The sequence below is a fragment of the Canis lupus genome, chromosome 19 (genome assembly GCF_011100685.1).
Source record: "Canis lupus familiaris isolate Mischka breed German Shepherd chromosome 19, alternate assembly UU_Cfam_GSD_1.0, whole genome shotgun sequence".
NCBI classification, from domain to species: domain Eukaryota; kingdom Metazoa; phylum Chordata; class Mammalia; order Carnivora; family Canidae; genus Canis; species Canis lupus.
Genome location: NC_049240.1, coordinates 53349793 through 53493971, shown reverse-complemented (window position 1 = coordinate 53493971; position 144179 = coordinate 53349793). Strand labels below are relative to the sequence as shown.

General features: G+C 39.9%; 1 long non-coding RNA gene across 2 annotated transcripts; it reads right to left on the bottom strand.

Annotated features, from left to right (window-relative positions):
• Positions 1-26356: 26356 nt before the first annotated feature.
• Positions 26357-142813, bottom strand: LOC111091083. Of its 2 annotated transcripts, none has more exons than XR_005373845.1 (4): positions 142705-142813; positions 112038-112171; positions 85976-86070; positions 26357-26512 (listed from the first exon to the last, which is right to left on the bottom strand). It is a non-coding gene; the product is annotated as an uncharacterized LOC111091083 (long non-coding RNA). The 2 variants fall into 2 exon arrangements; XR_005373844.1 differs by lacking the exon at positions 26357-26512 and adding an exon at positions 66475-66630.
• Positions 142814-144179: the final 1366 nt, after the last annotated feature.

Sequence of the window (144179 nt, the reverse complement as noted above, 5' to 3'; positions counted from 1 at the left end):
GGATGGTACCATGGTACCAAGAAGTGGGGCATTTGGGAAGCGGTTGGGTCATGAGGGTGGAGCCTCCAGACTGGAATTCATGCCCTTATTTAAAAGGCCCGAGAAGGTCCCTTCCCCTCTGCCTGGTGAGGTCATGGTGGGAAGATCCCCATCCGTGAGGAGGCAGGCTCCCACCGGACGTGGAACCTGCCGACACCATGAACTTGGACTTGCAGCCGCCAGAACCGAGGGACGTCTGTGTTTGTTGTTTGCGAGCCACCCGCTCTGTAGCATTTTCGTCCTGGCCATCTGACCAGGTTAAGAGCCGCCCCACCATTATGTCTTCCCTCGGCCACCACCGTTTCTTCCTTGGGGAGCTCCCCTCGCTAACGTTCCCGAAGGAACTCGGTTGAGCCAGGCTGATCCTGTCGTGGTCTCCAGTCCTCTCGACCGCTGCGTCCCTCCCTAGCTCCTACTGGGTCGCTCAGAGTCTTGCCCTGGATTCTTTAACTTGGAACTATCGACCATATGAATCCGATTCCACTGATGGCAAACTTTGCGGGATTAAGCTCTGAAGCTCTGAAGTTTCCTGCCATGTGGAGGAAGCAGACTGCGAGGAGGGAAGATAGCAGCGACGTGCAGCGAAAGGCAGAGGTACAAGACAGACTACCCTCTCTTTCTTGCCCTGCTCTAGATCAGGGTTGCCAAACTGAGCAAATGAAAATACAGGATACAGCTCGGTGACATTCGAGGATCAGAGAAACAGCTAGTCCTTTTTTAGTATAAGCGCATTTCTTGTTCTATTTATTATTTTCTTTCACCACAAACACTGTCTACCTCACTACCTTGACAGCGGGCTGTGATGGTGACAGATCTAATTATACCTCAAGGTTCAAACCCAGCTGGCATCCTGTGTTTCATCTGGCCGCCCAACCTCAGACGTACTGCCTCCCCGCTGTCGACACTGTTCCACTCTCCTACGTTAGAGACTGTGCCCGAGATCTTCCCTCTGCCCAGGTTAGTCTCCTCCTTAGATACCGCCCGGCCAACTCTTTAGTCCTCTTCAAGCACTTGCTCAAGTTTCGATGTTTTCTTCGTGGTGAGGGGCATACTGTCCTAAATTTCACAGTGAACAATGCCCCATCACCCTTACCCTGTTCTAAGTTTTCTTTTCCCAGGATCCCTGAAACATGCTCTCTCCTCAGTTATTATTTATCTCCCTCTGCTAGAATGAAAGCTCCATGGTGGCGGGGGTGTGGTATATCCCAAATTCCAAAAGTGCCTGACACTGAATACGTATTACCTAGATAACTGTTAAATGAATGGCAGAAAATTCACTCTCTTTCCGAGACCTAATTATATTATTTAAATTATTTGAGCCCATGACCTCCATTTTGCCTCAGCTTCCAGATTTTTGTCCCACCAAAAGACCACTGGCTTCTGTAGTGTTGAGGAGAGGCAGCGCCTCCCCCCTTAGTCTCCTCACTCATCCTCTCACTCATTCGTCAGTTCAGCTAAGCAGGCATCAAGGGTCCCTGCATTCTCAGCACTGTGCTAGGCATTGGGGACGGATAGAAGAATTAGACCCAGACTTGCTCGAAGACATTGACAATATACAAGAGGACCTTGGGCAAATGGCATATGATCTATGGGCTTCGGTTTTCCCATCCATAAACCAGAGGTAGGAATGGCGCTCATTTCCATGGCTTTGTTACACAGAAATAATGAGATGACAGAGGAGTGAGTAGTGACTGACCTATATTCCATAAAAAGCAGCTACTATTATTAATACTGGTGGTACAGGCAGAGCTGTCACACTGACGACTCTTGTATCTATGACTTGAGTGGTGTTTTCTGGAGTTGGAGGGGAAAACACTTGCAGGGCCATATGTGGCAAGCTGAGGTAGAAAAGGGACTTGTCAATCAATAACCTAAGATATACTGTGTTAGATACAATAACAAAAATATGCACAAAACGCAAAGGGAGCGCGAACGAGGAAGTGATTGACTCCCGGGAACACAAAAGGACAAATGGCTTTCCAATTAGAAGAACAACAGATGTCAAAGGCAGTAGAATGACAAGTAAGCTGTTCGATCCTGCCAGAGCAACAACTGACGGTAGAGAGAGATAACAGCCAAGGCTTGGGCAGGGAGGCAGCTCATAGGGGATATTTCATGTTACACAAAGCGTCTGGGACTTTGGAAACAGAGAGAGATGCCATCAGATTTGTGCTTTCAGAGAGTGCAGAGGCAGAGGCTTGGGAAGCGAGCGGTGAGGAGGCCATCAGGAAGGCACCTCATGAGGGCCTCATCCCGGTTCATGAGCTGAGAGCTCCCTGACGCTACCTGTTTGTTCTCTTCCGATTTGCTTCAGTTTCTCAACAAGACTCTCAAAGCATTTGTGTTGGGCCTCATCCATTGTCTCCTCTGATAAAGATGGATCAGGCTGGCCGCCCTGGGACACCTCCTTAGCTGCACAGCGACAGCACTTGGTAGTTCACCCCCCGCTGAATAGGGCTGTGAGTGCATCTAGGGCCACCTCTTGGCACAGACCAATTGAAAGCAGGGGATCTTCTACGGAGAGCAAACCCCCCACCCCTGCCCACTCCCACTCATATGGTTGACCAGCTCACTTTCGGGTTATGATTCCGGGGACTCAATAAAGCCCTGTGCATATAATTCTCTACTTTTCTTCTCTCCTTTTTGGGACCATTTTTGGACATTATGAATGGAAGTTTCCTTCAGGGCAAGAGCTGTCCCTACCAGAGATCAGCTACAGTATAACCGTGTCAAAGATAAGACTTAAGGGTAAAGTCAAAGAATGTTTAATTTGGCTTGACTTTTCCCAGAACAAAGGCAGGTACAAGACCATGAGTTTGTCTTGCTTTTGAACAAGAATTTTAAACTAATTCCCCCCCCCACCCCCACGCACAATGCGAGTCCCTCAAAATGGCTAGAAAACAATAGTTTACGAATGTTAACATGGAAAGAGAGGAGGATTACACGGAATAAAGAAGAGCAAGAAAATATCTACACTGTACTCAAGAGCTAGACAACTATAATTATTTTGTTAATCTTTGCTTTTGTAGATAACTGGGGAATTACTTTTCTAGCTCTCTTATGATTAACAATAAATAAGACAAAAAAATTAACAGAAGGACAAAACCAAAAAACTCCTTGTCAGATTTGCACTCCTCAGATTTAGGCTAATAACTGCTCTCTTTCTAAGCAACCAGGTCTTGCATCAGGTTTATAGCGGTCTTCAGTAACTTGAGACCGAACCTTTTATGTACACACGTAACAGAAGGAAACGTTTGAGGCCTTTGCTTACTCATCAAGACCATCTTCTATAGAAGAATTTAGAGCTAGAGCACGAATGCAATTGCTTGCAGTTCCGTCAAGAGACTTGGAGAATGATTTTGGTGAGCTGGGAAATCATCTTTAACGATGTACCAGGAAAGGTTGCCTTTCCTAATTTTCAGAATATTGGAAGAAAGAAACATTTGAAACTGGATATAAAAGTTTTCAGATAAGGAAATGAGCAGTCATTCATTTAAGAAATATTTAATGTGCCGGATACTTTCCCATGCTCTTCAGAAATAGAGATAAATTATAAAGGTGCCTGACCCCAAAGTGCTTAAACTTTAGTGAGCATTTAGCATGAATGCAAATTAGAATTTAAGAGGAAAAAAGAAAGAAAGCTAATACATCTCAGTGACTACATGATTTAAGCAATATATTACTTCCTTTTAGTTATGTCCTCTGTTCAGTTCTCACAAGTGTCCACAGTATAGAGGTGTAAGGGGGCATATTTTTAAAGATGAAGATGTTTATTCAGGTGACATAGGGTTTATTCACAAAGGAATATTATCAACTTGCATTTAGAAAGTGAAATTGGAGGGGGGGTAATATCATTTTTTAAGAACAGACCAAAGGTTGCACCTTCTAGGGAAATGCTTTCCCAACTCTTTCAAATATGCCACACATGGAAAATGATAGTATTTGTGTCGCATTTAGAATGAAATGAAGAGTCTTCTCTCATCCTGAAGGAATAAACCTCAACAACTTCTCTTTGCCTAACGGGCTGAGGGGATCGAAATCTTAGGAAGCCTATATTCTATGTGGAGGAGGTATATACTAGTTCACTTTGCCTAACGAGCACTCGAACAGTTAGCAGAGTTTAACTATGACTAAATAGATAAAGTAAATTCAAGAAGGGGGATTTGCAATGACCAGAAAGATGATCAGGACTGTGGGAAATAGGAGAATAAAACTATTGTTTCCAAATTCTAACGTATAAAAATGAATGAGAAGAAAGTACTGTGCCTTCCATTCCTTGTCTATGTTCTTTTCTTACATATATTTTAAAACAAAAATAAAAATATAGACAAATTTTAATATGCATTTTTTAAGAGCAAAATCTGCATCTAGAGTAGAACAAAGAAATGTTTTGCACTGTGCTGAGTTCTCACCAGCGTGGTGTCAGGGTTGTTCTTTATTGTGACTTTTCATGTTCTTCCTCCAGCATCCTCCTTCCTATTGACTGCACAGCATGAATTTAATATGATAAATTTTGCCTCCCGGAGCCATCATATTGCTTCTTCCATTTCAAAATAGGATTTCACCTTACATTTATACAACGCTATGTGTCAATTATATCTCAATAAACCTGGAGGGGAAAAAAAGGAAGTAAGAAACATAGTTTGTGAGTGTTTTAGTAAAATATTAAAAAATGAGATGCTTAAAATGACATTAAGGAAAATCTCAATATGAGGAATATTACATTTTCTGATGATTTTAATACAAAAATGGTGGTTAAAAAAAATGACCATCAATTTTCATTAAAATCCCTCCCCAAAAAGATTTCCTTCAAGATGAGCAAAGTTATGTGGACTCATTTATATGCTTGCCAATGTTGCCACGTGGTATGATAGAAAGGCCTGGATTCAGGCTGACTCCTGACCCTGCCTCTTGAGTTACTTAACTACCTTTGGCCTCCGATGTCTTGACTGTAAAGTGGAAAGCTACTTTAGAGAGTATATAATGTAGTAGTTAGTACACGGTAGATATTCAATAGATGGATGTTACTGCTCTCCAATCGGCGGTTTCAATTTCCTGGGCTCCTGAGCAGAGGAAACTAGCGCACGCCCGCAGGTGCTGACAGAGATGCCCAGGTCAATTTGCCTCAGGCAAATCCCTGTATCATCCCTTCTATCAGCAATTGGAAAACATGCTCCATCAACTCATTATTTCAGGCAACCAATTCTATATCACTCTGAGTCCCTAATTTGTCTTCTTAACATTCTGTAGTTTGGGTCCCAGTTGAGAGTTTTCCAACACATGCTTACAGTGCATTTTGTAATTTGGCAGGATCTGTGAAATATACTCTTCCCAATTCATGATAATTTCCTCTATCAAAGATGTGGCTTGAGGAGTTTAGACCTCCTGACCACCAGATAACTAACAAATGAGACATCTGGGAGAGGAACTTATACAGATTGGAATTTTTACTCAACTCAGTAGTAAAATAGCTCAATAAAAATGGATAAACGAAAACCATTCTGTAGACTTGGTTGACCAACAAATAACACAGAGTCACTAAATTCAGAAACATATTGGCAGTTGGATAATACAGAGCTAGTTTTGAGGCTAGAGAGAACGTTTTGGTAAAAATCTTACCTAATTAGAGTGAATTCCTGCTTAGAGAGCTATGGAGAATCTGCAACTTTGAAATTTGTCTTTGTTTCATTTCTAATTTGAGAGTATGGGTCTCTCTAAGATATTTGACTGTTACTCCTTAGTTTAGTCAGTATTAGCAAAACCATGCTGTGGTAATAAACAGCCCCATCATAGAAGCTCAAAAAACAGTTTATCACTCATGCTACATGGTTGACACTGGTCCACTGGAGCGCTGCTTCACAGTCACTCAGGGAGCCTGGTGGACAGAGGCCACACTATTTTGTTGCAGGGGCCTCCTCAGTTGTGACAGGGGAAGAAAGATAAACTAAAGAAATGACCAGTGGCTCTTTACTGCCTTAGACTGGAAGTGGTAATACATCGCTTCTGTTTACATTCTATTGGGCAAAACTGGTCAAATAGCTCAGCCTAATTGTTAGAAGACTGAGAAAAGTAGAGAATTCGAATATTAAATATTGCTACATTATTTTTCTTGCACTGGCAATTTTTAAGTTAGTTCACTAAGATTCAGCATTTGTTTCCAGGGAAGCAACCTGTTTTTTCCCTCAGTCCATCAGCATTTATAATTAAACAATTAAATTTACTCTTTCCTAAAAGATACGAGGCTTTCTCATTGGCTCTGTTCTATAATACAATCCAACATTTTCTGAACTTTCCATTTGATAAGGGCTTCTTTGAATTGTATATGTTTTAAAGATTCATTCATTTATTTGACTGAAAGAGAGAGAGAGAGAGAAAGAGCACAAGCACGGGGAGCAGCAGATGGAGAGGGAGAAGCAGGCTCCCCACTGAGCAGGGAGCCCAGGACCTCAGGATCACGACCTGAGCTGAAGGCAGATGCTGAACCGGCTGAGCCACCCAGGCGGTTCAATGTATATTGAACACCAACTTACCCACTTGGTAGGATTTGCTTCTCTGAAAAAATTCAGCTTTAATTTACATAGTGACAAGTTCTTTGGCAGCCTGATTATATGGTTCACTAGGTCTGTGAAAGGGCTGTCACAAATCCCCAGATCCCAAAGCAAGGGTCTAATAATTTTGTTTCTATCCAGTACCCTCAGCAGCAGAGGGAAACGAAGAGAAACACTTTTCCTTCTGCATCCCAAAGGAATTCACAGATAATATATATTTTATATGTGTTTCCAGTTAATGGTTCACCTGAAGGAGTGGTCCGGTACTAAGAAAGTTGCCCTTATGTAAATCATCTATGAAATAAGAGTGACCAAGTTCCGGATATATACCTATAGCGTCAACATAACAGATTTTAGTTGTGGGCTTGCAAGGATATGAATGTTAAGTGTGTGTGTGTGTCTGTGTGTGTGTGTGTGTGTGTGTTAGAGAGCAACGAGAATCGATCTCCAGGGACCTCTATGCATCCATGTCAGGTTACTTGAAGTACTGAAATTCCCAAATCTAGTCGATTGTCAAATTTAACTATTATTCCCTTCTTTGCCTTATTCTTTCTAGCCTTCTTTCTTTTTTCTTTTTTAAGATTTTATTTATTTATTCATGAGAGACCCAGAGAGAGAGGCAGAGACACGGACAGAGAGAGAAGCAGGCTCCCCACAGGACTTGACCCCAGGACCCCGAAATCATGATCTGAGCCGAAGGCAGACCCTCAACCACGGAGCCACCCAGACACCCTCTAGCCCTCTTTCTTTTGTCCTTTTCTCTCTCTTCTCTTTTCCTCGGACATTTTATTTGCTTCCTGCCAAAGTAAATTCCACTGGAGGGATGACAGTGAGTTTGTGTGACCCAGGACCGGTATCTCCAGGTTGCATATTAGACATCTAGGTAAAACAGGAAAGAGCCAGTGGCCTCTTCCTCCGCCCACTTCTAGCTTTGGCTAGAAGCAGCTTTGGCATTATTCTTGGTCAAGCCTGTATGACAGATACTGTAAATTGGCTCCTAGTGTACAAACTCCCTTTCTTCTATGACGATAGAACAGACAAATTTTGACTGGAACATGCCCAACAATCTCCCTCGCAGTTAGATTAAGGCGTGACTTTTGGCCTACGGAATATAAGAAGTGTCATGTGCGACCTTTGAGAAGTGCACTGAAGGAAATATGGATTATCTATGTTTCTTCCTCCTTTTGCTGGTTGGAATGCAGAGATGAGGGCTGGAGCTTGAGTTTTGGTCTCGGACTGGTAGGTAGATGTCACAGGTGGAAGATGGAATGATGGGACAGCATGAAAGCAGTTACTTGGCTGGTTTCCTTATGACTCCCTGATGCCATCGTGTCACCTGTGCCCTCCCACCTTCAGGCCGGGTGTATATACATCATAGAAATGTGTTTCTACCTTACTTCAGCCATTTATATTTTACTTTTCTGTCACAGTGAACTCGGTCCCATATAGCACGTAGCAGCATTGATGGTCTTAACAGACACGAATCTTCTTTTGTCTTCACCTGTGTCCATGCTTAAACCCTGAGGTTCTTAAGCACACGGGGAAGCAGGTTGACTCTGGTGTTTGATGGCTCCTGCTCTTCTACTCATCGTGTTTCGAGTGACCGATGGCTGTTTCCAGGACTCCGTGCGCTGGGTCCCTCTTTACTCTTAAAACTCTACTCAGCTCGCCTGCCAGCTGCTCATCCTGGGGAAGAGAGCCAACCTCCTCCCCGCTCAGGCAGCTCTGTGCCGACTCACTCCAAATGCAGGTGGGAGACGTCCCAGGAGAGGGGCTGCTGCCTAGAAAAGGTGGGGGAGGGCCAGGTGGCTCTACAGCTCTGACCGCTCACAGGTCTCCTCTGTGCCACTCTCAGCCGGGCCCTACCACATTACTTCTCCATAAAGCCAGCCTCCCACCCTCTGGCCCGGACTCCTGGTGGCTTGTAGATTAATCCAAGGTGAATGCAGAGTAAGCATGCGATTAGTTTCTTATTGACCGATTGGTTGGGGTTTATCTGACAGCTGCCACCCCACTGCACTGCTCAAGCCTTACTCTGGTCTGTAAACCGGCCCTTCCTCTGTTCCTAGACGGGGCTGTGCCTCAACTGCTCTTTCTGTCCTACACCTCTGGACTGTCGAGGGTTTAGAAAGCATGTTCACGTACCTCTCCTCACGTATCCACACAGCAAAGGGAATGAATTAGTTGGAGGCACAAAACTAAAACCCAGCTTTTTCAAGTCCAACAGTGCTACACAGGCTGACGTTTGACAGGAAGTACCCTAATCCTCACAACCCCCACACAGTGTTGTTGAACAGGGGCTTCGAGTGCTCGTTCTTTGGCCTGACAACGTCGCTGAGGGAAATCCTCCGGAATCCTGGAAGAGGTTAGGCCTTGGAGCGGATAGATGCTGATTGGATTCCATCAGGATTATCTCCGTGACTTTGGCTCTGTTTTTTAACCTCTCTGAACTTCGGTTTTTGTTTTTTTTTGTGAAACAGGACTATCGAGACATCTATTCTGAGGCGCGTCATGACGATTAGGACTGACGTAGGGCGCGTGGAGTTACGCGCACATGTTAGGAATTCAATGTGTATTAGATGTTTACTGTGATTCGGTTGACATCTATTGATTCCCTGCTACGTTCAAGGGCCTGTGCTGGGTGCTGCCCAGCCGCTGAGTTGGCAAGCCCCAGGCATGGTGTCCTACCTACCGTCACCAGCCTCTTCGCTCCCCCTCGTCCTCCATCACTCCACTTGACTCAACGCATCAGTGGGTGCCTGGCATGGGAGTCTTCAGAGTGGAGCGGGGTCAGGTCAGGGCACTCAAATCTTTTCCACGTGTTTCTGCAGTGGGCATAGTTTCCAGAGTGAATATCTGGACACATTCTATAAAGTGGTCTCCAGGAAAAAAAAAAAAAAAAAAAAAACACCGCAAATACTTGCAGCTTTGCTCTGGGTTTTTCATTGAAACAGATGAATCCATGGTGCATGAAAAGGCTGTCAGGCAGGCTGAGGGAGGCTGAATGCTGGTGTAAAGCTGGGCATCTGTTGCTCCGTGCCCCAATGTGAGGTCCGCGCTCCTGGGGGAAGCAAGGCTTGGCCAGACAAGCAGTACCATTGTGAAGTCCTGACAATAGACAAGCAAGAGGACTTGGCTGTGATGAAGAAATCCCGCCCCCTTTGAGTTTTAAAGGCAGGGAAGCTGGGGTCCAAAGCCTGCCTTATTAGAGAGAGACAAATCACCCAAACCAATCTTTGTTATGAATGCCGAGCTATTGAATTTCCTGGGCTCTGTAAAGCCTATTGATTTTGTGACAGTCAAAGATAAGTTATGCGCATGAAAGCTTTTTTTTCTCCTCCCTTTCCTTCACAACATATTTTTTCAGACATATTGGCATTGGGGATTGTAAGTAAAACTGTTATTGGTTTCTTTCGATTCAAGCGTAGGTCAGTGCTCAAGCGAGGCTGAGGACCGTTTTTACAGGGGTTTCCAGTGCAAAATAAATGAAGCAGGAGTCTCCAGAGCTGGGGTCACTCTGTCATGTTATTTCGGTCTCCAGCAGGAATGCTCCAGGCATCCCAGGCATTTCTGGAATTCTGACATTAGCAATGATCCGCTTATTCACTTTTGTCCTCTCTCTACCACACCACTCTCCTCTTATTGACCCCTATTCCCTTCTCACCAAGCCATACCATAAGGTCAGTGGACCAAGCACGTTAAACGCTGTGGTATGTGCATGCATGAGTGTGTTCTGCGTACACGAAAGGTCTCTTCAACTGTAGGTGCTTCTTTTGAAATGTGCAAATATCATTCCCACATTTTACAAAGATAGTAGTTCCTCTCTTGGCAATTTAGTCAGAGTTCTATCATATTACCAAAATATTTTGGTGATGTGCATACAAATGTGTAGAGGAGAGGCGTGATGACTCCTACGTCTGGTGGCGTTTAAAGAAAATTGTCACAAACATACTGGATGACAGCAGCATCCATGAGAGTTCGGAGACCATTTTAAACCACAAAATCAAGCTTGTAAGATATAAATATCCAATATTTCTGAATGTTCAAATGCTGAATACACACAAATGAAGAGTCCCTTAACATATTTAGTGAACTCTAAGGCCTGACTCACACTCATCAATACATTCACTCACTCCCTTACTCCCTCACTCATGCATTCATTCAACAAGCAGATGTTGAGCACCAACTATGTGCCAAGCACACAATAAGAATATTGTGGATCACTCTGTCTCTATTCTTAATTACAGTGAATCGTTTTTTGCAATTTGCTGGCTCAAAAACTTATATTCAGGTTAAGCAGAGAAAGATGAAGGCTGACAAGGTCATCACACTCTTTTCTACGTTTCTCCTGAAACCCTCTATTTCAGTGGAGTAGAGGGTCAGTGAAGATATTTTAGAAGGACTTACAAATGTAATCCTCTCTGTTTCTGTTCCTCATAGTCAATGTGCACAGATCAGGAAACTTTTTTTTCCAAATAAGAAGTATTTCATAGGAAAAAGGTCAAGAGGCATCCCAGCTAACAACTACGTATCTATTTCCAAGCAGACATCAGGACCACTTGACAATAGACTGTGAATGAGAAGGAAGGGGGGCTTTTGCTCCCTTCATACAAATGGAATCACTCTCCATGCATATAGATTAATTGAAGTGTCTGTGCCTGACTGAGAAGTTATCAGAAAGTTCCACAACTGAAATATACTTCGTTTAGCAGTAGGTCCCGAGGTCAGAGGGCCAAATTAGAACTATGAAACCTATCATCTAAGGGTCAGGCATTACTCTCTCAGGGATCATCTTTCATAATATATACCTTCTGATTGGAACACCGATGGCCTGGAGGTTTGAGGTGGCACAGGAAAGAGGAACATTCTCCAACTTGAACATTTGTTGGGAAGCCTGGCACAAGGGAGAGGCTGCAACAAGTTGCTAACAGTAGCCAGCTTCTGGATCAGAGAGTAGGAGCCTCTAATTAAATGAGAAATGAATGAGAAGGACAGAGGTGCATGGAGAAGAAGCTTTCTCTGTAGTTTTGTTTAAGGCTGACTCTCATCACTACCTCATTCTATCCATCCTTCCAAATCGTGTCATTATAAGACTTTATAAACCCATTATAAAGAAGGTTTCTAAGACTTTTCGATATTTACACTCATTATACTAAATTAGGTTTGTATTTTAATTCTATATAGAAATTATTCCCACAGTTTCTGCTTCATGCACACATTTCCCTTTGGTAGTCTTAGGTTCTTTTAAATCTTAGACTTGTAGTCTTACTAGACAAAAGTACAATAAAAAGAACATGGATTTGAGATTCAGATAGATTGAGTCTAAACTCTTGATCCAATACTTGCCAGTCTTGGGCAAATTACTTAACTCCTCAAAGTCTCAGATTCCTTATTTATAAAGTCAGATATACTTTCTGTCTCTTAACCTTATTTTAGCAAGAGAAATTAAAAAAAAATAACAAAAAACTTAACACAGGACTGAGGACTTGGGCAAGACTGTACTATTGCCTCCAACAATATTCTACCCCTGATAAGAATAATACTTCCCAACTCAACGCCGCCTGATTGTTCATGCGAAGTATAGCACCCTCACTCCATTGACGTATGGCTTGGCTGGGGCACAGACATGCTCTGGATGGTATGGCGGTTTCCAGTAGAAACTTTTTATGATATCGTAGGATTCTGCTCACTCCTCTTGAGAGTTTCCCCCCAATACCATAAAAGTCATATCCCAGTGAGGCTCCCCAAATAACAAGGCATATGGAGTCTCCCCAAGCCTCACTGAGCCCAGCAGAGCCTAACAGTCAGGGTGAACCTGTAGACTTGAGAGCAAGAAATAGATGGTTCATTGTTAAAAACAGCTGGGATCTCAGGATCATTTATTACTACAGCAAAAGCTGACTACCACCGTGTTCAAGAAGTGTTTGTACCCTACCTCCTTTCTCTTTATAGAGTTTTTGTCCAAGTTAGATGAGAAAATGTAATGAATCTGCATCCCAGTAGCTGGCACACAGTTGGTTGCCTTTCCTTACTCCTTATCCTTTGCTTAGTGTTCTTGGTTTCACAATTTCTCTGGTATTTATTTGGGATCCAGATATTAACTAGACAGAGCTGTTACTTAGATTTCCAGCCATTGTTATGGTTCCTCTAATTATCTGAGCTCATAATTGGATCACTTTCCCTCCCTGAGCTTCATCCTGCTAAATGCCCTGGTGCTGGGTTAGAAGTTCCAACACTAGATTAGTCGTTAAATGCTACCCAAATTCTGGTCCAGATGCAACAGATAGGAGCCTGGGCTTGCCAGCCCCCAAATATTTAGTTGTGCTCCATAGAAACTAGTAAGAAAGAGACAAAAATAAAGGCCTGGGCCCCAAAGGAGGGGCATTATTCACTGAGTACGTTGGCTGAATGCACTTCATCCTCAGCTGGTCTGTTGCCGCTGTTTTTACCTCCATCAAGCCCAATGGCTGGCTACAAAGAAAATCTGTCATTATACAGATCGCAGTATCAGGCATCTTGTTGAATCCATGATCGGGAAGCAAGCTTTGTGAGAATATCCCGGAGGAATGAGTGAAAGGGATCGACAATATGATTCTGAGACATATCTATAGGGGGTTAAAGATCTAAAGCTTAGAATTGGGGGAATGCCAAGTTGGGAACTGGAAAGATCTAACTGGGTAGAAATCAGAGTAAAGGCTCAGACTTGGGAGGCTCAGATAAATTCTCCAGGGTGACCGGCCTTTGAGCTGTTCTTATTGTTTTTAAGGAACTCCCTGTCTGTTAGGAGACTCTAACTCAAGATACCCTGAAAGGGATATTAAGCCTCCAACATGGGCACCAGGAGTGGTGATCCCATAGGATCAGAGGGTCAGTTTGTCCTTCTAGAATTCAATAGAAAAGTGGGATGTGAGAAAGGCAAAATACAAAGGTCTCACTACAAGCCTACCCTTTCATAGGTAAGGATTTCTTGTGCACTTGATGTTAATTAATCAGTACTGCCCATTTAATACAAAATCGAACTGGTTTCAAGAATTACTAGAAATGTGAAAGAATTCAGGAAGTGCATAGTTTTTACTTTTCTCTAACTTTTTTGGGGGAGAAAAAATGCTTAGGTTGAGTTGAGAGAAGAATACAGATCAGCCTTTCTCAAATAAAGGTGTCCATAACATGAATAAACTCCTTTGGGGAATGAAAGTTTAATTAGAGAGACTGGTAAAGTCTCTTGTGGGATAGAAGAAGATTCAGGAGGTGAGAACTTTAAGAGACAGCATGCTTTATGAATAATGCAATAGCCAGACTTCACCATCTCTTTCTGCAGATTTACATTTCTGAAAACAAAAGGTCAAAGTACATGGGAAAAGCATCTGAAGCCCTAGAAACCTCTAAGCAGCAGAACCAGCCTCCACGATTTTTGCAGCCTGCCTTCGCAGCTTAATTCCTCTTACCCAAGCTCTGGGCTACAAACTGGGCACGCGAGGTGTCCTGCAAACACCCGTGGAGCATTCTCCACCCCGCCCGCTGCACCTCCTCTTGATAGCGTCCCCAGGCCGAGGACCACGCAGATGCCTCCTCCAGTGAGCCTCCTCTAGCTACAAGTGGTATCTTCCCCGCTAACATTTTGTTCATCTCTTATGACCCTTGAGATTTTCTTTTTATGCTACTATGTGCTACAGTAAAGCATTTCCACTAGGCCACAAAACCCTGAAGGCAAGGATTGTACCCAATATCTCTGAGTACCCAAAACATAAAGAAGGTGCTCAAGACAATTACTTACTAAATAGAAGTTATGGAGGGCACCTGGGTGGCTCAGTCAGTTAGGCAACGGCTCTTGATTTCAGCTCAGGTCACCATCTCCGTGTTCTAAGACCAAGCCTGGAGCTGGGCTCTGTGCTGGGCACGCAGCCTACTTAGTATTCTCTTTCTCCCTTTCCCTCTGCCCACCCCCTCCCTGCATGCACGCAAATGTGCACACACTGTCTCTCTGTAAAAAAATAAAGAAAGAAAGAATGAGAAAAAAATTAAAAGCCAACATGGCATCAGCTTTTTTCTTTTCTTTCTTTTTTTTTTTTTTGCTTTTTTCTTTTCATATTCACCACCCTCTTTTGTTCAATTTTTATGAATAGTCCCATAAAAAGTGTTGATGCACGTGGCTTAAAGGTTAAACATTTCTAGGGAGCTAGTTACAAAACAATGGTATCCTGCCCAAATATCCAGAGAAATTCACTTTCAATCATTTTTGTCCTATCTCAAGACCTGGAAGGTCTGAAAAATGTGTTTGTTCTACCCTCAGGCTTGACTGGTTGTCTGGCTTTGTATAGAATGCTGATTGTAAATGATTTTCACCCAGAATTTTGAAAGTGTTTTTCCATTATCTTCAAGCTCCTAGTAGTTGTTGTGGGGCAGTTCAAAGCCATTTTGCCATTTTAATTTCTGATCTTTTGTGTATGAATATTTCTTATCTCTCTGGAAATGTGTGTGATCTTTACTTTGTCCCCAGTGGTTAGACATTTCACAGTGATATATCGCGTTGCAGGTCTATTATTATGCATCATGCTGGGTGCTCAGTACAAAGTCTAATAATCAATATTTTAAATAATAGATTTTTCAGAAGTATTGTACATATATCTCAGATTATTTTTTAAGCCACTTAGAATTTATTATTATTACAGGCTTTGAAATCGAAACAGGTAAAATTAGTATTCACGTAATTTTGTTTTTTCAACAGGAAATACCATTGATCCCTCTGTGTTTTTAGAAACTGAAAGTAAATGGTAGAGATATATGATCGTGAAGTAATTACCTATATGAACATTTGAACCCTGTTGAAATGCCAGGTGTTTAACATCAGAGCTGGATGCTATGACAGGAGCAGCTGAAGGGCTGTTGCGGGAAGGAGCTAAAACAGTCAAACAAAACCATCAAAGATCTAAAGATCTGAGGTTGTTTGTGTCCATTCTTGTAAGTTCATGGCTGGGCCTTGACAAGGAAGTGGTGGACTGCTCAGAACAAGCAAACATATAGGATACAATTAGTCTGCAAAAGAATGCTCTTAAGGTCATCCACTGGGTTGAGGGAAGGTGCTGGAGGGGGCTCTATAAATTTAACATTTATATCAAAACTTAATAAATGATTCCTCCAAAAAACTCAACATCATATGAAGGGTGGGGGAAAATGTTGCACTGCTTTGTAAGGACAAAAAAAAAAAAAAAAAAAAACCACTCTACAAATCAGAGAATATGGAATTATAATTACAGAATGTTCTGATTAACTCACCCATAAAATAAGATATATGGTAAAAGTCACCAAACTTTAACCAGTGGCATAATTCAGATGTCAAAACACCTCCAATTATTCCTCAGGGAAATAAGTTGGCTAGTTACAGAGTCAGTCTCACTAATTTTAGTGGGCCAGAGCAGGAGTTGGGAACGGCCATTTGGGGTGTAAGAAGCCCTTATGGTGTGGGTGACCACTGTTGCACCCTTTCATCAGAAAGTCCTCCCCAACGGCTGCTACCAATCACTGATTTCCTTCTTTCTGTAGGTCCTCCCTTCCTGTCCTGGACAAAGTGAAATTCTTGGCTCTGACCTTGAGATATTTCCATCACTTCTGTTTTCCCATCTAGGTTTTCCTTCTTCATGGCTGGTTTAAACTAACTTTCCTGGAGGCAAAAAGCTTTTCTCCTGCACCCTTGGAAAAAAAATTCCAAAACCAAGGTTAACATGCTTTGAAATGACGCACAATAAAACGATATAAGAGAAAGATGGGTGAGGTTGAGATAGTGGACGAAGTGACATTGTAGGTCATTGTACATGTTAATTTTTAACTGAAATTATTTTAGTGCCCTGAGGAAAAGATGCCTCCCAGCTCATTCCTTGTACAGCTTCCCTGATCAGAGTGTGCTATCTTCCCATTCCACACGCATGTCTGATTAAACACATGCGTTCTGTGTCAGGCATGGATGGTATAAAGGACAACAAATATTACTCATTGTTGCTCACCACGTTTATTTATATCTTTTTCTAAAAAGATTTTATTTATTTATTCATGAGAGACACGCACAGAGAAAGAGACACACACACACACACAGAGGCAGAGACACAGGCAGAGGGAGAAGCAGGCTCCATGCAGGGAGCCCGATGTGGGACTCGATCCTGGGACCCTGGGATTATGCCCTGAGCCAAAGGCAGATGCCACCCAAGTGCCCTATTTATATCTTCAGAAAATGACATGTTTCATGATTTTAAAAAGCTGGGAAACGGAAAAATATATTAAAAAAGAAGATTAAAAAATCATGCCAAATTTTATCACTAAAGACGTCTTTGAACATTGTAGTAGATTTACTTCTAATCATAAAAGAGACCAGATATATGTGAGTGTGTGTATGAGCTTAATGAAACACCGGTGGAACCAGACTGCACGTACATGTCTGGATCCTAAATATCAAGTCAGATGTGTTTTTCTAACATTGAATATATAAAACTGATCTTTACTGAATTTTACTGAAGTATGTCTCATCCTTTGGATACTTTCTAGATTCTTTAAACAACATACTGTTTTTTGGACATTAATGTATTTCTGAAATTCTATTTATAAGATGCTGTATTTTTGGCCTTCATTACATTACTCTTTATATTTTTCTCTGATTGTTTCCTTTGGATAAATTCCAAGGAATGGAAATGCTGAGGTCACGTTATGATTGCTTCTGGTATTCCTGTTATGTATATTACCAAATGGCACTTTAGAAAGATTATACCATTTCCCACTGTTGTAGATGAGTGTGAGAATGCTTTTTCACCAAAGATCCTATTCAACAATAATTTATATAATTCGTAATACTACTATTTGGAAATAAGTTTTTAATTTATAGGAAAATTAAACATACACGTACGATTCATTCTTGCTTTAATTTAAATTAAATTTATATTTAATTTAAATTTATTTGATTATGAATGAGTTTGAACTTCTAAAAATGTGTCTCCTAACAATGTGCATATTTCTCTTTTTTGTTTGTGAATTTCCAATTTATTTCATTTGCTGGTTTTTCTACTTGGTGTGTGTCTATATATGTATATATATAATTACATATAATAAAGGTATAATATTATATAACAATATTCCTGGATATTAAATTTAATATTATATATTAAGTTTAAATATTAAATAATATGTAACACTATCATATAATAATATATAATAAATAAATAATATATACATAATTTTGTTTGTGGTTTTTAAGAGTTCTCCAGAGATAAGGATATTAACCCTTTTTTAAAAATTTTTATTTATTTATGATAGTCACACAGAGAGAGAGAGAGAGAGGCAGAGACACAGGCAGAGGGAGAAGCAGGCTCCATGCACCGGGAGCCCGATGTGGGATTCGATCCCGGGTCTCCAGGATCACGCCCCGGGCCAAAGGCAGGCGCCAAACCACTGCGCCACCCAGGGATCCCTAACCCTTTTTTTATTTCTTAGTTATATTGAGAAATGATTGATATACAGTAAACTGCACTTATTGAAAGTATGCTTTTGACCTGTAAAAGTATCACCCTAATCAAGATAGTAAACATATCTATCAACCCCAGAAGTTTCCTTGTGTCCCTTGGTCATGGTCCCCTCCCTCACACCCCTCTTTGCCCTTGCTGTGTCCCAAGGCAGCTACTGATTTCATTTCTGTCACTACAGGTTACTTTTCATTAAAAAAAAGAGAAAGTATTACATAACATGCTTTTTTTTTTCTGTCTGACTACTTTCACTCATAACTATTTGGAGACTCACCTGTAATCTCTCATATATCAATAGTTCATTTCTTTTTAATGCTGTATTTGCATTGCACTCTATTGACATAAAAGCTTGGTAGAACCAAAAATGTGGGTTGTTTCCAGTTTCTGAGCTATTACAAAGACAGTTTTTACAAATCTTGCTGTAAACATTTTTATACAAACATATGCTTTCATTTCCCTTGGGTAAATGTCGGGATCACATGGTATATGCATGTTCAACTTTTCTAGACTCTTTCAACCTGTCTTCCAAAGAGGTTGTACTACTAGATGGTCTCAACATCAGGTTTTAAGAGTTCCAGTTGCTTTACATTCTCACTAACTCTTGGGATAGTCGGCCTCTTTAATTTAATCTTAACCATTTCAGTAGGTGTGGGTGGCATTTTATCACACGTTTAATTTGCATTTGCCTAATGACTAACAGTGTTGAACACACTTTCCTGCTTATTTACCATGTATATATTGTATTTGGTGAAATGTTTACTCAAATCTTTTGCCCATTTTGAAATTGAATTCAGTACTCAATGTAAAGAACAATAAATCACAACAAGTAAAGTTCATCCAGGAGCACAGGGTTAGGTTGATATCATAGTCAATCAATGTAATTCACCATATGAACAGACTAAAAAAGAAAAATCATATGATCATATCTATAGACGTAGGGAGAGTGGTTGACAGAATTTAACATCCTTTCATAACAAAGATATTGTGATAATACTAGGAATAGAAGAGAACATTCTCAACCTGTCAGAGTACCTACAAAAACCTTACAACTTCCATGATACCTGATAGTACAAGCTTGATTTCTTTCTCCCTAAAGTTAGAATCAAGACAAAGATATGTGGTCTCACTACTTTTATTCAAAATTTTGCTGGACATTCTAGCCATTGTAGTAAGTCAAGAAAAGTATATAAAAGCCATCCAGGTTGGAAAGAAAGAACTAAAACCTCTAATTCACATTTGATATGATTGACGATATACAGCATCAGTTGGAATCTTAAAAGTTACTATAATTAATAAAAGAGTTTACCCAGGATATAAGATAAATTACATAAGTCAATTATAATTCAAATGCTAGCAATAAGCAATAGGAAATCGAAATTAAAATAGAATACAATTTAAAAGAGCATAAACATTGTGAAATGCTTTGGGATAAATCTGAAAGAAAAAAAACAGGATAGGCATCTAAAATCTATGAATAACTGCTAAGAGAAATAAAATACATAAAGAAATTTAATGATATACCATTTTCAATGGCCAAATACTCTATTTTTAATATATCTATTCTTCTGTATGTGATTTACAGATTCATTGTAATCCCAATCAAAATCCCAGCAGGCATGTTGTAGAGATTGACAAGCTAATTCTAAAACTCGTAGGGGAATGCAAAGGCTCTAGAATAGCCAAAACAACTTTAAAAAGGAAATATAAAGTAGGAGAACTAACACTACCTGACTTATTGCATCACTAATCTAGACAGTGTAGCACTGGTGCAACATGATAGACAAGAGGTCAATGGACTGAAATAAAAAGTTCAAAAATATTTCCACATATTTACAGACAAATCATTTTTGACAAAGCAAGGTAATTTAGTGAAGGAATATCATTTCAATAAATGATTCTGGAACACTTAGATATGTTTATACCAAAAAAAATAGCTTCAACATACATATCACACTATATATAAAATCTAACTCAAAATGGATCATAAACCCACATGTAAAATTAAAAACTAAAACTTCTGGAAGGAAACGCAGTAGGAAATCTTTATAGATTTTAATTAAGCAAAGATTTCTTAGATAATGCTAGAAACATTATCCATAAAAGAACAAACTGATAAATCAGACTTTGTAAAATTAAAAACTTATGCTCTTTAAACACATTACTGAGAATGAAAAGAGAAGCCAAAGATGGGGAGCAAACATTTACAAATCATATGTCTGATAAAAGATTTATATTTAGGATATATAAAAAAAACCTCTAACACAAAAACACTAATTTAAAAGGACACATGCACCTCTATGTTTATTGTAGAATTATTTACAAAAGCCAAATTATGGAAGCAGCCCAGGTGTCCACCGACAGATGAATGCATAGAGGAAATGTGATATATATATATATTCCTCAGCCATAAAAAGAATGAAATCTCACCATTTGCAACAACATGGATGGAGCTAGAGGGTATATTGCTAAACGAAATAAGTCAGTCGGAGAAAGACAGATACCATATGATCTTGCTCATATGTGGCATTTAAGAAACAAAACAAATGAGCAAAGAAAAAAGAAAAAAAGAGTGAGAGAGAGAGAGACAAACCAAAAAACAGACTCTTAACTATAGAGAAAAGCTGATGGTGACCATTGGTGGGGGGGATGGGTGAAATAGTTGATGGGGATAAGAGTAAACTTATCTTCGTTAAAAAAAAAGAAACGATAAAAAACAATAAAATAAAAATAAAAACCTCTCAAGACTCAGTGATCATGAATTAACATCTTTCCCCCCTGTGTTTGTGAGGGATTCTTCCAAGATGATCATGTATCTCCTATTTTCTTTTTTTTTTTTCTCCTATTTCCTTAATGTCTTTCTTGAACACAGAGTATTTTGAGGTCTTTACATCTTTATATTTATCGGTTAAAATTCATTTTCATAATACGTGATAGTGATTTTTGGAACATGCAGGTGTTAATTTTGTTCAATAGTGGAAGAGGGCTAAGTCCCACTGGATACTGACTTTGTGTGTGGAAAGGGATATTTAGTGTCAGTCACATGCGGTGTCCACGTGTACAAGATGTTCAGCATTATAAATTGACTGCCAGGAAAAGCTGCCCACACCTTCGACCTTGGCTTTGTAACCCCAGCAAAGCCATGTGGTGACGTAACTGCGTTAGTGACAAGCAAAGAGGGCCAGAGAAATGCCCCAGGGACACTCGCAAGCACAAGTGGGAAATCAAAAGACCTTGTAGCCAGTGGGGCCTTCGAGATGAGCTGTAAGCCATCCTGGGGAGATGGAACACGAAGGTAGCTGAGCGAACCTGCACATTGCAAGGAAAAACTAGCTACTACAGGGGAGTAGAAATATGGAAAGAATATGCATCTAAGATGCCAAATTCCCCAGATGGCGAGCAATTCTTTTAAGGCCCAGTGATGCTGAACACAGCCATGGGCAGCAGTGGCGCCCCAACTTGCCTATAAAGAGTAGGACAACTGCCCAAATCATTCCTAAGCACTGGGGACAATCTACTGTCTCACTCCTTTCGTGGAATTGTTGGAAGTTTGGTAACTTTTGGAATGTGGTGCATTTGTCTCTTTCTCCCCCGCTCTCCGTCCCCCCCTCCCACAGGATAACTTTGAGATGTCAGAGTTGGGGCAGGAAGCCTCATGGCACAGTTCTGCGGGTTCCGAGGAGGCCTTTAGCCCTATCAAAATTTTGAAAGTAATTTGAGCAAGGTACAGGAAATTAATAAAATCAATAGCAGACGATCAATTCAGAGAAGAGAAACTAATTTCTGGCTGCAAATGCCATCCAAACCAGCTGTCTTCAGATTTTTGTTGAAGTATCTCTTAATAAGAGTTAGGAAAAAAAAAAAAAAAGACATAAAAACCATCACATATTCTAGGTAGACATGCAACTTTTAATCTAAATTTGAGTAGTGGCAAAAAAATGTAATTTCCCTCATATTGTAAACAAGGACATTTTATTTTATTTTTTTTTATTTTAATTAATTAATTAATTTATTTATGATAGTCAGAGAGAGAGAGAGAGAGGCAGAGACACAGGCAGAGGGAGAAGCAGGCTCCATGCACCGGGAGCCCGACATGGGATTCGATCCCGGGTCTCCAGGATCGCGCCCTGGGCCAAAGGCGGCGCTAAACCACTGCACCAGCCAGGGATCCCAACAAGGACATTTTAAAAGAAAAAATGTTAATTCCTCTGGATATGCATCCACAGGATCAAAAGACCTCAGTGAATTGATACCCGTTCTCATCGGTTTAAAACTAAATGAATGCCCCTGGGGCGCCTGGGTGACTCAGTCAGTAGGTGACTGACTCTTGGTTTCCTCTCTGGTCCTGATCTCAGGGCTCCTGAGAGTAAGCTGCTGCCCCCACCTCGGGCTCAAGCTCAGCAGGGAGTCTGCATGAAGAGTCTCTCCCCCTACCCCTCGCCCACCTATGCAGGTGCCCATGTGCGCACCTGCTCGTGCACTCAAACAAATAAATAAATAAATGCAAATAAATAAATAAATAAATAAATAAATAAATAAATACAACTTCAAGCCCCCACCCCCCACTGCCAAAAGCCCTATGCGAATGCTCCTGCTTTAACACTGTGAAATTATATGTGGTTTCATTTTCCCTTGACTTGATATGTTTACTTGTTCTCAACATCCTATTCTAATACATTCATGTTGGAAGGTTTTTATTCATGATTTTATGATATTTATATGTTGCAAGAACATTTCCATATGTGAAATTTTAGGGAACCACAGGTCATAGCTTTTTTCTAGATTGAGTTATTAACTTATTACTGAGCTATTATTATTATTATTAGTTCTCACACACTATTGATCAAACAAAGTGAATATATTAAAATATTGAAAAGATGATTAACAATCACAAAGAGAAAGTTTTTATTGTAAGATAGCCCTTACTAAAAAGTGTGTGTCTTATTTTTCACTGGGTTCCTGGATCCATGAATGAAAATTACATACGCTGGAGTATGATAGTTTTCTGCCTTAATACTCCTCCTTTTTTGTTAAAATAAACATATACACTAAGAAACGGTATTCATGGAAATAAGTAGATAAAGAAGGAAGGAAATTTTTATTTATTTTTTTATAGAAAGAGTGCGCATGTGCAAGAGCAGGGGTGGAGGGGGCAGGGGCAGAAGGAGAGGGAGAGAGAATCCTAACTAGGCTTGATGGGCAGAGTGCAGCCCCACGTCTCATGACCCCGAAAGCATGACCTGAGCCCAAATCAAGAGTCAGATGCTTAACCGACTGAACCACCCAGATGCCCCGGAAGGAATTTTTTAATAGTAATTTCACTCAATTCCCTGAAACTTTTTCCTTTTGGAAAGAGTTATGCATTTTTTTGTTTGTTTGTTTGTTTGTCAGTTTGCAAGGTAGGAGGAGAGCAATTGCAAAGGGAGAAGTGGGAAAGTAGAGCCACTGGTGAATTCTCAAACGGATCACTTTATTAATTAGGAAAAAATAAGACAGAAATTAAGCATCTAGAAATTTGATCCCATTAAACTACCCAGTCCCCTGGACCACCGGTAAAGTTTCTGTGTATCTTGAAATGTACACGCATAACTGTCTGAATATTGTTCGTCTCCACCAGGGGACCTCAAATGTGGTCCCGCACCAGTATCAGAAGCATCACTTGAGAACTCGTTAGAAATACGAATTCTTAGACCCCACCTTAGAGTCAGGCATTGATGTCTACTCAGCCAATATAGGGAAGCTACTGTAATCAGATAAGCACTAGGTTCCCCTGCTCCGCACAGAGAAAAGGACACGAGGAATTTAACCTTTTCAAGAATGGCCATTCTCCTCGCTCTTTCAAATGAGGAGAGCCTCTTCCCTCGCTGTAGACATGCATTCCCACCGAATGCCTTGGACTGTAGGATTATTTGGGATCACGCTGACAAAGAGACAGAGGACCCAAAGTTAAGGGTAGGCCCAGAGGCCATTTTCTGATAAAATGCTTGTCTTCTGCACACAAGTTGTAGGACTCCGAAGGCAGGGGCAAAGTCTTTATGTATACAGCCAGGGTACAGAGATGCTTGCTCAACTAAATTTAAATGGGGGTATTTAGATGTAATAGCAGAAGTGATACGTTGGGCACCTAAACAGTTGTCCATGAATTTCTGCTCCTAGGCCAATTTTGCCAAGACCACGAGAGGGGACTCAATGCAATAACAAACCCACTACGATGAGAAGATAGAAACCGAGGCGAAATAGAGTCTGAGCAAATCACTCAGAACCACAGAGGCCACCAGTTTGGGACAAGATCTCAGCATTTTATGTCTGTGTGTTTCTTAATCCATGTACTATATGCCCAGCCCATTTGGTCGAATTTGCTCTGTGTGGTTTTTATTCTGTAAGCACATGTGATTTTTGTTTTTTTTTTAATATAAAATTATGGAAGTGGTTTTGATTACACCCTGTTGGAGTACACACTGCCCCTGCTGCCGCTTCAGCATATCTGATCTCAAGCTGACGACCTCAGTCTCCACATGATGCGCAAAGGGTTTATGCCTCTTGCCCAAGATCACACGAGACATCCACTGAGCTGGACGTGGATCGAGTCTTCCCATTAAGTGCTTTGCTGACTATAGCACACTGCCGTCAGACTTTCTAGAAGAAATCCCTACCGTCGTCGTGGAAAACTCAACAGGCTGCAATATCGGGATTCTAGTAACGACATTACCACACGATATCTGACGTACTGGGTAGATCATTTTATGTCACTAAATCTTGCCCCAAACCCTATCTGACTCTCAGATTTTATGAAGTCTGTCAACTTCAGAACATTCTTTCCGATGAAATTGAAGCTTAGAAATTCATGATATTTATGATTCGTTTATTACTTCTATTATCTTCAGTGCCCTTCCCGACTCTGCTCCATCTGACTTAGCTAATAAACCTCTTATTGTTCTGTCCCTGGGGTTCATAGAGCCTTTTGAGGATGTTTTAAAGTTTAGGCCTTGAATAAACAAAGGAAAATAAATTCTAATAAGATAGCCTTTCCCTATTTTATATAAAGAGAAAAATGGAATTTGCATTTTATTATTGTACAAAAGTATTATGAAGAGCTGGAAACTGTTTAGCTATAAAAAGACTTTTCTTGGAGGTTATCTTTTCTTATGGAGAATGTACTCTGTTACCGAGGTTCACTGCCAAGCTTGAATGATCTGATCGTAGGCAGGGCAGTTCCTGCACCAAGCTCCTCTCCCCTCTTGTCTTCTTTAACGTCTTCCCAGCCACACACACACACACACACACACACACACACACACACACAGAAAGGATATTTGATCCCCGAGGAATCCACTTCCCACTCTGCCATTCATGCATTATTTTTCTGCAAGATATGCTATGGAATGACGAGGGGAGAAAACCCTCTTTCCATTGGTGGGGGTAGGGGTGAGGTTCTGGAGCTCTTTAGAAACGGTTGTATTGGAGGTCTAATAACTCCTTTGAAGGACCAAGTCTCTGCATTCTTTGTCATTGTGTTCCCATCTATGCTATTTTCAGCAGTAATTTACTTGTCAGAGAGATCACAGGAAACTAGTAATTTACTTTGTGCACAAAGCATTGTGTGGCTGTGGCTGCATTTTCTCATCGGGCTGTAATCTTTCATTTGTCTAAATGGAATGATGGATGAGCAGATTTCACCACTTGGCATGCCCAGGCTGCTATTTGTCCACGCCTCCTGTGCCTTCATGGCATGGCTCCTCTGGCTGAGACGCCCCTAACCGTGGGACCTAAGAGACAGGCTCTTGAGCAAGGATCTGCAAGGTAGGTTAATAATCACCAGAAGCCGGTTCCTCACTTTGGAGATATTTGCCTTGCTCAGTGTTTCGTACTGTCATTCCGCAAGAGCTGGATAAAATACCTTGTTTTGTTTATGCAAGAAAGTCAACGAACGCACTAAACATCCGAGAGTTGTCCACCATGAGGCAGGACAGAAAGCGCACGGCCTGCGGCCTACCCCGCTCCCGTTCCCGGCTGGAGGAAAACCAGCGACCGCGTCTGTGAAGTACTCCTGGGGTCAGTTCCTAGAGGGGTTTCGCACTGTACCCCCGTTAAGCCCAAGCGGTGTGCCGAGCGAACGGAAACAGGATTAACATCTTCATAATTTTCCCAGGCTTCATTCCCATCCACCCCTTTCCCATAAAGGACAATAACCAAAATGAAAAGTTTAAAATTTAATAAGAAGGTTTCACTTGAGATAATTATAGAGATTCTCGTAGGATTTCAGAACCCTCTTTATTATCAGAACTGGTTTGAAGATTTGATTTCCATTTTGTCTGGGCAATTTACAGCCTGAGTACGCGGTCCAGGATCCCTGCTGTCGGGGATGGGAGGAAGCCTTGGGGTCACGGCGGCCTCCCGTAGGCATAGGTCGAGCCCTCAGGGTCAGCCCTGTCAAGGAACAGGGAGCAAAAGGTGAAGTCTTTAATCTGGCAAAGAGTGTCTACAAAATCCTACAGCAAAGATCATATTTAATGTTGAAGTAGGGAAAGCTTTCCCGCGGGAGCTGTGGGAAGTGGAATTCTTGGTCAAGCAGGATCATCCACTGCCTGTGCGGGGACTGTAGTGACTGTGTGCTTCCTCTCCAGGAGGCAAATTCAACGAGGATGTGTGAAGCAGCTACTCCATGCTTAGACCTTTAAAAGCTACAAAGATAAATAAGACATGGGTCTTGCCCTGGGAGAGCTGATGTGTCATTGGGTGGGGCAGGGAGACCCAAACTGAATGTAATACCTCGTGGTCAGTGTGCATCAGCAACGTGAAAGTACTCAACGCACCATGGGACCAGATCTCTCAAAATACGCGTCACACACACTTAAATACATATACACAAATATATGCACACATACATATTTCTTCCTTAGAAAGTTTGGGAAATAATTATTGTATCTAGTACACGGGGTTATTGAGTAATATTCATTCATTTGTTCACTCATTCATTCATGTATTCACTTGTTTCAAACATTTATTGTGTTTTCCTGTATGCCAGGCATCATGCTAGGTCTTGGGGCTACGAAGATCATTTTGAATTGGCTCCTTTTGTCAAGGAGCTCAGTGCTGCATATTAGAAAGTAGGTTGAAGGGCTTGAACGCTAAGTAGAAATCCAAACATAATTCTGTCAACGAAAAGGCTCCGTGAAGATTTGGTTGCTTTTATTTTATAACAGGGGAGTGAATGCTATGGTAAGATCTTTGGAAAGAGGTTGGGTTGGACTGGGGGAAAGACTGATATAAAGGAGAAGCAAGCGTCCGTGTGGATGTTCTGGGCTTGAGCTAGGGTAGGCAAATTAGATCTGGAGGGAATTTTGGAAATAAAATAAAGAGAAAATAGGGCATAGCTGAAGACTTCTTAATAGCAGCTAAAAACAAAACAAAACAAAACAAAAAACCCTAACACTGGCTATGTAAGAAGAAAAGGTGTTATTGGGGGGATTTTATTAGACTAGTCTGGATAATCATCGTGAAGCTTGAGAATCAGATTTGGAAGGTGTGCGGCAAAGGTACCTCTGGCCAGCCAGGGTAGGGAGGGCCTCCTCCATCTTTAGAAGTAAAACGTGTCCCAAATGTAGGGGCACTACTGTTGCCACTTGGCATGACTCCCTGTGAACCTGCTACCCCGAGTCTGTGTTCTGTGCCATCGGCGTTAAACTTATTAGGGCTCAGAATTCTGGGTGTCAAGCCTGAGGGTACAGGGAGAGGGGAGGGGAGTATGTGCCAGTAGTTCTGGTAGTTTTCCCAACTCCAAGGGGAGATTTGCACATTGAATCACCTCCTGATGACAATGGTTCATTCCAAGGATAGTAAGTCTTTATCGACAGGACTTGAAGATCAAGGGATCTAGATTTATTGACAGAGTGAACGATGATGCGATCATTGTCAGTGGGACACTGAACCCAAAGGGATGCAATAGTGAGTCGGTGTCAGATTGAGTTTGTGATTCCTTCCAGAGAGCTGAATAAAAGCCTAGAGGCTGGATTTTGTGATCTGAATATCAGGGCCAGAGGTCCGGAACTAAGGCTACAGACTGTGGGTTTCCTTATCTGGCCGTACTACCCTCCCTCTGCCGTTAAGGTCTGTCCGGAGCCAGAACCCCTTCGAAGAATTCTTCTCATCCCTACTTTGTGCTTCCATTATCTCCCCCTCCTTGGTATTCCTGTATTTCATTCCTTTCTCTGGTCTTTCAAAATGGTATTTTGTCCCAGTGGGGAGGGAGTTAATCTTCAATTGCCCAATCTCAACCCTGATAATTCAGAGGAAAGAATATGTCAGGAATGTCCCCGTATACACCCTACACTCAACACCTTTTCTCCTTGCCAAATTAATCCCTTTTGGGTGTGCTAACCAGTGATTCCACACATACTTAAGAGATCAGTGGCCACAAGGCAAGTCTGTTAAAGTTCAAGATCTTCCAGCTCTTGAGTAGATGCCAGTTGGAAGACCAGGGAGCAGGGGAGAGGCTCCCACATCTACAATCTGACCTACGGCTCTCCCATTACTCGGCCCGGCAGCGCCCTCGGCCTCATCCTCCCCTCCCACAAGGCCTGGGATGCTGCACTTCCTGCCACCCCATCCATCCATCCACGGAAGCTTGTGTGCAGAGATCTCCAGACTGAGATATAGAACAACTAACGAGGGAGTGGAAGGGGAAAGGGGATAGAGGAGGGGCAAAACTGGGGTGGCTTTGGGGCCTTTTCCCCTTTTTAACCAGAACGATTCTGATTTTATCTCTTTTGTAACTTAGACTTCCATATAAAATTTCCTTTGAGGATGGAGTCTGACATTAAAAAAAGTTTACAAACCATTGCTTACAACTGGCAATTCTTAAAACTTTTGTGGTGTCAGGACACCTTTGCACTTCTAAAAATTATTGGGGACCTTGAAGGGCATTTATTCATAAAGATTTTACCTACTAATATTTACCATATTTGAAATCAACACAGAATATTTTATTTATTTGCTAATTTTTAAAAAATAACAATTAAAACCCATTACAGGATAACATAAATATCATATTTTTGTTAAAAATAACTATGTTCTCCAAAACCAAAATAATGAGTGAGAAGAGAGACAGTATTTTACAGTTTTGCAAATCTCTTTAATGTCTGGCTTAGTAGAAGACAGATGGGTTCTCATATCTGCTTCTGCACTAAATCTGTTATGTTGTTTGGTTGAAGTATATACTTTAAAAAAAGCAGATCTCATGGAGATATATAGTTGGAAGAAGGAGGAGTGGTTTAATCGTCTTTCTAGATAATTGTGGCTACTCCTTATTGACACTACACTGATACTCGACAATTAACAGTTTCTCAAATGTTTATTGTAACACGGAACCAAAACTCATGAATAAACATTTTTAACTCTACGACCTTAAAACATATTGATCTATCTTGCACTTGGCATGGATCTCTAACCCATGCATAACTTTGTAACACCGTGCATAAGTCACCTGAGAAATATTGGTTTGCTGAACTATGTTGTTTTTCAAATTGATAAACAGTTCATTTTACAATCTCAGAAAACTGTATTTGATAATCTTACCACCAATCTCATCAGAAAAAAAATCTCTAAATATTGGGAAGCTGTCAAACCGGCAGTGGTGGATACAAGTTTTCAAAATTCCAATTTTTGCTCAAAAGCATTAATTTTATTAACAAATCGGCTATTTTCTCTGAAGTGATAGGCTCACTTTCTGTTCCAAAAAATGTTTGCAAGATAGCCTATTTCTGGATAACCATAGTTCGCCTATCAGTTGTTGTTTCAAGGCAAAAGGTATTTCGTGGACAAAGTATCTAGTTCAGTTTGCAGCTCAGGCAATCACACAAGTGCTTTTCCTGAGGGCAACTGTCACACACACTTCCTCAGGCAGCTTAGAAGTGCTTTCTGTGTATTTAACATTTCATCACATAGAATACGAAAAAAGGCATGTACTGAGGGTAGAGATTTAATACCGTGAACACACATTTTATCCCTCAAGATATTCATGAGTGAAACGGGTTTATTATTATTACTACGAGTGGCAGGGCATCGAGGCATATAATGACCACGGGTTTGGTGACGTGACCTTGATCCAACTAAGGCATCACTAGTTCTACTTTTAGCATCAGTGAAAATGTCCCTAGAGTGAAAAAGGTAAGTACCGTGTTAGTGTTATTACGAAAATACACACATATACATATTTACACGTGTATTACACACTCGTACGTACACAGCACACGCACATGCACACGCACACTGCCTTACAGTGTTGGTGCCACTGGTTGTTGCTTAATTAGTGTTATTCAGATACTCGTGAAAAGTGAAGAAATGATCATTCCATTTATACTTGGTCAAAAGAAGACTTTTCCTTGGCTTCTGAGGCTACAGGGGTGAAGTCGGTTTCTCCACTGAGTTCCTGGCCGCGTATACTGTGTATACAAGCGACTTGCCGTTCTGGAGGCGGCCTTGGTTAGCTTCTCAGGTGCCCATGCCCATGCAGAAGAGGATGCTGGTTCTGCAGAGGCTCCTTGGCCAGGAAGTGGCCTCGGATAATCGCCGGCGAGAGCTCCCACGCATCTGCATGCCCTTCAGGGCTCCCTGATGTTCCACATAGACGTGGCTCCTTCCTCTTTGGAACACGGCTAATTCCATTCACTTCTGACCCCCGTGAGAAGATTTTGAAATCTCCTCCTGACAGGTGCTAAGTAAAGGAATTATTTCACTTAACTGGTTTATGGATTGGATTGAGTAATTGATTTTATGGCTTGTAGTAAATTCACTTCTTACTTTGTAAAGTAAAAGACTCTAAGCAGTTCATATAAAGCCGAATGTGGGAAAATATCCTCATAGAACTTAGTAGACATGAAATACCTTTGTGAAAAATATGAGGATTTCAACAAGCCGCACTCCTTTGCTGCCTCAAACTTTACTTATCTCTGGTTCCTAGTGGGCTTGTCCAGGCATCACCACTAATCTTTTGTCAGAAAAGCCCCCCGGTTATGTGAAATCATTTCTCATTGATGTACTGCACTGACAACACCATCCATCACGGTTAGGTGGGAGGTGGAGAACTGAGATCTTGAACTGTGAAGAAATGAACAATTAAAACCAATGGGTGTTTTTCCTTAGCCCGCAATGAAAACCTGAAAATTGTTACTTACGATCAAATAAGACCCACTCTCGTTTTTGGCAGTGCTATTGTAGACAGGAACATCGCAAAATTGCATCCATTGTGCTATGTAGGTTTTTTTTTTTTTTTAATTTTTAAGTCTTTGTTTCAATTCCAGTTAGTTAACATACATTATAGTACTAGTTCCAGGTGTACAATATAGTGATTCAACACTTCGTGCAACACGGGGGCTCATCACGTCAAGAGCATTCCTTGATTCCCATCACATATTCACCCTCCCCCTGGCCCCCCTCCCCTCTGGGAACCACCAGTTTGTTCTCCATAGTTTCTTGCTTTGCCTCCCTGTCCCTTTTCCCCCCCCTATGCTCCTTTGTTCTGTTTCTTAAATTCTAGAAATGAACTCACAACTTTATGGTCAATTAATCTTTGACAAAGCAGGAAAGAACATCCAATGAAAAAAAAGTCATTTCAACAAATGGTCCTGGGAAAACAGGACAGCGACATGCAGAAGAATGAAACTGGACGACTTCCTTACAGCATACACAAAGATAAATTCAAAATGGATTAAAGACCTCAATGTGAGACAGGAAACCATTAAAATCCTAGAGGAGGAGGCAGGCGGCAAGCTCTGTGACATGGGCTGTAGCAATTTCCTCCTAGATATGATAGTTTAACTTGGATTGATTCTCTGCACCAGCTTTGAGCTTTGCCTTGGAGGAGTGGGTGCACAGTCCAGGGAGAGCGGGCGTGCTGAGATAGCCAAAGCTCATTTCTTAATACTAATCATAAAACAATATTTAGTTTAAATTTCTGCCTTGAATGTAGTGTGTGGAGAGAAATGGCAGTAATCAGACCCCTTTCCCACGGTACTTCCTGAAGATGACCTTGTCAGAGATTTGGTCATTACCATGGCAGCTGAGGTCAAAGAGTAAATTCCACTTGTGCAACTTGAGACCCAGCTTGCTCTGGGATTTAAGCTACTTTGAGGCCCCAGGGGCCAGGTTTCCATAGGCTTTGAGGAAAGCTGCCTGTTTGCATAATGTTCAGGTGCCCCCTGCTTATTGAATATGCACAACTTCCATTTGTTCATGCAGATTTGGTAATTGTCTATTTAATCACCTATTTGCATGCACAATTACTCAGTTTGGGCACATCCACACACATTTGCATATGTATGTCTTGACTTGGGCTCCTGCAAAATGACTGCACCTGCAAACTGCAGCCGGATGGACGCATTTAAAACCCCTTAGGGTTCAGCCCTGTCCCACAAGGGGAAGAGGGGCCAAATGGGCTCCAAGTCCAATTATTGAGCTCTAATTGTATGTGTAATGAAATCGATTTGTTCTTTGACGCCGCAAAAAGAAAAAAGATAGAGAGTATATTGATTGTTCTCCAATAGGAGGGAAAGCAGTAAGTTAAAAACTTTTATAAGAAAATAAAGGAAGAAGAACTGAACAATGAATATTGTAAGATAGAAAGAACAATATCGAGTTGAATCTTCTTCCCAAACACCCTGTCAATACAACATCTGTTACATTTGATATTTAAAAGAACAGAATTTCTGAAACTCCAGGCCTGAAGGCACAACCGAAGTAGTGGACATCTTTGATGGAAAATGAAGCAAGGGACACAGGTGCAAGGCTTTATGGAGTTCTTCTTCATCCACCAATAACAAAGAAATCACCTTGAGGTCTTGTGCATGAGATTGCTTTCTCTGCTCATAGGAAAGTTCAACTCAGCTCTCTCGTGCTTATTAAATGACTTTTAACTGTCATCAGAGAACATTCCCAGGTGAATATGGGGGAAACCAATGTGGGCAGAGAATGGAGGGGAACATAACTTTCTTGCTATGATGCATAGGAACTTCTAGGCCACTATGAAAATGCAGTTTCTCCAGCTTTCGTTTGAACGTCCCATCTGGACGATTGTTTACAATTCAGATTATTAAGCCATCCTAGAGACTGATTCAATAGGTGTGGGTCTGGACCCAAGAATCTGCATTTTATCCAATATTCCGGGGGATTCTAATGCATGTGGGTTTGGAACACCTCTTGGAAACCCTGACTACTGTGGCTTTCAAGGAAACTGGTGTGTGTGTGTGTGTGTGTGTTTTGTCCAAAACCACAAAAAGCTCTGCTGATTATAAGAAGCCAGCGCTTGGACTGTTGGGTAACAAATGGACACTGCAGAGCTGGTTTACAGGGAGGTCTGTAGGAGTGACCAGATTTAGCTCAGTACTGTGATTTTTTTTTTCAGTACTGCGATTAATGCAAGTCTGTCGTCTGTCGTAGCAAGCCCTACCTCCACAGGTATTAGACCCGCCTTTCTTAGGGCCCAGGAAATAGAGAAGCTCTAGTTCAGCCCCAGCAAAGGTCAACTCTCCCCAGGGACAAGTCCCAGACACAAGGTCAGGCTAAATGCCACGTAGAGACACTCCTAGGTCTTGAGGGTTTGTTTCTGTTGTTGTTGTAAACATATTCATTAATTTTAACATATTCATTAATTTTTCCAGTGTTTCTCTAAATTTTTTTCTTAACAAGTCCAGAGTATTTTAATTCTGTCATTTGCCACCTGATATTTTTCTTCAGTATTTTCCAACATCATCCAAATCCTTTCCACATAGCTTCATTTGCATAATATTCTATCTTATGAACGTGTTGTAATTTACTTTATTACTTGCTGTTTTTGATTTTAAACATACTGCTCATCTCCACTTTTTGAAAAATACAAATAGCACTACAATGCACATTGCTGTACATTTAAAAACTTTATTCTAAAATATTTCTTTAAGACAGGTTGTTCGAAGAAGGACATTGTTGCAGAGGGTAAATTATTATTAATTGGTTTTTATCTTAGGAGCAGCTATGCAATAAAATGAATTTTGTTCCCAAAAAGAGTCTATTTTATTTTGATTCATTTTTTGAAGGTGATACATTTTAAAAGGTCCTGGGTCTGATTTGTTACAGTGGCTGTGATAACCAGGAAGCGTCATTTTTCCAGAATTTCTTTAATGCTAAGAATTGCAAAAGAGAAGGATGGCGAGGTGTTGATTCTGTTTGAGGGGTCTTCCAGATAAATTCATTGATTCAGTTTCTAGAAAGGGATGGAAGCAACTTGATCGATTATCTCATTTAATGCTCACAAAACACCTGCAAGATGGGCACTAACTTCCACGGGTATTTCCATGTTGCAGATATGGAAAATAAGGCTTAAGAGGTTAAGGCAGATGCCCAGCTTCACAGAACTAAGCTGAAAGACGCAGAATTTGAACTCCGGTCTTTCTCATCTGATTCTCAACATTGTCCTCGCTGCTTCCCAGCAGGCTGGGAAATTGACATCTTCATCCGTCCTCTCTCCTGGGGATGTTCTCCCAGAGGAAGGGCTGCCATTAGTTCCTCCTTCTACCACTGACCTTGAAAACCATCTATCTCTTCCAGTAATTACTTGGATGAAAATGGTGAACCCAGCTGCTTCCCTGGTGATTCTTTAGCTCAGCCTCATAAAAGCTGCCTTTGTAGACGCTGCTGCTTGTCTCTTTCTTTTACTTGATAATTCCCAAGGGCAAGATTACCTACGACCAGCTGCTCCTCTCTACATGCAAAGGGACTACGGAAAATCAAATGCTGATTAAATCTACACATTGTCTTTCCCATTCCCCTCCAGTGAACACCAAGAAAAATCACTGGCGTCATAAGACATTGGCTTCAAACATTCTGGGAAACCCCAACAGGATTATTAAACTGATGAAAACAAGGAACAACAGAATCGTTCCTTTTAATCTACACGGAGACTGTGTCCAATATTTCTCTACATTCTTCCTCCACCCGGGAGCTTTTTGTTTAAAATTTAGCAGTCATAGACGCGCTCACGAGAGACGAGGTATCCTTCGGAGTCAGGCTGCCCATTAGAAACACTTGCTCAGAAATTCTCCCCCTCCCAGGATATTAGGAGAGTTTTCAGGATCCCTTGTTTATTATATATAAATTGAGAATTCCCTGCCTAGATACCCCTTTTACTAATTAATTGTTGGCAATAGCCGCATATTACAAATGCCATACAAATAGACCTTGCTTTCCAGTTGTTTTTGAGACATATGTCTTCTTGCTCGTTGCAAAGAATCACAGGAGAGCATTTTATTTTATTTTTTCCACAGGAGAGCATTTTAAAGAGAATGCTTAACTTTCCCTAAGAGGTGCTTGTGCTGCGAATCAATCTCTATGTTATAATAAGATGTTAAAATGGGGCTCCTCCAGACTTAATATGTACAGACACGACCATGTGAGAACTATTAGATACCAAATACGCAGGACCCCAAATGCAGAATTTTTGAAGGATATTGTGGAGGACCAATTCTCTAGCTCTTCGGTCCTTGTAGGACCAAGAATACATAAATAAGAATTGGAGGGGGGTGGGGTGGGGAAAGGAATCAGAAAGGGGAGAGAAATGGTGCAACCACTTTGGAAAACAATTTGGCAGTTTCCTCGTGAGTTAAATATAAATTTGCCATATGTCCCAGCAATTCCACCCTTAGAAATCTACCAAGAAAAATGAAAACATATGTCCACACAAAGCCCTGTGCACAAATGTCGATAGCAGCTCACAGCCAAGCCTGGAGACAAGCAAAATGACCCAGGGAATGAATAAATAGACGGTGGCACATCTGTACAATAGAATACTATCTGACAATAAAAGAAAGAATACTGAAACATGCTGTAACTTGGATAAACCTCAAAAATACTACACTAAGTGAAAGAAGCAAAAGACCACATGTTGTATCATTCCATTGGTATGAAATGTCCAGAAAAAAATGAGACAGGAGGTAGATTAGTGGTTGCCGAGGCCTCCGTGTGGGAACAGGGAGTGATTGGAAAAGGATCTTTTTGGGGTGATGAAAATGACCCATTTTAACATCTTCTTAGAATATAGAGATTGGTTCTCAGTACAAACACCTCTTGGGAAAAGTTAAGCACTCCTTAAAAATCTGATGGCATGTAAATGAAACTTTAATAAAGCTGCTTTTAAGAATGGAGGAAGTAGAAGAGAATTTCCATAGGCCCGCACTGTCCAGGGTGATAATCACCGGCCACGGGTGGCTGGGCCAAATCGAGGTGTGCTTATATTGTAAAATACATGCTAGGTTTCAAAGAGTTAGCATGGGGGGAAAAGATTATAAATCACCTCAGTAATAAATTGTACACATTGGTTACATATTGAAATGATAATGTATGAGATATATGGAGTTAAATAAAATATATTATTACCATTATTTCAATCCTTTTTTGTTGTTGTTGTTTATTTTATTTTACGTGTGGCTGCTAGAAAATTAAAATGATCTGTGCAGTTCCCTTTGCATTGCTGTCAAACTGTGCTGCCCTAGAAAGCTGTCGTCCCCGCCCCCCGCCCCTGTCCCCTGGCAGGAGAATGGAGTCTGCTATAGTCTCATCCCAAACCTAGGGAGGATGTTCTGCAAGTGGAACTTTCAGGTCATCGGTAGGGGGTCACTGCAGTCAAAAGAATGTGGCCCGTGGCCCCAGCCTGGATGCTAAAGCAGCCTGGATAGAAGCAGCAGACTAAGGGGCTCTGCATGTCGACTAGCGAGGGCTTGTGGGGAGCAACAAGTGTTCCAGCGCGTCTGAGCCAGATGTGGGTCACACGAGAGGAGGAACCATCCTGGAGCTGGCAAGAGCACCCCAGAGCCGACTGTGAGCAAGGAGGACCAAGGAGGGCAGGTCGAGAGACGCTAGCTGAAGGGAGATGCTCATTGCCCACATCTTGAAAACTGAAAGCCAAGTAAGAATGAGCTGGGTTCTAATTCTAATTCTCAACTTCTGTTTATTCAATGACACTACAGTAACCGTCTCTTCAAAAACAAGGCTGCTTCCGTGCAGACGTCCAGGAGGAGCCGTTCACATCCGGGCCTAGTGAGGCGGCCAGCCAGCCGGAAGGCCAGAGAAGCTCACGGGTGCTCAGCAGGGTCTTCTTCTTTTTTTTTTTTTTTTTTTAGATTTTATTTATTTATTCATGACAGATACAGAGAGAGAGAGAGAGAGAGAGTCAGAGACCCAGGCAGAGGGAGAAGCAGGCTCCATGCAGGGAGCCCGACGTGGGACTCTATCCCGGGTCTCCAGGATCACGCCCCGTGCTGACGGTGGCACTAAATCGCTGGGCCACCGGGGCTGCCCATCAGCAGGGTCTTCTTTAAGGGCGAGCCATCACCCCGGGAGTTGGAGGCCAGCTCACAAAGCCACCAGATGGCACGAGAATTCTCTGGTCCCGGTGGCGCCCACAGTCTCTCCCATGGAGCACTCAGGATAGCTAGCACGAGCGGGGATGGAAGGAAAGAGAAGCTGGGAGAGAAGTAGATGCAGGGCTACTGCTGCCTCCTTTTCTCACGTCGGACTTGTAGCCTACAGCTGACCGGGGCTGGAGGTGGGAAAGGACCGGACCCTGAGTGGGCTGCTGGCCCTGGATGGATGCACTGGGCTAGAGCCTACTTTCGGATTTAAGAACTCATTTATGACCGAGAGGCCATATGATTGTGATTTAGATAAAAGGCAGGAAAAAAGTCATGGGCTTCTCTGAGTTTTCATCAATAAAATGTAAATAAATTTAAAGTGACAATGACAGAAGAGCCGAGTTCTGATTATACGTCAAGTTGGCTTGTTCAACGTAACGATTACACTGTAATAACCCGTCTCTTCAAAGGCAGGGCTGTCACAGACAGAGTTTCCGTGAATGACATCTCCTGGAATTCATAGGGAAGAACCTGTGTGCCCCGTGTGGCGGCCCAGTTCAGAACTGAGCCCCACGAGGATGGGTATGGCGGGGAGTTGCGCCAACCTGGCTTGAAATTTCTTTAAACGAGAAAATTTGTAAAGGTACCGAGTCTAAGTTTCAGTCTCAGGCTAATCCTACTTCCCAGGCATGTGCTCCTCATTCTACAAGGGGGTAGAGGGGCAAACTCAGCAAGTCTCGAAAATTATTCTCGGGATCCCTGGGTGGCGCAGCGGTTTGGCGCCTGCCTTTGGCCCAGGGCACGATCCTGGAGACCCAGGATCAAGTCCCACATCAGGCTCCCGGTGCATGGAGCCTGCTCCTCCCTCTGCCTGTGTCTCTGCCTCTCTCTCTCTCTGTGACTATCATAAATAAATAAAAATTAAAAAAAAAAAAAAAAAAAGGAAATTATTCTCTTTTGTGAAATAGGATCCCTTGTTCCAAGGCCTGCAGGGCTTACAGTGACTTCTAAAATCAACAATGCTATCACCGTGATCAATAATGCTATCAGTGCCTCATTGATTGTTGCTAAGTGAGTGTCAGAGACCAGGAAAATGAAACGTACCCTACACACATGCCCTTTGGTACTCCGGCGCTGGGTTCCCAGTGGACGCCGCTTAAGTGAAATCGGATACAAAGTGTTAGGCCTACAGCACCAAGCAAATTAGCTGTGAGCACTGTCTAATATTTATCATGAGTCCAGGTATCTGGAAAATATAGTTTTTCGGATTTTTAATACCGTGTAGTAAGTTATTACACAACAAAGTCGTACTTGCTATTTCTGAATATTCTCTTAGGCACGACGTTAATACAAAAATACGATAAACAGGTAATACCCTGTATTAAAAATGTCCCCTAGGCATGCATATTTTTAGCTCCTCCCGTAACTTTAGATTTTCATGCCTGTGTTCTCTTAATTGATTGCTCAGCTCTGTTTTTTTTTTTTTTTTTTTTATCTTGCAAATTGTATTTGATTTTCCTTTTGAGTGCTGGCCGAGCTCTACCTTGTTCACATGTAATGCCTGAGTGATCTTATCAAGATGATAAGAATCTCTAGATGACAACATAGTGGTCATGGCTCAGATGGCAAGTCTCTGTTTTAATATTCCAATCACTCAAAGAAGAAGCAAAAGAGATGTAATACAGAGAATGCAAACCGAAGCACTCCAGCTAGCCTCCCAGAGAGGCATGCTCGGCCAGCTCCCTTCTGGATCCACTTTCCCGTGCAACCAGCCAAAGGCGGGAGTCGCTTTCTGTCGACGACTCTATCCCACATCAGGGGCTTTGCATGTGTCCTTTTATCTTTCTAGAATGATTCTCCTTTCCTCGTCTACACATGGCCACAGCCTTTTCATCCTTAACTCCCAGCCCACATGCCATCTGAAGAGATGCCATCCTTACCTACCCAGGTAGGTTCTTCTATCACATTCTATCACATTCTATCTCAACCCTTTTGTTTTCTCCTTCATCGCATTAATCACATTTTGAAACTATTGTATTCGCTATTTTTTCCCCTTCCGTTTCCGACATATGCTCTATGAAGGCAGAGCCTCATCTCTCTTGTAGTCACACTGGAGCTGAACTCAGTTCCTGACTTATAATAGTTGTAGCTCGATAAACCCTTGCTGAATGAATGAATGGACAAATAACAACCATCTTGGCATCCTGATGATGAGAAAGTAGGCTTATCTGACCGGTACTTAAGAGACAATATCATACAGTGGTTGAGAACATGAGTCCTGTGGCTGTGGTTTTGCTGGTCACTCGCTGTGTGGTCTTGAGTACTTTTGAGCCTTGGTTTCCTCACCTAGAGCACAGTAAGCAACTCACTGAATTTCTGGGATAAGAGAGGAGCAATGTAGTCAGCAGGTGCTATCTACTTTTACTTAGGAGCTCTAGAGAAGGATAGTCCAAAGTCATTCCAATTAAAATAATGATATATAAATCCTCTTTGTTTGGACCACTCCACCAGCACCACCACCAATACATACCTCTTCTTAGCTCAAGGATCCGTTCCTTCAGGAAACCTTCCCTGAACCTCCCACCTTGCATTAGAGCTCCTGATGAGCACTCCATGGTACCTACAGTCTCCCGGAGCTGTCATAACACAGACTCTGATCCAGTGTCTCCAAAATGGTCTGCTCTGGGGGTGTGCCCCACACTACACACCTGGAGTGGGAAGGAAATATTAGAAAGTCTATTTTGGAGAAAAAAAAAAAAACAAGAGAAAAGAAAAGAAGTGTGATTCATACTCAGTACGTTGTTTGATCTTGGTATCCTCCCCTTGTTGCTTTGTCAGTGAGGTGTCCGGTGCTGCCCAAGGTGCTCCGGAAGGGAACCGGATGCCATGGTGTTGCAGGAATGTTAGTGCACCCTTGCCTGTTTGGTCTCCTGGTGGTTCATGTGGCTTGAGTGGGCTTTGCATTATATTTTCTGGGTTAAAGTCACCCTCATGAATGGACAAATGGCTTAAGAAACCTCTTAAATAGGGATGCCTGGGTGGTTAAGTGGTTGAGCATCTGCCTTCGGCTCAGGTTGTGACCCCGGGATCCTGGGATGGAGTCCCACATGGGGCTCCCCACAGGGAACCTGCTTCTCTCTCTGCCTGTGTCTCTGCCTGTCTTTCAGTGTCTCTCATGAATAAATAAAATCTTAAAAAAAAAAAAGAAGCCTCTTAAATAGAAAACACAGATTAAAATAAATACTAGTAAAGGAAGCATACGTGAATAATAAGAAGGTGGCAAACTGACACTTTTACTATAGCTAAGGCATGAAATCAAATCTGTCAAAATTTGGGGGGAAGCAAGAAGTGAAATTTTCAAGAAGACTATTTGAAATATAGATTTACAAGTGTTATAATTTTTTTAAAAGATTTTATTTACTTATTCATGAGAGACAGAGAAAGAGAGAGAGGCAGAGACACAGGCAGAGGGAGAAGCAGACTCCATGCGAGGAGCCTGATGCGGGACTCGATCCCGGGACCCTAGGATCATGCCTTGGGCCAAAGGCAGGCACTAAATCGCTGAGCCACCCAGGGATCCCTACAAGTGTTATAATTAACAAAGAACCTCAACCACAAGTGAACTTGGTACCTCGAGTGATATTAATATACTATTATATAGCATATAATATACACTATAATTTTAAAATATATATACATACTGATAACAGTATATATAGTTCTGATAAAAATATTTAACTGAAAAAAAAAATTTAACTGGCAGAGATATGTGATCAAATAAATGTGTGTGAAGACCACTGATCCAATTAGTGGCGCCCATGACTGATTTTATTCACCATCGTGCTATGCTGTGTGTTCCCACAGCACATCTTGTGTTCTAATGACCCTACAAGTCTGCGGAGGCCAGATTTTCTTCAGCTACTTCAACCAAACATTACTCAACCGATTGAATGTGTAGAAGCAGGTATAAGAATGCAGCTAATCTTCTATTAACTAGATACTAAGAAGTTTGCAAGAGAATAAAATAATGACATTCTTTTTTACTATTTTTTGTTTATAAAATATAGTGTTTTTCATAAAAACATGCTATTTATTTTAGTACATAACAACTTATAAGTGTTATTATTAGATTACTTAACAAATAGACATCTTAAAAAATAATCAAAGGCTCTTTGGTGTCCTCAGTAGTTCTTAAGTGTGTAAAGGACTCTCGGAATCAAGGAATTTGAGAATTGCTGTCCTGATGCAGAGATCATACTCTATTTGTCTGACTCCAGCACTTCCCACAAAGCCTGGCACATCATAGGCTTCTATTAAAATTTTTGAGTGAAAAAAAATTTTTGGAGTGAATAATTGAATGGCTGAAATTTTAGAAAATTTAACCTGTTATTTGGTGAGTTCCTTGCCTTTCCTAGTAAAGCTGGCATCTCTCTTCTTACATCCCACTTGCTTGCTGTAATCACATTTCCTGTGGGCCTGGACAGGCTCTCTACACTCTCAGTCTCTACTACAGATCAGGAGGTAAAGTAAATAGGTGCTTCCGAATGTTCATGGTCGAGATGCTAGAGGAAACTAATTACAACTTCAGTATCTGGACTCTAATTCCAGACTCTGGGTTGATCGTACACTGAAAATCACCATTTATAAAGAGATCCTATTTAACTTTTCAACTTCCCTTATGTTTTATTTTAATACTTTTAAGAGGCCAGAAACCTTGGACACTGGACACCAGTAGAAAAACAAGGTGATAAAATGAAAAATACTCCTAAAAGTGTGACCCATCACCTGCAACAAAGTCGCCTGATGTGCTTGTTTCAAGTACAGAGAGTTGGATGCACTCCTGATCTCCTGGAGTTGACTGGGGCCCAGGGATCTGCATTGGCATACGCTTCTAGGGCACATTTACCGGGTAAAATACACGGTACCCCAGTTAAGTTTGAATTTCAGATAATCTAGTTGGAACACACTTATGTTAAAAATCATACTTGGTATAACTGAGATTCAGTTCAATAGAATTTGTATTTTCATTTGTTTATCTGGCTGCTTTATCCTAGGGAGAATCCTTTTGCACAGTAGTCTAAGAATAACTGGATTTTGAACCTTCTGGGAATTTGGTGAGTGGATTAAAAGCAGTTCATTTATCAATAAATTTAGATCAGTGTTTCTGAGCCATTGGAATCACTTGGGGTGCTTTAGAAACTATTGGATCCCACCTCCAGAGATTCTGATTTAATTGATCTATGGTGGACCTTTGCACTTGGCATTTTTCAAAGCTCTTTGGGTGATTCAATATGCAAGCAAAGTTTAGACCCAGAATCGGAAACGAGAAGTGGCGAGATTGCTGGAATTAATTATGAATGGATGGCATTAAGACTGGAATATAACAGTAAGTGGTCAGAGTGCCCATACATAAATCACTAAGGTGTCTAATAAATAAAACCTTGGGTTTGTGGTCAGTGATTCCAATTTTTTGTACGTGAGGTTGGCAGATGGGGGATTGCATGTCTTGAGGAGGATGGACAAGGGGACGTGATTGAGGCTGGATATCAGAATCTTCTAGGAATACTGTCCAAGTACTCATACCAGGCTAATCTAGTCCATCCCTTATCCAAGGGATTCTAAGGCCTCTCTCTCTAACCCTCATCCCTAACTAAAAAGTCAGAGAACTATTATTCTAGCTAAGAGATGATAGAAGCTGAAGTAGAAAGGGATAGAAGCCATGAGAATGGCTTGGGACAACCAAGAAGAGGGAAAAGGAAAATAAGCACATTATAGAATAAGCAGAGCTTGCACATAGTAGTATAAATGACCACATAACTTATGAATACGTAGAAAGTTTGGTCAATATTTACTCAAATTTGGTGGAAAGAAATAAATCATACAATAAGTAATTAGTAGAAAGAAATAAGTAAAATAAATAAGCATGAAGTACTCTTTTCTAATAAAACTTTTTTATTTTGAAAAAAAAAACACGCTCAAGTCAATGGTGGGATATATAGGATATAATTAATTAATTAATTAATTAAGTTCATTGATTAACGATAACTTGAATAAGCCTAGCTGCTGTCTCTGCCATTTACTTGGGGACCCCTTCCTGAGGAGAAGATATAAAACCTCAAACAAATTAAAAATCTTCTTTAGAGCTCTCTGAGCATCTCTCAAACCTTTTTAATGCATTTTTTTTTTTTTATGATAGTCACACACACAGAGAGAGAGAGAGAGAGAGAGGCAGAGGCACAGGCAGAGGGAGAAGCAGGCTCCATGCACCGGGAGACCGACGTGGGACTCAATCCCGGGTCTCCAGGATCGCGCCCTGGGCCAAAGGCAGGCGCCAAACTGCTGCGCCACCCAGGGATCCCTAATGCATGGTTTTTAAGCAAATTTCTTTGAGTAAAAAAATCTGTTCTTTCACATGAAAGATAATTTTCTAATTAATTTTTACTTCTTTATATTTACTTTATATCATGCCAAGGGCTGGGTGGTAAAGGCTTGACTGGTATGCAGGGATTGGACCTAGAAGTATTTCAGAGTCTAGAAGCAGACTTACTATGGGCTTTAGGGTTGCCAGGGGCCAGCCAAGTGCAACGGTTCACTCAGGTAAGTGCCTATGAGGCCCCTGGATAACACCACCCCCATCAAACCAGAGCAGCCTCCCCTGAGCTCCAGCTAATGGTCGTTACCATGACAGTGAGGCATTTTAAAATACTTCCGCAGAAGCGGATTGTCAGCTCTGGTCTTTAAAATCACCCGAGAACCCTTAAAAATATATTGATGTTCAGGCCTTCCCTGAGCCATTAAATCATAAACTCCAGGGGTAGTGTTTGGGCATTGGAATTTTTTTAAAGCTCTCTAGGTGATTCTACTGTCCAGCCAGGGCAAAGAGCTGCTGGCCTAGACAACGGGACATGCTGTGTGTGGTAAGGTTCAACTGCAAACCAGGCGCAGCAGGCATTACGATCAGAAGGTAAGTCACAGTGCAGGGATAATCGGCCAACGGGGTGTCAAAAAGGCCACATTCCCGAAGCCACCAGTACAAGTGCTTCTATCAAATCAATATCAGAAAGTTAGTCAATAAACATATGGGGTGTCAGATCGTTTTTTTTAATCAGTGAACTAGTGCTTAGCAGAAAGGACTTTAGAAATGGGCTGTCCCGACAGAAGGAGAGTATGTTGTAGACCACTCCCCAACTTGGACAAACATTGAGTAGGAATCTAGTGACACTTGTCAGGATGGGGCCCAAAGTGTGATTCCTGTGTCCAGCCACTAGATCAGAGCACCGAGGGCTACGCTCTTCTGACACCGATGTACTAGAACCCTGCTTCTGGAATCACGTTGCATCTTCCTGGAGTGAGCCTTTTGTGTAAGCTTTGGTCCGAGCACCTAAAAGGACCGAGAGCTTGGTGGAGCTTCGTCAACCGCACAGAACAGACAGCCTGCTAGCAAATGTTGATTTAACAAATGCTGGAACAGTTGGCAGAAATTGGTTTGAGACTTACTGAGAACTCGGGAAGGATAGTTCATTCTCACCTTCCTAAAAACTCTTAGTGTTCCCTGTCTACCTGTCTGAAGGACCGGAGGGTTAGATGCGACTGACTCGGGTCAGTTTTGTAACTCACTGAAGGACAATATGACCCAGTATTGTCAAATTCTCCTAGGTATTTTTTAAGACAGAAAAATATTTTAATCGCAAATTTTAAATGTTGCGAATACATTTCAGTTTATAAGGGGAGAAAGAAAAACAAACAAACAAGCAAAAACCCCTTGAATAGAATCAACAACTTCTTTCTGAGCCAGCTTGGACCTGAAGGCCATGTACGTAATAGTGTGTGCTCTCCGGCCTTAGCCCCTTGAGAAGCCCATAGTCAACCTTGGCCCTCAGGAACCTCAGGATCTGAGAACTCAGAGATCCGTCCACGCAGGAGGGTAAAAGCCAGTCTTGATGGACAAGGGAAGGTGGTGGCAGGAATTCGGAAGGGAGAGAACAAGAGTGTCGCAGGGAGAAACCTTGGCAGGAGACTGTTGCTCGGTACATCTTCCACCTTCTGCAGGCCGGGGCCAGCTCCCAAAGGCAGGGCCAGAAAGAAGCTTGTAAATGTGCCGCGACACTCCGTGGAGAAAGCAGGAGGAGCAAGAGTTATAAACAGGGAGAAGCTTATTGACTTATTTACTTTATCAATATTAGAGTGAGCATCTGCTCTGTACTCAGTCTTGGACTAAGGCACTGGAATAAGGGAGCTGGTGGGGGTCCAGGAAAAACATTCCTGTGTTTTCCTTTACTCCCCCACACGACACTTCTGGCACCAGATGCTGGGTTTTTTCCCTCACCAGGCAGTTCTCTGAGACACCAGCTGGGTATCCTATAATTCAATTCAGTTCGACACCACCTGAGTCAACGTCAGATCTCACGGGGTAAGGGTCCACAGAGCTGCACCCACTCCAGATGCCAGTCGCAAAGTCCCGGTTTGTCACACGTGGGCTTCCGACCTACTGCCTGTAAGTCAGATGTTTCGTAATCCCTTCCTTGGGTTCAAAAATTTGCTAGAATGGCTTATAGAACTCAAGGAAACACTTAGTTTGACCACTTTATCATAAAGGACGTAATTAAAGATATAGATGAACAGCCAGATGAAGAGATGTGTAGGGCGATGTGGGTGAGAAGGGGGATGGAGCTGACCTGCCCTCTCAGCATGCCATTGTCCCAGCTCTTCCCAAAAACTCCTGGGAGTTTTTATGGAGGCTTCCTCACTTAGTCATGATCAATCATTAACTCAGTCTCCAGACTCCCTCCCCTTCAGGCAAGTGGGGTGGAAAGTTCCAAGGTTCTAATCCTGGCTTTTGAGTGACCTGTCCCCATCCTGAAGCTATCCAGGAGCTCACCGTGAGTTAGCTTATTAGAACAAAAGATACACTTATTACTCAGGAATTTCACAGGAGTTAAGAGCTTTATGCCAGGAACTAGAGTTAAAGACCAAATACTAGAACAAAAGATGAGCCTAGTGTTGTTATCACTTAAGAAACTACGAGGACAACCTGAAATCTGGCATTGTGATGCCCCCAGATATGGTTTTCTTTTTTAAAATTCCCCTGGCTATTCGGGGTCTTTTCTGATTCCACACAAATCTTAAAATAATTTGTTCTAACTCTCTGAAGAAAGTCCATGGTATTTTGATAGGGATTGCATTAAACGTGTATATTGCCCTGGGTAACATTGACATTTTCACAATATTAATTCTGCCAATCCATGAGCATGGAATATTTTTCCATCTCTTTGTGTCTTCCTCAATTTCTTTCAGAAGTATTCTATAGTTTTGAGGGTATAGATCCTTTACATCTTTGGTGAGGTTTATTCCTAGGTATCTTATGCTTTTGGGTGCAATTGTAAATGGGATTGACTCCTTAATTTCTCTTTCTTCAGTCTCATTGTTAGTGTATAGAAATGCCATTGATTTCTGGGCATTGATTTTGTATCCTGCCACGCTACCAAATTGCTGTATGAGTTCTAGCAATCTTGGGGTGGAGACTTTTGGGTTTTCTATGTAGAGTATCATGTCATCGGCGAAGAGGGAGAGTTTGACTTCTTCTTTGCCAATTTGAATGCCTTTAATGTCTTTTTGTTGTCTGATTGCTGAGGCTAGGACTTCCAGTACTATGTTGAACAGCAGTGGTGAGAGTGGACATCCCTGTCTTGTTCCTGGTCTTAGGGGAAAGGCTCCTAGTGCTTCCCCATTGAGAATGATATTTGCTGTGGGCTTTTCATAGATGGCTTTTAAGATGTCGAGGAATGTTCCCTCTATCCCTACACTCTGAAGAGTTTTGATCAGGAATGGATGCTGTATTTTGTCAAATGCTTTCTCTGCATCCAATGAGAGGATCATATGGTTCTTGGTTTTTCTCTTGCTGATCTGATGAATCACATTGATTGTTTTACGGGTGTTGAACCAGCCTTGTGTCCCGGGGGTAAATCCTACTTGGTCATGGTGAATAATTTTCTTAATGTACTGTTGGATCCTATTGGCCAGTATCTTGTTGAGAATTTTTGCATCCATGTTCATCAGGGATATTGGTCTGTAATTCTCCTTTTTGGCGGGGTCTTTGTCTGGCTTTGGAATTAAGGTGATGCTGGCTTCATAGAACGAATTTGGAAGTACTCCATCTCTTTCTATCTTTCCAAACAGCTTTAGGAGAATAGGTATGGTTTCTTCTTTAAATGTTTGATAAAATTCCCCAGGGAAGCCATCTGGCCCTGGACTCTTGTGTCTTGGGAGGTTTTTGATGACTGCTTCAATTTCCTCCCTGGTTATTGGCCTGTTCAGGTTTTCTATTTCTTCCTGTTCCAGTTTTGGTAGTTTGTGGCTTTCCAGGAATGCGTCCATTTCTTCTAGATTGCCTAATTTATTGGCGTATAGCTGTTCATAATATGTTTTTAAAATCGTTTGTATTTCCTTGGTGTTGGTAGTGATCTCTCCTTTCTCATTCATGATTTTATTAATTTGAGTCTTCTCTCTCTTCTTTTTAATAAGGCTGGCTAATGGTTTATCTATCTTGTTAATTCTTTCAAAGAACCAACTCCTGGTTTTGTTGATCTGTTCCACAGTTCTTCTGGTCTCGATTTCGTTGAGTTCTGCTCGAATCTTTATTAACTCCCTTCTTCTCTTGGGTGTAGGATCTATTTGCTGTTTTTTCTCTAGCTCCTTTATGTGTAAGGTGAGCTTTTGTATTTGAGTTCTTTCCTGTTTTTGAAACCATATCTGGGGGCATCACAATGCCAGATTTCAGGTTGTACTACAAAGCTGTGGTCATCAAGACAGTGTGGTACTGGCACAAAAACAGACACATAGATCAGTGGAACAGAATAGAGAACCCAGAAGTGGACCCTGAACTTTATGGGCAACTAATATTCGATAAAGGAGGAAAGACTATCCATTGGAAGAAAGACAGTCTCTTCAATAAATGGTGCTGGGAAAATTGGACATCCACATGCAGAAGAATGAAACTAGACCACTCTCTTTCACCATACACAAAGATAAACTCAAAATGGATGAAAGATCTAAATGTGAGACAAGATTCCATCAAAATCCTAGAGAAGAACACAGGCAACACCCTTTTTGAACTCGGCCATAGTAACTTCTTGCAAGATACATCCACGAAGGCAAAAGAAACAAAAGCAAAAATGAACTATTGGGACTTCATCAAGATAAGAAGCTTTTGCACAGCAAAGGATACAGTCAACAAAACTCAAAGACAACCTACAGAATGGGAGAAGATATTTGCAAATGACATATCAGATAAAGGGCTAGTTTCCAAGATCTATAAAGAACTTATTAAACTCAACACCAAAGAAACAAACAATCCAATCATGAAATGGGCAAAAGACATGAACAGAAATCTCACAGAGGAAGACATAGACATGGCCAACATGCATATGAGAAAATGCTCTGCATCACTTGCCATCAGGGAAATACAAATGAAAACTACAATGAGATACCACCTCACACCAGTGAGAATGGGGAAAATTAACAAGGCAGGAAACAACAAATGTTGGAGAGGATGCGGAGAAAAGGGAACCCTCATACACTGTTGGTGGGAATGTGAACTGGTGCAGCCACTCTGGAAAACTGTGTGGAGGTTCCTCAAACAGTTAAAAATAGACCTGCCCTACGACCCAGCAATTGCACTGTTGGGGATTTACCCCAAAGATACAAATGCAATGAAACGCCGGGACACCTGCACCCCGATGTTTCTAGCAGCAATGGCCACGATAGCCAAACTGTGGAAGGAGCCTCGGTGTCCAACGGAAGATGAATGGATAAAGAAGATGTGGTTTATGTATACAATGGAATATTACTCAGCTATTAGAAATGACAAATACCCACCATTTGCTTCAACGTGGATGGAACTGGAGGGTATTATGCTGAGTGAAGTAAGTCAGTCGGAGAAGGACAAACATTATATGTTCTCATTCATTTGGGGAATATAAATAATAGTGAAAGGGAATATAAGGGAAGGGAGAAGAAATGTGTGGGAAATATCAGAAAGGGAGACAGAACGTAAAGACTGCTAACTCTGGGAAACGAACTAGGGGTGGTGGAAGGGGAGGAGGGCGGGGGGTGGGAGTGAATGGGTGACGGGCACTGGGTGTTATTCTGTATGTTAGTAAATTGAACACCAATAAAAAAAAAAAAAAAAAAAAAAAGAAACTACGAGGAGCTCTGTGCTAGGAACCAGGGCAGGCCCTAAGCAGACCTCTAAGGAAAAGTCGAGAGACGCTCTCAGAGTCCGAGATCTGCCAGCAGAACAAGCTTGGAAAGCCTCCTGGGAGCACCAGGGATCTGTGCCCTTTGGTGCCTCTTGGCCTCCATATGCAGATGCTCTTTTCTGTTCAACTGCTCATGATTTCAGGGTCTTGAAATAGAGACCATGACCTGAGCTGAAAACAAGAGTCAGATGCTTAACTGATTGAGCCACCCAGTACCCTCCTTTTTTTTTTTTTTTAAATTGAAAAAGTAATGCATTAAGAAGGCCAACTACCCAACCAACACTAAAGGAAATGCAATATAACTTTAGTTTTCCTTCTATCCTAGACTCTCTATCTTGGGAAGGAGAACATTAAATATCATCCCAACTTCATGGTCTGGGACAGAGAGCACTGGGAGGCTTGGAGCTTCAAAGTTTATACATGAGGTAGCTCCAAAGTTTATACCAGGTAAAGCACCACCTGGTTTTACTGGGCTACACAAAAGGCACAAATCCTCTGTCTTCCTATTCCTAGACCACATCACCACTATTGTAGGTGATGCAACAGGCTCCACAGATTGTGGAAGCTAGAAGGAAGCCTAGAAGTTACCGCTATTCAGCTTCATTTTACAAATGGGAAAATCAAAGTCCAGGGAGTTAATCAGCTCACATAAGATCCCATAGCAGAGCACTGGCTAGGGTCTGTCTAGACTCCTCCTGATGCTTATTCCCAACTATCCCAAAGCAGTGCTGGAGACTGGCCTTTGGTTCTCCTAAAAGAAAGTAGTGGGGATCCTGGAATGCGATATGAATTTTGCTATCATACTAGGAAAGGCTAATTAATTCCTAATAAAAAAAAATCGAACCTATTAAAAAGCAAAATTAAACTTTTTTTTTTTTAAACAAACACATCAATGACTAAGGATATAGGGAGCATCCAATATACGAACCACCGTCCAGAACAGATTGAAAAAAATAATTCAGAATTAGGACACTACACAAAGTTAGTAGTTTATCTATTTCCAAGTGTTTAAAACTCAATTCAATTCAAAGGTATTTTTTAATACCTTCCATTCTTCAGTGTTGTACTAGGTGCTGTGGAGAGCAAAGAAAAGCCTAACCCACGTCCATGTCGTACAATACATTGAACACCACTGTGTTCACAACCACCTAGTGAAGCTACCACGTGTACAGAGGTAAGAATGGAGACTCAGAGTTTACAGGCACTTCTCAAAGTTTGTGTCTAGTAAGCAGCAAAAATTGGGGCTCTAACACGGATTTTTTAATTTAATTCCACATCAGAAATATTTTTCATTATAGCATTTTAAACAACAACTTAAAGAGTCATACAGGGGCGCCTTGGATGGCTCAGTCGGTTAAGCATCTGACTCTCGATTTTGGCTCAGGTCATGATTCAGGGTCGTGAGATGGAGTCTCTCAGCGGGCTCCGTGCTGGGTGTGGAGCCTGCCTAAGATTCTCTCTCTCCCTCTGCCTGCGTCCCATCCCCACACCCACCTCTAAATAATAATGATAATGGAAATAATAATAATAATAATAATAATAATAAAAGAAGTGAAAAGTCAAACCAAGCAGAACATAACACGAGAAGAAGTGATATGGTGCCTTTTTCAGTAAATTCTGTGAAATGTAATCGAGTGGCTTAAAAGCATTGACTTTGAAGTCTGGGTTTGAATCTCAGCTGGCTAACTTAACCACGTATATGACTTTACCCTGATTGCTTAAAGCTCTCCAAGACCCTAGTCAGGGAATACGTATGCCTATCTCATACATAAATCTCATTTTGAAGATTAAACTAAAGGACATAAAGCATGTAAGAATTTCACACTTGCTGACTGCATGAATGCTTGAGAGGGTGTAGCTAAAAATAATAAAGCAAACATGGGAAGTCATCAAAGGCCTCTTAGAGGAGGGGGCATCATGCTTTGTTTCTGGTGCAGGTTCCTATTCACTGTGAGTTTCTAGAAACATCCAAGGTACACAGGCCTCCTACCCTGAGCAATAAGAAGGCATGGGAAGCATTTCCATTTCTCTCACAGTCATCAGCCCCCACACAGCTCTTGCTACCTGTACTGTCAAGATGAAAATGGGGTGAGAAGTAGCCCAGGGCAGGGTCATAGAGGAGCTGACAAGTTTGTGCTTCTGGTTCTCTCGGAGAGCTTGGCTCTGCCTTCCCTGGCTGCGTAGCCGGGCCGTGGAGCAAGTATCAGACATGCTGCTCTGGGTGGTGGCCAGACAACACCTGGGCTTTAGGGTGACAGATGCAGCAACATTTTTGCTGCCCTAATAGGAAAATTGCTTTCTCTCTCTCCTCTCTCTGCTTCTCCTCTTCTGTCTCTCTCTCTTTTTTTTTTTTCTTTCTCTCCTCTTCCTCAAAATTAGTCTCCAAAGAAAAATCAGTCTTCAAAGTCTAGAAAAAAATGTAGCTTTCCATCTTGCAAGTTCTTCTCCTCTATATATTTAGTCTCCTGGAGAGAGTTCTTCCAGGAATGGAAGGAAGCAAAGAAAGAAAAATATATTGATGGACTGGTAGCGTGGAATAAAAGCAAATTTCCCGTGCTCAGATGCATGCGAGCTGACTTCATTATCGGGGTCACTGCGATAGTGTGGTAAGGCCCATTATAGTGTCAGTCCTGGTGTCCCAGAAGACACTCTTGTCTTCGAAGTCCACTGATAAGAATCCCAAGTGGCTGACATCTTTTTTCAATTTGTTGCTTTCCATATGAAACACCTGGGACATGTTTGTACCTTAAAGCCTGGACACTGGCCATTAGCTGTCGGGCCCTCATAACCTGCTGGGGTCGCATCCGATGCACAGCTTCCAAAGGGCCATGATGTCTGGACTCAGGTTGCGTGAGGGCTTGGGACGCCAGGCGCTGACTGAGCTTAAGTGCTCTACTCACTGACTCTGCTCCTTTGTGACTTCGAAAGAAATATGCCCGCGGGCAAAGGAAGCCACGGATATATGTGTTACGCAATGAGAAATGAAGCAATAAAATCACTGCACCACCCATTTGGGAGATTGTCACACCTCAGGATACTCCTGCTGTGTTAAGCAATGTCATAAAATTCCCAACACAGCATCTGGATTGAAAATAAAAACACATCATCTAACACTAGAGGGGGGTTGGCCAGAGAATAAAAATGTCAGAAAAGGACAAAAACCACTCAACGCTAAGGTGGCCAAGAATCACTTGTCTGCATGTGCGACCAGACCAATGTCAAGGCAACTGCTGAGTGTCTCTCCAAACTCCCTTCCCGCTCTCCGGCCGTCCGAGAGCCCAGCACCCCGCCGCAGCACTGTTTCTAACCACCTCTCTGCTCTGCCTGTCTTCACTGTCCAGCCGTTGAGGCATGGAATCTCCGTTCTGACCCCAGATTCCCTGCTTGTTTTTGGTCCTTTCCATACACCTTCACAGAGCCTATGCTTCAGCCATTCTCCCTGTGTAGACTCAAAATGCTCCAGAGGGACAGTGCGCTGTTGGGTGGGGAGCCTCTTCAGGACAGGCCGCTTGTGCCTTCACTGTGTCTGAAATCTTGGGAGAGCGACCTGGGCTTTCGGGATGCAGGGTTTCACATCCTGTACAAATAAGTGCATCCATCATACAAGATTGTATGAGGATCAGAGTCAATATATGGAAATGCTTAGAACACCTGGACCAGAGGAAGTCCTCAGACCTTATGGTCTAGTATTACCGCAGACTTTTATAGCTTTGCTGTTTCCTCTAGGCATTTCCTAGAATGCCTTCGGTTTTGTTCCCCGTCCTCTGTCTCCTTGTTCCAGTTCAAATGTAACCTCGTTTCTGGCAAAACTCCCCGCTTGTGCAAGCATGCCCATGCACTCCCATGCCACGGCCCCTGAATTATCGTTAAAACGTTGCTACTGATTGTTATTGTCTAGTTGTGAGCTTCTTAAGGATAAGGTCTGTAGGGGACCCCTGGGTGGCTGAGATGTTGAGCATCTGCCTTCCGCTCAGGTCGTGATCCTGGAGTCCTGGGATCAAGTCCTGCATCGGGCTCCCCGCAGGGAGCCTGCTTCTCCCTCTGCCTGTGTCTCTGTGTCTCTCATGAATAAATAAATAAAATTAAAAAAAATAAGACATTTTCCATATTTATTAGGAGTACACAGAAATGAGCAAAATATGCCACAAAGTTGCAGAGGAGTCTTCAGAATAGATGTCGTGTTGTCTGCCTAGAATACTGGGCTGCTTGGAAATCATGACCTGTAAGTCTAAAAAGTCACTTTGTTGGCTTGTCAGAAGGAAGTTCAAACCCTGGTATCGCTCTAATTCATGCGATTAATATCCAGGGAATGTAAACCAAGTGCGTACTTTTAAACAATGAAAAATAAATAAAAGCTTTTAAAAAAGAAAAGGATAAGGTCTTTGTGGCTCCTTCAAGTTTGTTTCCACCCCAGTATTTCCCATGGATGATTCTCAATCGATATTTGTTGAATGAATAAACTAATTAAGCAATCCACCAAGTAATCGAATATCGTCTATTATGTGTAAATGAATAGAATTCTTAGTGGTACACGGAAAAGTTAGAATAAAAGCTTATATATATGAATGGAATGATGAATTCAGTCCCTTCTATAAACTGCCACATGGCAAGATTTGTTTTGTGTTCCAAGTCAATTCACTCGCCAGGTCTACACCAGCCTAAAGCTGTCTCTACAGTGTCAACTGACGTGGATGTTTGGAATTTATTAGTCATATAGTTACGGCTGGCAAGTCCAAATAGTGTAGACTCTAATGTATATTTTTAGAGAGTACGTATTATCCCTTTAGCCTTTCTGTGACCACCTAATTTACTAGGCCCAATTCCAAATCTGTGCGTCCTTTTTCCACATCAACATGTGGCTCGCCCTATTATGAAAAGGCCCCATTCACTGGAACCTCCAAAGATGAACTTACTAGGGGTTCACATACTGTTACAGCTGAATATACACTGAGTTGGCCACAGTCTGCAGGATATTGACCCAAAACTGTCCTGGAGGGCAACATAACCAGAAGCCAACCCCTATACCCATCAGTGGAGTTAGAGATCAGGTTTTCTGGAAAGGGATGGCATTTTGCATGAAATTTTTTTTTTTTTTTTAATGAATCTGCCATAGACACCAAATGTTTTCTCCTCTCCTTGGGGATTTCTCTTTTCCCCCGTTTTTCTCAAAAGGAATTTTCTAGCATTTTAGTGATGGATCATGGGGCAGAGATTCAGGACATCTGGGTTCCAGTCAGTCCTGTTGCTGACTGAGGCGTATCTCTTCATGTATCTGGGCCTCAGTTTTACTTGGTATAGAATAGTCTCCCTCTTTGGGCCATTAATAGAGAACAGTTTGTTCTTAGAGTCGCATAACAAAGTAGATGCTCTGTTAATCCAAAACAGTTTGTCTTTGGAATATGATGACTGAAATCCCTATGGCTTATATGCAGCTGGTTTTCAGTAATTTTAAGAGGATATCTTTTCCTCTGTGCAGAAAAATAAAAGAATTGAGCCAAATGATGTCTCCAAGAGCTAGCAGTTATCTTGGACTATAGTCAGTCTCTTTGCTTACCTTGCTGTTTACTTCTAGGAGGCAAAAATTACTGTGAAAGTCACTCTTTCTACAAAACTATCATTAGTAGGATTTGTTTATTAAGAACATGCTATGGGGTTCAGGGTAATCGTAATCATTGGAGAATATGAAAGAAGCCCAGGTGAAATAAAACTGCTGTGTCTCTCTGCCCCAAATACAACTGTTATCAAAGAAGCGGATTTGATAGTAGAAATATAATTTTAATTTTATTGGCTCATTTTGGTGACTTGGAAAACTTACACTCGAAGAGTAAGAATAGGGTGCTTCAGTTGGAGTTGTTATAGTAGACCTGCACTGGAACATTTCAATTATTATAATAATGTCATTTACATATACAACCTATAAGACCATTATATGTGATTTATTAATTAATCCTAATCTGTAAAATTTACCTAAAAATTGTTCTAATTTTATTAAATGTGCTCTCATCATTCATACTAAATAATTATATAACCCCATCATTGAGATTCATTTTGTGCAAACAAATGGGTTCTTTTCAAGTTAATGAATCATGAACTCATTAAATAATATACCGGTAGAATTAACATTTCTTTCATTAATTACAATTTTAATATGGCCTCTACTAGAATTCATAATAGAAAGAGAGGATATGTAAAATAAAATGCAGCCCCTTATTCTTGATTAATAATGAGTTAGTTGTTGAATTTGTTAAATTCTCCCTTCCCTGGGCAAGAAAGTGAGGAGGAAGGATTGGTGAGAGCTTAGGGTTACAGTCCTGGCCAAAGATACAAAGTGGGGGTGGAAAAGGAGAGAGTTTCCCATCGCTGTGGACATGAGGACAAGATGTGTGGGTCTCAGAAGGGAGTGTTGGAAGCTGAACTTCCTGGAGATCCTCTAGGCAATTTCTCAATGGGATGATGTTGATGTCTGGGGAGGGATGTGCTTGATCCTGTGGAATCTTGGGAGCTGCAGAACAGTTTACGTCCCTGACCTTCACTAATGAAATGACAGCTGCCCTTCCCCCACCCATCACTGTCCCACTGATTCAATAAGATAAACTACCCCCGCTCGTTTCCAAACATCCCCTGGATGACTTTTGCCTTCATTCTCTTTTAAAATAATAATAATAATAATAAATCAGGTAATGGCTAGAGTACTTAGTGAAATGATGTTTTTTCCACCAAATTGCCAGTCCTCCCAACATTGTGCTATATTCCAGAGTAGGGATTTTATGAAAAATCGGTCTGCCAAGGGAGCAATGCTTGTGTTCTGAGTACGGTTGAAATCCTGTGGATGCCTAGAGTATGACTGAATAACCTAGTGAAGCTCATCATTTTAGAAATACGTCTTTCTTATGTCAAGTGTGGCTTTTTTTTCCCTTTTCTTCGAGTGTAAGTTTTCAAGTCACCAAAATGAGCCAATAAAATTAAAATTATATTTCTACTATCAAATCCGCTTCTTTGATAACAGTTGTATTTGGGGCAGAGAGACACAGCAGTTTTATTTCACCTGGGCTTCTTTCATATTCTCCAATGATTACGATTACCCTGAACCCCATAGCATGTTCTTAATAAACAAATCCTACTAATGATAGTTTTGTAGAAAGAGTGACTTTCACAGTAATTTTTGCCTCCTAGAAGTAAACAGCAAGGTAAGCAAAGAGACTGACTATAGTCCAAGATAACTGCTAGCTCTTGGAGACATCATTTGGCTCAATTCTTTTATTTTTCTGCACAGAGGAAAAGATATCCTCTTAAAATTACTGCAGCATCAAAACACTAGGCATCTTTGGGAAGGTAATGGTTTCTAGGGATGTCACAATAAACCACTATAAACTTGGTGGCTTAAAACAGCGGATATCTATTGTCTCACAGTTCTGGAGGCCAGAAGTCTGAAACCAAGGTATGGGGAGGGCCACGCTGCTCTGAACGCAATGCCCCTCTCCTAGCTTCTCGTGGCTGCCAGCAGTCCTCGCTATTGCTTGGGTTTCGACTGCCCTCCTAGCTCTGCCTCCATCCTTACACATGTCCTTTTCCTCTTTGAGTCTGACTGGGTCACATCTCCCTCTCTTTTCTCTTTTAAGGAATTAGTCATTGGATTTAGGGCTGACCCCAAACTCAGGATGAGCTCATCTCAAGATTCTGAACTTGATTACAACTGCAAGGACTATTTTCAAATAAGGTCACATTCTCAGCAAAGGGTTAGGACTTGGACATGACTTTTAGGGCCACTTGAAGCACAGTAAGAAGTGACTTTGAAAGTAGAGAAGAGAATTCAGATAGACAGGTGGCAAGTGCTGTCCAAATTTCCTCAGGTGACCTAAGCCGTCAGGTACACATTTACCCTTAATTTGGGTTTCCGAGTGGGTGTCCTAGATCTCCTTTGTCTTTGTCTTTTTTTTTTCTTTCTTTCTTTCTTTCTTTTTTTTAAGATTTTTAAAATTATTTATTTATTCATCAGAGAGAGAGAGAGAAAGAGAGAGGCAGAGACACAGGCAGAGGGAGAAGCAGGCTCCATGCCGGGAGCCCGACGTGGGACTCGATCCCAGGTCTCCAGGATCACGCCCTGAGCTGAAAGCGGCGCTAAACCGCTGAGCCACCAGGGCTGCCCTCCTTTGTCTTTGTATAGAAAATGTGGAAGGGAAACGTCAGGAAAAGAATGATTTTGGACACAAGGGGCAGAAGATATAAATATAGTGGCTTAAACAAAAAGGTGGTTATTTTATTTCACGTAACAGAACATTTGGAAATAAGTAGCTGTTGTTGACAGTTCAGTGACCTAAACTTGTCAGGGGATCTCTGTAATTTTCTCGGATATTTCTTCATTTATGTTCTTTCATAAGACGGCCGGCTCAGTTCCGTGTTGCAGAAATGTACTCAAGGCAGAAAAAGAGAGAAAGACCATGGGCGTGCTGGGAGTGCTAGACGTCTTTTATACAAAAAGGCAAGATCTTTTCTTGAACCCCAGCAGACATTCAGTTTGCATTTTATTGGACAGAACTGTGTCAATGAGCACCTCTAACCACAAGGTACAGGGAAGGGAGGACAGGGCCAAGGTTTTCAAAGTTCACGTTATACATCGCTTCATTTTTACCAAAGATTTACATTAGTGCCTGTTTGCACTAACCAACTGAAAGGAATCTGAAGAGGATTTTCACTTTTATGAGAAAAGGAGAAAACTGAAAATAACCATTCAGCATTTTCCAGTGAGCCCTTACGGAGGCAGTGCGCACGCAAGCAACGGGAATGGCCCGTAAGCTCCTTCCCCAGGGACTCTGCTTGGCAGCTCTACACCAAGCCACTGGATCTTTGAATTGTGTCTGTGAGCATCTGTACTGTATCTTGATTTGCTTTATGCATCCATGTGTAAGGTGTGTCTTAACCTATCAACAAAGCCTTAGAGAGGCTATTTTTGGGGTCTGGGGATGCTCAAAAAATGTTTTCCATATAAACTAATTGTAACTGCTGTTTTGCTTTGCGCCATTTCAGTTTACAAAATATTTCATGGGGACACTCTTTTGGGTAGTGAAGCTTCACTGGCTTCTACAGTGGGGGAGGCAAGGAAGAGGGAAGTTAGATTGTCTATTGGGTTTGCTAATCAATAAAATTGCTGAGGGGAGAGAAGTGTCTTCCATTACTTTAGCAACATATCTCTTTCATGTATCTATACCAGAGAAGCAAAGGATAAGAAAAACCTTGAAATAGGAGAGCAGGATTCCAGTGCTAGTTGCACCATCATTCATCTTTGAATAGGTGATCTGAACTGACTGGACCTCAGTTTACCTCATCTGGAAGCAGGCAGTGGACCAGCTTGCTTCGTATGTTATCTCTACCTTTGAAAGTTTATGATTCTATTGATCCATTATCAACAGGGTATTTCTTTTGGCTACTCTTGTAATTCCAGGGGTGGTTTTCCACCGAATTGCCACATCGAGGAGCATCATTACCACTGAGAGTATCAGAAGGAACTATGGAGATACAACTCCCTTATTCCGTGAAGTATGGTTATACTGGTGCTAGGGAGAGAAAATGAATCTTTTTATTTTATTCTTCGTATCTATTTATATATTTGTTTTTTGTGTGTTTGTTTTTTAAGAGGGTTAGAAGAAGAGGGAGAAGCAGACTCTCCACCGAGCAGGGAGCCTGATGTGGGGCTGGATCCCAAGACCCCTGGATCACGACCTGGGCTGAAGGCAGAGGCTTAACCGAGTCCACCCAGAGGCACCTATATATTTATATTTGAATTAGGGTGAGCCAACTCGTTCCGAATATAGCCAAGCTTAGGAATGACTGCAATCATTGAAAGTTTATTTCAAAGCAATTGCAAAATTAGATGAAAGCCTAACAATTTCTGAAATGTCCTTTTTTTGGTGGCTGCCAAATGAGCCTCTGGCCTCTTTTGAAGGATGTGCCCATCCTCAGAGCACACCAGAGTCAATCACATGCACGTTGCATTGTCTCCTTGCTGGGCCCTGGTGAGGAAGACATCCTTTTGCTCAGGAAAGAGAAGCCCCACTCCCATTTTCCTCAAAGGACTGACTCATGAGGCTATTCTGATGATGCTCAATAACTATCCATAGAAGTACATGAGCTCAATCAGGCAGGAAGTGAGGCCCTTGAATTAAATCAAAGGTTGTGGCAGCATTTCTATCTGTTTTTGCAAAACTCATGAAAGGGTTTCATTTCATGTGGTATGAAAAATCAATAAGCAAGGAGTGATTTCAGTCATTTAAGTGCAGTATGACTAAAATTGGCTGTGGAGAACCCACAAATGGAATTCTGATAGTCATTAAATTTTGACAATTTAAAAAGCACACAGATAAGTGAAATATATATATTCTGCTCAAACTGTGCTTAAAGTATTTTTTTTTTTTACCTGACATGAAAACATCAAATATTTGATGTCTATATAGAGAGTGGGGGAAACATCACTTTCATTAGAAAAGTCTAGTAGGCGAGGTCTACTGCAGTGTGTAAGAGTAATGGGATGAGCTGTGTATAATCCTATCTATGCCGTTCTTGGCTCAGACCCATCCCTCCACCTCCGCTCCAGTCCTGACTCAAGTATATTGTCTCAGCTTTCAGTATAGTGCCCTCAACCACGGGCATTAAAGGATTATGTGGTTGAGACACTCCTCCAGTTTCTGTGTCCTAATTAGTCCAGAGTGTGGATGAGTGGCACCAATCTTCTTAGTGAAAGACATAGGGAAGTGATATTCAAGCTCTTATGGTCCTATAAAAACCACCTAAAATAAGTTTGATTTTCATTAACAAAGAAAAATGGACCTTCATATAGTTAAAGTTTGACATCTATAAATTTTCATCATGAGCAGTTTTAAAGAATATAATTTTTAAGTTTTTCCTAAGAATATAAATTCTGGCACGTTGGTAACACTGACATCTAAAAATGAAATGGTTACTGCAATCGTTTAAATGTATCCAATAGGGACCCCTGGGTGGCTCAGCGGTTTAGCGCTGCCTTCGGCCCAGGGCGTGATCCTGGGGTCCCGGGATCGAGTCCCACATCTGGCTCCCTGCATAGAGTCTGCTTCTCCCTCTGCCTGTGTCTCTGTGTCTTTCTCTGTGTCTCTCATTAATAAATAAATAAAATCTTTAAAAATAGAAGCATCCAATAAAATTTATATAATTTAATGATTTCATATTTACGATCATCCATTATTAAACTACAGGAACATTCCCCTCTTAATTGCATAAAATTTTATATTGTTCCTTTTTTAATGTAAACTTATATTTCCATTTCACTTTTCCATATCTTTATGTTGGAAAGTCTTTTATTGGTCATTCTATGACTTAAAAAAAAGTGTATATATGTAAATATATAATTAAAAAATGTCATAATCATGGGCTTTTTTTATTTAAAATGTCATGAATTAAGATAATTATTATTAGCATACTACTGACCAAACAGCATAAATTATTACACAGTTGGATAAGTGTGTAATACTTAATGAGAATAAAAAGCAAAATCACAGCAAAGATGTATTTCTTAATAAGATGAATTGAACTTCAGGGGCTCCTGGGTGACTCGGCTGGTTAAGCATCAGACTCTTGATTTCGTCTCAGATCATATCTCAGAGTTGTGAGATGGAGCCCATAGTTGGCTCCGGGTCAAGCCTCCTTAGGAGTCTGTCTCTCCCTCTCCTTCTGCCCCTCCTTCCCACTCATGCTCTCTCTAAATAAAGAAGAAACGATGAATTGAACTTACCTGTGAACAAATATTATTTATTGTTAAACAGAGTTCATCCTTATGGTGATTCTATTTTTTTGTTTTTGTGGTTGTAAGCATTAAAAAACTTGTTTGCATAGGTAAATAGATGAGAAGGGAAGGACTTTTATTATAAAAATCCCTTTAACATTTTCTGAGTTACATAATTGCATAGGGATCTACCGTTTAAAAAGCCATTTCTAAAAAAAAAAAAAAAAAAGCCATTTCTAGTGATTTGTCTTTAATAACTTGATTAGGTCTTCCTTCAATTTTGTTGATGGCAATGACTTGGAAATCACGTAAGTCACAAAAGAATGTGTTAGCGACTAGAAGGGTTATTTACTTTCTCAAAATAAACTCGATATTTCAATTTGGTCCTTGATTTATTGCTCTGGTGCTTTTTACACCCCAGAGGAAGGGCCAGCGTAAGATTCAGGAGGCCAGCATAAGGCTCACTGGGCTTAGAGCTGCCAGGGGCTTTTCTTTCTTGTGCTATGTTTGTAGAACTCTACAGGTAAGAAATTGTATGGAGCAAGAAGGTGGTGGTGCTGCTTGCACAAGGTGGACAAATCTCAAGGTTTTTGAACTGTACATTGACAACCTGGAACATACCTGGATCATAAAGAATATGAAAGAATATAAAAAGTAGGCTTTTGGAGAATGATTAAAGAAATACTTTTGTCAGAATTAGAAAAGGCATAGGAAAACATAGGTTGTCTATAACACAGTTTAGAGAAAGATTAAGACTATTCAATATTTTGGCAGGAAGCAAAACTAGGATCAATGGTCCCATCAACAGGAGGAATTTTGGACAACTCTCACTCCCACTGATGCAGTAAGAGTCCTCACTCCCTTTACTACCGGAAATAATCAAGCAGTGACTATACTATGTTTTCAAAGGATGCTGTACAGAAACGTTCTGTATCATGCAGTGGGGTGGAGCAAGAGACCTACAGGATCCCTTCTACTTTTGAGATTCTATGTATCTTAGCCTAGAGAAAACAGAGGTGTTCTAAGAGCCACAACTCCCAGTAGGAGTAAAGCAGCATCTGTGTTGAAATAGTAATATGCTTTCCATTCATAAAATGTGTTGCCCGTTACCTAATGTAGTGGAACATTATTTGAACTCTTTGTCTGGTAGTGTGGATGGATATGCACAGGATTAACCACACTCCTCTGTCTAATCCCCTTTGTGGCCAAGGGCATGAAGTTCTGAGACTACTGGGTTTGGAAGTACAGTCTGTGGCTAAGGCATAGAACCAAGCCAGGCTGCCCACTTGGGGATCAAAGCAAGATATTTGTGCTCAACCAGTTCTCTGACCAATTTAGCTAACCATATGTGCTTTTCTTACAATTAACCTCAACTCAGGGGGGTTGAGATTCATTTAAACGCTATACTTGATACTAAGGCCCACAGTAGTCAAACATTTATCTATCTAGGAAGGTATTTGAATTTGAATGATTATCAATTCTGGAAGTCCCTTGGGTCATTTTTTTTTTTTTTTTTTTTTTTTTTTTTTTTTTAGATTTATCTATTTATCTTAGAGAGGGTGGGAGGGGCGGAAGAAGAGGAAATCCCAAGCAGACTCCAAGCTGAGTGCAAAGCCCCAGCTGGGCTCTATCTCATGACCCTGAGATCACAACCTGAGCTGAAATTAAGAGTTGGAGGTTTAACAGACTGCCACGCTGGCACACTTGGGTCAATTTTTAAAATATTTTATTTATTTATTTGAGAGAGAGAGAGTGATTGAGTGAGGGAGAGCATGATGGGGTCAGAGGGAGAAGCAGACTCCCCACTGAGCAGGGAGCCTGATGTAGAACTTGATCCCAGGACTCTGGTATCATGACCCAAGCTGAAAGCAGATGCTTAACTGACTGGGTCACCCAGGGGCCCCTGAGTCATCTTTTTTTAAGAATGTGTCTCTGGGCTGCCATTTGCCCACCCAATAGTGTGGTTTACTATTTATCTACATATTCTTCAGGTGTTATAATTAATACATTCATTTGTTCTGCACTTTAAAATGCTTTTATGTGCAATGATTTTACTTAACCTCATCAAATATGCCCTTTGATCAGACTTTGTTCCTGTGCATCATGCAGCTATATCTTCTCCAAACTAAAGTCTCCAAATAACAAATGGGTAACTTAGCCAATTTGTTTGAGTTTCAAAATTCATATATCGTGCTTGAATTGTGTACAAACAAGTCCTATATAAGTGAAATTATTGTTTAATTTTCAGGGTTTTATTTTATTTTTTAACATACACAAATCTTAATTTAGGTAGAGATGATAACTTCTACAAAGTAATATATGCTTATTCAAAAAATCAAAACTACTGAAGTGTATGAAAGTCCTCCTCCTCCTCTCTCCCTTGTTATAATTCCACTCCTCAGAAATAAGAATTATTAACTGTAATTAATCCTTAAAGACCTCTTAAATACATATATAAATGCACTTTTTGTATTACATGCTGTGCTATAACTTGCATTTTTAGATTTTAAGTAGTTATTTTTAACAAAATTAGATTTTAAACTCTGAGCTTGTTGAGGAAACAGCAGTCCCCAAACACTGCCCTCTCATCATTTCCTGCTCCCCAGAGTTAATCACTAACATTTTTAGCTTCTTATCTTAGTATTTACAGTTACATTTCTTGGTAGTATGCTTATAGTATATTGCTATTTTTTTTTCAGTGTAAGCGGTATTTATTGACCCCCATGCACATACACGCACACACCTACAAACCTTCATCTTCTTTCTATCCTACGGGTACAGTCATAGAGTAGTTTGAGTATCAATATATATTATTTACATTACTATGAGTATGTACATATTATTCACATTTGAACAATGTGGGGATTCTATGATTAGTTTTCCTTTCCTGCAACCCTTCCTGTTTTCCCTAAACTTACAAGTTTTTTTTTTTTTTTTTTTTTGGTTTATCTGTTTGCCTGCTTGTTTTACTCTAAAGACTTATCACCTAATGCATCTTTAAACTCTCCAAAACCAGTGTAAATTTAATTTCAATAGGCACAAGGATAGGCATTTCACCAACTTCATCTTCTTACAGGAATAGCTTTGATAAATATGTTAAGGAAATATATATTTAAAAAAACAATTTGAGTCAATCTATTCTGACTTCTGTCATTTATACATACAACATATCATTCATATAGTATATAAGCCTTATATGATTCATTTATTCTGGTTGAATATGTTAAACCAAATTATGATTGCATTTTATCCATCCCTACTGCATACTTTTTACTATTTTGCATACAAACAATGCTTGATAAAATTTCCATGTAAATACTGAATGAACATGTCTAAAGGGTCAACAATAATTAGCAAAATCATCCTACTATAATTTTCCTTGACTCTGTGCTCTTCATACATCTTAAGAACAGCGAAACACCTTGAGGACACAGAATCTTCCAAAACTTGAGAAACTATTTTTATTCTGAGAAGCCCTTTGGGAAAACTCTTGTTGAGTCAGGAAGGTTAGAAATACAAACTGTAGTGACCCTAACAGAAAGAAGTCTCACTCACCTCTCTCAAACAGGTACTTAGGAGAAGTTGAAATCTGGTTATCTTTCCTTGTCATCACCCCCACCCATGCCTGCTCTGATCTATATCTAGCAAACCCAGTGTGCAAATAATATATATTTTCTAGCCCGTTTTTTAAAAAAATCTTTCCAACCCCTTTCATTTCTCCTCCTGTAAATAACTAGTTCCTATTGTTGCTTTGACTTACCTCTTAAGTTGACAGCATTACTAGCCTGTAGAGCTATAGTGCCTGGGGAAAGAACGGAAATCACTTGCTCTGGCAAGAAGCTCAAGCCCAGCCACCCAATTCCCCTGAAGTGGAATATTTTTCTGGCATACAAGTTAAAACAAGATGGGGCAACTCTATGTACTTCATGAAATGATTTTTACCATGAACCACGAGGGAATTCTAACAATTGCTGGAGCAAGGATAAATGAACGTGATGTGCTACTGGCTATGCATTGGATTTTCAAATCTGGATTTCAAAACTGTCTATGAACATAATAGGTGGAATAAAAATGGGAAAAAAACGAGAAGTTTTCACATGCATCTTGATGTGATTTCATTTCATTTCAAACCACGTTTTAGATATTCCTCTGTTGCTATTATCTACACATATAGGTATGTGCTCTTTGATTCAAGCTCTCTTCTCCATTATTTCAGTTATTCACACAACATAGATGGAATAGCACAAGCTCAGTCACATCTGGTTGAGTGGGTGTAGTTGACTTTTGAGCTAATTTCATAGTTTTCTCCCCAAGACACACCCATAAGTTCTACCCGATGGCTTTTCAGCATCTGTAATGTGGTTAAAAGATTTGGATTTCCATGATGTGCAAAAAAAGTATGAATAAGTATTTGTGTAATGTAGGCTGTATAATGGCCCTTGTATTAAAAACTTCAGACAGAATTTTAACCAGCCATCTCAAAAACCCAAAGCTACAAATGTTCACATTTCCACTAATAGCCGGTGGGAAATGTCTATCAATGATGATATTCTAAGCTCTCGGGCTGTTTTGATTATCATCATACATATAGCACCCTGTACCTGCTTGGTCCTCAATAATAATTTGTTGAATGAATGAATCATCATAATTCAATATTAAGCAATGTCTTCTCAATTGTAGCACTAAAACTATATAAAGTCCTGAATATGAAATCCAATGGACACATCTAATTGGACTCCTCTGCCATATTTCAAATGTTGATTACTCCTTTGTCCTCAGTGATTTCACTTTCTTTGGCCTCTTCTATATCAGCAAGTAATTTCTGTTATCTTGTCAGTCGTCTTCTTAGGTTGCTCTTCTTTTACTCCTTAAACATTAGTGTTCTTCAGAATTTCTGCCAGCATCTGCTCTTCCCACTCTAAATTCTTTCCTGGGGCCATCTTATTCAAGATAATTATCAGTTATAGATTGCATGTGCCACATGGAAGAATGAGAAAAGAGAAGTGAGCCCAGGACAGGAGTTTATTTTTCTTTCATATGACAGATGGGCCATCCTGCGCAAGTATAGCAGCTCAAGGATGCTGGGGCTGATGTCTGCTAGCCTTTCTCTCATGGTCGTGGTCAGTCACAACATGACTGCTGCAGCTCCAACAGTAAAATCTGCAGATATTCAGGCATCAGGAGGATAAGAAAAGGACAAGAGCTAGTTGAGTCTGTCACCCTCCTTCAGAGTATTTAAAGAATCTCTCCTCAATAACATGAACTTACTTTTCACTAGCCAAAATCCTGTCACATAGCTACATCCATCTGCAAAGAGCACTGGAAAACAGTTTACTTTATTTTTAAAATAGGGTGCTGCTAGTAAGGAAGAGGAGCTCTAACAGTACTCACATCCCGATGACCTCCAAATTATTGCTTTAAACCTGACTTCTCCTTTAGATTTAAGCTCATTCATCCAAGTGTTTACTAGATGTCTACACCAGTAGAAAAAAGTCTCAATGATCTCTCAATCCCAATATGTCTAGATCCCTAAACTTTGTCTCCATCTTATACTTGATTTCCTTCCCTTACCATACCATCTGCATTCATTGAGTCAACCACATTTATTTTATATCAACTATATGCCAGACACCATACTAGGAGGTGGCTTTACAAATATGAATGGGCCTATCAAAGGAATCTAGAAACTACCTAAAAAATCCACAAATGGGTGATGTCAAGTGCTACCCAGATCCCCGTTTGGGACTGCCTTCTTTCTTCCAGCTGTGGGGATTGTTAGAATCCCAGAATTGCTCTAAACTGAAGAAGGCTTCCTTGCCTATATGATCAAGCACACTTCCCAGAAGTAGCTGGTTGAAGTAAGAGCACAAAGCTTCTTTGCCTTAAGATGGGGCAAATGTGAAGAACTGTCCCAGCCTCAGAGCTTGCTATGAGGTCATATGAGGCTTATGAAGTGATTGCATCACAATTTGACTCTTGTTTCTATTCAGTCTTACTTCATTCATTCATGCACAGACATTGTTTCTGAGTGGGATCCTCTATGTACTTCCCAAGAGTAAATTGGGATGGCATAATGGTGTATAGGAATGAACAGGTGGGGCAGGGTCCTTGGTAGTGGAGCATTTTGAGGAAGGGGTCATTAAAGAATCATTGAATTAGAGGACTGCCACTGGAGGCAACGGAAGCACTGGAGAAAAACAGGGGCAAACTAAGGCTGATAATAATAATTCAAAGCGAATTGTGAAAACCAGAGAGTCTCCTTGTCAGCCAATAAACAAAATTTCATCTGCAACCAGAGGGCAGAGAAAAGCGAAGATCAGACTCATCACTGAATTATAAGAGTTGCAGAATTCTTGAGGTTGAATTCTCAATCTCAGCGATTCAGCTAGACAAAGTCCAGGGTGTTACTTGGGAAAGAGTGGGACCCTGAAACTGGGATGGGGGCATCTGGATCAGTGCATAAAAAGTCTTGAATCCCCAGATCCCTCTGTATTTTCTGGTTCCACAGAAATGGCCAACTCTTCTCTATGAAAGTCTCTTGTACATAATGGTGAAGGTTCTAACTGGCAAGACTATATAAACTCCTTTCAGGATGTACCCCCACTTCTCTTCCTGGATACAGAAGAATAACTATAACTAAGTTATAATATAGATCAAGAAGACCTGAGTCTGCTAAAAGAGGAAAGGGACTGCATCACAAAGAAGCTGTAGAATCTAGCTGGGGATATGTGTATGGGACCAAAGTTGCTGATCAAGGAGGGCAGAGCATAAAGTTAGAAAAGGAAAACTTTGTCAAGATGGGAGCACTCTACCAATATATAGGATTTAAGACCCTGGCAGGGACCCAAAGAATCTGGGTAGATGTGCAGATGAGCTAGCTCTGGGAAGCTAAAAGACAATGATGGCACAAATTTAGTGAAGTAGAAAAGACGGAACTGCCATGATTGAAAGTGGAAGAAGGTATTGAAAGGCTCAGAAAACTGAGATGCAGTAGATAAGGTGGGAAATCCCAAAAGCCAACACTCTTCTGTGGGATGGCCTAGAGGATTCCCCATTTAGGACAGTGATAAAAAATACATTGGTGAAAAGACCACCTACTGAATGGAAGAAGATATTTGCAAAAGACATATCTGATAAAGGGTTAGTATCCAAAATATATAAAGAACTTAGGCAGCTCAACACCAAAAAAACAAATAATTCAATTAAAAATGGGCAGAAGATGAGTAGACATTTCTCCAAAGAAAACATACAGATGACCAACAGACACATGGAAAGATGCTCAACATCACTCATCATCAGGGAAATGCAAATCGAACCAAAGATGTATCACCTCATACCTGTCAGAATGGCTAAAACAAAAAACTCAAGAAACAACAAGTGTTGACGAGGATGTGGAGAAAAAGAACTTTATGTACTGTTGGTGGGAATGCAAAGTGATGCAGCTACTGTGGAAAACAGCATGGAGGTTCCTCAAAAAATTAAAAATAGAACTATCCTTTTACTCAACAATTGCACTGCTCAGTAAAAAAATTATGAAAACACTAATTCAGAGGGATATATGCACCCCTCTGTTTTATAGCACCATTATTTACAGCAGCCAAATTATGGAAGCAGCCCAAGGGTCCATCAATAGATGAATAAATAAAGAAGATTTGGGGCAGCCTGGAGGGCTCAGCGGTTTAGCGCTGCCTTTAGCCCAGGGCCTGATTCAGGAGATCCAGTATCGAGTCCCACATTGGGCTCCCCACAAGGAGCCTGCTTCTCCCTCTGCCTGTGTCTCTGCCCCTCTCTGCCTCTGTGTCTCTCATGAATGAATAAATAAAATCTTTAAAAAAAGAAGATGTGGAGTATATATACAATGGAATATTACTCAGACATAAAAAGTAATAAATCTTGCCATTTGTACTGACATGGAGAGTATAATGCTAAATGAAATAAGCCAGTCAGAGAAAGACAAATACCACATGATTTCATCCATATGTGGAGTTTAAGAAACACAACAAATGAACAAAGAAAGTAACAAACCAAAAAATAGACTCTTAACTATAGAGAACAAACAGAGGGTTCCAGGGGTGGGGTGTGTGAAATAAGTGAAGAAGATTAAGAATTACACTTCATGAGCACTGAGTATTATATATGGACTTGTTGAAACACAACCAAAAGTAACATAACACTGCATGTTAACTACACTGGACTTAAAATTAAAAATATATATACATATTTTTTTAAAAAAATGCATTGGTGAGAGTGGCACAACCATCATGATATGATGATGATCATTCTCTCTTGGTCTGGACTGATGCTAGGAGACACTCTTACAGAACTTAGCTTTCTGATAGCAATGGGGGTGATAGGGTCCCAGGAATAATAGGGCCAGGTGGGCATAATTTCATTATGAGTGTTGAGTTTGGAGGAGCAGCCAGGAAAGCTTCGCCTGTAGAGAGTTATGGAGATGGTTAATAGAACACAGCATCCCCAGGGGGCGAGATAGAAGGGCAGCCGACAAGGGTATTGCTCAATCTAGTTATTAAACCGAAATTGAGGATGGATAATCAGAAGGCTGAGAGCACCTGCTCGCCAAAATACTCATGATTCTTTTCCCAGTTTATAGGTTAGATCCCTAGCAGGAAGGATGCTGTTTTTGATCCAAATGTCTCATAACAGAGTTTGTCTATGAGTTGTTGCGCAAAAGACAAAATATCTCCTACTAGTACGTATACCTCAAGCGCAAACACACACATATTGCAAATTATGACCCAAAAGCAGTTCTCAGCATGAGATTTTACCTCATGCACTCATATTTGAAATTAAAAAAAAAAAAAGCATAAAGGAAAGAAAGAAAATATTGGACTAGGTCTATAATTTCAGAGTGAGATAAACTGTCGGCCTCTCTCTCTCTCTCTTTTTTTTTTTTCCATTATAACTTAGATTGGACTGGGGATTTTCAAAATTGATCTTCTAAGAGAAGCATAAGTTTGATTGGCTGAAGGGTATGAGGGAGGGCAATAAATGGGCTGGGGGGGTGAAGGGTGCTCGGACCAAAGCTTACACAAAAGGCTCACTCCGGGAAGATGCAACGCGATTCCAGAAGCAGGGTTCTAGTACATCGGTGTCAGAAGAGCGTAGCCCTCGGTGCTCTGATCTAGTGGCTGGACACAGGAATCACACTTTGGGCCCCATCCTGACAAGTGTCACTAGATTCCTACTCAATGTTTGTCCAAGGTTGAGGAGTCGTCTACAACACACTTTCCTTCTGTCGAGAGAGCCCATTTCTAAAGTCCTTTCTGCTACGCACTAATTCACAGATGAAAAAAAATATATATATATCTGACACCTCATATTTTTTTTTTGACACCTCATATGTTTATTAACTAACTTTCTGATGTTGATTTGATAGAAGCACTTGTACTGGTGGCTTCGGGAATGTGGCCTTTTTGACACCCCGTTGGCCGATTATCCCTGCACTGTGATATACCTTCTGATCGTAATGCCTGCTGCGCCTGGTTTGCAGTTGAACCTTACCACACACAACATAGATGATATAAAATTCGTGAGTTTCGTTTAACAGTTAAAAAACACAAGACAAAACAGAAGCAGCCCCTGCTGACATTGCCAGGTAACTGCTGAGGTGGACTCTGTGTGCTGGGAAGCCGAAGAGGTCCGCCGTGGGTGAGCCGGGCGGAGGCTGCAGGCACACGTGTGTGCCTACTGTGTGCATGTGTGGCCTTCTGAGACACTCATGGTGACCATTGGACATGCTCAAAGTCAAAATTCAAGGTCCTTCAGTTATGAGTTTTGAGTCCTGCTTCCTGAAAATAGGTAATACACCCTTGGGTTTTCATTTGATGCCCTTCCCTTCCCACCCACTTAGAAGTCCAGGGCCCAGGGTTCACCTTTAAAGCAGCCAGCAGTCCTGGTCTCACTTTCCTGGAGTGTTTTGGGGGGGTGGGAAGCAGAAGGTGGGGGACAACTGGGGGGGAAGGCCGGGGAGATGTCACATCCCCTTGGGGACAGCCCTGGGTGAAGTGCCCAGTGTCTGACCACCAGATCCGTGCAGTTAATTTAAGAGTCACTCATTCTCTGAATGATTTCTTTAAGAGAGAAGCCTTACTTGTCTGCTGTGGCTGACGCCGCTAACTACGTTAACCACATAACCACAGCTCTGCCTTTCTGCTTGTGTGTGTGTGTTGGGTGGATAATCATTTTAGAAATAAGGGAGAGCTCCAGCGTGAATTAGGGCGGGGCCTGGAAGCTTCAAAAAGGGAGCAGCTCCAGAAACGAGCCCTTAGGGGACGGGAGTAGAGAGGCTTTCATGCAATTCCACTGTCGAACTGTGCCCAGTTCTTCCAGAAAGAGTGTTGCCTTAGCTTGATTGAAATAGAGATTAGGTAGTGAGCAGATGGAGCCCGTTGGAGGCGTTGGGCCGGCCGGCTGGTTAGACTGAGTACATGGAGCCTGGGTGGGGAGCAGCCGGGCGGGAGGAGGGCAGAGTATTCCAAACAGAGCAGCTGTTTCCAAAAATCCTTCACTCTTATGAAATGGTGGAACCTGGAAGTAGATCAAAACCTGGAATTCAAAACACCAAAATCATAAAATATGTCTGGCCTGGCTCTATCACTTAAACAAAAAAAAGTAGCTCGAAGAAGGTCAAGGCCACGCAGGGGTCCTAAAGGTTAAGGTGCAGAAAAACCCCTAGAAAAATCTAGCTACTTTTGACTTCTGTGGGGGAATTCAGTTGATCACGGGCCCAAGTTTCCATTCTCACCTTCCTCGAGGTTCTAGGTAGCAAAAAGGAAAATTCATATTCAAGTATACGTGTTGTTAGATTGATCCCGCCCCAAAAGAAGTTTCTGTTCTGCTTAATGCTGTACTGCCCAGTAGAGCAGCCGTCAGCCACGTGTGACAACTGAGCACTTGAAATGAGTTTTTTTTCTTTGTTGTAGTCAAATAAAAGTTAGTGACTAGGGACGAAGAGGTTTGGGGTAGATACAAAAAAGTAGTAAATCTGCTTTCCAGTGTACTCTGTACAAGGGGAAGGAAAGCTTAGAAACTGGTGTTTCTCAATAAGGAGTTTCTATTATGACCCCACAATAAAGAAAGAGTAAAAGGCAGAAACTGGGAGAGTAATGAATATTGAGTACTGCAGAATTCAGAGTCTAGGGTCCATCTAATAGTAGTAAAGTAAAATAAATAAATAAATAAATAAATAAATAAATAAATAAATAAATAAATAAATAATCAGGGCTGTAAAGATCCAAGGTTTCCCAGACCTGTTCAAAATTTATACTGGTCAGGAATAAAGTCTGAAAAACATAACTACTCAGAGAGATTTTCATAAAGCTGCGTTTAATAATTTTTCTGGTGCTAATCTTTCCTGTTCTTTATGAAATCACGGCGAGAGCAGATGGATGGCACTTTTTAATATCCCTGTTTTTGCAAGACTGAAAGTTGGCAACGCTCATCCTATCTCATATGTATTTAAACTACTGTTGGACAATAGATTGTAAAAAAAATCCATGAACCACTAATTCGGTTTACTTTTTATTTTACAAACGAGAAGACGGAGTCCTGGGAATGTTGAATGACTTGCCCACACCCCACCCTCCTTCCCATGCAGCAGTGCGGTTCCAGTGGCTCCTTCTCATCTCTCGCACTGCATCCACGGTCATCCCAAGTGCCTCACAACCAAGACTAGAGCTTATAGACGGGCTCACGAGGTGAGCGCTCCATGAACACTTCCAATGTCCGTTTCCACTTTTCCAACCACCTTCCATGGTTACTTGGGAAAGTCTTAGGGTTAAAGATGAGTGATGCTCAGCGCACCTGGGTGGCACAGTCAGGTGAGCAAGACTCTTGGTTCCGGCTCAGGTCCTGATCTCCGTGTCTGCTGTGAGATTGCGCCCCATGTCAGGCTCCCCACTCAGCCTGGGGGTGCTTCAGATTCTCTCTCCTTCTGCCCCTCCTCCACTTTCTCTCTCAAACAAATAAATCTATCTTAAAAAAAAAAAAATGAAGGATGCTCTTCTTTTACAAATTGCAACTTCATGGACACCATGAGCCTACCCAGGCCAAAACCATCACGCCTTCAGTCTTATGTTTCGTAAAGCATCTCATTGAGATTTCAATGATACATGCCCAGGGTGGGTAAATCAACTTTCAGAATTCTATCAGAAATGCCTTTGCACTTAGATTAGATTTAGCTGGGGGGATGGACCAGTTCCATTGTATTGACATCTCAGTCCATTGTGTCACTTGGTGAGTCTCAGACATGCATTGTATTATGGCAAATTGTACTCACCAAATTTCTCTACAACACATTATTATTATTATTATTCTTACTTTCTAAATTAACAAGGTTTCCACAGCTCCTAAATTTGCTTTTTTTAATGCACAAGCTGATTTGATTACGTTTATCAAAATAACAATCGGAACATAAATTATCCAGCTTTGACTAAATTTTTAAAATTACTGACCAAAACCAACTGATACATAAAACTATTCCCTCAACTCTGTAAAAACTCAGTTTGTTACTCATCTATTTTCTGCTGGTTAGGATTACTTAGTCATCAGGTACTAGTAGAAATCTCTTCTTGAAAAATATCAGTTTCTAGAATTTCTTTCCCCTTGGGATTGGGGTCACCAGAAGGGTAATTTCATATTTTTTCTTCTATCCAGAAATATGTTCCTCCTTTTTTTTTTTTTTTTTTTTTTTTTTTTTTTAACTAGCATCTTGTTTCACGAGGGGAAAAAAAGTTCATATGCAGGGTTCATTAGCCACATAGAGCTCATGACTATTGAGCTGGGCAGTGCAGATATGGAACATTTTTATCATCACAGTTAAGTTCTCCTGGATAGAACTGGCCAAAGTATTCCATGAGTAAGAATTTGTTTTTCTACCTTGAGTCACTGATTGAGGTTGAGAAAAAACGGGAGATTCAATCTTAGAAGAGCTATAGACTGAGTTCCTAACAGAAGTAAAAATTAGCTTGATTTTGTTTACCTTTGAGAAAGAGAAATTAAAAATATTGAATTCAACTGCATTTCTATGATAGAAATTAGCTCTTCAGTAGACACTACAGCTAATTAGTGCTGAGGAGCAAAACTGAGGGAGGAGTATATACCTAGACAGCAAAGGAAGGACCCTGGGAGGGTTAAGAAGGTAAGAACTTAAAACCGAAGTGTTTAGTACTACACTAAGCCCTTTGAGGCATCCAACTGAGGTCCAGTCCTTCTGAAGGTGGCAGGAAGGAAAGAGGAGAGAAAGAAACTGTTAAGAAAGAAGCAGAACCAGGGCTCTTCGGGTAGATACTGATTGCGAGCTTTTGAGTAAATCATTAGCTGTCTTCCCTGGCCTTTGAAATTCAAAATGCATAGGCCAAGCTCTCGTGGATGCTGGTGTATCCTCCCAGGAGAATGTTAATCTCAGGGCTTCAGTGACTCAAGCCTGAGAAATGTAATCTCCCAGAGCACTTGCTGCCAGCAAAATGAAATCAGGGGGAGACCTTGATCTATTTTGCAGCTAATGTCTTCAGAGGGATTTGGAGAGACCAATGTAAATTTTGATATAGGAATATCTCATAGATTTCACACACTCCTTAGAGAATGCAGGACCATAATACAATGAATAGATTACACCACGCCATTAATAGAATCTTACCCTCTGTAAAATGTGTTATTTTGCCCCGTATTGTTTCCATTTTCATAATCTCTTCAGAATTCCAGCATGGATAGTCATCCAAATGGTTTATAGAATACACTGAGGCAAACATGTTTAATATCTGGGACACCGAGTGATTGTAGACAATTCACTCCAGACAAACACAGCCATGGAAATGTCAGCCCCCCCCCGCCCCCCAGCAACCCAGTTATGGTTGTGAGTGGTCTACGCAGCAAGCTAGATAACCTCCTTAGCCCCTGGGATTCCCGGTGGCACTACATGGTGTCCAGTGGAGTTTGGGGGATTAATAAGTAATTTACAGACAAATGAACAAAAGCACTCGAAAGGAAAACATGGAGTAGAAAAAGGAAGCAAAAGAGAAAATAGAGAAAAAAGGAAGAAGGAAAAGAAAGAACAGCAGATAAGAAGGAAGCAGAAAATGGAAGCCTCTAAAGAGAAGGGAAAGCAGGGAAAAGGGAGGGAAGGAGGAGAGGAGAAGGGTGGGAGGAAGACAGGGACAGAGAACAGGAAAGGTAGAGAGGGTGAGAAGAAGTAGATGCCCTAATAACCACCTCGAGTGCCGCTCAGTGAAGCCATGTCTGCCTTACACATCCGTACCTGGGTGCTCATCCGAGAAGCGTTTATTGAGCATCTAATATGCAAAGTCTCTCTCTGCCATACAGACTTGTGGTGAGCCACAAGGTGCCCTAGAAACATCTCTTTATGGTTTCGGGACTGAACTATATTCATCAAAAGAAAATTGCTAACAGGGTTAAGTTAAAATAAAAGTCTCAGCAGAAGAAAATAATAGTAATGTAGCCCTTTGAAAATGTTTCAAGCCTGGTATTTCTTTTCACTCATTTCTAGGTCGGGATTCTGGTTTCTCTCACAATTCCCAACATTCTTTCCACATTTTATATCAATTACTACTTGGACAGACTATAATAGGGAAGTCAATTTAGCCTTCCTTTAGCTGCTTGCTGTTTTATTATTAATCTTTTTTCTCTTATTCCATATAATATATTTCAATTTCAAGAGAACCCTCAAGATACAAAAATGCACCATTACCCGATTTGACTCGAGTCCTGAAGCTGAAAATCATCATTTGTTTTCATTTTTTGCCTTTAGTTAGGAACGATAGGGTGGCCACCCATTTCTGATTGTGAATGGAGACAAAATGTTCTTCTCAGTTTAAGAAAGAAACAAGAACAGACTCAAAAAGCGTATGCGTAAGAGGAGCAAAAGTGAACTACAACATAACACGAAACAAAACCAGATGTAAAACAACATAAATAAACAAACAAACAAACAAAAAAACCTGTGATTCCCACACAGAAGCCTATGCACAGATGTTTATGGCGGCTTTATTCATAACTGCCCAAAGCTTGGAAGCAAGGACGATGTCCTTCAGGAGGCGAACGGGTGAACGGGTCCATGAACTGTGGTCCACGCACTCAACGGAATGTTACTCATGCTAAGAGGAAATGAACTATCAAGCCATGAAACGCCGTGGAGGACACGTAAGTGCGTGTTACAAGTGCAATAAGGCCACCTGAAAATGTACCTACTGTGTGACTCCGACCGAGCGACATTCTGGAAAAGGCAAAACTGTGGAAAAAGTGAAAAGATCCAGTGGAGGTCAGGGGCTGGGGGTGGGGAGGGATGACTCGGTGGAGCACAGAGGTCTCTACGACGGCCACAACGGTGGTCTATACAATGGTCTACACGATGCCACAACGATGGCTGCACAGCAGCACGCATCTGTCCAAATCCACAGAATGCATAACCCCAAGGGTGAGCCCTGATGTTAACTGGACTTTGGGTGATAATCATGTGTCAGTGTTGGTTCATCAGCCGTGACAAATGTCCTGCTCTGGTGGGGCTGTCGGTAATGGGGGAGTCCCTGCCTGTGTTGGGGCAGGGGTGTGTGGGACATCTTGTGCTTCCCCCTGAGTAGTTCTGCCAACGTCAAATTGCTCTAAAAAATAGTCATAAAAGCAAACCAAACCTCGGGATGCCTGGGTGGTTCAGTGATTGAGCATCTTCCTTTGGCCCAGGGGGTGACTCTTGGGTCCTGGGATTGAGTCCTGCATCTGCCTGTGTCTCTGCCTCTCTGTGTGTCTCTCATGAATAAATAAGTAAAATCTTAAAAACACACACACACACACACACAAAACTCAAAACCTTTCACTAACTATTAAATTAGCCCTGGTTAAATCAATGCTTTGTACATTTAACCGAGTCTACCTAAGCCGGGCACCCCCAGAACCCCACGCCATAGGAATGGCCACTCTCCTCCAGCAATCCTCACCCAAGGGCTGTCTGGGCCCTTCCCCTCCCGCCAGGTAACCCCCTCGTGCACGTAAGAGTGACCCCACGACCATGCTTTCCTTGTAGCTTCTTGTGATGACTTGTTCTGTCTTGCCAGGGCTTGACAGCCTCCAGCCTCACCTTATCAGAAGGCAAAGCTTAGGCAGTGTATTCTCAGCCATGGGGGAGGGGGGGGTGGCTTCCTTACCATAAAATCACATCAGAACCCTGCTCCATAAGCTCAACGGGCTTCGGGGACTTCGACTCCCTTGTGTCCTCCACCACATCTCTAGGTGAAGTGACTCTTCCAGGAAGAGCGTGTGGGGGAGGCAGCAACCCGGCCTCCAGGCTCCACTGTACTTACAGACTCCTGCATCCAGCCGCCCTGGATCGGCCTTGCTGAGGGGCTTGCGGCCAATCCAGTGGCCCACCCTGGGCTGACTCACTGGTGCGAAGCAATGTGCCAAAGAGAACCGGAAGGGGCGGTGTGACCATGGCCACGGCTCGCTCTCCCCATGACAGGTGCCGTCTGCTCTTCATTCACAGGCACCGAAACCCATCGCTACATGCAGCGAGCGCACCAGGGCAGCTGACTCAACTGCGTGCAGATAGTCCTTTCTTAGCATTTATCCTCATCAACACAGACCTCGAACCTGCAGGCCGCCCCTGGATTGCAAAATCACGTGAGCCTTTACAAACAGGAATCAGAACAGTAAAGCCAAATCTTAAAATGACTTCGGGAGGAGGCTCTTGGAATTAATAAACACAGGATTGGTGAAGACAAGGAATTGAATTGCTCATTGTGCCATAAAAAAAGGAAAATCAGGAAGAAATGAATCGCTAAATATTGTTAAGTAATGAAACAAGGAAGCGTTAGACTGTGGTGGCTCTAAGGCTCTGGCAGGGGCATAAGCAAACTGAACCTTGGCCAGTCGTCCTGTAAATGCCTCAAGATTAAGAAATCGAAACTTAAGAACAACCGATAACAAACAGCGAGCTAGGCTTTCCCAAATAAGGCAACCGCTTAGGCCACATCCAATCCAGTAACTTCCCACCTTTGTACCACATCTTCTCTTTAAAAAGCCTTTTCCTTAAACTCCCTCCCGCAGGGTGCTCCCGTCACTTTCCAATTTGGTGCTGCCCAGTTGGACTCGATGTTTGTTCACATAAATTCTTGCGAATCTTAACGTGCCTCAGTTTATCTTTTACTAAATTAAGACAGAAAAACCAGTGCTGAAAGGATAATACTCTTAAAATTTATATAAAGGTTAAGTTGATTGAATTGAACTTTGAGAAATCATCCCCTCCCCCAATGGACTCTTCATTTCCAGGACTTTTCTGAATCGTTTTGAAATAATTAAAAGAACGTCAATTATTTTTGCTGATAATGACGATTATCAACACAGCTCTTTCCCTTGAATTCCTTGTAGGAATAGGTCATCTCTGGTCACTGACTCTGTATCTTTACTACCTTTTTTTCATTGTATCTCCTTTGAGGCTAAGACAACTATCACTCGAAGGTATGGATGATCTCAAATTTATTTTGTTCCCCCTTTTTACTCATCCTCGTGAATTTCTGCACATGGATTTAACACCGTTGAGCATGGTCCTTAGGGTCACACAGACCTCAACTGCACACTTCCGCCTCTTAAGGGGTGTGTGATTGCGGCAAATTATCAAAATCGCCTTAGCCCTGTTTTCCTCAAGAGGACCTCATAGGATAGTTGAGAAAACTAAATAAGTTAGTGCACATGAGAGTATGGGAATGCATAGTCGCCAGGCCCAGGTGGGCAGGATCCTTCCTCACACCTTCCCTCAGCCTTGTGCCCCTGTGTCCCCATCGAGCTACGGAAGCTAGGTTTCCCTCCTTTTTTGAACACAGCTTCCAAGACTTTCTCAAATGCTGTTACTCTTCCAAAGCAGCGTCCTCGGTGCCACCTCACCCTTGCCGACGGCTCAGGTGCTGCTGCAGGTGATGGGGTACCAAGCGCACAGCTTTGGCTTGAGCACCGCTCCCAAGCCCTCAATCATATTTCTACTTGTCTGCTCGACATCTTTCTGTGGATGCCCAAGTCTCACCTCAAACTCCATTTCACCCTTCCAAAACTCTACACTCTCCTTCCGCGGCAGCGCTCCCCTTTGGATCGCCGGGAACCATGAATTTGCTTACATCAGCTTCATCACTTAGAGAAACACTTCCACTGGCTTATGTTGCATCTAATAGTCATATCTTCACTCGTGAGGTGGTCCTATGGAGAAAACGTCTAACCGCGCGTCAACCCAGTAGAGAAGATACTCATCATGTTGTTCCAAGATCTTTATCAAAGACAGTGGAAAGAAAAAAAAAAAACCCACTGAATTTGGGGATAAGACTGGGGGTTGAGTTTTAACTCTGACATTTAATGGGTTTTGCGGGGGTTTCAAATGATTATTTTGCCTCTGAACTTCAATTTCCTCAGCTGTAAAATGGGGGATGATAATCGCAGCCGTGATTCATAGTCATAGTTAGAAATGATGTCATATATGTGAAAGCCCTATGTATGTTAGGATGTGCTATAAAAATGAATCTGGTTTTGGGATTCTTTCAAAAGCTGAAACCCAGTAGGTACTCCAAGGGTCTTTTTCTAAAGGTAATTAAGATACAAAGTGCTAGCTATTGACATTCCCATGCTTGGGAATTCCTTTGAACGTTTTTCTTCTTTACAGGTAATGACATTGAGGCTACAAAGTGTTACGTGACTATGGGTAGAGACAATGGATCTTAAGTAGCTTGTTTTTAAGTCTAGTCTTTGCCCCAGTGTTTCATGCTTTCTCTTATTATGTCGTCCATATATGTTGAGCATATATATCTTAGGATAAATTATAGAGAGCAAATAGAACAGAGTTCAAGGACTTATTCCACTCTTCTCTCTTCCCATATGCTCAGACCATGTCACCTTGATGCCCCGCTCATGAGCAACTCAAACACTAAATCTGACAAATATTTCAATGTTTGACTAACTTTATTGTGAATTAACTGTTTGGTGTTATATAGACATAGGCTCCTTTTAAAACCAACCAAATAATTTTGAGATTTTTCACAAAGAAAGCTTTCAAGAGAACATTGACATCCACAGACTCAAAGTAAATTATTTGCAATTGTCCTGTTAGAAAAATAATTCCGTGTAATGGAAAATCAACGATAAAAACATTGCTTAGGCTTCCGTGTATTTCTGACTCCCATCATAAAAATACATGCAATTATTTCATTTCATTATATATATTCCTATCCAGATGACATTATCTACAAAAGACAAAAGTTTTCATTAAAGTAAGAATTTGAAATTGTCTAATATATTGAGATGCACTCAAGGAATCCAATGAGATTTTAAATGGATGGAAACACAAAGATTATATTGAATAATGGCCTTTTTAGTCTTCAAGAGACTGGTAACACACAGCCGTTAAAAATGATGATGCCTGGGGCACCCGGGTGGCTCAGTCGGTTAAGCATCTGCCTTCGGCTCAGGTCATGAACCCCGGGTCCTGGGGCCGAGCCCCACATCAGGCTCCCTGCTCAGTGGGAAGTCGCTTCCCCCTCTTCCTCTGACTCTCCCCCCTCTTCTCTCTCAATCTCTCTCTCTCACCCTCACTCTCAAGTAAAATCTTTATTTTTTTTATTCTTTTTTTACTTTTTTTTGACGTAAAATCTTTAAAACATTGATGATGCCATCATATTTACTGGTTTAAACGTTTATCTCTACATATCGTCACATGAGGAACTCTGTGTGTCTTTTCACAGACGTTTCTTACAATTATCCACATTAAGTAAATTTCTCTTTTTACAATGAACATTTATAATTTTTAAGACTAGGGGAAAAGGGATCCCTGGGTGGCGCAGCGCTTTGGCGCCTGCCTTTGGCCCAGGGCGCGATCCTGGAGACCCGGGATCGAATCTCACATTGGGCTCCCGGTGCATGGAGCCTGCTTCTCCCTCTGCCTATATCTCTGCCTCTCTCTCTCTCTCTCTCTGTGACTATCATAAATAAATAAAAATTTAAAAAAATTAAAAAAAAAAAAGACTAGGGGAAAGATAAAGGAGCCAAACCTAATCATTCACACGTCCACGGTAAGCTCAAGTGAGAGCACACCTGACAGGTGGACGGAAGGGTAGTGTGCGGGGCCTATTCAAAAGCACCTTGACCCGATTGTTGTGAGGTCACTAAAGAAGCTGAAGAGAAAAATACATGCATTAAGGTTGCAAGACGTCAAAGAGAGCCGGGCCCAGCGGGTGTAATAAATGAACACATATGTGGCATCAGCAGGGTTTCTGTGGGATGACATTTGCCAGCGTCTTGTGTAAATACTGAACCCAGAGATGGGGCTGGTCTGCATCCCATGGATCAGTGAGGACTGTCCCCTCCTGGTAATCAGCTCGCCGCCTCCTGGGAGGTGCCAACCTGGACGCAGACTAAGGCTTCTGGGGCCCGCACACGTGGGGCCACCAGTCTCCGCGGCCACACATGGACCCACCAGTCTCCGCGGCCACACTTGGGGCCACCAGTCTCCGCGGCCACACTTGGGGCCACCAGTCTCCACGGCCACACATGGACCCACCAGTTTCTGCAGCCACACTTGGGCCCACCAGTCTCCGCGGCCACACGTGGACCCGCCAGTCTCTGCGGCCTGTAGCCCACGGGGCACTGGCCAAAGGGAAGGCACCACTCACAAGCCTGTGCATGTGCCAGCATTTACAGGGATTGCAAAAAGACGTTTGTAGAGAGCGAAATACCATTTTTTTAAACCCCATTTTGTTGGGCCTTGATTAAAGAGGCCTCGCCCCTCTTCTGCCACTGGGGCTGTGGGATCGCCGCGTCTCCTGGCTTAGGGGGCATTTCGTGGTCCCCGGGCTAATTAGGAAGGACTCACACTGTTCCCCAGCCTCCTGAAAGAGAGGAACAAAGGCTGCTGCTGGGAGATGGCAGCTCTGCCTCGAATGCAGAGGCTCAGGAGCAAAAGAAAAAGAGAAGCTTTTGAATCAAAAAGCCTTTTGATGCCGCGAAAGAAATTAAGAACTAAAACAGAGGCCCGGGCGCGGCTGCACACAGGCCCGGCCCAGAGCGGTCGTGTGGACGCGCGGGGTCGACAGAGGCCACGGGGGCCTGGGCCCCCCCCCCCCCCCCCAGCCTCCCCATCAGAGCGGCCGGGCCGGGCCGGGCCGACACACACGGTAAGTGCATAACTGCCAGCGGCCTCCCGCGCTCGGCCGAACAATTGATGCGTGATTTCCTGGTTGATTGTTTGCAGATACAGCGCGAATAATTGTGTTTTCTTTTTCTGAACCAAACGAAAATAAAGAAAGCTGTTGAGGAAAGACCTACACACGCCACGGCCACGGCCCGTCGTTGTTAGCATCTCACGATGGCCCACCAGAATGTAGCCAAATCCCTCTCCGTATTTTAAAATAATCGCAGTTGTCTAAGCAAACACGGTGAAAAGAATACACTTATTTTTCTCCCATAGAAGAATGGAAGTCTCGGGTGTCAGGGAATCTTCTAATAGCCTGGGCCTCTGCGTCCTGAGTTACGGAGGCTCAACCTGCCCACTTGTTCTCAACCTTGCAGTCTTCGGTCTTCCTAATTGTACGGACTTCAAAACTGCGCGTATCCTTTGCGGAGATGGCCCTCCAAATGACAAGAATCGCCCTTTCTTGAGCACTTTTACGCCAGTTACCACGCCAAGCACCCTACGTACATTATCTCTTTTAACTCTGAGGAATCTATGACTTAGGCACCGCTCTGAGCTGCAGTTTACGGACGAGGAGGCCAAGAGGCTACACGCAGGACGGAGGGCCCAGATATTGAGGCAGAGCGGGGGTTTGAAATCATGGGTTCCTGACTTCAGGGCCTAGTGTTTGAACACCGAGATACTGTGGTGCAATCGACATTTTAATGCATGAGTAATAATGTAGACTTACAGAACCGGGAATCATGGAACCTCCACTCCTCAACTTGCGGATAAGAAATTAGCTTCAGAGAAGGTAGAGGACCTGTCTCTGCTCCCCAGTTGATTAGGTAAACTGCGGTCTCCTAAGACAGCTTCTGAATAGGAAGGTTTTTAAAGTAAAGTGTGGATTCGAATGACATAGGGGGGTCCTGTGGCCCTAGCTTGATTGGGCGGGTCTGGGATAGAGCGCCAGCACCTGCTTCCTACCACATTCCCACGAGATGCTAACGCTGCTGGCCCGGGAGCCCTCGTTCTGAGAGCCGCCACCCTAGTAGGTCCTGCCACTTCTCATGTCACCGTGAGCGCAAGGCCGATAAAGCCTCGAGCAGCAAGATGAGCATGCTTTTATTCAGTCCGATGAGCATCAGAGACGCGTCCCTGAATTTTGCGTCCTTCTCAGCCATCTGATGATCACAATCAGGAATTTTGGGGAGTCTAAAGGCCATCACCTACAGCAATGTCACTTCCAGCGCAAGGACTTCTCGGAGACTCTTCTTAGGATCTTTGGGTTCATTTTCCTCCTTAAAGGACAGCTGTAAAAGCGAGTTTTCCTGCACGCATTGAGTTCCCTCTCAAGCCATTTCCCACACGGAGATTTGGATAATACAGCCGTACAGTTTCTCTTTCAAAGGGCCCCGTGCCACCGCTTGTTGTGCCGGTGGCCCGGCCTCGAAATGTAATTCACCAAGATGATTATGATCTGGTAAATGCATTTCTTTTCTCAGGAAAATTGAAACATCCATCAGCCAAGTGCACTTTTCTTATCCTCTTTCCCCAAATAATTTTCACCTCAGTCAAGCCACCATCTGCAATTGCTCAACCTGTACAATAATCCTTATTCAAACCCGTGAGTTATCTAGAAAGGAAATGAACGACCTTGCAGGAAAATTTGGATAAACTCTGCTCTGCCCTATGAAGCTTTCCATCTGGATCATGTCCCGGGCCCGTTATCACCATCTCTTTGCTGATCGCCTGCCTGGATGGGCAAGAGAGCTGAGACTGTCACCAGGATGGACTGGTGGCCGCCACTGCCATTAATGCCAGTTGTAATTTTTATCACCCATTATTTTGCTATCTACTTGCTTCAAAGGTGACAGATTACACAGGAGGAAGCAGAACTTCCCTAAAGTGGGTAGAACTCAGTAAGTGGCCTTCCGAGGAAGTCTGGAGAAGGCTCGAATGGAAAAAAATAACAGCGGAGCAGTGGCAACGTGAACCTGGTGCCTCCTCAAAATTAACAATCCTCGGCCTTCCAAGCAGCCTTCTTTCCCCGTGGGCAGAAGGCATTTCCGAGCAAGGACACCATTACAGTGCATGCTTGGAAACATTCCAGCAGCTTCGAGGGGAATTGCATGGCAGGTCAGCTCCCATGGTTACTGTGATACTTGCATTAATGCGGGAACCAGGCAAGAACAGGAAGTACTAAAGCTATAACAACTACAAGACAGCGAATGGACTTGGAGTGGCAGAGATAACCCGTAATTTAAGGTTTTGCCCTTCCACGTGGAGAGTTTCTGCACTTGATGTTGTCGGGCTTCTAAGGCCTCGATGGCAAGAAGCAATCCCCGGAACAGACATGGGACAGAAACAGAAAGCTGGAGAGCAGAGACGGATAGTGCAGGAGCCTGGACACCACCAAAGAGATATTACCCTAGTGGGGAACGATCGACAGCTGACTCTGACTGCAAATTAGCGATTTCCTTCTTGGGTTGGTAGTTTTTTTAAAATACGCTTCTGAAACGTGATTCTAAAAGTGCAGCCAGGGTTGGCCTAGAGCAATACAGCTAACAAAGCTGCAAGGAAATTTGTACTTTTATGGATTTTAGTCAACTCTTAGTAAACCTACATAGTTTATTTCAAGGCTCCATGCTTAATTTGCCCCAATTAATCCGTTGATGGCCTTTATATAATCGAAAAATGAATAGCTTATTCAAGTGTTATTCAGGAAAGGTGTAGAAGTCAGAGAAACTCAACCAATAGGTCTAGTTACTACGATGCTTATGGAGCATAGGTGAATATCAGACGGGTCAAGCCGTTCGTTAAGATTTGTCCAGTATTTAAATACCCACCACAGGTGCTAGCAAAGTTGTGAGAAAGGTAAACTGGCTGCTGGGCTCTCCTAGTTCCCCTGTGAGTGTCCCTTCATCCTTGTTTCTCTTTTTTGCCTTCCCTATGCAGTTACTTGGCTGCTAATTTTTTATAGAGCGCTCTGTTCTGCACGCACTGGTTCTTGTGAGTGTTAATTGGTGCTCAAGGAACAAAGAGCCTCATGGTCAGGAAAACTTGGGAAATGCTGAATACCAGATTCTCTCCTAGGAAAGTCATAATACCCATTAGCATATTAAAGGCTCTGAAAGGTCCTGCAGAAAGAAAGAGACCTCTCTAATTTTGCTTAACTATTAAACAAACCTATTTGAGCCAGGAAAGACTTTTTTCTTCTTTTTTTCTTGGCACATCTATTAACACACTCCAGAATAAAATGTCCTTAACCCCAAACTGGGAAATATGAGTGTTAGCAAAACTTCAAGTGACAACCGTGTCTAGACTACTCACGTTTTAGCAGTATACTTTGTAAAGCCTTCTCAGCGCAAAGGATGTTTCCTGGGACGATTGGCAAAGTCATCAAATGTGTGTTCGTGAAGAAGAGCCTGAAAAAAGTACAACGAATTTTATGATACCAGGAGGCGGGAGCCATGATTTCATATTGATTTCAAGACAATGTGACCCATGTATCACGTTCCCTAAACCGGGCAACAAATAAACTAGAACACACACGCAATGAATAGCACAAGTGGCGCATAATTTACTGTTTGCCCTAATTTCCGTCCATCACGATGTTTCCACAGAATGCCATGGGTTTTCCAGACAAACAGAGCTCAATTTCAAATCCTGGTTGTGCTACTTAGGGCTGACTGACCTTGGGCAAAACACTGAACCTGTGGATGAACCTCTGTTTCCTCATCTGTGAAATGAAATATTTACCGAGAAATCATTGCAGGGATTCAATGAGGTCACATGAATGAAGCATCTAGCATATAATAGCCGCTCAATAAATTATAATTTCCCCGCAGCCTTCTGATTCTCCCTCCACGTTTCAGAATTAGTTGACGTCTTGAGAATGATAGACAGCATTCTTCTCACGTGCTAATGATAAACTGCTGTTGCACTGAATAAATTGTAATAAAATTGGTGTTCCTGTCTATCACCCCATTGTGAGCTCTGAGGAGCAGCGCCTGTGTTAAAGCCACCAGGCTGGGGTCTTCGACATATTGGGAGCTTGGTATGCTTGCTCAATAAATTAATAATCTCCAAAAAACAACTGTCCTTTATCTTCCACCGTCTTGTTTTTCTAGCTACTAACCATGGCTAGTCAAAGCTACTTTGACTTGATGTTCACTCTCTCTCTTCAATAATGCATCTACTCTGAAATAACACACACATCAAAATATCAGTTTAATACATATAAATTAGTTGCTCATTGCACTGTGATATTAGTTAATTTTGAAATTGCATTATAGATTTCTAAATTAGAGAGCCTGCCTGCCTGTCACTCATGTCACATAAAATGAATGCCAACATCAGGCATCACCTTTCTCTGGCTTTGCCAGACTGAAGGTCATTATCAATTGCTGTTTAATCAGCCAAGTCATGCATATAGACAAAGGTTAACTGAGCATGGACCAATCTGACTTCCTTTGTCATGGCAAGACAATTTGCGGCTTAATAAAGCTGCTCTGATTGCACTTAACAACACCTGCTTAAAAATCCAGCCTCATTAATAGCACACTAATGAGTTAGGGATCTTCTGGCAAGGGCATGATCAAAGACAGATGATTTGCTTTCTGATTAAATGACCTAAATAACATAAAATGAAATCTCCCCATTTCCTTTAGGGAAAGTCTTTGGAAAAAGTTACAAAAGCTGTTGGCATCTTCAGATGGTTAAAAAAGAAAAGACAGGAAAGGATCATCCTTTAGCTCTTTTAAATGTAGAACCGCACTGAACAATAAACGCAATTGAGCCAAATCTAGCCCTTGACCTTTGAACTCACACCTTAACACACAATATAAAAGACTTAAAAGTCATAAAACAAAAAGCAAGTTTTTGGAATCTTTGAGGAGGCAGTATTAATAGACTTTTTTTTTTTTTTTTTTTTTTTTAAGAAACTGCTTTGTCAATGGAATGATAAAAGTGATTTGACCGTTTTGCACACAACAGAGTTTTGGAGTTTAGTGTTGACTTACTATGTGAAGTCAGGCATGTTGTTTGTTGCTCTGAATGGAGCCATGTGTTCTGATTCAATACAAGCACCGGTTGGACTTTGAAAACTGGAAATCTTGCACCTTTCTGCACGTCTGTCACTATTCATTCTGTCCTAGGAATGTCAATCATTCTCGCTCACCTGCCCACGGTTCCTGGTAAGGGAAGGCCCTGTTCCTGGTAAGGGTAAGGGTAAGGGAAGGCCCTGTTCCTGGTAAGGGAAGGCCTCTGCTACAAAGGCGAGTGAAGGAAGAGAACCGGTGTCAGAACCCTACCCTGGGCAGCCCACCCAGAGACTTGCCAGGGACCACAGGTCACGGTTATTGAGCGGCCAACCTAAAGTCTTCTCAGAAATGGGACGGAATTGGAAGTCCAGGGAAACTTGGAGGCCCGCAGAGAGAAGCCGAAGTAGGTAAACTCGTGAACAGACACAAGGTTAGTGGAGTCACATTCACTAAGGAGGAGGAAACAAAATTGTGCTAGGTTTATTTTGATCATTTGCCTTTAATCTCCTATTTTGATCTTTTAAGCTCACAGAAAATTTGCAAGAGTAGTGGAAAGATAACCATTTTTACCAAGATTCCCCTAAAGATAACATCTTACTGCATTTACTTTGCACCTCTGTAGAGAAATATATATGTGTGTCAATATATACATTTGTGTATTTGTCTTTATATTTATGTATCCATAATTATTTTTTTCTGAATATTTAAAAGTTGCTTTCTCATGCTCCTTTACCCCCTGAATACTTTAATGTCTACTTCCTATAAAAAGGGGCATTCTTTTACATAACCACAATATAATTCTAAAAATCAGGAAATGAACATTGAGGAGATGATATTATTTAATCTACAGACCATCTGCAGATTTCACCAATCGCCCTAATAATGTCGTTCATTGCAAGAGAGAATCCACAATGAGGTATTATGTTCCACGGGCACTGTGGAATCCCTTCTACATTTTTCCTTATATTCTATGAATTGACAGTTTTGAAGGGAATAGGGCAATTGTTTAGTAGAATGTCCCTCATTGGGACATGTCGGATGACCCCTCATGATTAGATTCAGGAGACACTGACTGAGGTGTGGAATGCACTTCCCCATCTGTGTATTCACAGCTCAGCCCAGTTGACACACTGCTGTCGGATTCTTCATGAGTCTTTTTTATGGCTTAGTGTGCATCCTTTGAATTTTCTTGACCAATAAGCAAGAGTACGAGTATTTTTTTCCTTGAAATCTGAGAAAAGTTTAAACAACAAGCATTCCTATCTCAGAGGAAAGGCAATGAGCATATAGTTGGCAAAATGGGGTCTGAATCCTGCCTGTGGGGGTCCAAATCCTGGCTATATTACTTACTCTCTAAGAGATAATGGGCAACAGAATCTCCCCATGACTTGATTTCTTTATCCACACAACGGGAATAATAATAATTAAAAAAAAAAAAACAACCTTCTGGGGTGTTGTGAGGATTAAATAACATTACATTAGAGTACTCGAAGGAGATTTCAATCTTGGTCGGTATGGCATGTTGGACACTCAGAAAAAAATCTCAGTAGTATATCACTCATCAAAAAGCTGAGAGAATAAATAAATAAAATAAGACAACAGATACAAATTCCCCATAGCCAGTGATGTGATAGAGCTGGCTTATGTTGGTTCACAAAAATCTTTAAAATTTTTAGAAACTGCACAGGTCAGTTTTTAAAAGGCCTGCCATTATTAAAAATAAAGCTATATAAACTTACAATTTCATAAGTTGCATTAAAAACATATTAATACTAATACTCAGGGCACCTGGGTGGCTCAGTTGGTTAAGCATCTGCCTTTAGTTCATGATCTTAGAGCCCCTGGAATCAAGCCTGGAGTGGAGTCAAGCTATATGCTCAGCAGGGAGTCTGCTCCCTCTGTGGGCGCTCTCTCTGTCTCAAATAAATAAATAAATAAATAAATAAATAAATAAATAAATAAAATATTTTTTAAAAATTTAAATATTAAAACTCATAATTTCCTAATGATTTTGTTAATTGTACTACTGCCTATGCTCTCTACATTACTCATACATGTTGTCCCCTCTCAGTGGAAACACTATAAGTTGGTGTGCTGTTCACCTCTTCAACATCGTCACATTAGTACTTTGCCATGGTGGCAAGATTTCCACTATGGAAATTGAAAACACTACAAAGCAGGGGTTTTTTGTTTTTTTTTGTTTTTTTTTTTTTTTTCCTGGAGAGCTGGTTGTTAAACATTTACCAGCACACTACTGCTCACAGATGAGATGTGATAAGAAAGCAGAATTCACGGAATTTAATGAGACTTGGAACTGAAATTTTTCCTGGAGATTACCTCCAAATCTCTGGTGGCTAAAATCTGTTGTAACGGCCACACCTTTGGGTAGAAAGGAAACAAGATCAATGGCTCAATCAGGGTGAAACACTGGATTGGACACTGGCTTGTAAAACTGGATTTTCTGAGGGATGACACACTCAATGGGTTTAATTTAGGAAAATAAAATTTCTTTCAAAGGAAGACTGTGGAGATTTTGTCTGGACTGGCTTTAACTTTGAAAGGAAAGAAAGAAAAAAAAAAGGAAAGAAAAGAAGAGAAAAGAAAAGTCTAAATTGAGAAATTTTAATTACAGACTCCTACTCCTCTCTGTCTGGGGATAAACCCTAAATGCTCTGCTTGGTCTAAAAGTCTCTAAACTTATGTCTCTTAACGATTAGTTTACGGTGATCCAGGGTAGGTAGGGGGCCCATAGTCAACGCAAATGCAATTCCTTTCTAGCAGGAGGCAGAGAATTCCTGTAGATAGTATTCTAAGGAGTATGAGATCACAATCAAAATCACTAAATCCAAAACAATAAAAAACAGAAGGGAAAGAAATATGACATATATCTCTAATAACTTTGCAAAAGCATATAAAAAATGTTGGGGTGCCATTAACAGAGAATCCACCGCCAAACCTTAGTGACACACCATCACTACATAACCACAAAAGTGCCCAAAATTAATAAGGCCAATGATACCAAGTGTTTGTGAGAATGTGAACTCACCATATGCTCGTACAGTGTTACTGAAGGTGTGATTGGAAAAATTAAATTGGCATTAGTTCTGTAGTTGAAGATACTCATTATAGCTTGGTTTTTCTGGAAAGCAGACACTGAGAAGGTTACTGGGGAGGGACACCTGTGAGAACAGGAAGGAAACACGATAGATAAATAAGTAGTGGGACTCCCACCCTGTCAGCTCGTGCATTAGAAAACTTGGACCATTTGCCCTCTTCCCATATTATATCCTACCGCTTTCATGAACATCTTTTCCCATATAATTTAAATCTCTCAATACATTATTATTAATAATATTGCCTTATACATGCAATAGTGATTTGGAGATCCACATCGTGACCCTTCCCAATGCTTTTCAGCTTCTCTCTTGCATATTAAAGTTGCCATCCAAGACCATTTTTCTTCCGCCTGAAGAATCTTTATTGTTTGCCTTCAAGATGTGTGTCTGCTGATGATGAATTCTTCTACCGGTTTTTATTTATCTGAAAATATCTTCATTTTGCCTTTGCTTTTTGAAAGACATTTTCACTGATAATAGAATTCTAAGTTGAAATTACTTGCTCTCATTACTTTGAAAATATCATTCCATTGTCTTCTGGCTTCCATTGTTTATATTGAAAAATTGGCTCCTTCTCCAGACAGTATTTCTGTGTTATTTCAGAGTTCCCTTCTACTCTCTCATTTCTCCAATGCCTGTTTAAATAAATGTTTATGTTAAAACCTTTATGATAAAATCTCTAGTATGGTTTCTGTGTTCTTGATTAAACAGTGACTGATACAGTACAGTTATTTTGAAGCATCTATCTCATATCTCCAATTTCTGGATTTACTATTGGTTGACTTTTTCTCATTTTATTGATGAATTGTGTTGCTTCTTTTATACTTGGTTATTTTGAGTGTTGAGTATTATCTATGAAAAATAGTTATTGATACATATAGTTATAGATAGAATATGTGTGTGTGTACATATATATAGTATATTTATATATAGCATACTATACTATTGTTCTTGTCACTGTGATAAGTATTTTACATGAATTATCTATCAATTCTACCATGAGGCAGAAACTACTATTATTATCCTTATTTTACATATAAGGAAACTGATCAGGGTTTAAAGAAGTTAAGTAGCTAACCCAAGATTCCATGGTTAGTACACGGTAGACTTGGGCTTCAAGCTGAAGTCTAAGTGACTCCAATTGTAGAGCTCTTAACTGTAAGTTAACTGCCTAAACATAAAAATAAAAAAAAAGTGAGTTTTATTCAGAATATGAAAATCTAGCTACCATAGCAGGCTGCCTCCCCAGGAAACACATCATGTTGCAACATGTATGCATTATGTGCTGGGGTCCATGTCCATGCCGACATGAGTAGGTGTACTGGTACGGAGTTCAGCATTTTTTTTTTAAGAGTCACATTGATATTTAAATAAACTAAATTAATGTTTCTCTGGGGAATGACTCAAAGGGATAAAATAAAAAGTCCTTAAGCCAAATATGAAGATTCAGGAGTTGGAGTTTAAGAGAGTTAGAAAAAGGAGTTGAAAGGGAGAGAAAGTGTAAAAAGCATTCGAGTATTACTCTGGTGTGATAGTTCCTTCTTTAATCTCATTAAAGCAACAGGAACATAGGATATTCATTTAGTCCACTCGTGATATCTTTTTAAAATTGAATTATTAAGTCCAACATGCTTTCATGATAAAACCTCTCAGCAAAGTAAGAATGGAGAACTTTCTCAAATTGATAAAGAAAATCTGCAAAAAACCTACAGCTAACATCTTAATAATGCAAAACTACAAGATTTTCTATTAAGATTAGGAACAAAGCAAGGATGTTCCCTCTCACCATTCCTTTTCAACATCATACTAGGAAGTCTTAGGCAGTGTGTACGATCCAGCAATCGTGTTTCTTGATATTTACCTAATGAATTGAAAACTTATGTCCATATGAAAATTTGCACATGGGTATTTATAATGGCTTCATTCATAATTGCCAAACTTGGAAGCAATCAAGTTGTCCTTCAGGAGGTGAAAGGATCAATAAATTGTGGTAGGTTCAGATGATAGAATATTATTCATTGCTAAAAAGAAATAATCCATCAAGCCATGAAAAGACATGGAGGAACTTTAAATGCATATTACTAAGTGAAAGAAGCCAATCTGAAAAGGCTACATAGTATATGATTCCAACTATATGACATTTTGGAAAATGGAAAACTGAAGACAGTAAAATAGTCCGTGATTGGCAGGGGTTAGAAGGGAAGAAGGGATGAATCGGCAGGGTTTCAGAGCAGTAAGTGTCTTCTGTAAGACACTGTAATGATGGAAACATGCCATAATATAATAAATCCTAATGTAAACTATTAGACTGCAGGTGCTAATAGTGAGTTGGTGTAGGTTCATCAATTGTAACGACTGTACTAATCGGGGAGGGGGGAGGGTTGGATAAGGAAGGAAGCTGTGTGTGTGGGGGGGGCAACGAGTTATAGCGACTCTGTGTCTTCTCCTCAATGTTGCTGTGAACCTAAAAGAGCACTGAAATAAATTCTGTTAAAATTGCATTCTTCCCCTACTTTAAAACATGCTTTGAGAATTTGGTTCTTTAACTATTTTTCTGGCTACATCATAGCTGGCTCTATAGGAATCAAATGCACCCAATAGTCATACTGTTCTGCTTGATTTCAAACCCTTTCCCATCTTTACCTCCATATTATATGTATGCCTGAAACCAGAGAGAGGGTGAAAACCACAGATGATAGAACATAGGGACTTGATTCACTGTTCACATTTAAGAGATCTTCATTGGAAAATTCTCTCTATAAGGCAGAAAGAAATAGTTCCCAGCGTTAACAATGGGTGATATAGCAAAGGTGACAGCAAGTAATTCTCGTACTTGCTCATACCCACGCAACTCTTAAAGGAGTTTGTCTACACGACCACTTTGTCGTTGTTCAGAAAGACCTGTACAGTCACAAACACTGATGACTGGAAGGGTGTAGTGAGGTTATGTTCAAATGTAATCCCCCTACAGGCAGGTGTGAGAAGCAAGGAAATTAAAAAGTCATGTGCTGTCTGTGAGACTTTCTCTCTTTTCTGGGAAGCTAACTACCCATTTCCGAAGGTCCCATTTCAAGTGGAGACATGGTAAGTGCTTAGTTTTGTTTATGAGTTGATGGTACCAGAGATACTGTGTGAAGTGTTACTCTACACTTCATCATCATGAACAGGAAGTCAACTTACTTAATTAACTGAATCCTTACTGATGTAAGGATTAGCTTAGATAAATGTTAAATATAGATGCATCAATAATTAAATCTCCTTGTGAAAAAAGTCAACAGATTAATTTTCCTTGTTTCTAGAATGAAAGGCATGTTGATAAGACCCTGAATGGGAGTGAGACGCTAGTGCTCTGGTTGAATTTGGTGGCTCATCAGGAGGGGACAAATTGAGATTTCTGTGAATCTTGATGTCCTCATTCCTTAAAAGGGGGAAATATGCACTCTAACAACTCCACTAAAAGATTTCCAGGAGAAGAGAAGAAATTCAGCTTCCATTGAGCTTATTTTTTTCCTGTATTCTATTGTAGTCAGCATATTGTTACATATTGGAGGTAGTGACGTCCTACCTGGCCTGTATAGGCTTACAAGAACAGATTTTTATATTTTGAAGGATTTTTGTGAGCTAGTTATTAAACATACCAATATTAAAAATTAAAGTACCTAAACTTACAATAAAATAAATTACATTAAAATATGGGCAATAAATAATCAAAACTCATTACTTCCTAATTAGTTTTCTATATTTCACTATTACCTGTGATCTTGAAGTTTTTATGTCTATTTTATCTGTGTGGTAGGAATACTATATAATGGAGTGCTATTTCACACCTCTTTCCAACTCTGCATTCAATAAGTCACATTGTTAGCTTGAAATTGGACATGATGAAAGTATTTTCACCATGAAAATTAGGAAATGTTACAAATTAAGTTTTTTTTTTTTGTTCAGATAGCCAGTTTTAAACATTTACAATACACAATGGGTATTTCCCCCACTTGATTATTGGCAATTTCAGAAAAGAGCTGGTGCCAAACCTATCTTTGTATATTCCACAGTGTGGAGTACAAGATTAAATCCAGTGCACATTAGAATCCACTGGGGAGTTTTAAAAAAGAGAAAATAATCTGATGCCTGGACAGCCCACCTCCAAGCTTTTGATTTAGCTGGTTTGACTAGGTACTAGAGTATGTTTTAAAAAGCTTCCTGTTGAGTCTAATGTACCTCAAATTGAAAACAGCTAGCCTAAATATCACCGTGAAACTATTAAGCATTAGCAAGTGATTACTGAATAAAAGAAAAAAATGTGTTAAACTTTAAAAACTACAATGTACTCTATGTAAGATTTTGTAAGATTCTTTCAGGAAAAATACTTCCTTAAAATTAGTTTGTGATAGTTCTCAAATGCTTGCCTAATTTCCAGCAATGAACCCAGTAAAGAAAGAAACTCAGTATCTGAAGAAAGAAATAGAAGGTCAACTTACACTTCGGTAGTTACCTTTTCAACTTTGGACCATTGATAAACATAAGCCATTTAAAACACATAATTCTTTATGTTTTATGTCATAGAAATGTGTAATGAACAAATTGAGTTTAAAAAATGCAGTTTTATACTTTCTCAATCTGATTCTTGGAAATTGACTAATTAAGCCTGTTGGGGTAGAGGAAAGTAATGGAAGTAAGTTTTCTTCTTTTACAGTTAGCTGAAGTTCTAGCATAGGACCACAGGAAATGGTCAACTACTGATGACAAACCAAAGTAGATTGTTTTTAAAGTCTCTGAAGAAAGCAAGTCTGATTAAGAGTATGTAAGCCCTACCCTGACATAGATTGGCTAAATCTTTCCTTAAAAGCAATAAGAGAATGCTAGTTGTTTTAAATTTGGGTATTTTAAGTTTCGGTACATCCAAGCATTTGAGGACAATGATGATCTAAAACATCACTAAACAAAATATTTTGTAATGTTATTTTTAACACATATTATGAGATTTTACAAAATTATGTATAGGTGAAGCTATTTTATAGTAGCTATATAAGTTAAATATATGTTAAATGGAATTCATTATGTGAAAACTCCAATTCTAATCATCAGTCATAATATGTTGTAAGCATTATATTCTTATTTGTAATAGATGTAGAAAGCTATTTCTTCATCTGGAGAGTGGGTATATTTGTACCAAGCTCATATAGTTATTACACAGATGACTCCAGTTAACAAACATAAAATATATAGAAAATGCCTTGTGGGTAGCAAGTGTTTGAAAAATATTTGCTAACATTTATTTTAGAGAAGATAAAGTTGAGTCCCTAAAAGGCTAAATGAACAGACCTTGGTCTCGCAGGTTGTTAAGAAGAGAACTAGATGTACCGAACACACAACTCTCTCATAATCACATAATTAAAAACTCTTCAACAAATCCAATTAGCTCCATCCTAGGAAAAGACTAAAGCTTAATTTTTCTTAGGAATTTTTACTTAAATCATTTTTGCCCACTTAAAAATCTAGTATCCTCAACTGACCTGCATTTTTTATCTTAGCACTAAATTACGATTAATAAATTATATCAGGATCCAATTATACTAAAGGTTTTTCAAAGTCAATTTAGAAACCTAAGAGTTCTCGATTTTCCCATGGAAATGGAATTATTTAATTTTAAGTTTGATAGGGACTTTAGGATTAGCTGATTAATGCACATGGGAAAGTTCTGTAATAAGCGCAATTAAATGTTTAGTACAACTGGAGTCGATTGAAAATTTATTGAAAATTCTATTATCAATTTTTACCACTGCCAATTCGATCTAATGAAAGATACAATTAAATAGCATTGGTGACATTAAGATATCCCTCTGTATTTGTAACTATATTTCTTGAAAAAAATGTCCATTAACAGTACCATATACTGGGAGTTCTACTTACATAGTAATAGAGACTAGTAAACGGAAAAATAACCTGAAATAGAAGCTGGGAAAACTACACATGGGGGAGGGGAGAATAGTGTGGCCAAGACTCAGAAAAAGAAGGAAATCAAGAAAGTGGGGCCAACATTTGGGGATGTTAAACACAAGAGTTGTCATTCTGTTCAAGAGATAGCTGAAAGCTGAAAATCTGAGCAAAGCTTTCAAGGTCCATGGTACTAGTGACACCAGGAGAACAAAAATTGATGGGTCAGGTGTGACCAGCAGAGGTGCCCAGATAGCCCTGGAGGGCTGTAATCTAGGCCAGTGGTTCTAAAGTGTGGACAATTTTGGCAATCTGCAAACATTTTTAGTTATCACAACTGGGATGGCGGCATGCTAATGGCACCTGGGGTTAGAGGTCAGGAATGCTGCCAAACATTCTACAGTGCGTAGGATAGCTCTCCTACAACAAAGAATTACCTAGCCCAAAATAGTGTCAAGTTTGAGAAACCCTGTTCTAGACTCTAAGTATTTGGATGAACTAGATACAGACCAGCCTTTGCAAGAGCAGAAGGCCAGTTTTGAATATCTCAGTTCCTGGTTGGAATGAAGTACCATCAATACTGCTAGAAGTGGTAGCTTATCCACTTATCAGGGGTAAAAGTAAATCCTCTCTGGAACAGGGGTCAGCGAACTATAGCCCTTAAGTCAAATCCACTCCACAGTCTACTCTTAAATACAGATTTATTGGAACACAGCCAGGCTCATTCATTTATTTACATACTGTCTATGGCTGCTTTTAAACTGCAAAAGCAAAGTTGAGTGTAACAGAGACCTTACAGCCTGCAAAGCCAATAATATTTACTGTCTGGCCTTTAGAGAAAAAGCTTGTCAGTCTCATAGCTGGATGCAGGATGCAGACTCTCAAACTGTCTCTACAATTTTTCATTTACAGTATTCAACACTCAACTAAAAACAACCAGTATTTTTTTTCCCCAGGTATACAGGAAACAACACAATATATCACTAAAACAAGAGAACCAACCAACAGATGTTAGAATAATCAGATACACGCTTTAAAATAACTGCAGTATATCAGACAGACACAGTTCAGTCAGGAAAACAGATCCAACACTAAGAATTTTATCAAAGAGGCTGTAATACCAAGATTTATTTAAGTGGGTGTTGGAGAAAGAGGATGTAATGGTACCTGGAGAAAGATCAACTTTTTAATATAAACAATGGAAGGTAGAAGACAATGGAATGACATCTTCAAAGTAATGAAAGCAAGTAACTGCCAACTTAGAATCACATTACTAGTGGAAATATCAGTGGAAAAACAAAGGCAGAAAGAATGGGGCAAATACAAACTGAAAGAATTTAGTGACAGCAGACACAATGGAGACCAACCATAAAGGCTACTCTTCAGGCAGACATGAAATGGTCTTGATGTCAGCTTGGATACGCTTGAAGGAAGAGCGATGGGAGTGGTCACAGGGTGAGATACTAAAGGGAAACTGAATGTATAAAGCAATAATAACAATACCAATGTATTGAGGAGTTTAAGGGACAAAGAAAATAAAAGATTCATGACAAGAACAGCGCACAATACGGGGAGATGCCGTACGGCAGAAGGGCTTTAAGGTGCTTGTAGGGTAGGACAATATCACTAAGTGATATTAGAATTTGAGGAGTTATGGGAACCTGCTGTGATTTTTAGGGTACCTGTTAAAAGAGTACTATGTAGTATGATTACTAATTATTACTAAGCTAATGGAGGGGGAAAATGGAATAATGCTTAAAATTTGAATTTAAGAAATAAATCCAGAAAGGTCAGAAGTAAGAGAAAAAAAGAACATAGAGTTAAGTCAGAGAAATGGAAAAGAAAGTAATGTAAATTTAAACAAGCGCATTACTAATTGAATGTCAATGAGCTAAAAACCTGAAAGGTATTCAGTTTTCAGACTGTATAAAAACAAAACCTAACTGTACCCAGGTTACAAGAGACATACATTAGCTATGGGGATACAGAATGGATGAAAGGAAAATACACAAACTAGATTATTATGAGACAGAGTAGAAAACTAGTTTTTGTTTTGTTTTGTTTTTTAGAGAAGGAGTCGGGGGGGGGGGTGTTGCAGGGTAAAGGGAGAGAGAGAGAACCTTAAGCAGGACCCACACCCAGCACTGAGCCTGACTCAGGCAGGATCTCAGCCCCGAGATCATGACTTGAGCCAAAATCCAGAGTCAGATGCTTAACAGATGGAGCCACCCAGCTGCCCTGAGACAAAGGAGAATTTAAGACAAAAAGTGTTACTGGATATAAAGAAGGTTATTTAATTTTGATAAAAAGTTTAATTCACTGGGAAGTTAAAACAATTCTAAATTATTTTAGAATTATTTAGAAATTATTAAAGAGTACCTATTGTAATAGTTTTTAAATATGTGAAGAAAAAAATTATCTGAACAAAAATAGATAATCCACAATCACAGTAAAGGATTTTTAATACATTTCTCTTTGAATGTCATAGAATAATAAGAGAACCAGGTTAGTTAGGATATACTTGATTTGAATGATATGATTAACAAACTTGACTTAATTGACACATTAACATATGACTTAATTGCATTTAATAAGCGTATAATATGAATTCCTTTTAAGAGCACATAAAACATGTGGTAAGCAGACCGCATGTTGGGCCATAAAGCCAACTTGTCTCAACAAGTTTCAAATTGTTGAAATTATACAGAGAATCTTCTGTATACACTGTGTAATCAAGCCAGAAATAGAAAAATGTCAGTAAAATTAAGCTGGAAATCAATTTAAAAAGATAATTTGGTAATTTCATATGCTAAAAAATTAAACCATATATTTCTAAATAACAAGTGGATCAAAAAGGAAATCATAATGGATTATTTACTTATTTATTTATTTTTTATTTTATTTTTTTTTAGTAGGCTCTATGCACAACATGGTGCTTGAACTCACAACCCTCAAGTCAAGACTAGCATGTTTCATCGACTGAGTCAGACAAGTACCCCAAGGATAACATAATGGAAATCAGAAATAGTTGCATTGCATGAAAATAGACAGTATATTTCGGAAACTCTGAGATGTACCTATAACCATACTTTAGCGGGTAATGTATAGCCTTCAGGTCTAAGGAAAAAAGAAAGTCTGAAAATCAATGAATTAAGCTTCCATCTCAAGAACAGAAAACTAAGCTTCAAAAAGTACAAAGAAGAAACTGCTAAATTTATAGATATTAACCTAAAAAAAAAAAAACCTGCACAGAAAAAGATATGGTAACTGAAAAGCTGGGTTTTGGAAAGGCTAATAAAATTCATAAAACCCTGCAATACTGATCACAAAAAAGTCATTAATAACCAATGCCAGGAATGAAAAGTTATTTGGAATAGATATTAAAATGACAAGAAAATTCTATAAACCACCAAATTCTTTAAAACTTGACACCAGAAAAAATAGAAAAACTGGTTTTAAAATTGTAAAAGTAATTGAATCTGTAATAAAAAAAAAATGTTTCCATAAAAAAAAACCTCCAGACCCTGCTCCAGATGGCTATGCTGATGAATTATGTCAAATATTAAGGAAGAAATAACACCATCTTACATAAGCTCTTCCAGAGACTAGAAAATGTGAAATATTAGTACTCCATTATATGAGGCTCACATCTTCTTACACTAAAACTTGATAAGGAAATTAAATTAAAGGAATAGTATGGGGCAATCCCACTCACATAGAATCAAAACGGTAAAATAATGATGATGATGATGATGATGATAGCAAATCAAAGTCAGTGATACATAAAAAATGATGATACATCACAGGACAAGTTGGCTTTATTTCAGATATTTAGAGAGTAAAGAATTAAAAACCATGTGATCAGCTCTGATATATTAAATTCACGTGATGATAAATTCAATATCCATTCATGACGAAATTTCTTATCCAACTAGGAACAGATTGTAATTTCTTTAATCTCATTAAAATTTTTCCATAAATATTCAGTAAATATCATATTTAATGATGAGATATTGAAAGATATGCCCCCTGAGATTGGAAGGACAAAGAAATGTCTACAATTTTTTCTTCACTTTAATGTTATTCTGAGGTTGTAGCCAGTACAATAATTCAAAAGAAAAACATATTAAAAAGAAGGTTCATTTTTTTTTTTTTTTGCAAATGACATGATTATATATATGTAACATATAGATATTTTTCTATGTGTGTCTTAGTCTGTTCAGGCTGCTATAACAAAATACCATAGACTGGATGACTTATAAACAGGACAAATTTATTTTTCATAATTTTGGAGTCTAGAAGTCCAAGATGAGGGTGTCTGCATAGTCAAGTTCTGGTGAGTGGTCTCTTTCAGGTTGCATACTGCCCCCTTCAAGGTGTATCTTTATAAGGTGGAAGGAGCAAAGGAGCTTTCTTAGGCCTCATTTATAAGGGAGCTAACCCCATTTATGAGGGCTTGGCCTTCATGCTGTAATTCCTTCCCAAAGGTCCCACTTCCAAATACCATCACCTTGGAGTTAGGTTTCAACATATGAATTTTAGAGGAGCACAAACATTCAGACCATAGCCATACACGTAGCAAAGTTAATGGACATATGGTCAAGGTGTTAAAAAATGTATATTTCATACACCAGTAACAAACAGCAAATTATGTTTCTTAAAATATACAGAAGTACCATAAAAATCAATTTTGTGGGAACAAAACTAACAAGAGATGCACAAAATAGCCACACAGAAAGCTAAAGATAATTAAAAGATATTCATGAACGCCTAAATAAAGGGAGAGATGTGCTATGTTTATACTGTAAATATATTTTTAGATTACGGCAACCCAACTGTGAACCAAATTGGAAATTGGACAAGCTATTTCTAAAATGTACAAAGAAATGTAAGGAGATTAAAAAGAAAATAAAATGAAGAGAACTTATTCTACAAGATGTTTTAGAAGATACCCTAGAGGATATTAGATCTGGAAGTTATGTTAAGAATAGGAAAATGTTCAGAGTGTTGAAAAGACACAAAAAGAGATCGCTTCCACAGATAACAGAATCCAGAAACAGGCTTATGCATATATGGATATTTTATTTATGACAGAGGTGGCACTGCCCGGGACTAAGGAGATCATGGTCTTGTCAGTTAATGGTGCTCAGGCCACTAGCTATCCAATTGGAAGAAAGAAAATTGACCTTGATCTCACACCTTCTAAATGTAAAAGGTAAAATAATAAAGCATCTAGAAGATATAAATAGAAAAATCTTGATGTCCTAGAAGTAGATGAAGTTCTCTTAAACTGTATATACAAGTAGAAACCATAAAGAAAATATTGATAAAATGAAATACAGCAAGGCCAAGACCTTCTATTCATCTATTCATACTCTACATTGCTCACCTTCAAAAGTTTAATAAACAAATAGACATAACAAAATAAACCAAAGGAGCAGATGGGGAGAACTGATAGACTGCATAGAAATCAATGAATTTGAATACAAAATACTCCTTCAAGCCAAAGTGAATTAATTAAGAACCAGAGTGAATTAATAAATAAATCTGAACAAGATTTTTTAAATACCAACATTTTTAGAAACGTCCTCCATCTTGAAAATGAGTCTGAAAAGATGGGTTATTTGTAGACTGGTTACTAATGAACCTATCATGCAATTTCTATTTTGGAATAATTACTATGTTAGGTTGGCCACATGGTGATATGATTGATTCCTGGAGATCAGCCATTCAAACAACGAAAAAAATAAAAAACCCAAATGAGCACCATCCTGGTTGTTTCAAAGAAGTCATTTAAGCTATGTCATAGCTGTTGCCAATTTAACCAGGGGATTTGTGAGACAGAGAAGACTCATTGGCTACAGTATTAGAGTGTATAAATCAGCCAAGATAAAATATAATAAAATAAAAATAAGAGGCTACGTACAATTGTTTTTTCTAAGACCAGAGCTTGAATCATTTCCTCTTCTGCTGGCATGCGAGTTTGTGTGTTTGGTGACGTTTTATCTGTGTATATTAAACAATGATTCCACTTAGGGGAGTGAGATGATGGTTCCTTTTATCTCTGGGAAAGCACTGGCCGTCCTTCCACTTGAGACCAAAATTCTGTTTTGGATGGAAAACCAACCACGTGTATCTTTTTAGTCTGTGTCTTTTATGTATATGAGAGTGTCATGCTGTCAATTTTGCTGCTTTGCCAAATCCCTAATGCTTTCAGCCATGTATTTCAATCAAATGGCCATTTAACTTGGGCATTTCACCAAAGGACTAAAACTTTTGGGCACTGGGTCAACCAACTGAAAACTTGATTGTGAATCCAGTTATGTTGCCTAAATAGATTTCTGTGAAAAATGGGACCAAAAAAAAGAAACAAACTACTCATGAATATTTTCAACCTCATTAAATAATAAAAACATTAAAGGGATTGAGAACTCTACGTTAATATGATTAAGATAATACATCAAAATGAAGGAACTGATTATAAAAGTCTGAGATATTCTTCTTGTAACCAAGCAGAAGACATGGCTTAGAACTTAGCTTCACTTGTTATAAGTGAAAATAGGGCATCAATGTTTTCTTAACTATATATTTACAATTTTAGAGTTACCCATGTCATCAAAAGTAAAATATTTTCAGTAATCTGTATTGGTAAATACCAATATATTAGCAATTAACTTCAGGTTGAGCATAAATTGTCATTCAAATTATTGATTGAGAAAATGCTTATAAAGCAATAGGACTTTTAGAAGTTTTGGAGTTCTTTAAAAAGCAGGTAAGTCCAGAGTCTGTTTCTTCCACACGCTGTTATTTCATCCTCCATCCTTACGGAATACACTTAAATTGAGCTCACATTTTATAATAAGATCAAGAGTCAGTGTCTGCATACAGAGATACCCAAAATGGAAAAGACGAGTCAAATGTTATAATCTCATAATCTATTGTACTAGCAATATTTTAACGTGTAAATAAACTTGATCACACCTTTATAATTGTGGTAGATCAGACATAGCTGGGAAAATTGATCGAGGTCATTCTCTGCTTCTTATGAAATAGCCCCATTGAGAAGGGCATTTCCAAGTTCCTACTGGTTGAGGGAGGGTTCCTGTTTGAGGCAGACGCTCAGTGGAGCCTACTGAATGAGGACGGCATATTGAATTCTGTTGCCATCACTAGTTATACCCGGTTAGAATCAGAGTTTGCAGTACATAAAGTTTCTGACTCATGTACCAGGGTGAGGGAAAAGGCATTGCTACAAAAGCAATCATTGCAATGACTGTTCTGCGAATTAAGTCTTTTTCTAAGTAAATGGGATTTAGTTTTGGGGAAATAAAATTTCTTCCTTGTTAAATATCCTATTGGCTGAACTCCATTCTCCTCTTCGGTTCAGGATGTTATCTCTGAGAATGTAGAGGGGAGAGGATGCTCTATCTAGGTCTCCCTTACATTTATTATCTGTAACACCTCGTACCGTATTTTAGGAGAGCCAGGGGCAAAGTCAATGGAGCCAATACTGTTTCCCTCCTAGATCTGAAGGTCACAAAGGAACCCAGCAAGCTTCTGTAGTTTCTGCTTCCACAGTGAAATGGAAGCCTGGTTCAGAGGTGATAAAGCAAATACTAGGTGTCTTAAGTCTTTTTTGATGTCACACTCCGTTGCACAGGACAGCCATATAACAACCTTCTATCCAGGAGGTTAGCACACAGTGATGGTGGCTTTGTTTCTCTGTTACTAATGATACCACCTGTGTCTTTAGAAACACTTGTTCTCATTCCTGCAAGGTCCCTAGATGTTGCCAAGATATTTTAGGTAAGCCTTCATGCCTGCTCTCACAAGCAAGAGAACATTACATGTAGCTGGGAAGATCCCCTATCTAAAATGATAATAATAAAAACAACAATACTAATGACGGTGATGATGACAGTAATAATGATGATGCGGTGATGATAAAGCAGAGCTAAATGAGCCTCAACCGAACTGGTGTTTGCAGAAATGGTAAACTATTGACATCCTTTTATGTCTATGACCATTGGTTGCTATCCACAAGGGATTTACTTTTTGTGGCTCAAGGAAGAGTTTTATGTATGGCAATGCAAGGGACTCTAGGAAACAGAAGAGAAGGGAGCAATGATGGGAGGCTGGTTAGGATAACGTCTATGCCTGGGCTGCCCTAGGAACTGGGTATGGACTTTTATGGAAAGAGGGTTTAGGCTACAGACTGAAGAAATTTTATCCTTCAAAGACTTTGTATTGGCACAAATAGTATTCTGGCAAAGGCATTGCAAGGAACTTCCCTTCCTTCCTTTATAATTTGTGAAATCTGGGTACTCTTCGCTCTAAGTCCCAGATGCAGGAGAAGGCACATGACCCAAACTTGGGTCTCTTCTTGGTCATGTCGATTAATTCACAAGCAAGCCAAAGAGACATAGTATAAGCCTTTGGTTGGAACAAGAAGTAAATAGAAGCTTTTTTTTTTTTTTTTTTTTTGACATAGGGCTTAGATGCTTTAATCCTGAAATTACGGGCCCACCATATGGAAAAGCCCAACTGAGAATGAAGTCTCCAGAGAGAAAAGTAGGGCAAGGATGTGAAGAGTCAGAGGCCTGTTGCCACTCCTTGAGTCTTCATGCACAGCTGTTTCTGAAGCCAAACACTGATCACTTCTGTTCTATGAACTAATACATTCTTTTTTTATATGAGCGATTTTCTGTGGGCTTCCTTTACTTGTGATGGGGTTCAGGATTATTCTATCCCAAAATACAGTATTTTGGCATATAAAATATCTGAAGCTGAAGGAATTTTTTTTTTTTTAATGGCAGAAACAGAGAGGTCACTCTGAGCCCCCCACTCTTGGCCTTCTTTCCTGAAACAGATCATAAAACTCCCATGTGAGAGCTGCCCTCCCTGTATCAGGAGAAGGAAAGATATTCTTATCACCAGAGACAAGGAGTTTGGGGCCAAGATTCTTTACAAACAAACCTTTATTAAGCTAACCCTTATCTTCCTTGCTACTTCTTTACCATTCACTACCCCTGGCCCCAAACCCTCTGTCTTGTCAATTCTTCCTAAATTTATTGTTTCTTTGTTTGGAAGGCATAAAAACTTTTTACCCTGGTCACGTCTTCAGATCTTCATTATCGTGTGATGGCTTCATGTACATGTAGGAATTCAATGAAATTTGTATGCTTTTCTCCTATTAATCTGTTTTTATCATTTTAACTTTCAGACCAAGACAGGGAATCTGAGAGGGTCAAGGATAACCTTTTCCTCCCCTAAAGTTCCAACTCAAAAAGTCCCAACTACTACCCAATTCCCTTTCTCTATCACTCCAGCCCACATTATACTTTGGGCTCAAAACGGGTATCGGTGGAGGCTGGACTTAATGGAGTAACGTGGTGTGCCCATGGGGTCACTGGCAGCAGAAGTAGTGGTGAAGGACGTTGATGAGATGCAAGAACACCTGTGGACATGTTTCTCAGCTCAATGCCATCATCCTGGGGTTTTCCAGCAGTAACTGTGGTATTGAAGGAGGACACAGAGAATGTGTCCAGCAAGTAGAACTCAGGCATGAATTAATATAAATGGGACCTCAGTTATTTCATAGGTTCTCTGTTGGAACTGAGAATAAATAGATGGGGATTAATCATTCCTCCTACGTGCCCATTCATTTCTCTCCTACAGAAGAGGAACTAGCTCACCTTAGGGTTTAAAGCTATCTCCGCTGCACAGAAGCCAGGAGCCTATCTTTCTGATGTTTGAGGACTCCTCTACCGCTCTCTGTGACAGTGGAAGCTAAATTCACTGCAGATGCTATTATGGAGTAAAAGGAAGTATTAATGGGTTCTAGGGTTATTTATTCAGGTAACCCTGTCTCTACTGAAGTTACATGCAATAGTTCTAAATAAAATAACTTATGGAGGTCAAGATCTTGAATGGAATGAACATGCAGAGCTTCTTTCAAGGGCATTTTACCTCTAGGTCAGGACTTCTGAAGATTACTTAAAAAACATCTGAAGTTTAAAAAAGATGCAATTTTAATTATGCTTAAAAGTATTTTTGATAAATAATTTGAACAAAAATCCTGCTCTGAAAAAAAAAAAAATCCTGCTCTGATAGAGGAACATCAAAATTGACGTTACTGATATTGCTACTCAAGCACTAACAAATAGAGTTAAGCCCATGATCAAAGAAATAAAGGGCAGGGCCAGGGGCCCTCCTGTCCTTGCACTGGTCCCTTCCAAGGCTCACTGAGGATCTTTAGCCACGTATTTATGTAGTCATTGGTTTTGTTATATTTGTAAATTGAGATGCTCTGTTTTTTAAAGAGGGCCTACAAACTACGGAAACTTTGGGTCCACGGAAACTGCCTCTGCCCCTCTGAGAAAGGCTGCTTTTTGGAGCACCGCTCTGATGCAGGAGGTCTGCTTGCTCAGGACAGGCACAGCCCTTGGCAGATGGCTTGGTCTTACACAACCAGTTCAGCATCCTCTTGGCTTCAGTTTTTTTCCATCTCCAAAATGGGAATGCTAGGGCAGATAATGTGTATGTTCCCTTTCAGTCCTAATATTCTATGATTTGAGGTGAGCTATTTCATATCCTCTGTGAGCTAAGAATAGTGTGAGTAAAGAGAGGGAGAAAGGAAAGTCGGTTTTTAAAAGTCTTTCTGTCTCCACTGCTCTCCTACCTCAATCTTCACTGTTCACATCATAGAAGCAGTGGTTTGAAAAATGCCTAGAGTGAGGGGAGGGAGATTTGTTCACTAATCTCAGAGCCTGTGCTAGAGGGGCAGGGATCCTTGGGAGACTTCTCCAGGAACAAAGGAGCTGGTAAGTGCCTTTCTCTCCCCATCCCACTAGTTTAGACACTGGGACATCTTCTGGAACCAGTGCAGCACCAACACTCACTAACTTACTAACAGTGCACTCCACCCCCATTTTCTACCGCAGATGTTCCCTGTCCAGCCAGGCCTCAGTTCCTGCTCCCCTCCTCCAGCAGACAAACCTTGCTAACACCATGTACCCTGTCCCCCTGTTCTTCCAAGACCTGCCCCTCCAATCTGCTCTTGGCCAGAGCCCATCCAAAGTGGTGCTGTAAGCCTGGCTGGGTACAAGTAGCCATGACAGGGGCCAGCACCACTCCACAGTTGACTCCTGCTCTGGGGAGAGGGGGAACATAACCACACATACCAGTCTGACCACAGTCCTAGTAGTGGGCTGGGGACAGACATCTGGTCTGACTGTAGGCCCTGTGCACCAATGAAAGCCGCTCAGGGGACCACACAGGAAAAGCACTCTGCAGTTCGGTGCTGCCCAGTCTGACAACTCAATCCCAAGGTGGCCCCCACACTGGCCCACTAACACATGGACCAAACTCTGCTCATAACAGGCAAAGAAAGCCATTGAAGATGACCAGACTGAAGGCACAAGTGGCTCAGCCACAACAGTAGGGCACATATAACACAGACAGGAGACACCCTGAAGTGCCAGTTCTGGTGAACAGGGGACACTATAGGGCACTACAGGGCCTCTTCTTCATAAGGCCACTATTTTCAAGAGCAAGAGACATAGCTGACTTTCCTAACACGTGGAAATAGACACAAAGAGAAAAAGTGAAGAGACAGAGGAATATGTCCCAAATGAAAGAACAGGACAACTCACAGTAGGAGATGAAGAGATTCACACCAGGAATTCAAGAATAATGCAATATTAGTAAATGTACTAAAATATTTCCCCGCATTGCCATATCAAAAGAGGAAGTAGATCATATACTTGGATTATAAAAAGACATTTAATAAAATTTAACTTTCATTATTGAATTTTAAAATAAGGAATAAAATATGAATGTAATGATGACTTCGGTCCCTTCTTTAAAAGTTTGCAAACTAGAGGTGCCTGGATGGCTCAGTCAGTTAAGCATCAGACTATTGATTTTGGTTGAGGTCACCATCTCAGAGTTCTGAGCCTGAGGCCCTCTTTGGGCTCCAAGCTGGGCATGGAGCCTGCTTAGAATTCTCTCTCTCTCTCTCTCTCTGTTTGTCTCCTGCTCTCACTTTCTCTCTCTCTCTCAAACAAAAAAGAAAGTTTGCAAACTAAAATCCAACATCAGGTTGAATGGTAAAATACTAGGAAAAGTTCAACTGAGGTAAGAAACAAGTCAGAAGTGTTCACTAACCTCATTTTTATCAAATTTTTTCTAGAAATGCTAAGCAACACAATTTATAAAGAGGAAAAATAAATAGTAGAAACAGGTTAAAAAGATAAAAGAATCATTTTCTGTAGCTAATGTGATAGTATACTTGCAAAGATAAGGAAAACAATTAGAAAACTATGGTGTACAATAAACCCTTAAGTGCATGGACTTATACATTTAATAAAGCCTTAGTAATAATATTTGTGCATAATAAAAGCAATTAGTTTGAAAATTTAATGGTGGGAAATTATTTTATTTTTAAAGAGACAAAAATAATGAATACACAGGAATAAACTTAATGAATAGGCATCATCTAAAAAACAATAATAGCAACTATGGGACTTAAGAAAATTTGAATAAGAGAACAACATTGTCTCAGGTGCTTATCTTTTTAAAATGTTATTATAAACTTGTTAGTTTCCTTAAAATTATATAGAAGTTTAATAGAATCCTATTTTATTTATTTATTTATTTATTTATTTATTTATTGATTTATTTATTTATATTTTTATTTTATTTATTTATTCATGAGACAGAGAGAGAGGCAGAGACCCAGGCAGAGGGAGAAGCAGGCTCCATGCGGGGAGCCGGATGCGGGACTCGATCCCGGGACCCCAGGATCATGACCTGAGCCAAAGGCAGATGCTCAACCACTGAGCCCTGTGGGCATCCCTAGAATCCTATTTTAAACTTTACCAGATTATTTTTTGCTTCCTAGGAAATACAAATCTGAAGGTTGTTAATCGTAAAATAAACCTTCACCAGTAACTAGAAATATCTGAGGAAAAAATAAGAATAGTGAAAGGAAATAAGCCCACCCAAATTAAAACATATTATAGTATTAAAGCAATTAAAACGGTTTGCAATAATAACGAATAGACTGAGAGATCAGTGGAAATAAAACAGAAACCACAAAATACATAAAAGTTGATATAATCAAGGAAACATTTCCAATTTGTGATGGGAAAAAAGGAATATTCAATAAACAGGTAACCAATGGGGGAAAATTGTATTCTCTCCCAATTTCTTGATCCAAAATCAAGCTATAGGAATCAAAGAATTGAGCATAAGTAAATGATTTATAAAAACAATAGAATAAAATATAGGGAAAATTTTTAAATATGCAATTTGAGAGTAGGAAAAAACTTCCTCAATGTTATGTCACAAACCAGAAGCAATAATAATACAGATTGACAAAATCAAACATTTTGGATGGGAAAATATTTAATAAAGTCAAAAGACAAACCAGGAAAATTATTTGAAACACATACAATAAAAGGTTAGTTTTCTTACTATTTATTAAATTTCAGTAAATGGTGGGATGCCCAGGGGGCTCAGTGGTTGAGTGTCTGCCTTGCATGACCCCCGGGGTCCTGGGATCAAGTCCCACATCGGGCTCCCTGCAGGGAGCATGCTTCTCCCTCTGCCTGTGTCTCTGCCTCTCTCTGTGTGTCTCTCATGAATGAATCAATAAAATCTTTAAAAAAAGAAAGGTAAAAAAGTAAATTTCACTAAATAGTAATATTAAAAGGGAAACAAAAAAATAAAAAAGTTAGCTAGGAACATAAATAGATATTTCACTGCCCAAATGACTTTTAAATAGATTTTTAAAAAAGGTCAACCACACTCATAATTAAGACAATGTGGAATAAAATGACAAATGAGATTTGGGAACCTGTCAGATTGACAGAGGTGAAAGCATTAGACACTGTATAGTTGATAAGACAGTTGGGAAATGGAAACACATTGTTGCTGTAAGTAGAATTTTCATGATCTCTTTGAAAGACAATTTGTTAATATTTATTAAATCAACTATTCTTATATCCTTTATCCCAGGCATTTACACACATTTTTATGAAATAATATAAAGATGCTTATTGTGGCATTTTATCTAGGAGCAAGCAAACAAACAAAAAACATGAAAGAGCCAACCAAACGAACCAAAGTAGAAAGCAATACGTCAACTTAAACATATGAAGCAAATGACTTACAGCCCGTCCACATAATGGAATATCGTGTGTGGTTAAATAAGTTAGGTGGATCTATCACATACCGATATGTAATAATTGCAAAGGGGGAAAAAGGAGCAGAAGAATGTGTATAGATTAAATATGCAAAAAAGAAAAGAAACTGTACGTACGTATGTATATATACACGCCCAACACTACACACGCACATGTATGTGCTTGTAAATGCGAAAGGAACTTACTTACACCCCTGATTGTCCCAAGAGAAGTTACTGGAGAAGCTGAAACAGAGGTTCAGGGTTGGGCAATATGATTTTTGCTGAATTTCATTCCACAGTTAGAAAGTTTGGAAATGTTCATGATTTACTTGTTCATTTGAAAGGTCAAGCGACAAATTGCCCTTAGTTACTTAGAGCCACTGTTCCTGCACAGCCTCCCGTAAGTGGATGTCCCAAGTCCCCTTACATGGAGGGAGTTTTGCATTTGTAGCTGCAGAACCCAGGCTCTAGTGCGACTTAGTCAAATTAGGGCCACAGAAGACTACGTAAGCGAGCAAGTTATTATTCTCCGAGACAAATGCTAAATATAAGGACGTAAATTCTTATTGTCTGAGAAGGATGACTGCCCGATTTTCAAAACCTCGAGTTATGCCCTTCTTGGCCACTGTGCCGGATTAAACTGTGCCCCGAACAAAGGTAGGTTGAATTCCTAACTCGTGGTACCTTCTGCATGTGACCTTATCTTGGAAATAGGGTCTTTGCAGCTGTATAAGGTAGGATGAGGTCACTGGGGTCTTCTCCAATCCAATGACTGGTATCCTTATAGGAAGAGGGAACTCGACACAGTTACACACAAAAGGAAGGAGGAGGAGGATGTGAGGATGGAGGCAGAGAGTGGGGTACGCTGCCACAAACCCAGGGATGCCCAGGATCGCTGGCCACCACCAGCAGCTGGAAGGGGCCAGGGAGCACGCTTCCCTGCAGGGAGGAAGGGAGCACGGCCTGCTGCCACCCTGATGGCAGGCTTCTCGCCTCCAGAACCGTGAGAGAATATATTCCAGTTGCTTTAAGCCACCCACTTTGCAGAAACTCCTGATGGCAGCCTTTGGAATTGAATCCCGGCATCTTTAATAAACTGAAACACTTACACATATTTCTTCTCAGTAATTGCTGCTCTGCGTTCGCTCTGATGTGTCTTGAATGCAATGTTATAGAGTGAATCACTCTTGAGCCCATCTTATGTCTCCATGTTCTAATTGAGATTATGTTCCTCATCAAATATCTAATGAAAAATGAAAAATAAAAAATAAGTATTGTCTATATGTGATAAAATATATATACAATAATAGTAAATCTTTTTTTCCTGTTAAAAAAAACAAAAATTATTTAAAATATAATAAAAGGGACAGGAATGTAATAAAAATATCAACAGACAAAGAATTTTTAACAAACCACCCAGTTTATATCTGGCTTATAAAAATATAACCTAACTTTGACCTAAATTACTGTGATAAATTCGTTTCAAAATAACTAATACCTTTTCCTTTTCTCACAATTGAGAAACACTTTGAAAGGATAATTTGGATGTTTTAAATCTCAAGATAAAACTTCCCCATTTGGGGAACCAGAAACTAGTGTTTTTTTTTCATAGAAGAAAATCTTCCAGTCATTTGTAAATTAAAAAAAAAAAATCATTTCATTTACCTTAGTTATACAGAGGTAAAATAATTTTCCAGTCAAGCTCATTCATTAGGGGAAAAAAATGATAGGTAGCTTAAACCTCAGGGCTGCTATTGACCAGCTGTGTGACTTTGGGCAAGTTAGTCTATACACGTTTTCTTTTACATTTAAATTATTTTCATTAAATCTCGCTGTTGTTTCATAATATAAACAGATATGCTTTAGAAAGTCCTCCTATTGACAGTTGAATTCCTTTTTGAGAACAAGCACAGAACAATCAAGTTTTAAATATATTGTTTCAAATTACCCCAGAATAGAACACAACATATAAATGTACAAATGGGAACAGAGGGGAAATGGCTGCAGTGTGTAGACCATTAAGACCGTCCTCCATCAAAAAACACTTTCAACGAAATGGTCATGCTCCTGCTCTCTCTGCCTGGGGCAGCAAGCAGAATAGTATCTTGGCTGGACGGGGCAATGGAGCTAACAAAATCTTGGAAGAACCGATCCACAGAAATGAAGATGGTCTGGGATCTTGCACAAAGTAGGCCTGTACAATAATTATGAATGCACATAATTATTAGTTTTCTCAACTCTATTTCACAATCAACCTTAAAAAGGGCATGCTTTATTTTTCTCTCTATTTCAAATATTAGCTAAGAGACTGATTGGCTCGTGGTGGAATGGGGAGTTATCGGCTTCAAATGAACCATGTACTGTTCATTGTGGATTTGCATTAGTGATTAGACCATCATATACCTATGCAGGAGCAGATGCTAAACAGTATCCCAGTGCTTCCAGTGCATTCCTGAAATATAGGGAACTTGAAAGGGGTCTGGAGCACTTAGGTCTCTAGCTGTACTTCTTAAAAAAAGAAAGAAAGTGAGAGAGGGAAGGAAGGAAGGAAGGAAGGAAGGAAGGAAGGAAGGAAGGAAGGAAGGAAGGAAGGAAGGAAGGAAGGAAAGGAAAGGAAGGGAGGGAGAGAGGGAGGAAAAATAGTGACCAAATCCCCAACACTTTTTGAATTTTGGCAAAATTGTAGGTCAAATGGAGATTAGACTATTGAGGGCATTTCACTATATCCAGAAGAACAGGATTACGTAGACTTTAGGCTCATCGCTTTACCTGAGGTCTAGAAATTTCCCTTTACATGTCCCCCATTGGAGAACCTCCTGCATCAACTCCAGAGACAGATTTTGCTTCACCCCTCCTGTTTTATCCACTCAACACACAACCCCCACCGGCATGTGTGGGGAGGAACTAAAGGGAAAGACAGGGTGATGTATTTTACGAGACTCCTGTGGACATGCTCTGATGCGAACGCACCCCAGACCATCAGCAACACATGCTGGACAGCTGCTCTGAGCGCACACACCCAGGGTAGGTGTTAACACGCATCGCATGGTGTAGGCATGGACTCACAGCAGTTGTAAACATGTGGGAATGGCACAGGAGCCGGGAAGGGGGCAGGCTTTCACTCTAGCGTGCACAAAGCAAAGTTTGGTTCGTGACAAATGCCAAAAAACCTCCCCAAAGGTGTGCTGCTTTTCCTTGATAATCTCAGTTCCTCTCTCCTCCTTGGACAAGCCTAATTTGCTCTAGTTGTAGGTTACAGCTTTCATTTCCCTCTGGGAGGCAACTCAGTGCATCTTAAATTCCATTTCCATACATCCTTGGCTGGTTTGAGATCCCAGATGTAGAGAAGTTAAGAGGGGAGAAGGGCAGGGAGGAAGGAGGAAGTTCTCTTTCCATGCAGAACGACAGGAACACAGTTTGGGTTGGGGACTGATGGGAGAGAAGGAGCACTGTTGCAGGACTTATTCTTGCTCATTTGCTTTGTACTTGCCCTTGCTCTGCTCCGGGCATTGATTCTCAACTGGCAAGTTGTCCGAGAATGGGAGCCCATGAGATCTTGTGCAAAAGCCAATATTGCTGAAAGGAAGGGAGGAGACGAGAGAAGAGCATTAAGCTCCTCAAGCATTTTAATTTTTCCACTGTGATATATTTATTAGACTATTTTGAGAAGGGATTGATTCTTCTTTTTAGGTGAACTTGTCTCTACAGATGTAAAAAGGGGATTGGTAAGACATTAGGGGCTCAGTATTAACAGCCTGGCCACTTAATCTGATTCTCATAATATGTAGCCATTTCTGTGCCTCTCACCACCATTCTGTCTTTCTTTTTCCCCAATTCTGTGCACCCGGTTTTAGAACTGTGCTGTTTCCCTGGGCCCTGTTCTGTATATCTAGTCTGATTATCTTCTTCTGAGGCTTCACGTCCTGCTCTGCCCTGGCCTGGCCCTTCCAGGTCTCGAATCCTTAACCATAGACCAGTGGCCGAAACTCTACTTTTGCACTGAAAGAAGGTAAGGCAGGCAGGAGGGCCAACCACCTTACAGATTTCTAGTATTTGCTATCTGTGCCCCGACAGCAGCAACTGCAACTGAGATAACCCATTTTGGCCTGAATATTTGTCCCTCTTCTGGGCAGACTTACAGCTGGATCAGCTCCTCTTATCCTTTCTCCCATTCCACTTTCTGTTCTGTCTCCAAACCCAGCCTTTCTGATTCCAGACCTGCTTCTGCTGTTAACATTGAAGACACAGTTCCTCACCTGAGTAACTATTGTATTAAGGGACCCAATTTTTTTTTGCTTTCTAAAAGTCCTTCCTGCGTGTAAGAAACAAGAACAAAACTCAAAAAAGTGTTAATAGGACAAGCATTTGGGATGAAAATATTATGTCATAAAGATTTCACAAAGATTTGCAGACCTCAAAGAGATTGCATCCATGAAAACACAGATATTATAAATTGTATTTAGCAGATCGATTTTTGGAATGGCCACATCTGTTTCTGGAACAGAGTGAGAAACAGATGTGAGAGCATCCAGTGAAACTGAGACAGGAAGCTTGTCAAATGTGAAAACTGAGCAAGCTCTCCGAATCCAGAAATCAGAGCAACAAAAGGGTGATAAATCCAAAGAAGCTCTTGATAAAGCCGTGCAGTCATTTTAGGGGCGCATTTGGTACCAAGATATAAGAATGTTATCAATGGACATGATTTTAGCAGATGCTAAACGGGTCTCATTAAACTCTTTTAGGTTCATTATGAATGAGTAATAAAAGAGGACATTTGATTTAGGGCTCTGAAGACACATGTTTTACATAAGGAAATGTGTTCTATTTGTGCAGCTCCCAAGTTCTCCTCTTCTTGGTTGTCAGTGACCCAAGAAAATGTGGAGATAGTCTCTGTACTTAGGTGTGAGGAGTATGGTGCCATCTGTCTCCCAGGGACACTTTTGCCTGATTTCAGAGCCTCTGTCAAAGGTTTGTGGAAGGTCATGAAAGGAGTCTCTGTAGTCGACATGTAAGAAAGCACACAGGAAAGAAGCAATTCTGTGGATAAATGAGCCACATGTGTCTCCACTGAGTCACACGAAGTCTCAGGCGTCTGTCCAAGTTCAGTATCCCCAAGGACCTACTCTGAAGCTTTTCCCTGTATTTTTCTCAGAGGTTCATGGAAAACTGTCAGAATTAGTGATTATGTAAAAGTTTCTCTAGAGCCTGAAACCATGGAAGAGGCCTCGCTTCCTTTCATGCTCCGGGAGAAGAAAGGAAAAGGAGCAGAAACTGTGCACGTCACTGTATTTCTATTTTGATTCTATTCCCACAAATGGACATGGCATAGTCAGAGCTATTTTCTGGGGATGTGGTTCTAGCAAATGCTCATCTTTGCATACTGAGAAAAAGTGTGTGGATTCACTTGGACGTAGACATTTACATAGGGATTTCTGGGTCCTATGGGAGTTCTATTTTTAATTTCTTGAGGAGTCCATACTGGTGTCCATAATGGTTGCACCAGTTTACATGCCCATCAGTAGTACACGAGGATTCTGTTTTTCTCTACGCCCACCCCAGTGAGTGTCATCTTTCTTTTTGATGGCTATTTTTAATAATAGCCATCCCAACAGGTACAAGATGATATTTCATTGCAGTTCTGATTTGCATTTCCCTGATGCTTAGTGATGGTGTATTCCTTTTCACATACATGTTAGCTGTCTGTATGTCTCCTTTGAAAAATAATCTATTGAGGCACTCTGCCCATTTTTTGATTGATTGATTGATTGATTTGCGGTTGAGTTGTATGAGTTCCTTCTATATTTTGGATATCAATCCTTCATCAGGTATAGGATTTGCAAATATTTTCTCTCATTCCATAGGTTATCTTTTTTAGTTTATTCATTTTTTCCTTTGCTGTGCACAAGCTTTTTAGATTCATTTGTTTGTTTTTGCTTTGGTTGCTTGTACTTTTGGTGTCATATCCAAAAATAATGGCCAATGCCAATGTCAGTGAATTTTTCCCCCATGTTTTTTTACAGGGGTTTTATGGTATGAGGTCTTACATTTAAGTATTTTTAATCCACTTAAAATTAATCTTTTTATTTATGGGGTACTTTCAACATGCATTCCAACCTTGATTTTTCAACACCAAGCCTAGCTAAAAGAAGAGTCTGCCTGCTGTGAAGTTGTTTAGGGCTTATAACATCCTATGTCAACATTTTAAAGGCTATCATGCGGACATAAAGGAAATACACAAAGTTGATCACACTCAGTTACACCAAGGAAAGAGATTTGGAAAAAAGTTTGGAGTATTCCAATAAAACAAGAAAATCTTTATTTGGACACATATGGGTACTTTATTTCTTTACCTTTCAATTTATCTTTTAAAGAAATTAGAGAAAATACAGAGAAAAAGTTATATGAAATAGAAGCAATACATAGGAGCAATAAAATCAATAGAAGTTATTCTGATTTCAAAAAGTAAGCTGTGACAAAATATATTTTTTTCCAAATCATACCAAAAGAAGTAGCTTATTAAGAGGAAATAATGACATTTGAGAAGAAGAATTAAAGAGGTTCTTGGATTATTTGATAATTCCGTTGGAGAAGAGGAGGGAACCATATGAACACATTTTGAAAAGCTTCAAATTTTTGATTTGACAAAAAAGACATCAACAAAGATGATGTAATACTTATAACACCATAAAAATAAGGACACTCGTGACAAAGCTGATTAATGAATATTATCATTTGAAATAGTATTCATGATTAGTTACTGCACAGGAAAAGTTTTGAACTTCCTACTTGTTTCTACTTGTCCAAGATAATAATGGTGTAAAGGTTTTCCCCAAATTTGACAGCAATCTGAAAAACAACATTAACAATGTGGAGTCATGAAGCTAAAACTTATCTAAGCTATCAGTGAAAACAAAATTGACCATGTTGAAGGATAAATTGAGTTATCCATTTTATTTTTTATTTTTTTAGAAAATTAGATTGTTTTCTGGTCCTCTCTCTTACCAAGTCTGGAAGTCCTGTCCCATCTCAGGCCTCAGAAAGAGACAGTACTAGACATAGTCATACTCATCTCAGCAGAGGCCATGACAGCAGTTTGCATCAGGACATCTCAGTTTGGATTTGTTTTCCCAAGTACATCCACTTTGCATCTACCTGGCTAAGAAGACTGGCTAACATGGTGCCTCCTGGAAAGAAGGAAAGATCTACTTCATGCCAAATTTTATTTCAGCCACAGGATGCAAAATGTTATTTCTCCTGCATTTATAATTTGTAATTCTCTAACTCTACTCCGTCTATGCAATAGAAAAACAATACTGGCAGCTTTAAAAGAGTAGTTTGTCCCTGGTTCACAGTCCAACTATTTTTATGAATATCAATACAAGTAAACATTGCATTCTGGGCTCAGTAGTGGGTTGGATAATGCTCTTCAGATTTCAGTTTCATTGCACTCTTGGCTAACTTCTGGCCGGGTCTGCATGACTCCACCGAAGGTTTATTTCTGTCGTGGTCAGATGTTTTGCACTCACCCAATAACTGGCAAATATCTGAGTCAACAAGAGCAAAACAGAACTTGTAGAGGAGAGCTGTCTAAAAACAAAACCCCATTGAGTCACCTCAGCTAGGTCTGGGGCTCATTTTACAGACCATTTGCCCTTGGGAGAAATTCACCATATACAGACACTGTGCAGTCCTTTGGCTTTACCTCACTTTCTATACTGAAGGAAGTGCAAAATGGCTAAGGTCTCTTGGAATGTTAGGCTTATTTCAGATATTTGCCTAAACCATTAGAACTGTTTTCATGCTTTCAAAAATAGTCACATCAGAATTTGGTTTTTCAGGGGCAAGGGAGATGCCCATTTAAGAAAATATTTATTTGGAAAAATTCCTAAATAATGTAAATAGTAATAGGTAACACACAGAGCATTCATACTGTGCCACACACTGTTACAAGCATAAGAGATGTATTAAATCACTTGACTGTTATAATAACCATGAGTAGTAACTGTTTTCTATTTTATAGATAAGACATAGAGAACTTAAGGAACTCACTCAACATCACATAGTAAGTGGCATCAAAGCATAATTTTTTAAAGGTAAAGAAACAACTCCCAAATACATATTGAGAACATATAAATGATGTATTTAGTTCATGAATAAGGAATCTGGTAAAATAGTTCAGTGGATTCAAAAAAGAATCTAATAAACAGTTTTATAGTCACTCAGGGAAAGCATGAAAAAGCTGACATAAGTTTGCTAAATTAGAGACAAACTGATTTATGTCTTATAAAACAATAAATCCATTACTTTGGGGTTGTGTTCTCTACCTCACAGAAATCATTTGCTGCTCTACTAGATCTACACTCTGACATTTAAGTCAGAAAATCTCAAACTGTGGTCCACAGACTTTTGGGGAGACTGAGCATTTTTCAGGGGCCCACAAAATCAAAACTACTTTTATAATAATAATGACATAATATTTGCCATTTTTTGGTATATTAACATTTTCATTGATGCGAAAACAATGGTAGGTAAAATTGATAGTACTAAATTGATGAGTAGCTATTAAGCTCTTGACCACCAGATATTCACAGATTTAAAAAAAATAACAGTTATGTGTAAGATGTCCTTGACATAACAGTAACAACCATTAAATTTATTAAATGTCAACCTTTGAGTACATTTCTTTTTAATATCCTTTGTGACAAAATAGGAAGTACACATAAAGCAATTCTGCTGCCTGATAAAATGCCACGGAAGTCTTAAGGAAGCATATTTTTGCAATATATTGTGCTATTAACCAAACTAGCTAATTTTTTCATGGAGTGTCACTTTATTTGGGAAAAAAAAGAGTAAATAAATTATTGCTATTCTGACCTGAATATTTCATAGGGATTTTCTCAAATATAAATAGAGCAATGATAACTGCTCAACTAATAATATTTATTGACTTGATAAATTTGAAGCTTTCAAAGGAAAAGCAAAGCTGGGCCCATTACAATTCCAGACTTCAGGTTATATTACAAAACAGTAGTAATCAAAATAGTATGGTACTGGCACAAAAATAGACACATGCATCAATAAAACAGAAGAGAAAACCCAGAAAGGAACCTACAACTATATGGTCAGTTAATCTTCAACAAAGCAGGAAAGAATCTCCAATGGGAAAAAGGCAGTCTCTTTAACAAAAGGTATTGGGAAAACTGGACAGGAGCGTGCAGAAGAGTAAAACTGAACCATTTTCTTACACCAAACACAAAAATAAATTCAAAATAGATTAAAGACTTAAGTGTGAGACCTGAAACCATTAAAATCCTAGAAGGGAACACAGACAATAACTTTTTTGACATCAGCCATAGCAACTTCTTTCTAGATAGTTCTCCTGAGATAAGGGAACCAAAGGCAAAAATAAACTATTGGGATTACAACAAAATAAAAAGCCTCTGCACAACAAAGGAAATAATAGACAAAACTAAAAGGTAGCCTATAAAACGGGAAAAATTATTTGCAAATGACATATCAGATAAAGGGTTAGTATCCAAAATATATAAAGAACTTAAAACTCAACACCCCAAAATGAATAATCCAATTAAAAAATGGGGAGAAGACATGAATGGATATTTTCCAAAGAAGACATATAGATGGCCAACAGACACATGAAAAGATACTTGACATTACTGATCATTAGGGAAATGCAAATCAAAACTATAATGAAGTATCATGTCACACCTGTCAGAATGTCTAAAATTAATAACACAAGAAACAAGAGGTGCTGGCAAGTATGTGGAGAAAAAGGAACCCTCTTGCACTGTTGGTAGGAATGCAAACTGAGGCAGCTACTATGGAAAAAAGTATGGAAGGTCCTCAAAAATTAAAAATAGAACTACCTTGTGACCCAGGAATCACATTACTTGTTATTTACCCAAAGAACACAAAAATATAAATTCAAAGTGATACGTGCATCCTGATATTTACAGCAACACTTGGAAACAGCCCATGTGTCCATTGATTGATGAATGGATAAAGAAGATGTAACACACACACATACACACACACACACACACACACACACACACACTGGAATATTACTCAACCACAAAAAAGAATGAAATCTTGCCATTTGCAATGACATGGATGGAGCTAGGGAGTATTATGCTAAGAGAAATAAGTTGGAAAAAGACAAATATATGATTTTTACGTGTGTAATTTAAGAAACAAAATAAATAAGCAAAGGGAAAAAAGAGAGACAGAGGCAAAACAAGAAAAAGATTAACTATAGTGAACAAACTGATGGTTTCCAAAAGGGAGGTGAGTGGGGATGGGTTAAATAGGTGATGGAAATTAAGGAGTGCACTTGTCATGATGAGTACTGGGTATTGTATGGAAGTGTTGAATAACTATATTGTACACCTGAAACTAATATTGCATTATATGTTAAATAACTGTAATTTACATAAAAACTTGAAAAGAAAAAAAATCAGAACTTTCAAGCTAAAATTAGAATTTTTGAAGAAGTGCATCTGCACCTGTGAGTTTGATGGTTTCCTGATATTTCTAAAGCTTTTCTTATAAGATCAATGTTGATATTAATTGATGTAATTTTTTGATATCATATAAAAATGTATTAACATTTGGAATATGTACAGAATTCAGTGAACCATTATTTTTCAATGAGAATGCATCATGTTACAAACTATGCATGGAGAAATAATCCACTTAAATTACAAAATATACCAGTGCACTTTAACTTAATGGAGTACAAAAAGTTTACTGATGTGCTTTCAGATTCCACATTGCACCTAACCTTTAAAAACAACTTCTACAGAGTTTTGGTGTCCCAACAGAGGAGAATATCCATAATTGTCAGAAAATGATTTTCAAGACTTCCTTTTCCAGTTATATAGGTGTATGATGCCAAATTTTCTTTACATACTTCAAACAAAACAATAGATAGGAACAGGTTAAAGACAGAAGAAGGTATGGATTTCATTCTTCTATTTGGCCAAAAATTCAAGTACAAAAATGTAAACAATGCCATTCTTCTCACTTAACTTTTTTGTTTGGGAAAATACAGATTTTTAAGAATGTTTTTTTCTGTTAGCATGTAACCAGCTTCTTGTTCTTTTTTCTCATTCTTCTTCTTACTATTATTATCATCACTTTACATGAACTAATAAATACTTTAAAATTTTCTACTTCAAATTTATAATAAGATAAATATCCATAGATATACCTACACAAACGAAAGTTATTTGCCTCTGCCATAATTTATTAAAATGTAAAGGTCCTGGGACCCAAAGTTTGAGAGCAGCCCCTCTAAGTTGTAAATCAAAGTACATGCCCTGGTTAATTAGATAATCCTTGGTTGGGCCTTTCAGACAATGCTCCATATGACACTGAGAAATCATTGTGATTCTTTTGCCTTATTTCCTATAATTATTATATGTAATAATTACATGATTATTCATAATGGTAGTGGAGCCAAAATTAGAATTCAGGCAGTCTGGCTTTGGAGTCTGCACTCTTTGCCACTAAGTCATACTATACGTAGAGGAAACATGTAAATACCAATGAGTAGAATCATCAAACTCAAATAGAAAATGTTGCTGTCCTGGAAAACAGAGCAAACAGAAAGGTAAGTTTAAAAAATAGGACAGATCTCACCCAGAGGTTGAAACTTACCATGGAACCAATGAGTCACTTTGGACTGATTAAGTTTTGAAAGCTCTGGAATTTTAAAAATCTTATTAAGTAAATCCACTAATAGAACACTAACTGGTGATTCAACCCCAAATAAAGAAATTCTATTAACATTCAAGTTTTCTCTTTGATGGTAGCAATAGAGTTCTCAGAAATGTTCAAAGGTAGCAGAGGGCCCTGATAAGAAGCATTTTCCCACCCAAAGATCTTTATTTTAATAGCAGAGAAGAATAGATGCTTAAAGGGAGTGGTATTCACTTGAAGAAGTGTGAAAGCTTTTTTCCAGTTTTGTGGGGTTGTCCTGCGCTACGGCAATGGGATGGGGACAGATTGGTGGGAGACTAATCCTTCTTGACCTTTTCAGTGTTAAGCCTACAACCTAAAAATGATAATGAACCGCACTGAACATGTGTTAACATCTGAACATACAGATCACCAAATTTCTTGGCTTTTTAAGTGGAATTAACATATAGACAACTGTTGATCATGAAATGGTCTCCTTTTACACAAAGGCAAAGCCAGAGTATTTGACACTGAAGCCTCTACTCAGATTAGTGAATTCTACGCCCCCCTTCCTCCCAGGGGGTGTTCAAAGAAGAAAAGACTTCCTGCAGGCTGTACATTCTCAAGATTATTGAGCTTTGCTAAGAAACAAAAAGATCCAGGATGTTATCAATTTAGTCATCAAAATAAAAACAACAGATTGAAAGTGTTCAATGTGCTGTAATAGACATTGGAATTAAAGGAATACATTAGAAGACCAAGAAACAGGAACAAATACAAATACAAATAACAAATAAATTAATAAGGCATTTAAAGTATGATAATAGTGGAACTTTAAATCAGTAGGAAAAGGATCTACTGTTGAATAAGGAGTATCAGGGTCATTGGTTAATACTTTCTTGGAAAAAAAAATTAGTTATATCCAGTAAACTATATCACAACAAATAATATAAATTGGTTAAGGGTTTAAATGTAAAAATAATATTTTGTATTATTATAGTATTTATATTCTTGGTATTGGGAAAGTTTTGTAAGCATGGATTCTAAAATACAACTATAAAGCAAGTGCTTATATAATTGACTGTAATACACAAAGGAAAGAAGGAAGGAAGGAAGGAAGATAGGAAGGAAGGAAGGAAGGAAGGAAGGAAGGAAGGAAGGAAGGAAGGAAGGAAGGAAAGGGAGCAAAACAGAAAACAAAGAAACAAAATAAAGTGAAAAAGACACAAGTTTTAGACCAAACTGAAAAAGCATTGGCAAATTTTGTGTTATAACACAATTATAACAAAGTGTTACTCTTATTAATACAAAGAAAATTCTTTCAAGTCAAATGAAGTCATAAACAATAATAGAAATAGACTAAAGAGTATAAAGAGATTATTCAAAAATGATCAGTGAGCAAAGAAATGCAAATTAAAACAATGAGATATCTATTTTTTTTCTTTTACAATGGTATAGTTTTTTTATTTTGATAACGTAATCCTAAATTTTGAAAAGAGTATAAAGAAAAATCCAAGCTCTTATATGCTGGGAAGCATATAAAATTGCACAGCCATTCAACAGGGAAATTTATCAATACATACTAAAGCATTTAGAAACAACATACTGTTTACCTGAGCAAATCTACTTGCAGGATTTTAAACTATGAAAATTCATTGATATGCTTACCAGGAGTTTGGAGGAAAAATCTATAGTTTAAATGTCCTTTAATAGGCGAATCGGTTACATGAATTATATTACAAAAGTACAGTGGAAGACTTTATCACATTTAAATATTATAATAAAGATGTCTGTTTTTATAATGGATTGATATTCAAAAAATATTTTTATATAAAAATGCAGATTCAAAATGATACATGTGGTATGGTATTGGGAAAATATGTATATAGATCTAAAAAGTCATACCCAAAAATATTAAGTAGATATTTTGAGGATTGAAATTTTACTAGTTATTTCCTTTTTGCCTATAATCACTTTACAATTTTTGTTCAATGACTAGATGCTACTTAAGTTATTTTAAAACATATTAAAGGCTGACAAATTTTAGCTTCAATAGTACTTTTTGAAAATAAACTTTAAGGAAGTTTTAGATTTACAAAACAATTATAAAGGTTATCTGTACAGAGTTCCCATGTACCTCACACTTAGTTTTCTTTACTGTTAAACATCTTACCTTACTACGGTATCTTTGTTACAGTTAATGAACCAACACTGACATGATACTACCGAAGTTCATACTTTATTCAGATTTCCTTAGTTTTAACCTTTTTCTGTTCCAGGATCCTACCACATTACATTTAGTCTTCATGTCTCCTGAGGCTCCTCTTGGCTGAGAGTCTCTCAGACTTGCCTTGTTTTTAATGACCTTGACAGTTTCGAGGAGTCGTGAAAAGAAAACTTGTAAAACATCCCTTATTTAGATTTTTGTCTGCTGTTTTTCTCATGATTCGACCAGAGGTATGAATTCTGGGGATCCACACACAGGGGTTAAATGTCTCATCCATACTATCAACATGAATCATGGTCAACATCCTCCTTGACCTCCTCCTGTCTGAGGTAGTGTTTGCTAGATTTCATCACTTGAAAGTTACCCTCTTCCTCCTTTCTGTAGTCTTTGGAAGGAAGTGGGGCTTTGTGTTCCACCTTTATGAGAGGACAATATCTACATAAATTATTTGGAATTCTTCTTAATGGGAGATTTGTCTTTCCTTTTTTCGAAGTTTATCTATTTAGTCATTTATTCATATCAGTAGTAAGTCACAGACATTTATTCTATCCTTTTGGTTATAATCCTTTAACTATCTTATTTTTTTACTCAAATTATGCCAGTTTTGGCCTTTGCGAGGTCCTTCAGTTGGCTGTTTTGTCTTCTTGACATACTGAGTGTGTGTGTGTGTGTGTGTGTGTGTGTGAACACTTTCTTACTTTCTGGCACAGCAGCATGCTCCAGGCTCATTTTGTATATTTTCTGCCACAGTTCTATAATCAGACATCTTTTAAAGGAGCCCTGACTCTTTTTATTGGAAAATGGTATTAGAAACCAAGATATAAGTGCTGGGTATGCTTGCTGCTACTGGGGTGTTACTGCCTGTAAGCCATCTCAGCTGACAGTACAAGAGAATATTGTATATACTCAGATCTATAAATATCTCTTTCTGTAACTATATATCTATCTCAATCTAAGCATGAGCTCATCCTGATATCTCCAAATCTAACCAATACCACCACATGGATCATTCTAAATTCCTCCCCTTGCTAATCTGTAACATTGTAATTTCTTCAGCACTGAGAAACCTGGCTCCTGCCATCCACTCTCCAACTACTGAATTGTTCAATTTCATTTTACAAGTATAGTGGTTTTAGAATTGTTAACTTGTACTTCTACGGGAAACAACTTTATTAGTTATAACACTTACATCCTTTGCCTTTATTCTAGTAGAGCCTACTCCATTTCTAAACCTACTTAGGTTAACATATTTTTCTTCAACCCCTGCCAGTGAAAACAATTCAGAACTGTTGGTAATGTAGATTCATTTCTCACCTTTCATCTAAATTATTTTTTTATTGACAAACATTAAGACTCACTTGATGTGCTGTAAAAATCTATGACTTTTGATAAATGCAACAGATAATCTGTTAACAATCTCTATATTTTGCCTTTTCCGAGTTTATTCAGGTTGTCTATTTCCTCTTGTATGAGTTTTGACCAAGGAATTGGTCCACTTCATCTAGGTTATTTGATATGTTTAAAGCTATAAAGTATCCCCTAAGCATTGTCTGTCCTGTACTCTACAAATTTTAATAACTTGTATCTTTATTTTCATTTAAGTGAAAGTATTTTAGAATTTATCTTGAGATTTCTCCTTTGAGCCATCTGCTATTTAAAAGTATATTGCTTAATTTCCAAATATTTTAGAATTCTCCATCTGTCTTATTGACTTCTTTTTAATACCATTTTTTAATGCTTTCTATTCTTTTAAATATATCAAGGTGTGTTCAATGGCTCAGAACACAGGATTGGCAGACATTCCAAGTGGACTTGAGGGAAATATGTATTCTGCTTCTACTGGATTAAGTATTCCATAAATGCCAATTACGTCGAGTTGGCTGTTTAGACAACTATAAAGTTATGGATTTTTTGCCTGCTTGATGTATCAATTACTGACAGAGGGGGGTTTAAGGTTCTATTTAAAATAGCGAATTTGTCTATTTCTCCGCTTAGTTCTATAAATTTCTGCCTCATGTATTTTGACACTCTTTTGTTAGGTGCCTACATGTTTCTATGTCTTCTTGGATATTATCATTATGTAATGTCCCTTGTTATCCCTGAAGATGCTCTTGTTCTGAAGTTAGCTTTGTATGAAAATAGTAGACTACTATTTCAGATTTCTTTTAATTACTTCATATTTCTTTTAATTATTGTTAGTATGGTATATCTTTATTCAATCCTAACTGAGTCATAGCCACTCTTTTCTTTGTATTTAAATTTTTACAGTCTATATAAGATATGCTAACATATGGCTTTATCATGCTTGTTTCTAAGATTCCTGGATGTGTGAATCTGTGGTTTAGTATCTGCTGTTAATTATGGAAAATCCTTCTCCATTAATAATTCAAATACTTCTTTTGCACCATTATTTCTTATCCTTCTGGTATTCTGATTATGCATATTTTACCCCTTTTGTGATTTTCTACTCAAAATGAATGCTTGAATGTTTTGATTTTTTCATATTCCTTTTTTTTTTTTATTCTAGTTTGAAAAGTTCCTTTTGACCTATCTTCAAGCTTACTGATTCTTTCGTCAGCCATGTTAAGTCTAGTGATAATCCTATTAGAAGCATTTTCCATTTTTGTTACAGGGTTTTTTATTTCCAGTATGTTCTTTTGGTACTTTCTTTCTCTTTTTTTTTTTAAAGATTTTTTTACTTATTTATTCATGAGAGACACACAGAGAGAGAGGCAGAGACACAGGTGGAGGGAGAAGCAGGCTCTATGTAGGGAGCCTGATGTGGGACTCAATCCAAGGACCCTGGGATCACGCCCTGGGCCAAAGGCTGATGCTTAACTGCTGAGCCACCCAGGCATCCCTCTTTTGGTACTTTCTTTGAGCTTCCATTCCTCTGTTTATATTACCTAACTCTTTACATGTTGTCTACTTTTTCCAGAGCCTTTAACATATTAATCATAGTTATTTTAAATTCCTTGTCTAACAATTAAAATCCTTGTTTTATATATCAGTCTGGTTCTAATGGTTACTTTGCCTTCTTCAGAATGTTTTATCTTGCTTTTTGGCATACTTTGTCATCATTTGTTGAAAATTAAACATGTTATTCCAGGTAGGAGGAAATTATTAAATAGGCCTTTATTCTTTTTTTAAAAGATTTTAATTATTTATTTGAGAGACAGAATGTGTGGATGAGTGGCAGGGGGAGGGTCAAAGAGACAAGGAGGCTCCCCACTGAGCAGAGAGCCAGTCATGTGGCTCAATCCCAGGACCCTGAGATTATGACTTGAGCCAAAGTCAGATGCTTAATTGACTGAGCTACTTGGGCTCAGTGAGATTTTGTGTTAATCTGGCTAGGAGCTGGAATGGATCTGATGTTGGCTGTAGCTGTAGGTGGCAGAGGCTTCAAATTCCTCTAGGATTCTATTTTTTGTTAAGATTTTATTTATTTATTCATGAGAGACACAGAGAGAGAGAGGCAGAGACACAGGCAGAGAGAGAAGCAGGCTCCATGCAGGGAGCCTGATGCGGGACTCGATCCTGGGACTCCAGGATCACATCCTGGGCCAAAGGCAGCACTAAACCACTGAGCCACCCGGTCTGCCCTCCTCTAGGATCCTTGTATCAGTTTCCATTAAGTGTGGCCTTCCCCAAGTATTTCCCTTCAAAAAAAGTCTGTTTTACATCTCTTTCAACTATAACCCAGAGTAATTACACTGAAGTCTTGTTGATGGTGGTGGTAAGGTATGGGAAGGGAGAATGTTCTATTAGTTTTCAATTAAATGTCAGCCTTTTTAGTGGACCTGTGTCTCTGGCCTCTGACCTTCACAGTTGTTGTATAACCCTATCACCTGTATTTAGTTTCCTACTTCCTTAGCTACAGCATTCACAATCTATTTCCTTGAAAGAAAGGGTTCATGACTATATCCCACTATTTCTTGACTATATTCTATTCCTTCTTTGGTGAGACAAGATGGCTGGTATGGAATGGAGTTGGAAGAGTATGCTTCCCATGTGGGTTGGGGCTCTGAAAAAGTCTTTTCCCTGAAGAGTAAGCCTTTGTTGTGGAGAAAGCTCTGGTTGTATTTCACAATAATTACTCTTCCTCTCTGCTTGTCAGAGCCATGGGATCTTAACTCTTTACCATGAGAACCTACTATGGTTCTAGAAGTTAAAATCCTTGAAAGTATAGGGCCCCCTCAAAGGACAGCCCCAAAAAGCTTCTTACTCTCACAGTAGTCCATACTCAGCCTTCAGTAATTCATCAAAATTACCATTTGAGTGTCTTAAGAGTTCATAAAGTCTAGCTTTTTTTGTTCCTGGTCAGCTCATCTCAGCTATTAGTCTCTCCATGTGCCTATTTCTCCCGATTTCAGGGTATTGATTCAACCTGAAACCTCAGTTTTCTGATAGGTCCAAGAAAAATTATTGATTCTTAATTTGTCCAATTTTTTCTTGCTGTAAAGGTGGGAGTGACCATTTCCATGCCCTTTACATTTCAGAACTGAAACCAGGAGGCTCTAGGAATAATTTTTAAAAATCATATTCATAGCTAGCTCTTTAGAAAGTAAATCAAACTTGAATTACAGTTTCTCATTTCCAAATAATATTTGCTATCTTTTTTTAAATAATTAGATGTCATTTCAATATGCTTAGCAATTGGTTGATGTAAACCTAAATACCTCAATATTGGAGTTATATATGATGAGGTGAAGAAGTTTCATGCTGTATTTCTGAGTTTTTATTTCCCACTTCCCACCTCTGTGTAAATTACAATGATGATGAGGATGACGATGAGGATAAAACCTAAGCCAAATAACTTGTCAATAGTCTTCTGAATAACAACTCCACCAAGCCAGTTCTATTAGGAATGCCCAGAACTAACAGTTAGCTCCTCAAGGATCTACTGAGGACTCCACAGACACTAGAGATGTACAAAAGGCAGACTGTCTCCAAAAGATTTCCTTCTTCCTGAAGAATAGAATGGGATTAAGACTCTTGCTCAGCTTGCTTGGGAATCCAATGTCTCTCTTTTGCTGAAAACTATCAAATCAATAAATGCTTTCTCACTTCAGAGTTGGAGTAAAGATTGAATGGGGGGGGAGTGAAGTAGAGCGCATTCTGGCATTTACCCACTCCACAAAGGGTTGTGTGGCTGGAGCTCCACATTCAGACACTAATGAGTCTTTGCAATTGAATAGCTTTGGCTGCTTTTACCCTTTCCTTTGTGTCTGTCCAGAAAGACAGTTGGAAAGCTCCCTCACAACCACCTCCACCACTCCAAAAATGACATTTCCTCTGTGAGAAAGAATAAGCAGTGTTGGCTACTAGAACTATCACCTGTGGTCTCCCATTCCACAGTCTCTGGATAAAACACAAAAATAAATATTAATTTTAGACACATAAGAATTGATTTTTTAAAAAGTATGCCATTAATTAGTTCTTCGGGTTTTATTGTAGAGTTTTTTTCTTCTTGTTTCTTTCTTTTTTCCTGCTTTTCCTCATTCTTCAACTGATACCAGAATAATCCAGAAAAATCAGGAAGTTGGTTCTCTTTTAGAGATTGAATTTATACAGTTATTTTATTTTTTTCCTATGAAACTATTGAAATAGTAAGCTGTTTCGATATCAGTATTAAAATAGATGGTATTAATAGATATATTCCTATATTGCCTAAAATGCAAATGAATTTAAGTGAAATTTAAAAGTATCTATTTCTTTCCTTGCTCTGTTGTTATGTTGTAACACTCTTTTAGGAATGTGAAATTCCTGACATTTTCAAGGGATCACATAGCCTTCAGATGTTGCTTTGGAGTCTCCACTCTGCCCACACCATTACCAATATCTTGTGCAATGAACATTGTGTATTTTCCACATTTTGGTTAGTACTCTTAACAAAAGTATCTTTAATGAGGAAATGTGGATTTTTCTCTCCCAATTTATGTGTGCGTGTGTGTATGACAGGGAAAGAAATTAGAGGTTAGACATCCCTGCCTCGAATACTTATTATAATGAAGTTACGACTGTCTATGTTTGGCACACATGAGTAGTATTCATGCTGAATAAGAGGCTATACAAATTATAGTTTTGCATAAATGAATAATTTCATATATGTTGATAATTCATGCACTGTCAAGTGATCCAAAGAACACTGATGCTTTCCAAGTTTTTTTTTTTTTTTTTCCCCTTTGCTAAAAGGGACATGATGAGATACTTTCTTTGATAGGAGAGGCAAATAGAACAAACACCCCTCCTCACCAGCTTCCTACAACTTGACAGACTGTAGAGTTGACCTTCAATATGTGCCTGCTTCATGCGTCTCAGCAGACCAGAATGCCAACTGTTATTTCTTCTTCTCCCGAAGGAACGACTGGTAAATGTTACCCAGATGAAGGTAGACAATATTCTATTAAATGTGGTCTTTAGCTAATTGTGCCAAGCATTATGATGCTTTAGCAAGAGGCAACATTATTCATGGTTTCCTGTAGTAATTTCTCCTCCAGGGCTCATCAACTAGACCTCTCTGCAAGATGCAAACTCAGAAAGTTACCAGCTTAATCACCATTGACTCTGAAGGAGAAGCAAATGTTTTATAACATATTAGTGTCTTCCTCTTTAAAAACTCAGTGAATATTTGGTAACAAGCTTTTTATACACAATGACAGTTCCATGGTTAATTTGTCAGAAGCTCCTATTTGAGTTGAGGCTGATTTGGGCCAGGTCTTTGCATGTCTGCTTAACTGCCAGCGTGGACCAAACAGAAGCTGTGAGCTGAGGAGCTGTAGGATTTTCCCAGAGAATATCAGGATATTGAGGGAAGACGGAGTTAGGCACTGAGACACTGAGTGAGCTAAAAAGTCATTTTGGGGATTCTGAGCACAGAGTGATGGCTCCTCTGCAATCTGCATATAGTCTAGTACAATGGTTGCATGTGTGAGTCCCAGGAATAAACATAGGAAAACCAAACAACTCAAAGCTGAGGGAGCTGTTTCACCAAATACTATAATATAGTGGAATGCAGGTAGCACTGATATGAGTATTCAATAGAATATGACACAGAATAGGGGGCAAAAGCCATAATACATCATCACAAAGCACTGATATTCAGTTTTAGAATTTTTTTTTTTTTGAGGGTATTAAGAAATAGAGTATGGACTGCACTTTGGCAAGTATTCCTATTTGTGAGCATTCACAAGATTCCCTAAAGACACCAATATATATATATATATATATATATATATATATATGTATATATATATGGAACTTTACAGAGGTCTAGAGTTCTCATGGCAGCAAAATAGTGCTAATTCATTTATTATTATGACTGTGATTTAATTAATTCCTACAGGATGGTGAGCACTGACAACAGGCAGGCTATATTTTTATACTTGAGCTATTCCTAATCATACCCTCCAATCTCAATGCCACCTTCAGTGTTTCCCATAGGAAAACTGTGTGCCTATGTTTGAAACAAGATTATTTCTTAGTCCTTATATATAAGCTGGAAACGCAATAACGCAGATGGTAAAAAATGAACTGAAGACAGGAAGCACAAAAGATTAGGGAAGATATAAATGTATTTTTCTTAAGTTGATCTATTTGGTTTGGAGTATCCTATGATATTTCAGAATTATGTTCACTATTTTTTTTAAAGATTTTATTTATTTATTCATGAGAAACACATAGAGAGGTAGAGACACAGGCAGAGGGAGAAGCAGGATCCCCGCAGGGAGCCCGATGTGGGACTCGATCCCAGGACCCTGAGGTCACGCCTTGAGCCAAAGGCAGATGCTCAACCGCTGAGCCACCCAGGTGTCCCTATGTTCACTATTTTTAATATAAATTGTGTCCAGACAAGCAAAATAGAGTTTCTAAAGGAGAATTTAAGCATCATTTTCAAATTCCCTAACTCTCTAAGAATTTATTCAGCTAATGAATCAATTAGCTAATAGTTATGATGTACCTTTAGAGTGTCCAGTCCTGCCTTTCCATGTTCCATTAAGTGATGATACTGGCTTCTCCATCAGTTTAGCTTTTTCTCCTTCAGCTCTGCAGTAACTTGTATAAGGTGTCTGTGCACAATGTATCCAGCTGTGATTGACTTCCTGGCCTCAGTGTTCTGTTTTTGTTGTGTTGTTTTTTTTCCCCCCAACTCAAAAATTAAAGGCAGATTCCTTTGGATGGAAATATTTAGAAAATTGCTATGAGTGTAGGTAGTTCCCAGAAGGCAAAACTTTAATATCCTACTTTTACTTAGAGTGCTAAATGTTCATAGACTCTTTCTAGGAGCACACTGGTAAATGTTATTTTTGCAACCTAATGAAATACTCGACTCCCATGAATGGATTTAATTCTTCCTGAGATTTCCAGGGAGAGGTTCTTGAAGGGCCTTCTTATAGATTAAAATGAATTATACTTGTTTTACTTACTATATTGGGCTATATTGCTACAGTGAGAGAAAAGATTGGGAAAATATAAAGTTTGTATCGTGGCCTTGGAATTTAGGGCCACCTAGAAGCACCCTGCTCCCAGTATGGAAACTGGCTTAAAAATGAGTCCAATGTTCTCTCCATTACTCCTCCACATCTAGGTGATCTTAGAGTAATGAACAAGATGAAGAGAGACAAATATGCATCGCCCCAGCCTAACCCATAGACAAGTACACTGTCCTCACATTTAACCTGCTGTGTAATTTCCAGGGCACAGTCTAGGAAGGATCTCCATCCTCCCATGGAATGGGTTACTGTATTTAAATCCATTTTCCCATAAAGAATATTTTATTTTACCAGGTTTGCTGCTTGTAACTTGTTTGCTCTGAGTTGAAGGATTGAGTTTAAACACATTCAAGGTTGATCTTGGTACATTTCTTGTTCACAAAGCCAAAGAGCACACAAGAGGTAAAACAGCATTTTGGCCACGTCTCCACCACCAAAAAAAATACATAAAGGTTTATTATAGCAACTGACTCACTTGGGCCAAAGAACCAGACTTTAGTGCTAATTGTAAATGCTGTAGACATATTTTTTTTCCCCTCACTAACAATTAACACTTATTCCAATATATGCTTTCCTGGATTAAACATGTGAATGGGCATGACTGTTTCTTTTCAACTGGCAGCTGTAATGCCATTTAAAAACCTAACAAGTTTTTCTAATACCACTTCCAGTCTTACAATTACCAGCTGGATCTTTAACTGGAGCTTGAGCCCAATGTTTAATTTAAATTAGGATATCTATCAAACTTGAACTTTGGAGCGTGTATGTTCCTTTATTATGAAAAGTCCTGAGGCCTTTGGCCCCATCTGTGCTTGTAGAACTGCTGTCTGAAATGTCAATGGGATGAGATATTTGAATGGCATCTTGTCCATCATTCTTTATGGAATAATACTCTGAGTAATATACTCGTATCCCTTATATCCATCAGCTTTGCCTTTTGAACCCAAAAATATTTATTTAAGTGTTGGACTGGCTGAGCAGTTGAGGCTTGGAGACTAGTTCTATTGGGATTCAACAAGCAGTGAAAGATTTCAGAGAAAACCAAAGGGAATATAAAGAGTGAAAACTGTTTTATGAGAGAGAGAGAGAGAGAGAGAGAGAGAGAGAATGGCATTAATTAGAGATCAGCCTGCTTTTAAGATGACACCCTTCTTAAAATCCATCTGTAACCTATCCTTTCTGGTATAGTTCTCAGGTTGTATTGTCTATCAGGTTCGTATTTGTTGAACCTGTAGGTTTCAACCATCTATAAGTTGCTGGAAGTAACTTTTCGGTGGAATAGTATGTGGTTTGTACTTTAATCTACAACAACTCAAGATCTGAGGAAGATGGGATATATTCTTTGATTTTTAAAATACAGATGCAGTGGGGCACCCGGGTGGCTCAGCAGCTGGGCAGTTGCCTTTGGCATCCCAGGCATGGGGCCTGCTTCTCCCTCTGCTTGTGTCTCTGTCTCTCTCTCTCTCTCTCTGTGTCTCTCTGAGGCCACATGTACTGGCTATGGAAGCCTGAACAAGTCCCTTTATGTCCTTTTGTTTCAGTTCTGTTATCGGGAAAATAACTGCACCTACCCCAGAGTATATGTGAACACCCTAAGACTTAATAAATTAAAACCCCTAGTATAGCATCTGGTATAATATTAAGTGCTTACCAAATCTCCAATACCAAACTGGTATTGTCATTTCCAGTTATGAAATGTGATAATTCTTTCACCTTTAGGGTAACCCCTGCTGAACTGGTTAGACGTGTAGGACCCAAACATCAGCAGATGAAGGAAGGTAAGAGATAAAAATGGGCAGCCAAAACATGAAGCAATAGAAAGGAAAGTTGAGGGGCACCTGGGTGGCTCAGTCGATTAAGTGCTTGCCTTCAGCTCAGGTCATGATCTCAGGGTCCTGGAATGAGCCCCAGTTTGGGCTTCCTGCTCAGCCTCCTGCTCAGAGTCTGCTTCTTCCTCTTCCTCTGCTCCTGCTCTTTCTATCTCAAATAAATGAATAAAATCTTACTCCCCCCCCCAAAAAAAAGAAAGTAGAGTTGAAAGTACATCTTGGGTGCCAAAGTAAAACAACTCATTTAGGCAAATCTCCTGATAATTAAGCTCCGTGGATCCTTTCGTTTAAACCCAAATTCATTGAACTTTAGGCAAAAGTGTAGGCAGCCCGCTTTCAATACACTCCCAGGAGCACACATATAGAATGTACAAGAGGGAGGCGTACTGGGAGTTTCCCTGCGCATCAATGCTGTGTTGCATTTCATATTTAGAGGCATAGCAGCAGATCGCCAGCAGGACCTTATAGAAGCAATAAAATATTTTCATGTGAAATAATTCAATGATGAAGCCATTGGCTCCATCCGGTACCAAATTGACTTTGGGCAAGAGTTCTAAAAGGATTATAGAAGCATTGATAAGCTAAAGAGTGTATTAACATACAGTTAATTGAGTTGGAGGGTTGTGGAGACAGTCCTGTTGTCTTTATTCCTTCCTGCTGACCACGCCTTTGTGTTTCCTTCACTGCTTCCTTTCCACTGTTTCTTTATGTGCAGGCCTTCCAGGAAGTTCCTGACCCATTTCGGCCTGTATGTTCTACTTCAGGAATCCAATCCACACTCACAGCTTCATTATCGATAATGGCTCTCCCCAAGTCTGCGTGTGAATGGGCACTGACCGGATGGATCTAGACCTTCCTTATGAAGCAATGGCACTTTATCCTCACAAAAGCTAATACCCGCATACACTAGCTTTCCTGCAAACCAGAGCCTTTGTCTCAAGAATCTATTTCTCACTGTTTAAGTGGCAACCAGGCTGGTTGCCTTAGGAACTAAATGTAACCTTTGATTGTTTATTTCTCTTCCCTTTCCTCATTTGGCCCATTATCAAACCTATATAGTTTTCCTTCATAATATCTTCTCCTCACCCCCCTTTACCATCCAAATGTTATTATTCTAATATGGTCTTTATGGATACATTTATAATAGCTGTGCCTCCTAGACAAGCTGCAGGGAGAGGGCTGATATGATATTTGATTCAATTTTGGTAGCTTCTTAATATACTACCTAGTTCCCAAATTTATCACTATCCCATTCATATTCTTGTGGCAATTACAAGAACGGCCACATTCACAGTGATTAAAATAATGACCTTTCTTTATTTGAGACCTTTAATAACTCCCTGTGGTTTAGCCTAGAAGTCCTAAATATGTTATCAAATATCACACATTGATATTGCATGTTCACTCCAGTGATATGTATGTGTGATTACAGGGAGGGAACTATAGATCCCTCCCCTTTCTTCCCCACTCAAGGAAACATGGCCAAATGCAATCAAGGGCGGGACTGCCTATGAACCCTCTCCCAGCAAAATAACAATTTAACTGATGAAAGTTAAAAAAAGAAATCATTTAAAGTCTCAAGAAATTTTCCTAAGGGCATATAGCATATGGAGAAATATTCATTCAAGAAAATCTGCTAAACCTTAGTCAGAACAACAAGAATCCATGGTATTTGAGCTGTAATTCACTCCATTACCCTCCAACAACCCCCATGCCCTGAGTTTTGTGATAGGGAAGAAATAGGACAGTGGTCCTACTGTAGATAGTGTGGTCAAGAGGCAGAGGCTCCTTCTCCCTCTATTTCCTAGTCTAGGGCTATAGTGTCACCACGGGGGGCGCAGACTGCTGATATTTCTCATCCCTTATCTCCCACCCTTCAGCCCCATTGCAGGAGCTCTATTCCTGACAGGCACAGCCAACTGAACCAGGTTTCTCTTGCCCTACCCAGCCCTGACTTTTAGATCTATCCCATGTATGGCAGACTGAGAATACTGGGCTCTGGATTGCCCCTGTCCCAACTCCCTCATTGGTTGGAAGTTCCATGCCTACGGCAAACCAGTACAATCGAGGACTGCCACCCTTTCCATGCCCAACAGCAAAGCGGGATGTCACTCTTGAAAAACCAGTCGCCATTCCCAGGTCCAGAAGAATGATGCAGGAGTTCTGTGTAAGAAGAAGTCAAGCCAAAAAAAAAAAAAAAAAAAAGAAGAAGAAGAAGAAGAAGAAGTCAAGCCGTAAGGGCAAAGAGTTTCACAGCTCTGCCTTTAGGGAATGACTTTATTTGGGATAAACCAGAACTCCATTCTTCAGGTCATTGTCTAAAACAATGGAGATTTTGGTGGAGAAAAATTTAAAGGTTAGTCGATCTGATAAATGCAAAATATCACAGCATCCAGAGGTTAAACAGAGGGAACCAGGTGAAGAGACAGTCAAGAACAGCCATCCTAGGATCACGGATAACTCTGTACACTGTGTCCTGGCACCAGGCTGTACCCATTCAGGATATGAGGATATGAGGCCAACTTGAAAGCATCCCCCAAGCCACACATAGTCCCACCAACACAGGGGAGAAGCTTCAATGGCGCAAGTAGCCTCAAAACCGTGACTGAGCAATGACCTAGTCTCACCAGGAGTGACTCCTAGAATGTGGGCTTAAAAATACTATCACGACCTGATAAAGGCCATCTATGAAAAACCCAAAGCTGACATTATACTAAATTGTGAAACACTAAATGCTTTCTTCTTCAGATCAGGAACAAGACAAGGATATCTAGTTCTAGCACTTCCACTTAATATCATTCTAAAAGTTCTAGTCAGGGCAATTCGGTGAAAATAAATAAGACATCCATACATCCGTATGTACGCACATACATAGTGTCTGGATTGGAAAAAAAAAAAAGCAAATTTATTCCTATTTGCAGATGACATGAAATCCTAAAGAATCTACACCCCCTCCAGAAAACAAAAACAAAAACTGTTAAGAGCTAATAAATGAGTTCAGCAAAATTGCAGAACACAAGATCGAGATACAAAACTCAATTCTATTTCTGATCACTAGCAATGACATTCTGAAGACAAAATTAAGAAGATTCTTCCTGCAAGGGAAGGGCTACGAGTTGTTTCACTTTACAGAGGAGATGACCGAGGTTGAGAGAGCCTTGCTGGCTGCCACCTACACCGCTGAGGGAAATGATTTGACTGTTTAGTTGCTGTCTCTTCATGGCTCAACCCAACTTTCCCTGGAGTCATTCTTTGATTTGGTTTCCCTTTGGTCTGTGGCTTTGGCACATTTTCTCAACATGCCCCTGTTTATTTCATCCATATGGCAGTTGTCATTGGATGTCACACAGTCTGTAATCTTAGAGGATGGCTCGTGTTTGCTTTTTCGCTCTACTCTAGTAGGTCAGGGTTCTGATATCCACCACTCGGCTCTCCCGGCAGGGGAATAATCAAGGAGCCTTGGGAGAAACAGGCGTTCCTACCATTGGCCTCTGGGGCCTTGGCTGCTTCCTGCGTGATGAGGAGTGAAGGCTGGATGTGATAATAAAGAGTCTTCTTTGTGTTCTCTCATTATTTATGCCACATCTGCCTCTCAGCATTTGTGTCAATGAGTCACTATAATTACAGCCATTGGATAATTTCCTTCGTTTTGCACACATTCCCCACTGTGTCAGTGCCACATCAGAGAAAACCAACCTTCGCACCCCTGCGGCACCAGCAGCAGCAAGGTCCCCTCTTCCCGCCTACGTGGTGGTTAGCCAAGTCTGGGGACGTGTTCTACACTTCTCATCCTGACAGGAAGTGAGGTCACTGGGGACAGAAACTCCTTTCTCTATATAAAAGCCAAAACTTTCACCCAGAATGTTGCTTTAAGATGATTTACAGAAAAATCAACTAAGCTGTCCCTGGAAGTGAACTGGGTGTGAACACACTCTTGTCTCTCTTGCCCAAATGGAGACGTAATTCCCTGACCAACTAGCAGAATGTTATAAGGCAAATATTTGGTTTAGTTAAATATGAAAGGAATTCCTGAAAGAGAAAAAAGTACCCTGAAAATGAGCAAAGCTCTCTGTAGGTTTTTAGCTCCTTCATCGCAATACTGCCTAGTTACTAGGATGGGTCAGAAAAGGTGGGCCTGGAGCAAGAGCTCCACTTTGCCAGGGGACAGCATCCGTCTTGTCATCCTACATGATAATAAGAAAGAAAAAAAGAGCCCTGACCATTATGGGTTTCTTTTCTGATTAATGCTGTGGCTGTTCACTGATTGAAGCACCGCGTATAGTTTCTATTGGGACCCACTAGGTGAACATTTATTTATTTATTTAACCACATTTCATGTGCTTTTTGTTTTGTTTTAAGGAAAATACGAATTCCCATTTGTACCCAGAACACTGTATTAAAGGAAAGACTGCAAAAAACAAACAGAGATACAAAGAAATGGGAAAGGAGAAAATGTTAGATATTTTCTAAGATAACGGATACGCTTTCCTTGTTGCTACTGTGTCAGCAACGCTTGCCCTCCTGCCTCTGAGCTGGGCAGGCTGGCTGCCCATGTGATTTAAGATCACATAAAAACTAACTGACCATAAATGTCCATCCCTCACTTCCACTCTGTCTTAGATCCAAAAGGTGAAGGCATTGCCTCTAGAATGTCATTGTGGAAATTCTACACTTCCATTAGCATGGATAGCTTTTGTGATTTTCCAGCTTTTCTTTTTTCCAAAGCAGGATATTTTCTCAAAAGAAAGCTTATGGTTGAACTCTAATATTACAAAATCTAGAGAAACGGAGATGCTGGGTTTGAAAAGGAAAAATCGGACTGGACTAGAGGGCTCCCAGTAACACCGAAGAAGTAAATGCTTGCCACCAATGACCCTGAGACCTGGCCACGAACTTTACAGCTCTATGGAACTTTCTTCGGAAAGCACTCAATCAATGATCGATTCAGAAAGGACACCTGAGCCCTGTGGGAATGCAAACTGACGGGTTATCTTGTGGTAGAGTGAGAACCAGTTATGGAGGAAAGAAAGATGAGCAGTGGAAGCTGATGTCAACGGGGCAGTTCTCAGTGGGAGCTCCACTGGGGCAATTGCAGTTGGCATTCAACCATCAGTGCCAACGTGAGCAGGAGCCTTTCACTTAATGTCATGGGAGCCCTTCAAGTGTTTCCAACTCTTGATGCCATGTTCCAGTTTTGGATGTCAAAGATCTCCGGCGAACGTGCGATCATCTTCTCAGGGTTCCGTGTGGCCTTTTAGGATGTGCTATGCTTGGAGAAGTTGATAAAGCGACACAAGGGCCCACGTACCGGGGAGTGCATCATAGAGCATCATATCCCCGTGTCAGGATATGCCTCACTCACCGAAAGGCGGAAAAGCAAGAGAGGTAGGAGGCTTTGGGCCACACCTCAACGACTTTAGACGTAAAGATAAAACCTCAGGATGAGCAGTCAAAGCCCCGAGCAACTCATAGTGTAGGACTGAAGTCTATAGACCAAAGTCTTTATTTGTAAAGTGAAGGGTTTCAGTAAATACTTATAAATTACCAGTGAATGAAAACAGTGAACAAATAATTTTTTCTCTCTTTCAACATTGGTTTGGCTTTTCTTGTTGGAATCTGATAAATGCTTTCTTGTGATCATCCTGTTTTAGGAAGAATTATTTTTCATGGTTAAAAAACAAAAACTGTTTTAACTGGGGCAGTGTTGACAAGAATTGCTTCAAGCAATTTTGTATAATAGAATTTCACAGTAAAAAATTAACTACAAACCACTGACCTAGCCCATTGTCTTTTCTCAATACCACAATTTTGCTGCTGAAAAAGAGGGTTTGCTATTCAAGAATGCAAAAAGTGTGATTCAAGAATCAAGCCTTTTCATCTCTCATGGGATATTGTCCTTTATCAGAGCATGCTTGGTGGATAAATATGTAAATTATTATGCAAAGCAGGATGGAGTAATTCAAATTGACAGTTGCCCTATTTTTTTAAAAAAATTAAAATGTGAAAGCCTTGAAAATGTGTCTGCTGACAACAAAGGAAGTTCTTGTTAAGATCAACATTATTTGGTATCATTTTCATGTATTTTTTAAACACATGAATTCTTGCTTTACTTTCTATTTTGAATTTTTCCTCATCAATGTATTCGATAAAGGTGGTTTAAGTGAGAAAATTTAAATTATATATGTATATTTTATATCTTTACATATTATATAATTATATACATATATATGAGAGAAAATAGAGATTATTCTCTTTACTATTTTTCTATTCTCCTCTAAAGCTGCTTTATTGGACCTTTAATAAAGAACATCTACAGCTAGCAATTATTTACAAAAGAATTGCTGTATTTGAGAGAGCACACCATTACAATTTGCTATTGAACTGCCACCAAGTCAGCCAATTTTCATCCTAGTACTCTTCGGCTCTGTCTTTCCTACCGTGAAAGCAGATGAGTTGACTCTCTTCTTACCTACAATAAACCTCCATTGAAGCTCTGGATTCCTTTGCCTCATAACTTCTCTTGGTCTTTACCTTGCCAGGATTCCTTTTTTTTTTTTTTTCCTTTAGTATCATTTCTTTCTCCTTACTTTCTGTATCATTCCCACCACCATGAGTCTAATATCACCTAAACATACAAAAACTACCTTTACCCCAAACCATTACCACATTTCTTTGCTTCCCTCCATAGCAAGACTCCTAGCAAGGTTCTCTATATACCTGCTGTTTCTACTTCTTTACCTCCTGTTCTCTTACTCAATCCAAATCAAGCATCCAGCAATGTGGCTCGATTTGTTGAGGTCTCATGACCCACATCCTGTTAAAACCATTGCTTAGTTTTTGTCTTCCTCTTATCTGGTTTCTTGGCAACTCTTGGCACTGTCTTTAACGTTTTCTTCTCTGGGCTTAGAGCAAGCAGTGGTTCCTTCAACTGCAAGGTCTTTCCCAACTGTCTAACTGTTGATGTCCTCATAACCTCTCTCCTTCTATTACTACACTTACCCTCTAAGCAATTTAGTCTCAGGGCTTTGCAGATCATCAAACGAGTATTACTAATTCTGACTTCTTTGATGAACACCAGACTCATAGGCAACTGAATACTTGACATCATCAGTTGGAAGTCCAGTAGTCACCAAAAACTTAACATAGCCAACAAAGAGCCTTTGGTTCCCCATCCCCTCACCCCAACACAAACCCCAGAATCCTCAGCTTACCAAGTCTTCAACATTTAAGTAAATGGTAATGTTATGGATCTAGCTCTAGGGTCAAGATCTTAACTTTAATTTGTCACTTATCTTTCCACATCTAACTCACCAATATAACCTGTTGCTCTACCAACAGTATCTATTTTTAATCTGAACTCTACTGCTACTACTAGAGTCAAAAATATTGTCTCTTATCTGGCCTTGGGTAACAGTTTTCCTAACCATAGTCTTTCCACCTCATTTTAATCAGAGTGATTTAATTTTTTTTTTTTTTTTTTTTTTTAACCAGGACCTACCAGACACTACATGATCTGACACTTGCCTACCTCTCAGGTCCATCCCTCTGTACTGTCTCCCATGTCTCTTACTCCTCAGCCACAGCAGCTTAGAGTATTTATTCTCCAGCATATGACTGCTACTTCTCCATATTCAAGGACCAACTTGAATGTCGCCTCCTTAGAGAATCTTCTCAGATCACCATGGCTAAATAAGAACCACTGAACCCTCCCCACCAACCCCCCACCCCCACACACAATCGCTAACTACTTTCTCTCTTTTACATTATTTTGTTTTATTTGTAGCACTTAAACATTACCATAAGGTACGTTTTTAAAAATATTTCATTTTATATTATTTTCCCATTTTCTACCTCCTCATCTATGAATACAAACTTTCTGGAAGCAGAGACTTTGCTTTGTTTCCTGAAATCTGAGCCAGTACCTAACATATAGTACGTACTCAGTGAATATTTGGTTTTGGATATTGACAGACTTAGTCATTCCCACTGGAGTTTCACCTCTGTAGTTGTGTCTTTTGTACCTGAGTATGGCTCACTAAGCCAGAAACGGTAATTAGATTCTGTGTGTGTGTGTGTGTGTGTATGATTTCAGATAAAAAGAAGGGGTTTAATGGGATAGCAGTCTTTAGAAGCTGACATTAAAATGTCCTAATATACGTAAGTGAGATATTTAGACAATGTTTGTCTGTATAACGAATGAAGATGTTGAGTAAAAATCTAAAAATAGATGAATGAGTAAAATGAAGCAGCTCTTAGTAAATTTAAGAGATGCTGGATGTAGTGTCTAACTCAGTTCACCAATGTACAGTCTTCCTGTTTATATCATAACGACATGAGTCGCACGGCAGAAGTTGAATAAATACATAACTGACTAGTAGGTGATATCGTGCATTGCCCTGACCTTTTCTACTCCTACTCTTCTCAAAGGACATATGATGCACAAAGCATTTCTGATTTGCATTGTCACCTACAGTTAGAGAAGCCAGTGGGTAAAGGTAGTGTCAGGCAACATATCCTTTTCTATGAGATATGCTGTTATTGCTCAAGATACATTACAAGAAATGAAGCACAGTATTCTGAGAGGATTCAGAGAAAAATAGCTACCACCTACTAAGAATGACCATAGAAAAATAGTGGCAGTAAATACAGTCATGAAATTAACTGTGTCTTTATTACAGTAAAATATATAATACATATATATATAATTTTATATAATTTTTTTAAAAACTAAGACAGTTTCTCCTATGGGAGTTTTAAATGGAAGACAAATTTTACAAAATGTTTACTGTTTCTAGAGGGAGCAAAGAATTTTGGAAGGTGAAGGATGGAGTTCCAATGTTCCTTGAACAAGTTTTTAGGGATAAAATTGGACCCATTTATCCACATGATGTTGAGATACCTCTTTCTTGTCTATTGTTTTTCTTCTTCTTCTGTCAATACTGCTGACTAATCCTGCAATTTTCTGAAAATAAGTTTTTAATTGTAGCCAAAGGCAGAGAACAG